We start from the raw sequence: 144,179 nt of genomic DNA, 5'->3' as shown, positions 1-144,179 counted from the left end.
GATACAGGTCATGTGAATGAAACCTGAAAGCCAAAATTGTGGGTTTTAAGATGTAATAGGTAGGAGTCAATAGTTATGGGCAGATCTAAATGAAAGGGTTAGGGTGGGAGGGGTAGAGTTAGGCCAAGTAGATATGACCTTGAGGGTCACAAAGAGGTAGTTAGGCCAGATTCTGTTGAGTGGTTCTGCTTCTATTGGCTTCTACAGATCTTATAGAGCCTGTGCCACTTATTACACTTCAAGACCATGAGGCTACCACATGAATTTCTGGCAGTCAGTGTTAACATTTCATTTTTTAAAATTAATTTCCTCTTACACTAACTTTTATGGAACAGTCCAGAAATCCAGAAAACATTCATTACACTGAAAAAATACTGCCCCTGCCTTTTAAAAAATGCTTACTCCAGGGTTTCTTGGTTCATTCAACAGATGTTTATTGTGCACATAGTATGAGCTAAGCATTGGGACAGGTGCTTGATATTCAGCAGCCTACAGAATATAAGACTTCTCTGTCCTAACATTGGCCTCACTCTATTGATCAATCAGAGTTTCATCAAATAAACAGTGATGAGCATTTAAAGACAACTGCAGAGAAAATAAAACGAGCACCAAGACAGGAAAATGACTCTGTGGGAAGAAATAATGAAGAAATGTGTCCTAAATAGAGGATGAGAGGCTTCTAAGAAAGGCTTTCCTGTAGTACTTGTGGTTTGAGCTGCTTAACATCTAAAAGGCAGAGAACACTAGATGACATTGGAAGGAGGATTACAGACAGATGGACCAGCATATGTAAAGGTCCAATGGTTGGAAGAAGATTAGCTTATTAGAGGTCCACAAAGGTAGGTCCTGCAGCTAGAACAGAAAGAACGGGGATGTGAGATGTGTGCAGTATGGTAGGAAGATGGGCAGTGGCCAAGGCTAGCTGTGATGTCTGGGAGATGTTGGTGATATGAGTGGTGGGAGCCTTTTGATAGTGTTAAGTTGGAAAGTAAGAGAATCATACTTATCTTTTGAAAAGATTATGTGAGCTGAAATAGGAATAATGTTCTGTAAGAACCAAGTATGACAGGGGAAAACAGGACAGAACCTTGGAAATGGTAGTAAGACAGAAAAAACTAAGTGGAATTGACAAATATTTTTGAGATAAAATAGAAAGGATTGGCAATGGATTAAACACTTACAGGGATGAAGGCTGAAGAATTAGAGGTCAATTCCAGAATTGTTTAAATGAATGCATTGTAGTGAACATTCATCTAACACTGGAAAGAAATTCAACTTTCTGCCAAGTTTGATTGACTTTGGTCCATTAAGTGCATAATATGACAGGAAATTTGGATATCTGAATCTAAATATAAGAGGACATTTTCAGATGCATATCTAAAGCTATGAGTCATTGCCAGTTAAGAGCCCAATAATTGAGCTCATGCACTTAGATGAGATTTTTCCAGGGCATAGAATAGAAATGACAAGCACAGATTGAGGCTGCAAATATTAAAGACTGGGTAGTGGATGACAAGCCTTCATAAGAGACTGAAAAGGTACAACAAGAGAAGTAGAGAATTGGAAGAATATTATGTCGTGAAAAGTCAAAAGAAAAGGATAAAGCAATTAAGAGTATAGAATACACTGAGACTCAACATTAGAGCGGAAAAATTCTCCACTGGATTTAGCAAATTCATGTTGTGGTGAAGTTCTGCCAAGGACATGGTTCTTGCCCTCGTTCATATGGTGGGTGGGGATACAAGTGGAACGATAGCAAATAGAAAATAGCAGTCTATACAACTTTTGCAAAGAATATGGCTATAAGAGCAAGGGACTTATTATAAGGAGAGGATTGGAGGTTCTTATCCAGGATCATGACAGCTGTAATTTTCTGTTTATTATTGGTACATCTTGTAGGCCTTCAGTTCCATACCTATCTGATGGCGGGACATTGAGCTTGTCCCATTTGCTCTTGATCCAAACCTCCTTTTCCAGCTGGGATCTATATTTCAGTGAATGACACTTTTCTTCAACAACTCACTTAGGCACAACCTGGCTGTCATTTATACTTCCACTTTATCCTCAGTCCACACATTTAAATAATTACCATAATAATTTTCATGGTTCACAGACCTATCCATTACTCTATCATGTAATCTCAAACCTTCCAGGCAAAAACTCATAGATTGACTCATTGAGCTCCCAATTTCCTCTCCTCACAGTCTTCTTGATCTTGTTTTACCAGAGTTGGTATGGAAAAAAAACTTGGCATTTACTGGACTTCTTCCTTTCCTCTAACTGCCAGCTAATCTTTAATGGACATATATCTACATAGTGAACTGTTCTTATTAACATTGCTGACATCCTGATAATGTTAAGATCTCTTTCTAGGACCGTAGCAGTAGTCCTGCTGTATCCTCTGGTCATTTTACTCTCCACAAGGGAGTAAAAGCAGTCTATGGAGTACAAACTATGGAGAGCTACTCCATTCTTTTGCCACTGTCTCTCTCACCCTATCTACTTTTTGCACAGTACATGCACTGATTACCTCTCAAATCTCTTACAGAAATATCAGTAAGTGTATAAATATTTGTTTACTCTTTTAGATTTCTTCTTGTTCTGTATGCAAACTTCAGGGGAGGCAAATGAATTTAGTACTATATTTTCAGGGCTCATAAATGTCTGGCATACATTATATGCACATATGAATAAAAAAATTAAAAAAAAAAATAAATGTCTGGCATATAGTAGAAACTCATTAAATAAGTTTGAATTAGATATATCCTAGAATTAATATTACCATAGAAAATAAGCAAGGGCCAGTCCATCTGATGGGATCTTTCAACACTTATAAAGATAAGCCATGCATTATTTTTTTAGCAAACAACAAGTGAGAATTTGATACTGAAATTGTAGTCAAAGGATATTTGTTTACTTGGACTGAGTTGAAAAATATCAGATTTGGGTGTTATATGGTCTGAATTCTAATTGCCTGTTTTCTGATAGAAAAACTATCAGTGGACTGTATAAAACAATAGAACTGGTCACTGATTGTCTACTATGATTTGAAGGCTGAAGTTTCTATTGTTTCTGAGGTAGTCTTTGCTTACTAATGAATTCAATTTCTCTCCATGCATTCTCTGAACTCAACATTAATGTTTGACCTGAGAAAGCAAATCCATCATTTTCAAAACTATAAACATTATTATTTAATAGATTTGTATAGAAACAAAATCATTAGATGCTGTGTAGAAAGCAAAATTGGCCACACCAGGAAAATTTTCATCCAAATCAGAGAAAGAAGTTGGTTTGGAGAGAGCTATAGTATAACAGTTTATCATTTGGGCTGATATATTCATGTATAAGTATATAGATGCATTTGTATAAACAGATATAATATATATAATGTGTGTGTTTGCATATATAAACTACAATATAATTTTAAAATCTTTTGGGTTTTTTATTTTCAAAAACTCTGTGGAGTAGTGAAGATTTAAGGGAAGGAAGAAAGAAAGAAATGAACATAATGAATGCTTTAGGAAGGACTGATTATTCCACCTATGAGAAGAAGCCTGGAAAACAGTGCAGGTAAGAGAGTCAGGATGGGGACTTAGAGTCTCAAAAGAAGTCATTCCAAAGCAGAGTTGGTCAAAGAAACTGATGCACTTTCATTAAATGTCCAAAACGTCCTTCTGAGCTTCACATGATTCATTACCTCCATGCCATCATAATAAATAATTCAGTCACAGTTCTGCATGAGTAGAGAAGTGGCACCATTTTGACTGCCTACTGGTACTCTTGCTTTTCTTCAAGGGAAACAAGTACTTCTCACCTCTGCAAACATCTTCCACTTGCATGAGAAGCAGTTAAAAAAAAAAATCTCTACCTGGCTGTCAAACACTATGTATGCCTTCCTTTGAATTCAGAAATTGTCACTTCTGAGTTTTCTTTGTAATAATCAGTTCCCATAACAACATGAGATGCCGGACCTCTGGGGAACTTCCTGCAGAACTCTGGAATTTTCCTTGGAAGGCAGGGGCAAGGATGACAGCAATGCTGCCCAGCCTCCCTAGTAGAAGCATCCCTGTATGTGGAAGTGGGCCAATCCCTAAACACCATGACAGATCCACTCCTCCCAGGATACTGTACATTATGCAGCATCTCCAACAGCAAAGTGATAGTTTTTACAGCCATCAACTAATGACTAAAAGGAGGAACTATTGTAGAATGTTTGCACAGTCTGCTAAATAGATGCATGTCTCAGCATTTAATGAATCACTGATATTGATAGGTGCTTTGTACATTTCAAACATATTTCATACATATATGAGCTTGAAAACATTTGCATGTATATTTGAATATATGTATATTTCCTGCAAAAGATCATCCACGTAAATTTTTAAAAGTAATATTGTTTTAGAAAAAAAATAATAGCAGGATTTACAAAAAATAGTTTCTTTAAAACTGTGCCTTAGATATATATAACTCTCCTATTGTGGAATCTCAAGCAAACATGTTTAGAAAGACATTAGAAATTCAGATGGGAATGCACTGGATTGCATAATTATGCATAGAAATATCTAATTTTAATAAATCCAGTTTGTACTTTCTCCTTAGTTTTAAAATCATATTTTCTTATGATTATTTATCTATTGTGATTAACGAATATATTAACTCTAATTCATTATTAAAATTTAGTGAGACCAAAAGTGATTGACTAGGACACAATACTATCTCTGTAATGCAAGGTTGCAACAATGGGTCACTTTCTGTTCACATTATTTTATATTTCTAGACCTGCTGTAATAGCCCAAATGATTCCATTATACAGGTATTTTTCATAATAATATTAAATTACCTTTACTTCTTCCATAAATTGTACATAGCCATTTGTGCTGTATCCATTTTCTTTTCTTCTGCTAGTTGAAATGAGAATTTGCCATGGGATTTTTAACCCCAGCTTTTCCAACTGCATCCATCCCACATGTGAAAAAATAAACAAGATAGTGGGAGGAAAAATGCTATTGTTACCTGAACAACACATGAAGGAACTAAAAGGATTCCACTAAATAAAAGAATCCTGGTTTAATCTTTATTCCATTAGTATATTTCAGTTGGTTTGATTTGTTGCATCATAGCATGGAATTTTTGGGGAATAAAATTTTAACAATTCAGACTTTATACATTTGCATTCTTTCCCCTAACCTGAGCAGTGATTTAATTGAAAATAACCTTTATGGTATCTATTCTGGATGGCAAAATACATGCTTATTAAAATTATGTTTAAGTCTAATTAAACATAGTTCAAATTCTTAGTCTAGCTATACTAAGAATTTAATATTTTAATTCTAATTCTTAATGTACTACGACATGGAGTTTTGGAGAATAGAATATTTTGCATCTGCAGTCTGCATGATGTCTCCTCATGGCCAGAGGTTATTCACTTAATTTCAGAACATCATTTAGGTAGTTGGTGTTCTCAGTCCATCACATCTGGAAACAGATGGTATCCATTGGCCTGTAAAAAGATGTTGTCTGTGCTAAGTGCTGGTGGCTCACACCTATAATCCTATCTACTCAGGAAACAAGGATCAGGAGGATCAAGATTTGTGAGACCTTATTTCAGAAATATCTAAAACAAAAACTTGCTGGTAGAATGGCTCCAGTGGTAGAGTGCCTGCCTAGCAAACGTGCAGTCTATGGTTCAAATCCCAGTACCACTAAAAAAAAAAAAAAGATGTCATCTGAGTTCCACACTGCATGTTTGTTGTTCCTCAACTGTGCTATCAAGTAATTTGTGAGGAGACTTTTCAAGAATGTGCAATAATCCCTGTCTCCTCATTATCAAAATCCCTTCTTTAGAGTTTTTCACTGCTTTTCCCTTTCTTTTTTTTTTTTTTTTTTTGGAGATACAGAGATTTGAACACAAAGTTTTGCACTGTTAGGCAAGTGCACTACCACTTGAGCCACACCCCCAGCCCATTTTGCTCTGGTTATTTTGGAGATAGGGTCTTGCTTGTTACTGAGGCCAGTCTAGATCACAATCCTCCTATTTTAGGTTTCTTGCATTGGCAGAATGACAAACATATGCCACCATGCTCAGCCTTTTCCCTCTGATATAAGTTTTCACAAACTTTCCTGCCTGGGATGGCCTGACCTGGAATCATGAAACTTCCAATCTCAGGTTCCTAAATAGCTTGGGATAACAGGTGTACACCACCATGCCCAGCTATTGATTGTAATGGCTCTTATGAACTCCCTTCTTGGCTGGCCTGGACAGGCAATCCTCCTCATTTCAGCCTCCCAAGTAGCTAGGATTATAGGTATAAGCCACTGGCACCTGTTTCCTCTTTGTTTTTAGAGTTGCAAGGCTTGGTGCCTGTGTCTCCTTCCAAGTGTCCTTCTGTTTCCAGATTTTGGGACGATCATTTCTTTTTTTGTGACCTCAATTATCAGGTAGGTTCTTGAGAAGTTGTTAATTTGCTCTCCATTAGGATTTTCCTGTTGCAAAGATGAAAGATTTTGGAGTTTTCAAATTTTATTTAATCTTTTACTTGTCTGAATGGAAATTAAAATTTTTTGCTCTGGGTATATAAATGGTTAGTCCATCTTGGGTTGATTCTTGTATATGCAACTAATTCTAGTTTACTTACATTCATTTCCTTTCATATTGGTTCATCTATATGTTATAACAAAAAGAAAAGAATTTGAAATTGCCCATGCTCCTTGACAACTAGTAATTACACTTTTAGCTCTGTTTATCAAAGAGGTTCTTGGGGTTTCAAAAACACAAAATTGATGAGACAACTAATCAAAATTTTGGATCATCTGAAAGGGTATTTGCTACAATTACCTTAGACAGTGGTGTGGTATTTCGGTTATTCTCTTTTTTTCCTACCCTGCCCAATCTCAGTAACAAAGTCATTAAAGACTATTTTGCTATAGGTTATTTATTTTAGACAGAAAGGTGATTTAAGTGCTATTAGCTCATGGCTTTTTCTTTCCTTTAAAAAGATCTTCCTAATTTTTTTTCTAGGTCATCTGGTATTGCAAACATCCTGGTCTAATTTTGACCTTTTCATTTTCCTTAGGTAATATATTGCACCCTTAGTGGTCTCTTTCTCAATAAATCAGATGTTATCTAGTTGCTTTGGACATGATACTTTGGAGTCAGTCTTGGCTCTTCTTGTCTTTCTGTCTCAAGTCATGTCCATCAACAAATACAAATCCTGAATCCTTTGAAAACATATCTACTACAACATCTTTGTCCATACTATCATCTTCTCTCTCACGGTCAAGGAGAATTGTCTCACAACTGACATCCTCTGGTAGTCATGACCCGCACTGTCGTGACTACAGGCTCTTCTCATCCAACTGGAGCTCTTTCTACTACTCACAATCCTCTTCTAAATGTCATAGATCTGCTGTCTCTGTAACCTTGATCAGCATGATATTTTTTTGCATTCTGTGCCATCTTTTACTTGACTATCTAATTCTATTCATTTTTGTAAGACACAGATCAAGGGCTGACTATTACACAAGCATGTCTGTGGTTCTCAAATCCCAAAGTAATATGTCTCCTTGGAGATGCCATGGCAAAACTTTCCTTTAAACTACCTATTAATATTTTTAAGTTAGAGGAGTAAGATGAGTTGATGTTGAATGTCAAATCATTTGAGAGGGGTATATTTCAAAATAGGCATTTTTTTCCTTTCCTTCATCTCACTTCTCATTCCTCCATTTCAAGTGGTAAACATTGCTAACAAATTTCTCATGTTGAACATATTCTTGGCTTAAAGATGTGTCTACTTGGCCAATTATTTCTTTCTACATAGTGGAATGTAATGTCTATAAAATTATCACAATATCTTACATATTGAAGTTATGCACCTACTCTGTAAAATGAGAAAGAAGAAATTGTTGATATAAGCTTTAAATGGCTTCTTGCTGAACAATATTTTAACTAAAATTCAGTCATACACAATAGTGTCAAGTAAGAATTTAAGCATGGATTTCAATAAATTTATTTATGTGCCTTTAACAATACCTCACATCATGCCAATATGCTATTCAGTTGATTTATAACAACCATACCCATCTGCCATCTTAATAAACCATTTAATTTAAAAATTACATGTATAGAGTTTTTGTCCTTGACCTTGCTACAGATATTACTGAAAAATCAAGCTAAAAACTCTCCAAAATCTCATAAATTACCTCACTCCTACAGCTTACATCACCCTACCTCTTCCTTGACAGCTGAATTAATTTTTCAAAGTCCCATGGAGTCATCCTTGGCCATTCATTATCTCAGAAGTATTGCACAGCCCTATGTAGGCATTTTCCAATGTGTCTTTTTAATTGTCTCCTAATGATGAATTGGCCTTGAGTGATTCTGTGTTCTATCCCTGTCCCTTCTCTGACACACTTTTCTCTTGCTGGCCAACACTCCCTGTCCAGGGACCTTACTGGAATCCACAGCACCAGAGCAGAAACAAAGACATGTTCAATGATTAACCCAACCTTCTAACAGCCATGTACTCCTTCTGCACAAAACTCCAGCTTTATCACCTTAATCAGCATCTCATTCTTTTGCATCTTTCCCTCATTTTCTGTTTCTGCAGTTGTACTTGTGGAAATGAATATATTTGATTTTGTTCCCCAGTCATAAACTCAAAATGGGACTATTATCTTCACTACTTCCTATCCCAATCATGGCTTTGACTTAACTGTACCCTTTCCATTCCTTCCTCAGCTGATATTTCAGACACTTTTTAGGCAGATCAGTATACAGTGAGGAAAATAGAGACCACACTTGATATTTCTACAGTCTTCAACATAGGTTTCATAGGTGTGAGTGGAATGAAAGAACAAAAACCAAAGTGAAATAATCCAGAAATAACAATAACATGAACAGCTGCCTTTCATAACTCTGAAGAAGAAAAGGGAAAGGCCACTCATAACTATGAGGAAGCAAAGGAAAAGGACAGGTTTGCCATTGCCTACCAGCAGAAGAAGTTCCACAGAACTGGAACTGGATCTTCTGAGAAGACAAAGCCCTTCCTTTGGTTCTGGTGCCTCTGAAGAATGATAGATTCTTTCTAGCTGGGACTTCAGTGTGTTAGTGTCTTGATATGAAGTGTCATTGATAGGATAACTCTAAGAACAAACAGCAGATAGAAAGGAAGAGATCTCCCTTACTTCTCTTATCTCCTAGAACCCAAGAGTCCATAATTATTGAAATCTAAGAGAAAGTCTTTTGACAAAGAAGAAATAAACTCCCCACTTCACCATGACAGAGTAGATGTAGGAAAATGAATTTGAAATTAAGAGACAATATCTTAATAACTATTGCTTCAAGAAGTTCCCTCAGTTTGGTTCATCTTAAACTACTTGCGTATTTAAAAATTTTCACACATCCATTGCTTAGCCTACAACACCCTTCCTCTCCAGTTACACCTACTGAATTATTTCTCTGATGTAATTTTTTTCTGTAACTTTTCTTTACTGCTCCACTTCTTAGATAAGATAGAAAAATTAATCATTTTTCTTCAGAATCCTATATCATGACAGTATGGTCATCAACAACCTGCTCTGTCTTTAGTATTGAAGTGTGTCTCTACGTGAGAGTCGGGGCCCTAAAAGTTGGGGACTGGTATACCCAACTATTTATTCACAGGGTCTGGTTTGAAATTAATGGTTCCCTCTATGTTATGGTAATGATTTGACTGGAACGAGCGTACATTCATCCTTCCAATTACACTGGTCCGAACTCAGTCATGTTGCCCCAAAATGCCTAGAAAATAACATCTTTCCAGGTCTTCTGTGAGAATGGTTCTGGTCATCTGGAAAGCCTATATTACATTCTCTATCTGTGAGTGTATCCTGACCGACAAAGAGTACATCCTGACAGCAATAATACACACAGAGAGGAAACATAGACACACATTCCATGGCAACACACCACTCATATCTTTTATGGAAGATATTTGAAGGCTAGTATCAGAGGAACATCATCTTTACATCACCTTGACACATTTCCATGGAAATTATTGAATTAATAAATATACCAGTAACTAGATTAAATACCTTCAAAATGAGACGCAGTCATCTAAGTCTACAAATACTGATTCATATGCTTTTTGAAAAATGAGTATCATAGCTAGTAGGGGAAGACTCACAATAAAAAGCATTATAACTAACTTGAATTGTGTCACATTGAGGTCTTTTATTCAGTAATCTATTTCACAAATACAGGCGTGTTTTTCGTAAATTCTCATTTCTGTAATCTGTTGTTATTCATCTATGTTATGGCATTTCCTACACCGTCCTATTCACAAGTGAATAAAGAGAGGAGCACAGCAATGTTGGTGGACTCAACACGAGTAGTCATTTCTTATTTGGGGTGTGGATTTTGTGTAATAAATAATGCTGGTTTTAGATTTGGATTCAAAGACCAGTCAGGGGATTTGGAAGAAAATTTAGAGGTTGATGTTAGACAAACTAAGATTCTAAGTGAGAGCAATGTCAAAAGGCTGGACTCCTGACCTTCCCTCCTGAGCCATTTTTCCACAGCTTTCTCCATCTCTGTCAGTGGAAATTCCATCCTTCCTTTTGCTCAGGCAAATATTCTTGCAGTTATCTCTGACTACTCTCCTCTCATATGCCACATCCAATATCTCAGTAAATCCTGTTGTTCTCACCTTCAAAATACATCCACCTGCTCACCATATGAAATGCTACTAGCACTAACTCTACTTAGAGTATAACAATTGCCTCCTAATTGGTCCCTAGAGTAGACATGTGATAGTATAGTAATTTCTCAACAGAATAGCTAAGCTTTTCCTTCCAAAGCATTCTACCCCTCTCCCAAGGGCTACTTTCAGAGTAGAAGTCTAAAGTCCATTCCCTGCCCATGCTACTATCCCCTGCCTGGTCTTCCCTAGTTTGACCTCTTGAGCCTTATCCTTTCCTTCCCTCCTTGCGCTTATTCCTTCACTCTGGCTCACTCTTGCACCTCCTTAATTTCAGTGAGGCTCCTCTCTCAACCTTTGTTAAAATTGCATCCTTCCTTCATCTTCAACCTCTGCTTAATTTTTCTCCAGAGCATGTAACACCCTAAGGTATGTACACAGACTTTTCTTATTTATTTTACTGACTCTTAGTCTCTCCCCAGCCAGATAAAATTCCTTAGGAACAGAGAGTTTGATCCATCTTTTGTCCACTGTATTTTCAGTGCTTAGAAGAATGTTTGATGATATACCAGAAAAACAGCTGCCCATTTCACAGAATGGCTGTGAGCTTCCGGTTGAGTTTCACTTGACTTTGCAAGCTATAAGGCTCTGGTTAAACGTATCATCATTAATGCTAATAATAATTAATGCCCAACAATTGCCAAGCTTGCTGTGGAAGGTACTATACGTTTTCTCATTTAATTTATATAAGAGCCCAGTGGAGTGGAGTAATTGCTATTGTTATTCCCCTCTTAGAATCAATGAAGTTGAAGATAACCCAGTGCCAGAAATGGCTGTAATCTGAAATATGTAATTTGGAGTGAAGCTCATAGCAGAATAGAGACAAAACTGACTTTCTCACTTATCTTTTTTCCATCTTCTAACATGGTTACTCTTCTCTGGTATTATTCCCTTTGAGTATGGGTAAAATGGGTGTATGCAATTTTCCATGACACAGGGAAGTTTCAGACTCACCTATGAAACTGGTTTGTAATAGTATCAACTACCAAAAATATCACAGAACCAAAAAGAGTTCACCATTTACTGCTACAAGATAGCTTGTTTAGAAATCTGATCATTTGTAACAGAAAAGTTTTCTTAAACAGAAAGTAATACATGGAGACCAAGAATATCTGTCAAAGGACACCATTAAGTGAATAAAATGAAGTCAAAAGAGTAGAAAACGAAATTTCAATGCACATATGGCAAGCACACACACACAAACTTGGAAAAAAAACCTGACTCATTTTCAGAATTCTTACAAATCATAAAATAGACAACTCAATATAAAATAGGGGCAAATTATTTGATTTAACAAAAGAAGATATCTAAATGGCTAATAAGTATGTAAAAAGTTACTCAGTGTTTCAGTACTCAGGAAAATGGAAATTAAGCCCACAGGAAATACTCTATACACCAAGTATAATGGCTAAGATTATAAAACCAGAAAATACTAAATACTGATGATCATATGGAGCAACCAAGGTTTTCTATCATACACTTCTTGTGAGAGAGAAAACTGTACAACTCCTCCACATAATTGTTCAGCAGTAATTAAACTGTTTAGAACTGCTATGTTCTAAGCACTAGGAATACAGCAAATAAAAGATGGATGGAAGTTTCTATTCCCATGGAATTGTTATCCCACTGGGAAAGACTAAGAGTTAATAAAATAAATAAGAAAAAACTTGTATGCTGGTTATTAAAGGTAGGTACATGCCTAGCCGGTGATAAAATAATTACACTTCTAACATAACCAATAGAAATGCTTACACATATGTACCCAAAGAAGAACTCTGTGATGACCAGAAACTGGATGCTACCCAAAAACCCCAAACATTTAAAATTGATAACTAGACATTTTGGCATATTCACACACGGACCCTATAACAACATGAATGAATGCTTCACAATTATTTTTGTGTATGGAGCTTATAAACATAATGGTGTGTGCAGGAATCCAGACACAAAAGAACAGATAGTGTATGATTCTACCCGTGTTCGAAAGCAGACAGCCTGCACTGAATGACATCAGGATAGAGACTAGCTTTGGTGATGGAGACAGGGAGCAGGAAGACTGCTTCTTGCACACTTGTATATTTCTCTTTCTGAATCTGAGGATGTTTATTTGATATCTGTATAAAATGTGCTCTTCTGTGTGTAGGTCATATTTCAAAATTTAAAAAAATCTAAAGGAAAAAATCATTTGTTCCTGCCTTTCCCTATCACTGTTTAAATAATATTCTGTATATTTATTTTACATACTTCAAGGACAATGGAAGTCTAATCTCAGATGTATAATATGCCTTATTAGGATGACATGTTCTAACGCAGTAATTCCAGGTGGCAACTTTTCAAAAGTGGAATTATGGTCATCAATATAATGGAAGTAACATATCATTAAAATGCAAGGTATAAATAGGCATAGATATAATGCCAGGGATAAATCATACTGTAAAATGTGCTTGCTTCCTGAACAATTCAGATTTCAACTGGTCCAATGTTGTTCTTCCCTCCTGTTGGAGTTGTCATCTCTGTTGCATTATGACTTTCTCACTGGAGATTGCTTCCTTCTGATGCTGGGCACATAGTTTGGGAACCACAGAGAAAGAGCCAGACCCTCACCTCTGCAGACCCTGCCCTGTAGCAGGAGTACTAAGAAATTTTTCAATGGTTTCCATCTCTTTTGTGAAGCAGCATAGAGTAGCTGTTTAAAAATAAAACTAGATTTCTTTGTGTCTTGTGTGGTCATCACTGATGAGTTGATGAAGGCTACTACCTTCTGCCCTCCTGGGAAAAGGACTGTAGGCCACAAGTACATGTGAGAGCTGCAGTCCTTGGACTGATAGAGAAACAGCAAGGCCTGTGGAAAGCTGCAGAGAAAGGGCAATTAAACTGAGTAGCCACAGAGTGCTCTCTGTCCCCCAGCCCACACCAGTAAGGGAAATGATCTTGACCCTTTGCAAAACACCACAATGATGGGAGATGGACGGTTAACTGGTGGCTGCACTGGCCTGTGTTGCAGATTTCAATCTGTGCTAAACTTTTTATCTATCCCTCTCTCCCTGTGCCAGTTTTCCCAATGTTTCTCGACATCACATTAACTCCCCTCCCAGTACAATAATCGACTCCAATCTGCTATTATCACGGAAATAGAAGAGGTAAAGTGCCTGTAATAGGATCCAAATCAAATCACTTTCACTTCAGCCGGCTTTTGCTGTGAAGCCAAGGATTCCCCAGGGAGATTCAATACAGGGAAACACCTGCAGACACAGGCTGAGGCCCAGAGAGTAGATGGAACAAGACAGGCCCGTAGCATCTCCTTAGTTATAAGACGGTCACCTCAGGAGTAATGACCTCAGGCAGGCTCTGATAAACTTGTGACTCAAAGCCAAAGCCAGGATCTGACTCTCCCTCCATAGACCTATCCTGAATCAACATGTTGGTTTATTATTCACAGTAACGGCTGTAGTTATGTGTCCTTCCCTGACCTATCTGCTTGGGGTTGCTTTTGTAAGAGTTGTTGCTTGTTTTTGGAGCAGTCTACCATCAAGGAAAAATTTACATGTTGATATTACTCACTCTTAAGAAACAAGAAAGGCCAAAGCAAATTGAAATGAACATAACTCAGGCCAGGAAGGGAATAGGGAGGAAAGGTCCAGCAAAATTTCCCTTCAGAATTTTCTATTATTGAACACTTTGCCTCTCCCACTGCATTTCCCAGATGGTTGTAGGATAAGGTGCTTTATAGTGAAGCCCTTCCTATATGTGAGTGCATCCATTCACATCTATTTTGCTCGTGTCCCCATGCCTAATACTAGCTAAATAGCTATGTGATATGCATTTTTGTTTGTACCATAACTTCTCATTTAGGCTCAGAATCTGACATGGACTTGGCCAGAGAATCTTATGGCCAATGTTTACTTTCCTGCCAGAATCTGAGGATTTCAGATACCCAGACTAATTAATAGTTTCGGTAAGGGAGTTGTTCGATAAGCAAAAAGAGCAATTATCATCTTCATTTCACACACTTTATTAAAACATCATGGCAGATATTTCCAAAGCAAGTAATTCAATAGAAACAGCCTCCAACAGGAGTCTCCATCAGTATTCATTTGTACATTTGCCCTTGAATATCACCTGTAAAGTAAACAAAAGGTTTCTTTCAGTAATAAGAAAATTAGAATTGGGGTCAAAGATACTGAGTTTGCAACAAAGTTTCCACTCTTACCAACCTTGTGACTTTGGACAAATATCTTAATGTTTTCCTCACAGTAAAATTCTTGCCATATACAATTTCGAGTACTACATGAGGTGTTGTATTTGAAAGTGTTTTGTTATGTCTACATTACAAGGCTGATATAAGAAAATTTAAATTTCCTAAAAATATTACAAGATCAAAGTAAAAAGGAATAATGGTACCAGAGGCTGGAGAGAGGAGGGAAGAAAAGGAATGAGGAGAGATTGGTCGACAGGCACACAGTGCTGATTGGACAGGAGAAATAAGATCTGATGTTTCTCTGCACTGCTACTGTAGTCAATAATAAAGTACTTTACACTTCAAAATAACTAGAAGTTAGGATTTTGCTGTTTTAGCACAAAGGAAGGTCAATGTTTAAGGAGATGGGTATGCTAAGTACTCTGATTTGATCATTAAACAATGCCTATATGTATGGAAATATCACATTGTACCCCATAAATTTGTATAAGTATTATATGTCAGTTAAAAAATAAAATATAAAGCTAAAAAGTGAACATTAAAACTATGAAGTTAAAATAAAAGTAAAATATTAAACATCTCTTTTGAAATTGAATCTAAAAGGATCAAGAGAACCACTGTGATAATTTGAAAGATGGGCTGCTTCCTAGGGGTTCTTCTCTTTTGTTTAGATCATAATGAATAAGCAAATTCCACTGTAACAAACACAAGGGAATATGCATATGTGATTAATGTTAGTGGAAACTGACACCACCAAAGTGTTTTACTGTATGAATTCTTTGCCTCTAGAGGAAACAAATCTTTGGGAACGGGAGGAAGTATTTCTTTGAACCACAGTGGCCAGGCAAACCTGAAAGTTACAGCTCTAGAAGCCTCTCACTTTCAGGCTTCTTGTGGATGGGAAGAAAGGAAGCAGCGTTTCCAGGGAAAATACTGCAAGAATTCTCTAAGAATGAAGCCATCAGTAGGATTTATGCCTACACTTCTGCATGATCTCAGATCCCTTAAATTATAAAAAGTATCTAAGGAAAAAATGGTTTAATGGTGAATGTGGTTATCAGGGAAATAGTTAATTGCTATTAATACCTCCAAGCCTATTTCTTTTAGAGGTCCACAAACACTTTATTTTTATTGTAGGAGCACTTCTTGGCCTTCTAGATAATAGGAGAATGTGCTGTGATTGTGACAAGGTCAGAACCAGGTAGCATTATATAGTGCAGGCTAATGAAGGCCTACCTTATACAAATGGTGACTCAAGACAGGTCTGATTTTGTACAGTTCATTCTTTCCAATGATTGTTTTTCATTAACCATGTAACTAGCTCTTGCACAGCTTTGAAAGAAATTTTATACAGATACATGCACTATAAAAAATCATGTTTTTGAGTTTGAGGCTTAAAAAATGATTATTTAATTCAGTCCTTCAACAAATGTCTGTTGATAGTTTTGGTTTAGAAACCACACATATGACATACATATTCAAAAAGTAAAATTCAAAAAGAGGAAAGCAAACCCTGAAAACTAAAAACAAAACAAAACCTAATTGCAAATAAGAACAAAGCCTCAGTATCTGTGAAGTACCCAGAGAACCTGTGCAGAGTCCTGAGGACCTCCAGCATGAGGCATGACTTGCTGGTTCCATTGCCATATGCATCCCAGTTTGGGGAGACATGAAGACAATTAGAATACAATGAGATTATTTCATTCATACATAGTACCTTCTGATAAAGAAAGCAGGAGAACCAGAGCCTAACCTTACCTGGAATTGCAGGGGAGTGCCTCAGAAAAGAGGTGAGGCTTGAATTAAGATATGGAGGAAGATTTAAAAGTGCCCAAACATCAAGGGCACGTGGGAAAAACAAGTTTCAGAGAAGATGGTAGGTGTAAGGCTGTGAAGGCAAGTAAAAGTGTGACACCAACACCTTCAGTGTTCTAACTACTTGTTTCCTCAAAAATGTCTATAGCAATAGGACTCCAAACATTCTTTTACAAGTACTTACTTGAGTTTCTGATTAAGGAATGCATAAATTCCAACAGCTCATGGCTTTAGAATAGCTAAGTTTTTCATAGGGAATAAACACCAGGTATGCAGACCAAGGACAGTTGCCCTGTGGTCTATGATACATCCATTTTCCCTGCTTGGCCATCCCCTTCTGAAAGATCTCCCCATCTTGTTGAGCATTTAGTAGGACCAGGACAAGGCTATCCCCATTTTGTAGATAAGAAACCAAGGCTTAAGCACTTGCTCAATTATATAGAATTGAGGAGTTATGCAGAAACATGGTATGGTCAGTCACGTACAGCTGTCCAATTCCAAGGTCAAGTTCTTATAGTCTTCCTTCAGCTCCCTCTTTGGAAAATGTCCAGTAACCTTACACACATTGCTTTTATTTCCTTTGTCTCATTTTTCTTGGAGAGATTCCAAGGTCAGGTTTTCTGGTTGTGAATACAAGCCTAGAGAAGAAAATCAAAGGAACTCTTCCCAAGACTATCCACTAGTGTTCAACCTTTGCATACCAAGGGTGCCAAACAGCATTACTAGCAAAACAAGTGCCTTATGATAGTCCCTTACACTGGATTTCATTAACAATTTGGGAATCTTTCTATGATATTCTCATACTAGAGACTCCAATGCATGACAGTATATTTTTATCTTTGGAAAAATATTATTGTGAAGAAATTTGGAAAATTACATGCAACTCAGTATTTCTCAAACTCCATTGATGTCCACTTTCCCTACAAATTTGTTAACTTGCTAGAGAAAGAATTTAGGTGCATACCTTTTTTTCCTGATATTTCTGGAGATTGAAGCTCAAGATCAAGGTGACAGCAAGATTAGTTTCTTTTCAGTCCTCTCTCTTCTGCTCACAGGTGACCACCTCCTTGCCACATGCTCACATAGTCTATGCATACCTTCCTTCTGTCTTTCTCTCATAGACAATAGTCATGTTGGGTTAGAACCCCACTCTCATGATTCTCTTTTAACATTCATTACTCCTTTAATGTCCAACATGTACTCATAATGGGGGATTAAGGATTTATTGTAAAAATTTGGAGGTTGCCTAGTTTGGTTCATAAAGATCCCACTTCTAACTTCATTCCAATAGTAATCAGGAGGGCTGGTTGTTTTTGGAAACATTTACGATGTTTATTTTAGTTACAGTGGTATTTCAGGTTCTTGGAGATCACTGGTATGACCCAAATAAAAAGGAAAAGAAAGAAAGGGGAAGCAAGAAAGTAGAGACTTCTCCAATAATTTAGTATTTTTCCAAAGGACAGAACATTTCAGAATTTACAAAATTAGATGGGATCCATTGGATGGATATCTTGCTTCTTTCCACCAGCAAAATTGGGAAGTCTGATCTGAAAGTCTAGATTGTACAGGTTCCATGATTGCTTTCACTGCAGGAAACTCAAAAGTATATGCAGAATCTTTTTAGCCTTCTTCCATTGGAAGTTCTTGGTATCATTTTTCTTCCTTTCCATTTTATTATATGATACATACTTCTGCTATTTCTTTAAATAGTGCTAGCTATTTGGTGAAAGAATATTTGAAAAATACCTTTGAAAGATACCTGCTTAAAATTTTACAAACTTTTAAAGATTAAGATACACAGGAAAAACCTCATTACATAAAAATAATATTTGTTGAGGATAAGGGCTGCAATTGAGGCATATTTTTATTCTCTGTCCCTTTAGTGCCAAATGCATAACTGAGAATGAAGTAAGCCCTAAATAAATAATCAATTTAAAGTGAAGGAGGAAATAGAAGTAAGGTTTAAAATTTTTGTAAAATGGTAACTTTTTAGTCACAATCACACAATGTGACTTCAAAAAGAAGGCCACTGATTTCTGTCATTTCTTTTATGACATTTATTATGCAGTGTAGTCCATTTATGTCTGGTTTACATCCATATATATGCATATGTGTCCCATTAGATGTTACTGGAGTGATCTGATATACCAATGCCTCAAAAAACAGCTAACATTTATTGAACACTTATAAGTGCTTGACATGAATCTTTTCAATTAGTATTGGATTTGTTAGTGCTTTGTGCAATACACCCTTGTGAACCTAAATACTGCCTATATTCCTTCTCTTCAATTTGACTTTCAAAAAGAAAATTTATACTTGCATTTTTATGTAGGATTATCCAGACTGATAACAATTATTTCAATCTAATTAGTGTGTGGTAATCTGTGGATATATCAGCCTCCATGCTCCTTCCACAGTAATGCTATTATTGTCATCATTTTATGGGTGTAGAGAAGAAAGCTACTGGATTTGAACTTGATCTCGGACATTCCTGTTGAGGAAGGCAAAGATCCTTCCTTTCACGTGTCTAGGTGTATTAAGTTTCACAGGTCAGCCCATCAGTTTCATTTCTAAGAACCTCTAAAATTTGAGCATGAAAAGAGCAAACACATCTCTAAAGCACTACAAAATTGTAATTGTTATTTCCCTGGGGTTTTGTCATATTTTGGCAGAAAGTTGAATGTTTGGCTTAAAAGTTCTATGAGCTAAGGAGAAAATTTCCATTTTGTCCAATAACAGCCAGTTGGGTCACTTAAAACAGAATATCATTATATCTGAAAAACTGAGTTGTCTATTCTGTATATTTCTGGGAGGAAACAATGACCTATTATGGATATTTTATGTCCATAAACAGAAAGATTCCACAACATTTCAAAATCCACTATAGCATTTATATCATTAGAAAATTATCCTGGTGACTGAGAATTTTTGACTAATTAGGTTTCTTGGATAATAAGAGCTTTTTAATAAGGTACATATCATTTACAATATTGCTAATGAAATGTGAAAGCGATTCAGTACCCAGTAAGATAATGGCTAACTTGTTTTAATTGTTAACGTTTTTTTCTTGCCTACAATGACACAGTCATTATTTCACAGTCCCACTTATCATGAAATCCAAGAGGATTAATGGTTTCACTTATACTGGCGAAAATGTTTAAGCTGTCCTGATTATCAGTGTAGTTGGAAAGAATAATGGTTATTTGTCATTGCGGTTTAGCAGGAGAATGAATTGTCCCCTGGATAGTAACGCCATTAACCCTTAGAGGAGGTAGTGATAGAGTTTTACAGCTCAGCTAGAGGATGCCAAGATTTAGGACTGGGTATTTGTAGGTGGTTTATTTCATCTGTGATTACTGAAAAGTACATATTGTTCTGACAAAATCAGAAAAAAACAGCTTAACTTGTTATACAATTTTGGATATCTGGAATTAAAACTACATAGCTTCTGAGCTATTCTTGTGATGAAAGAACAAACTGCTACATTAAAAATAATCAAGGGAAACATGAATTCAAGAAAAGAAAAAAATTGTAAAGTCTTTGCTCTTTGCTACTTCTCTTAAAGAAATAGAGAAAAATGTATTGTTTAAAACAGTAGCTCATAGTTTCTTATCCCAACTCTTGACTCTATAATTCAAACTCTGAATTTTAATAGAAGCTATGTCTACTTTGAAAATTCTTACCTTGTCTCCCTGGCTTAATCATACACAAGTAATAATAAAAGATTTGTAAAAGACTAAGGTTATGCTATTCGAGCATAAAGACTGATAGAAGTCTGTCCTTAAGAATCAAGTATTTGATTTAGTAAAAATTGAAGCAAGGAAATCTGGTGAAGGTGGATGATTTCAGTTATAGATTGCAATGGCAAAACAAAATTGCTATATTAAAAAAAATTCAGGGCTAGTTAAGAAAATCAGTATCAGCCTTTGGTAAATTTAACAGAATCTCTCCCTTTCTAGATGGTGGCCTGGGTTGGAATGTAATAGAATTCTCTCATCAGGTCCACCTCTCAGCATAACCAGTGGAGGACATGGCCTGGCTGGCCTCTTATTCCTTCCTGTGGGAGAGACAGTAGAAGAGCTGGATTCATAAGAGGGTGAGGCTACTGGGCTTCTCCTGGACAGCCTTAAGGGCAGGTCTGGGGAAAAGGATGAGAGGGGAAAGGGCAACAGGAACAAAAATATAGATGTAGCTTGGCTGCCTTATCTTCCTACAGGGAAAGCAGTGTCCTTTGCCCTCTCTGGAGAAGCAACCTCAGCTAGGTTCTGTCAGGCAGCATGAGGGCTGCTCTGCTCAGCACCTGGACAGCAAGAATGCTGTTTCCTAAAGACACACAGTTCTCGCAGCTCTGGGGGATTTACTGCTTTCAAACACCTTCAATTTAAAAAAGAGACCATCATGCCTTTCAGCAGGGCCCATAAACACAGTTTCCTTTACAAAAGCCATGTGTATCCCCAACATATCAACAAACCAAGCTTCAAAATGGAGCAGAATGCTTCTGGAAGTAAAGTGTAGGTAGTTGAGACATGAATAAAAATGATATTATTCAACATTACCAGAGGGAAAAGTTTGCTCCCCTAGGTGCCTTCCATCCTAGAATCAAGGTGGTCAGTGTATGGAAGCTTCTAGCACCATAATTATCATTATGTGTGATCTATTGACAAAAGGTGTTTCTTTGAGACAGTAAATGAGATGAATTCTCCATGAGGTGCTCTGAAAACACATCCCAGTAGTTTTAGGTGTGAGAAGTCATGAGAAACAGCTGCCAATAGATGAAAAGACATAGAGGATAAAAGAAAAATAGATAGAATTGAGAAGGAAAGAAAGACAGGAGAGGATAAAGGCAAGGAAGAAAGGAATAATAGGATATAATATCTTTGAATGGTAAAAATACAGTCATACAGACAGAGCTACAGCTAGGACTGACAAAATTACAGAGGAAGAGTCAAGTTTGGTGGCACTCACCAGTAATCCCAGTGCAAGGGAGGCAGAAACAAGAGTATCACATGTTCAAGATCAGCCTGCTAGGCTACAAGTGAGACCTTTCTCAAAGGAGACAAGAGAGAGAGAAAGAGAATGAATGAAATTACAGAAGATATTTAGTGAGCAGAGGCTCTGGCTGACACAATGACACTCTGATCACCTCTGCAGACCAGCAGAATCTTGGTTTCTCCACTACTGCTTCTGGGATTCCCTAACTTTATTTGGTGAAGAGGAGTTCTGGTAGAAAGTGAAGCAAAGGATTATGGATGTTGATTTCTGAAAAAGAGACCACCCATAAAATACCTAGGAGAACTTAATTCCTTGCCAATGGAGTTCAGCACCTTCCAAGTTGTAAAAGAAAATGGCACTATAGCCTGTTTCAGCCAGCCAGATGTTTCACTTCAAAAGAGCCCAGGCTAAGATAAAATTTAACTGTATTCTTGTCTCTAAAATAAATGCAAGTACGTTAAGCCAGTAAGCAGAAAAATAAGATCCCAAACAGACTGTTCCATAAAACCCTGCAAACTGTTGGGAAGGTGAAAGAGAAGAGACTCCAACAGACTATTTTGTACCTAAAAAGGTAAGCAATGGTCTTAAAATTGAAATAATGTGCGTGTTTGACAGATTTTCCTTTATAATTGCTTACTCGTTATTCAGATTGTTGTAGAGTTGAGGAGTGCAACACTTTAGTACGTGCCAGGCCCAAATGCAGTTGGACCACTTTTTGCTTCTTAACTCTTCCATTTTGTGATCCTAATAAAACTAGACTTGCTAGTAAGAGGCACATAAGATAGCTTTCAAAATCCCAGATTCAAAAAAGCAAAAAAAGAAAACCATTGCCCAAAAAGTAATGTTTGCTTAAATTTAGAAAGGCAACTAGTATCCACACAGAAAATGCAGTGATGGGATAGAAGAGTGGTTTTTATAGTGGTATAGAGACCACACATTATTAAAAACGACCAAAGTTGGATTTTGAAGCATCCTTGTCTCCTAGTGGTAGAGGAGCAGCTTGCCTTTAGTGAATGGCTGTTTAATTCCAGTTTTTATTTTTCTCTGTTATAACCACCTCTGTCATGCCTGATCACTCCCCTTCACTCCCCAGTGAGTGCTTATTATCTTGAAACCTGTACTTCCTCCCTCTCTTCCAAAGGGCGTATTTTTAATTGACATATTCCTAGAAATATATTAGGTCAAATGAGCTGAGAATGTGCCAAATGTATATGAAATCCTAGTTTTTTCATAAAATGATTTCTAAAAGGATGGTGTGTTTCAATTTTTATACTGGCTTTACTTAAATCATGAGTTACCTGTACAAAAAAAGATTATAAATAAAACTAAGTCTCTTGTTACCTGGTAATTTAACCTCACAAATCCCTATCTGGGCTCACTCCCTCCACAGTTAAGTGGGACCATCATCCATAATTAGGTATCCTTAATGTGCCTGTGTTCCAGAGTGGGGGTCATCACTGCACTAAAAATAACACATAGTCTGGTTTGTTAAGCAGCGCTAATGAGAGATCAGGTGAGTGAAATTCCCTCAAATGATCAGCTCACCTGGCAATAGAAGGGATTGTACTGGGGCACTGGGGTGCCATCGAGTGCCCTGGTTAAGATCATATGTCAGATAATGCCTAGTGCCTTCCAAGGGCAATTGGCATTCCCTCACCCTGATGATAGAGAGGCAAAAACTATTCTAAAAAAGCCCTTTCTATTGCTTTGGAAAAACCACTAGGATGATGTATCAGGGAATATAAAAAAAAAAAAAGAAACCCTAGAGGAAATATACCTGACAGACAGACTGAGTGCTTGGTAGAATAAGGCAAAAACATTGATATTAGATGCTTCCTTGCTGACATTTCTATTCTTGATTGTTCAAATATTGAGGTGTGTCTAATAATTCTAATAGGTATTTATTGAGTTCTTATTGTGTATATGGCAATTTTACTTATCCTAGCCACACAATGACAATAGAGGATATGAACTAGTCTGACCCCAGTATTACAGATATGGCAGCCCAAGCATAGAGAGGTTAAGTCAGTTATCCAGTACAACACAGCTAGTATGTGGTAAAACCTACACTTGATTTCAGACATTCTGAGTCTAGTGCTAAACATTATTCAGTACAATCTCCTCAATACACTGGGAAGAAAAATGATACACCAAACCCCTCCTTGCAGGAGATGTCAGTAAGTAAACTGGAAGCAATGTCTGTATCAGGCATTTTTATTTATTACCTTTTTCAAAGAAAAATTATTTGGTTTTAGACAGAGAGAATGCATTATGTTTTTTGGTGGTACTGGGGTTTGAACTTAGGGCCTCCGCAATTGCTACGCAGGCACTCTACTGCTTGAGACACACCTCCAGCCCCAGGAGAGGATGAAGTTTTCTGAGGTTAGGTTTAATGCAAAGATAACAAGGGCTGCAGAATGAAAGACAAAATCTTTCTCTTGAACTTACTCGTTTAATGACCTTGGAGGAGGTACTCTGCCTTTCTGAACCCAGATCCTCATTTGTGAAATGAGGAGAAACCGCTTACCCTTCAGCATTCTTGAGACAAGATGCTCAGCTCTGAACACGTGCCTGATATATCATTGTGTTGCTATTACTGTCAAATATCTTGGCTTCCAGGTACTCCAGACAATTTCACCAGCTTTATTTGCTTCTCCTCTTACTCTACATGTCTCTGTTTTAAGAACTCAAAAATATATTGTTCACAATGGTCAAAATCTTTAAAGAAGCATATTTGATCATTTTTTCCAGTTTGCTTTAATTTCTAAGGTAATTTATTAAGGACCATCAAGACTTGAGGATTGAACACAACATCTCTGAAATATTGCTTTACTATTTAAAAATTTTAACAGAGATTTGACAAGAGTTTTGCTTTCCCTTCCATGAAGTTTCAAGAAGCATATTCATTATGTGAGCAGAGCAAGGAATACAGAGTTAAAACTGCAAATAGAAAGTCACTTGGTAGGTTGCTACAAAAGATGAAAATTCTGATTTCATCTATCACTCAGCCGGAAATTGGAGAAGATGGTTATCAAAACATACCACCCATGTCAAATTATATATTACCTACCTTTGGAAGTCTAATGGCATTGTTGGTTGTTTAGTTTTGTTTTGGCGACACTGAGGTCTGAACTCAGGGCCTCACGCTTACTAGGCATGCACTCTACCACTTGAGCCGCTCTGCCAGCCCAGAAGTTTAACAGGGATGGCTCATCTGTCTCTTTACAATGCACTTCTCCACGTGCTCTGGATTGCTACAGATTCTGCAGATCTTTAACAGATATCTAACATGTTCCTCATTGAGAGGGTCTAATGGAAACCTAAGGTTACTGTCATGACTTTCTAAAACTTCCTTCAGGTAACACTTCAATGCTGAAGGACAAAGGAATCTAAGCTTTGTATTTTGAGTATTCCCCACCCTGTTTAGCTTTGTATTTTTAAGGTGATGAGAGAGGGGCCCGCCCACGATGATCCTGGGCCTTGCAGATCTGGTCTGAAGTGTTTACTCTCTCTAGCACTTCATCTCCAGGATCATTATCCCAAAACATGGGTCCATGGAAAATAGCAATAATGCTATAGAGAAAGAATGCTAGCAAGGTTTCAAATAGAACTGGAAAAGGAATTCTTTCACATTGGTTATTTCCTTATGATACAGAGTTTTAAAAATAGCTTTTGGTTTTTTTCTCTTTATTACTCTTAAAATAATTGTGTTGTTTTGGGATTGGTTCAGACCAGTAGATAAATTAGATCCTAAACTTAAATCATGAACGTACAAGGAATTAAGATCTCAATCATTTGTCTATTTATCTTGTTGTCCTAGTTCCCTACTTAGGATTGTAAAAATCTACAAGTTGATTAAATGATTTCTTTCAATCAGTGGTATTAATTCAAGTTGATCATTGAAATTTAGTTCCCAAATCAGATCTTTCTCACTGAGGCTAGGTTATCTATTCTTTGCAAGATCTATTAAGAGATAGGATACTTGTTACCAGGCTTTATCCGGTTATCTTTCAAGACTATGCATTGGCAGAAAAGTGCTGCAGTCTTTATGAATGCAATAAGTATTTCCTTAACAACAATAGTGCAGGTTTTATGAAGATTCCGTCTCTAAAAGCAAACCAGATCTTAAACAATGATGTGCTTGTGATATGGTAGTGAAAGAATGTAATTTGATTTAGATCTGGGTTCAAATATTAATGTAAGGTGCTCTAAGGCAAATAAATAAGCAACCTGAGTCTCCAGTTCCTTGTATATTATGGTGGATATTGCTACTACCTTGGAATTTACTATTGGAATTAGATGAGATTATTTATATCTGGTTCCTAGTTGTGAATTCAATAGATAGCAATAATATCACAGTGTATGTCATGAGTGAGCAAGCCACAGGCAGCCTCCTAGGGTACCCCTCCCTGCATTATGCATCTTCCCACAGTGTGGCATAAATTGGAACCATCAAGACCTCTTCACACTGGGTGTCTCATTACCAGAATTGCATGCTTAGTTGTGGGTCAGTAGAGAAGCACCTGGCATTTAGGAGTGTGTGGGGAGCCTGCTCAGCATCTGCCCACATGTTACTCAAGTCCAGATGCTTCCATTTTACTGATGCTAATGTGAGCACTAGAGGTCACATATCTCCTCCTTTTTCTCTCTTCATTGACTCCACTTTTTTCTCCTCTATAAAATTGAGAAACAAAACAAGAACAAACTCATAACCGAAACATAAACATACATACATAAGTCAGTATGATTCATCCCATGGAATACTGGCATATTACTTGTATCTAATGTAACAAACCAAGCTGTTGGTTGACTATTGCTCACTGTGTAACTATGACCACATGTACTTGTGCACAGTCACCACCCTGCATTTACCATATTATCATTTATTTCATTGTGCTATAAAGTGTGCAGAGAAACAGAGGATGGAAAACACCAAGGCACACTGGTGCAATTCAATTTAGTCAAATATCAAACATCAACACAATGTAAATGGAACATGAGCAAAGAACCCGATCCAACTGCCTACTGGTGTAATTGACTCAACAGAGCCAGCCTGGGTCATTAGTCCTATAAACAGTTGCATTTACAACAATAAAACTGAAAAGCATGGAAATTAAAAGCTGTTAGAATTTTCTCTGGTGTGCATTTATCTTTGAGGAAGTGTGTACACTCTCTAAACAATTTTTTTTAATCTCTTTGGTAAACTGGCAGCAGAGTAGCCTGTGTCAGCAATGCTGTATATATCAAATGGTGATCAAATTTGAAAAAAGGTGAAATGAGAGCAGAAGATAGTGGCATGATCTGCTAACTTAATTGTCCGGTCTGTGTATCTCATGTTAATTGAATGGCATGGCATCCAGTTTCTGAACAGTAATCTAGGGTTATAGCTGGCTAATGGAAGTTATTGGGGGGAATACTGTAAGCGTGATATTCATTGTCGTATAGAATTAGGCAGCTTAAATAACTGTTAGTCTGAAAATTCAATCTGTGGTTTCTTAATAGTATCTTTACTCATGGCTGTACTATTCAATGGACAAGTGCCCCCCAAATAATGTTTGTAACTCTGTCAAGTAAAAGATAATGTCTTGCTGAAGTGGACTTTTTACTCACCACTCCTACCTCCATCCCTATTAAAAGGAAACCTGAGTGCATCTTTTGTGTATTCTCATGTCAATCATGAGGAAATAGACAGTAGCACTTCCTCTGGTGAGATATCCATGGACTCCTTAACCAAAAATTGAGACAGTATGTTACAAGGTTAAAGAGTACAGAACTTTCTAACATGCATATTAAGAGATGTTTCTATACACTGACCATAGGTGAATTAATCAGTGTTTCTGTCTAAACATGGTCAGGCTTTGGCAAAGATGACTTTAATTGGAGAGATACTGTTCAAGGAGAAGAAGGATTTATGGGTTTTCATAGCAGCAATCCTCATAGATTATGTGACTTGCAAAAAAAGGTGTGATATTACAACTGAGATTACATATGAATTTGATATTGTGGGCCTTCCGGGAGTTAGATTTAGGAGGCTTGTGGCTTGGTACCCACATAGACAGAGAAAAGGAAGGATGGATCATGGAAAGTTTGTTCTTATTTTCTAATATTTCAATTTAGTCCTAATGAGACATAACACCAAACTTACTGGTATCCTAATATATCATAAAAACTTCCGTCCTCTAACATTAAGAACACAAAGAAAAAAGATCATATAAACATACAGAGAAAAGACCATTGTCCACCCAGTGGGTGGTGGTGTACAATGGCAACCCTAGAAGACTAGTATACGTATATTGATGGCTTGTGCATATTTTTATTAACTCTTATATAATTCTAAGAGAAACTGCAGGGGAGACATATTATTTTCAGTTTTAGGTGCGAACAGGGAGCCTTGTTTCTATGTAGCTGACCAAGCTTACAAAGCAAGAAAGGGAAAACTTGGATTTAAACCCGGGTGTCTGATTCTAGTCACCGTGATTGTACATGTGGATACTCAGTTGTGCCAGAGTCACTGGTTCTCACTGAACTGTCTTTGTATCTTCCAAAAAAAATCAGTTGTCCATTCATATGTTGACTGCTTCTGACCTCTCTCCTGCTGCTTTGGCTTATTTGTTTAATGTTATGCCAATCATCTGCCTAGTGCAATTAGACCATGTAGTGACTTGGTTTTTCTCATTTCTGATACTGATAATTAGTATCACCTTACTTTTTTCTAATGGTTAGAAGTTTAACAATATTCTTATTTTTATTATAATTTTTATGAGGATGTATTCATTACATGGGGGAGATTCATAGTGATTATTCTGATTAGGCTTATGTTGTACATTGGTTAGTTCACCCCCATTGTTTCTGCCCCTCAACCCCCTCCCTGCCCCACTCAAACCAATTAAATATTCTTATTTAGAAAGAAATTTGTATTGCTTTTCTAGATTCCATTTCATTCTTAATGTTTCCTATCTTTTGCTTTATTTAGAATTTATTCCTCTTTTTTTTCTTTATTGTTATGATGTTTATTGTACATTGTGGCATCTACACAGGTTCTTACATTGTATAAATATATCATACAAGAATTCACCTCCTCCACCATTCTCCTTCACCCTCACCCCGATTCCTAGAGTAAGTTTTAACAGGTGTCATTTTTGCATTTACATACATGTGTACACATTTTTTGCACCATATTTAGTTAAGAAAGAAATTGCAGCCACTAGTGTGAACCAAGGGCCTATTGCTGTGACCTCATAAGTGCTGACTTAGCAACATCCACAAAATCGAAATATTCACTTGTGTTTGAAATACTTTCTAATTTTGAAATTACTTGTGATGAGGATGTAATTGAAAATATTTCCTAATTTCTGTATTGATTTCTTTTTTACCATGGGTTACTTACAAGTGTGTTCTTTAGCTTCCAAATACTTGGGAAATTATTTTCCCAAATGTCTTTTTGTTGTTTGTTTCAGATTTAATTTTATGGTGATCAGAGAACATGTTTTGCAAGCCTTGGATTATTTTAATTTATAGTGCATTTCAAGACTCAAAGTTTAGTCTTTCTTGATAAACAAGCCATGTGTGTTTGAAAAGAATGTGCCTTCTACTGTTCCTAAAAACCAAGTGCTAACCTTTTGCTTCTATTTGTTCAATATTGAGAGAGGAACATTGCAATTTCTAGCTGCTGTTGTGGTGTTATTTATTTCTGCTTTCAGCTCTGTTCAGTTTTGCTGTCTGCACAGAAGTTTTGTATTGTAATGTTCTCTTAGTACAATGACCTCCTTATCATTGTGGGATGTCTTTACTTTTCCCTTGTAATCGTCATTGTTCTGCAACTTGTTTTAACTGACATTAATATAATAGTGATTAATAAAATCACTTCTTTTTATTAGTGTTACCATAATGTGACCTTTTCCATTTTAAAAAACAATAAACTATGCCTCTATATTAAAATATTTTTTCCTAGCTGGGCGCCTCCTAGCTATTCAGGAAGTGGAGATCAAGAGGATCTTGGTTCAAAGCCAATTCAGGCAAATAGTTTGTGAGACTCCATCTTGAAAAACCCTTCACAAAAATAGGGCTGGTAGACGGGCTCGAGTTGAAGGCCCTGAGTTCAAGTCCCAGCACTGCAAAAACAAAAAATTCTTATAGTTAGCATATAATTGGGTCTTGCTTTTTTGATCCAATCATGCGTATTCCCCTTTTAATGGAATATTTAGGCCTTTTATATTTAATATGATTTTTACAGTGTTTAAGTCAGTTATCTCATTAATTCTTTTCCATCTGTCCCTTCTTTTCATTTTTCCCTCCTTTCTTCTTTCATTGCTTCTCTTTGTGTGAATTGTGTGAAATGAATTTTATTACATTTTCTCTTCTCTATTGATTTATCACCTGTTATTAAAATGGTCTGAACCAGTTTTCTTTTGCCTTCATTTTATTTTTCAGTACCTTGTTTCCTCACCATTCATTTCTTTGCAGTTTTTCTGAGGAGAAATTCATTGCAATTTTTATCTATATTCTTAAGAAATTAAAGTGACTTTTAATCTGGATTTTTTTTTTAGTCATTGGTTTTCACCAGTTTGAATATGATTTGAATTAGTATAATTTTCTCCTGTGCTTTGAAGTTATTGAACTTGCTTCCTCTTAACCTTCTGAACAGATGGAATACAGTGATAATATCTGCTTTACATTCTTGTATGCAAATCCTAACATCTGTATCAGTACTTGATCTGTTTTAGTTGATTGATTTTTCTCCTCATTGTCATATTTCCCTGCCTTTTTACAGGAGCAGTAAACCTTGTTTGGATGTCAGGCATAATGAACTTTACCTTCATTGGTGCCTAATAGTTTTGTATTCTTATAAAATTCTTGAGCTTTACACTGGGATGCAGTTATTTGGGAACAACTTGATCTTTTCAGATCTCTATTTTAACATGTGTTAACTGGAATTAGAGTTTCATCAGTGTATGGCTATTTCTCCTATTGAGTAAATTCTTTTAGAAGACTACCAACACCCAGTATGGCTGAAGGAATCAGGCACTGTTCCCAGCCCTTCTTAGGCACTATGCATTGTTCTTTCTTATCTCTGGATAACTCTAGCATGGCTTCATGTGCAGATCAGCACTGCTGAATATCCTCAAATTCTAACCATGTTGGTCCGTCAAGTCTCTCTCCTGGACTCAGGGAGTATGTTTCTCTGTACTGTAGCCTAGAATCTCTTGCCAGTAATTAGTATTAGCCCACAAATGGGCTCATCTTCTATAATGACTCTTTCTCAGGGATGACTGTCCTTTTTTGCCAGATGCTGTCCAGAGCCTTGAAAAATCATTGAATCAAGCAATTTCTTCTTTCTTTCAAAAAATGACCTATTTCAGTATAATTGGTCATAAAAGGAAGATCAGTCTTGTTCCAGTTGCTTTCTCTTGATTAGAAACATAAGCTTCAACCATTTTTATGAAGTAAGCAATTTCTAAATGATAAATAGTAAACACGAATGCTTTTCCAGTTGATTAAATACAATAACAAAAATAATGATGATAATTATACTCATGTATCTTCATAACTTCCTATGATTTATTTTACATTTTCATAAAATAGGACCACTTCTTAAATAATTCACTAACTGGATAACTTCATACATAAACCATATTTACTTTATCATTTCCTAAGATAAGAAAAGGGGGCCAATAATCCTAGTTACCCAGGAGGCAGAGATCAGGAGGATCACAGTCCAAAGTCAGTCCAGGCAGATAGTTCTCAAGACCCTATAGTGAAAAAGGCCATAAAAAAAAAGGCTGATTGGATGGTTAAAGGTGTAGGCCCTGAGTTCAAACCCCAGTACAAAAAAAAAAAAAGAAAATAGGACAACCAAATTTTTGTCGCTAAAGATATGAATGAAGGCGAATATGGTTGATGTATTTCCTATAACGGAATGAATATAGAATTTTTAAACCTGTTTAAATCACCATAAGAGAGTGACTAAGGTAGAAAGGAGAAAAGAGAGGATGAAACAATTTGAGTTATAATAAATATATACATGTAAATTTCACAATGAAACTCCCTATGTAGCTGTCTTAAACAAAAATGTCTCTTCTCAAAAACAGAGAACAGGAAGGTAAAATAGGTCCTATCTGGGGGTCGGTACCAGTGGGAAGGGAGAGGATATAAGGAAAGGGTGAATATAATGGAAATACTATGCACTCATGTATGAAAATGGATAAATGAGACCTGTTGAAACTATTCCAGGAATGGGGGAAGGGGAAATAAAGGGGAATGATGATATAAGAACGTTTGTAAATGTCATAATGTACCCCCAGTACAATAATAATAGGATAATAAAAAATAAAAATCTATAAAAAAGATATGAATGTAGTCATAGGTAAAGAAAAAATAAGACACTATAAAGTAAACTGTGTTCCTAAGCAACACTTTGTTTCTAGATTCTCTGTACTGCTTGCACAATAGTAATATTTTAGAACTCTGAACCTTCATTGGTTCAGTCTCTGCTTGATCTAATTTAGTTTCCATGTTGTTCACCGTGGTGGTGACTATTTTACTTCTTCCAATAATACAGATTTTGCATATAGCAATTCTGGGGAACTCTCCTCTTTCCAAATAAACCATGGCCAGAGTTATCTGTGTTGGGACGAACAGATTTAATAATTGGATTCTCTGTGTATTTCTTATCAGGGAGGAGAATACAGTATGTGTCTAAGATTCCAGAAAGCAATAGACATCAAACAAATAAGGGAGAATCTTAGCAAGAAAGATCTGAGAACACAGAGAGATAGAAAGGGCTGATTCCACAATGTCAAACATTAAGAAAAATGCTCCATTCCTAATAGGCATATTTCTGTGGTACTTTAAATTTTAAGATTCACCTTTTTTGACATAATGTAGGAAGATCTTTGTTTTGAAATAACTCAGTGCTTCCTGCTTGTGAAGCAGGCACTCTACTGCTTCAGTCATACCTCCACCTCTTTTAACTCTGTGAATCTGCAGATAGGGTCTTGATTTTTGCCCAGGCCAGGCTGGACTGTGATCTTCCTATTTTAAGCTTCCCGTCATAATGATAGGCACTCACCACCATGCACAGCTTTTTTTTTTTTTTGCCATTAAGATGGAGTTTTGAAAATGTTTTTGCCAAGGCTGTTCTGAAAACTTGATCCTCCTGATCTCAGTCTCCTGCATAGCTTGGAATGACAGACACCTGCCACCATCCCCAGCAATTGGTTCTAACAGGGGAAGGGAGTCTCACTGCCTGCTGGGACCAGCCTCAAATTGTAATCCTCCCAATATTAAGCTTTCCAAGTAGCTAGGAGTATAGGCCTGAAAAATCAGCACCAGGCTGGAAAATTCTTGTGGGAACTGTATAGTTCAAGAAAAACAGCTACCTTATAAAATAGTGATTCAAGTTGTCCCTCTAGGCAAACATTTTTATGTCTAATAAGAAATCTGTAACTAAACTAATATATAATTCTATTACCAGTTTTGGTGAAATCTTCCCTGCCTAGTATAGTTTCTAATAACATACTCAATTTGCATTCTGAATTTACTATTAAAATTCGAGAAAAAACAAGAGAAAAAGCATTGTGGATATCAATGAGTTTATAGACATAGTATGAAATTTTATGACTATTATCCTGCCTCCCGAGTGAGGAGAATGAAATTCTTTAATGTCACAGGCCTTCATCAGACTGGTATATGTAGTCATAATCCCAACACAAAATATTTAGGATTAACAAACTTTACCTTCAGGCACATGAATTTTCTAGCCTCAATTCTTACAGGATATCCTATACTCCACTGTGGAAATGAGAGGAAAATTCTGAACAGAACAATACACTCTATGAGAAATGAAATTATTTTAGCAACCAGGTAATGACTTATTTTAAATACAAACAGAATGAATCCAAAACTGACTTTCTGCATTACCAGCCATGATTTTCATGAAGACATGCTTTTAACACCTCTATAAATGCTGCTAATACCAAGGCAAGAAAATGATTGTGTTAGCGATAAGTGCTGTGGAGATGCAACCTGGGGTGATCTTATGTGCAGTCAATCTCCAGGAAAAGCATTTGGAGCTGACCCCCCACTCCCACTGCCCAAGCTCTGATCACTCCCACACATGGTGTTGAAATACTGAGACACTGGAGGTGCTAGACTTAATTCTCAGGAGAAATCCTATTTAGAAAAGAAAACATATGAAGAAATAAATTAATGAAAGAAGGAAAGAAACCAAGGCTACCTCTACCTAATGCAAATTACACGTAGAGATCTTATAAACAGCCAAGATTCCTTCTCTTCAAAACATCACAAAAGTTAACAGGGAAGAATGGAGAATCATCCCTTACACTTCAGGTTGCCAGCTGCAAAGTGTTGCTTGAACAGTAATTAAACCCCTGCTGTGGGGCTATCATAGGGGCCAGAGACTGGAAGCTGGTGCCACTGCCATGAAGATTCTCAATCCTTGGGCTGCAATTTGCTAGGGTATAAGGTGTCACGGGGCTGGAACCCATTCCTGGGAGCTGACCTCCCCTCTGTTGAAGTGGATTTGTTCTGTCACGTGCAGTGAGGACCGACTCATGTGTCAGGAGCACCCCGTAACCTTTGTGCTAATTCCCATGACACCCTCTGTGTCTCACTGTAGGATTCTGTGAGCAGGTCTTTGGAAGAGCAGAAAGAACAAAAGATTCTCTGGCACATCTGAAGAGAGCTGGTTGAGTGTGCCTGAATGTAGGGTCATGGTTTGAAAAAGGCTGAGAACCCCCTACCTTGCACTAAAAGGTTTTCAATACACCCAGACACATTTTTTTTAATGTGCTCCAATAAGCCATGTTAGGCCCAGTTCATTTGTGTATTCAGTTCAATTGCTTCTGAATCAATTGGTTCCCAATTGAGTGAATGCAAAAAACAAAATGCTAAGATGTCATTTTCACTCGTTTATTTTCTTCTCTTTTAAAAACTATAAATTAGCCATCTTGGATCCATACTTTGTTGTCGATCAGAGCATTTCAGATGGGAAAAGAGCACTACAATAAGTAAATGACAGACCCAGAATAATTCACACATTAAAAAACCCCGAGGGTTAGACGTTCCCTGCAGATTTCTTCAGCTATTTCTCAAGAAAAAGGGTTCCAATAATATGAGTCATGTGAATACCGGTTGAAAAAAAAATAAGCATTTTTCTTTTCCTCAGCTCAAGTATATTGTAAATTACTACAAGAACTGCTTAATTGGTGTACTGACGTAGACTCTAAACAGAAGGAAATGGAGAATCTGTGTGTGTGTGAGTGTAAATGTGTGCGTATTTTTTCTATATTGCACCTTCAATACAAAGGACTTACCTGAATTGAAGGATGCCTAACGTGTAACATATAAACTAATCTATTCACAAAAACAACATGAAGTAACTAAGGAAGTTCTGTAATGATATCAATGCTAATATATGCATGCATTATAAACTTACCTCCCTCTCAGTTCCAGTGGCAAATACTTAATGTGGAGAATTTACCCATTTACTTTGGTATCACTGAAAAATAGAGACATATAGTGACAATCTCAAAATACTTCCCCTTAGAGAAACTTTGCAATGATTTTATATGATTTTAATACTGTGAACAACTAAAATAAGGTTAAATTTTAATAATCTACCTTATTCGTTACTAATATTTTGTTGATAATAATTAAAATAGATGATTATTAATTACATTCACTTGAATAGTTTATTCAAATATTTAAAATCAGTTTATTCATTTTAAACATATAAAAATTGAATTCATGCTGGGTACCAATGGCTCATGCCTGTAATCCTAGCTACTCAGGAGGCAGAGATCAGGAGCATCACAGTTCCAAGATAGCCTGGGCAAGTTTGCAAGACCTTATCTTGAAAAACCCTTCACAAAACAAAAAAAAGGGCTGGTGGAGTGGCTCAAGGTGTAGGCCCTGAGTTCAAGCCCCAGTACTGCAAAAAAAAAGAAAAGAAACTTAATTCATTTAATGACACATTAACAATTGACTAAATAGTCTGCATGCCCTGGCACTGCACTTGGTCCAGCTCCTATGTCATGAGAAAACCTTGCAAAACCAAGTTCAATAGGAATTGTTATCCTCATTTGATTGCAAAGCTTCTGAAGCTCATAGAGACTAAGTAGCTTGCACCAGGGCACTCAGCTGGAAATCAGAGGAGCTTGTTCTTGACTTTGTTCTTATATCAAATAATAAATCTTGTTCTATGTATTTTACAGTGACAATAAGAATTTATAAATCAAAGTTGTATAAAACTTAATCTTATACAACATCAAACATAATGCTCTATGTAAAAGCACTTGATGGTTAGCTTCATGCTTGGTAGCTCCATCTGGGAGTAGCCACAACGACCGTTCAAGGCCTTAAGCTCCTCTAAATTCCTCAAGGTGGAGACAGAAGGCTTCTTATGAGGACCTGAAAGTTATAGGAACTGTTAGCTGCCTCTGTTCAACGTAGATTACAGTGATTACAAGAGTCTCACTGGTGTCTCTTGTTAGTGCCCAGGCAACATGGGATCACCCATTGAATCAATATAATATCCATTGGGACTGAGCTTCGGGTTGGAGTTTGCCCATTGTGAGTTTGGTAGTGTACATCATAATCTAAATGAGCATTACCATTTTTCTCTAACAATTAATGTTGTTATCAAACCACTTTTCATATTTTGTGTTTAACAGCCCCCAAGACTGGTTTTACCAAATGCTAGCTCCAGTAACACTTGAGTCCATGTATACTTTAGGAAATACTCAATCGATGTATCTCTAATGTGCTTTCATTTAACTTCCCAAATTATTACATTACAGAAATTGATAACCAAGTGTGAGATCTCCACCCATAATTTTCCGAGTTTTCCATTTTAAAATGCCATCATCCAAAATAATGAATCAAAAGGAAATAATATTACACTATCACAACTCTACAATATGCCTCAAGGTTGGCTGTCATCACCACCAGTAATAATCAACTTTATTACTATTGGAATTTGAAGTGCTACCATATATTGAAAAAGATCTATATAATTTTAAAGCATCTTACAATCCCTCCTATATCAGTTTTAAATATAAAAAATGTTGGCAGAACAGAAAATGTATTATACACTTATAGAATCAACAAAGCTGTACTCTTTTCAAATCAACTCATTCTCAGCAAAAATAGATTCAGGCAAAAGAAAAAAAGTGGGGATGGGTAGGGTGGTACACTTAATACTGGAGTTTTGTGTTCTCTAGGGCTGTTTCCAGATCTGTGCCTGAATCTTTTCTAAGCCAAACTGATTCTTATTCATTTACAAGGGCATGCTTTTAACTGTTTGGTTTTTGGGAAATGCCTTCAATCTGGTGCCAATTTAAAAAAAATTAACATGTTAAAATATCTATAGCACTTTTCAAACTGCAGCAAAACAATTAATTTCTGTCCTCTTCAGTTCTATGACAGCATGATGTCCTCATTAGGAGAGAAGAAAATTTTAGAGAATATATGATATATTTGAGAGTGAACGATTATTCACAGCCCTGAGGCCAGCCCATGTTTCAATAAGACAAATTGCCCTGGAATGTTCCAGTGGCAACCAATGATAACTCATGATCCTGAGACAGAGTGGGTGAAAATTACAGAGAATTGATGAAAATCAGGAGCAAGAGGACAAATGGCTCTAAAGAGAAGAATCTGTGATTATTATTTCCTAAGCCTTCAGTTTGATAGAGCTTGAATCTATTTCCTTTGAAAAATCTATAGAGCTGTAGACACTATATGTCAGCGTGAAAATGACTGCATTTGTTTCTTGCCAATGGCAGATGATTAACTCCTTAGTATGGATGTAGGAATCAACCCACAAGGGAAGATGCATTTCCACAGAGATGTCACCTGGTTTGCAGCATTTCAGCGAGTGCATATGCAGATACCTAGGGGCTGTGGACAATTCAGTCCCTTCTGTACTACTGTTGAAATAACAGCTGAACTTCCGAGCTTCGGAAATGCACATTTGTTTCAGAGCTAGGAATGATTTACTAAACAATGAAACATAATTGCTATTTTATATACATTAGTGCAATTAATTTATTTGGGAATGAGTAAGGGCATTGAAAACCCAGGTAAGATTCACAGTAATATGTTGAATATACTAGGTCTATGAATGAGTTTTAAAAATTGATTGTGAATAATGCTGACAATTTGGAATCGTATAAATGTTTAAGATGTTCCCTTTTGTAATTTAGGCACAAATTATAAATATTTTCTGGAAGTGCCTAAGAACACTATTATATCACAAGATGCTTCCTGGGATATGTTTCTGCATCACTTCATTTTGTCACCTCAAAGTTAACCATCTGTGTCACTTTTACACTGTTTCTTTTTATGTCTCCATTATTCTTCCTTAAGGGGTAGTTGAGACAAACACTGGTACCTCTGAGGTTTTCTTAACTTTTGAAAAATTAAAATAAGTACTTAATCCTGCTCTAATTCATACTTGGTTATTTTTACCCCATCAACATCTGTATAACTCATATTCAACTAATGCTATCTAATATCACAATACTATCATTCTAAAATCTATTCACACCTATTATTTAAATAATACGGTTTAAAAATTGTGGGTTTTTTCTAAATTGTTTCACTTAGTTAAAGATACATTGTCAGTGATAAGTGTTCCCAATTCAGTCCTACATCCAGGTGAATGTAACCTGCTCTTAGGTAATTCATTATGGAGCTTGACATTAATGTAAGAATTTGGGAGCTAGATTTGAAACCTTAGTATTTGTTTAATGTTTTTTACACTGGATTTTTCAAAAGGTAATCAGTACACCACCCTGAACATCTTTTGTGGAAAAAGTGAAAAGTTAAAAGAAATCAAAGCAAAGCATCATGCAGACAGAGTGTCCACTGTTCTCTGCCCATGCAAGGGTCTGTCTAGAAACAGTGCGTGCCCTTCCACAACTGCTTGGGCTTCTCTCAGGGAATGTGTAGTCTACAATTTGCATTGGGACAGTTGAGTAGCCCTTTTCAGAAACCACAAATAACCCAGCAAGCAATGTTCATTTCCAGACAGACATATAGTGGTTCCAGAAACAATCCTGCCAGCTCAGTCAAATCCCAGTCCTTCTGCATATCCCTGGTCCATGTGGAAAACAGCATGCTGGGCTCATTTGTGTCAGTCATGTTTGAAACAAATACCTAAGATAAATCCACTGAAAAAGAGGAAAGATTTATTTGGGCTTAGAGGTTCAGAAGATCCAATCCATAGTCAGTTGGCCCTGTTGCTGTGGGCCTACGGTGACCTAGTACATAGTGGCAGGAACATGCAATGGAAGAGACCTGTTCAGCTCATGGTGACTGGGAAGCCAGAAGAGAAACAGGAAGGATTGGGGTCCCATTATCCTATTCAAGGGCACATCCCTAGTCACCTAATTTCCTTCTACTAAGCCTCACCTCTTAAAAGCTCTACTAACTCGCAATAGCCCCACAAGTTGTGACTAGGCCCTTAATACATGGGCTTTGGAGTGATATTTCACATCCAAACTATAGAATGTCCCATGCTTCTGCAATATCAAAGTCTATAGTTCAAACTTAGCCCACTTCTAACCACATCTCATCTCTAACCTGACTTGGAATCTGATTACTATAGTACCTTTCTCCTCCGGGCCATCACTTGGTAATGAAAACACTTTTAGCTCTGTGCTCATCACCATAGCAGTCATTTGCTTAAAAATCTCTCTTTCTAGACTCCACACTTATTGAATCCTGGTGGGTATTTTCTTTCATTCCCTAAAAGTATTATTATAAAATAGAATTTTCAAACCTCTTGAAATCACACAAGAAGGGGAATAAGTTAGAAAGGAGAAAAATAGATGAAATGAACCAATTCAGGTTATAATACATATATACATGGAAATGTCACAATGAAACAACTTGTATGCTTATCTTAAACAAATAAAAATGTCATTTTTTTTTCAAAAACAGAGAACAGGAAGACAAAACAGGTCGTGTCTGGGGGTTTAGTAAGCATCAGTGGGAGGGGAGAGGATATAAGGAAGGGGTATGGGAGGCTAAATATGGTACAAATATAATGTACACATGTATGTAAGTAGAAGAATGAGACCTGTTGAAACTGTTCCAGGAATGGGGGGAAGGAGGATAAAGAATGATGGAAGGGGTGAATTGGACTATGATATATGATAAAACTTTTGTAAATGTCACAGTGTACCCCCAGTACAACAATAATAAGTAAAAAGGATACCTGCAAAAAAGTAAAAATAAAATTTTTTGAACAGACTGGAAAGTTGAAAGAATTTTGAATATCCACATACCCCAATGTGACTCTACATCTATCATTTTAATGTTTTTGATTTGTCACGTTTATACATCTTCTATCCATCTATCCTTCCATCCATCAATCCATCTGAGAGTTTTCATGCATATTAAAGTAAGTTTTAGCTCAACAAACTTCACCTGAGACATAAAAATAACTAGGATTCAATATTTATTTAAGATTCTTTTTCTTTGAGGTAAAATAACATATTAAAAATCATAAATCTCAAGTATGTCACTTGATGGGTTCTGACTAATGCATTCACCTGTGCAAATCAATCTGGGATACAGAATATTACCACCAAGGAAATTTCCTTTATGCCATTTCCCATCACCATCAGAGCAAACCACTCTTCTGCTTTCACCATACAAATAAATTTACTTGCAATTCCAAAATGTCATACGGCATGGATTTTTTATATCACTCGTTTTTTATTTCCTATTTTTTGTAATATATCCATGTTGTTTCATGTTGCATTCCTTTTTCACAGGGCAGTAGTACCTGTACCTACTAGTACAGGTTGCATGAGTAGTAGTTGTAGATATACAATATTATCACATTGTATGTACACATTGTTTATTCATTCAGTAAGTTTCATCAGGAACTTATGATTTCATATAGCAAGTTCCTAGAAAATACATAAACTACTAAAACAGTCTGATGAAGAAATAGAAATAGTAACAGTTTAAAAAGTAAATTTATTGAATTTACTTGATACAAATTTAATAACTTCCTATTAATACAAATACTTCCTCAAAGATTTTTCCCAAAAATAGAAGATGAGGAAACACTTTACAATTTATCCAGTCAGGACCATCTTAGCCTAATATTCAAACCAGATAAAGGTATCACAGTACAAGAAAACCACATATCAATACTCCTGAATATACAAAAAAATAACCTCAACAAAGTACTAGCAAACTGAATCCAGCAGCATATAAAGTAGATTACACACTATGACTGAGTATCATTTATTTCAGTAATGCAAAGTTGGTTTAACATGTGGAGTTAATCAGTGTAATACATCACTTAATTAAATAAAGAACAAAGACCACATGATCACTTTGACAGATACAGAGAAAACATTTGACAACATGCGACATGTTTTGGTCATGTATTCAACAAACTAAGAGTACAAACAGCTACTAAGTCATCATGATAAAAGCCATCTAAAAATAGGTAAAATAATATTAATGTTTAAAAGCTGAATGTTTTCCTTGTAAAATAAGACACAAGACAAGAATGACTACAATAAATTCTCTTATTCATCACTGTTGTGGTGGTTCTAGCCATTGCGGCTACATGAAATGAACAGAATAAAAAGACATCTGACCTGTAAAGGAAGATGTCAACTGCAGTTGATCCTACTTTGTGGATTCCACATCTTCAGCTACTACCAACATCAGATTGAAGTACTTCAGAAGGAATTGTACCTGCAATGAACATGTACAGACATTTTCTCCTCATTTTCTCTAAATAATAAATATAACAGCTTACATAATATGCACATTGTATTAAGCAGATAAAATCCCACAGATGATTTAAAGTATACAGAGGATGTGTACAAATGATATGTAAATACTAAGCCATTTTATATAAGGGATTTCATCGCCCATGGATTTGGGTATTCCTAGAACCAAACACCTTCAGATACCAAGACACAACTCTATTTTTCTTCAAGGATGACATTGACTATTTCACAGAGAAAACTATAAGAAAATCATAATAAAACCATTAGTACTAATGAGCAAATTCAGCAAGACTCCAAGGAAAATATCAACGTAACAGAATCAAGTGGTTTTCTGTACACTAGGAATGAGCAATCCAAAAGTAAAATTATGAAAACAATTGCACACAATGACATCAAAAAGAGTAAAATACATAAATTTGACTAAATGAGTTTAAGTTTTGTATGTTCAAAACTATAAACATCATCAAAAGAAATTTAAGGTCTAAATAAATGGGAAGATACTCCAAGTCCATGGAGTGGAAAACAGTATTATTAAGATTGCAATGTTTCTCAAATTGATGGATTCATTGTCATTCCTTTCAAAATTCTTGTTAAAATATTTGCCTAAATTGATAAGGTATCCCTCAATTTCATATGGAATTAAAAAGCACCAAAAAGAACCAAAATATTTTTTTTAAAAAAAAACAAAGTAGAAATAATCACAATGTCTGATTTTAAAACTCACCAAAAAGTGTGGCAACCAAGACCAAGGGGTTCTAGTTTAAGGAAGGTTGTAGAGATCAGTTGAATACAATTGAGGGCCATACAAAACCCACTACATTAATTTTTCAATGAGTGATAGGACAATCAAGTGGAAACATAAGTCTTTTCAACAAATGGCTCTAAAACAAGTAGATATCAACCTGTGAAAGAAGGAAGTTGAAGAACCAGGCACAGTGGGTTATGCATGTAATTCCAGCTAATCAGGAGGTAAGGATGTAATCTGAAGGATTGTGGTTCAACGCCAGGCTTTAGCAAAAAGTTATTGAGACCCCATCTCAATAAATAAGCCAGTATAGTGGTAAACGCCTGAGTTTCCAGCTACAAAGGAGGCCATAGGTAGGGGGATTCCAATTTGAGGCCTGCCTGGAGCAAAACTACAAGACCCTACCTGAAAAAATAACAAAAAGCAGAAAAGGGCTTGGGTATGGCTCAAGTGGTACAGTAAATGCCTAGCAAGAACAAGACACTGAGTTCAAACCTCAGTATCACCCTCTCTCCAAAAAGGAAAAAAGAATAAAATTGAGCATCTATTTCATTTAATATTCAATAATTTAACTCCTAACAGGTCTTAGACTGAGTGTAAGAGGAAGGTAAATAAAACTCACAAAAGAAATTTGAGATGTAAATCTTTTGTGATCTGGTGTTTGGCAATGGATTTTTGCATATCACACCAGAAACATGAGTGACAAAAAAATTACATAAGCTGAAATTCATCAGAATTAGAAACACCTCTGCTGTAATGGATACCATAAAAGGAAATGATAACACACAAGATGGGAGAAAATATTTAGAATGCATAATGACTTTAATCCAGACTATAAAACTATTTAACTCAAAATACAAAGATGTATTACCCAATTTAAAAGAAGAGAAATAGCTGAGTAAACATTTATCTGAAGATAAAGAAATGGCAATGCAGTGATGAATGTCATGAAGCATCAGGAAATACAAATCAAAACTACAATGAGAAAATTCATTAAACCCAGAAACAAGACTATAATCAAAAAGGTAGACACGAGTGTAGTTCAGTGGTACAGAATGTGCTCAGCATCCAGGAGGCTCTGAGTTTCATCAACACCTTTTTTACTTACTTTGGTTTTATTTGACTCTTCCCACCCTTTTAAGGTAGAAACTAAGATCGTTGATTTTCGATGGCTTTTTAAAAATTTAACATTATTACCTATAAATTTGTTCGTAAGTACTGGCTTTGCTTTATCGCATGGAGATTGAGATGTATAACGTTTTAAGAATTTAATCCAAAATATTTTACAATTTATTCCATGATTCTTTTGGACTCTTTAGTTGCTTTGATGTTTCCTTTTGTTGTCTTCTCTGCTGATGTACTTTATTCTGAAACAGGCTTTCATCAATATTATATATGGCCACTCTAAAATCCTTATTTAAGAGCTGGCAGAGTGATTTAAGTGGTAGAGCGCCTGCCTAGCAAGTGTGAGGGTCCCTGTTCAACCCCCAGTACTGCTGAAACCCTATTTATGCTTAATGTATATTCATTTTCTACATGTTTTCATTACACTTGTGTCTTTATAGTACATTTCTTATAGATAATATTGTTAGTTCTATATTTTCATCTATTCTAAAAATTTCTACCTTTTAATTAGATTTACTCCTTTATCTTTTAAGGCAATAAATATTTCATGTCATTTTGTCATTTCTTTTAATTCATTTTTCCTCCTTTCCTGCTTTCTTTTGAATTAATAACATAGATATTCTTAAAGTTGCATCTTAATGTATATATTGGATTCTTAGCTACATATCTTAGCATTACTTGTTGGAGACTATTCCATAGATTAAAATATACCTCTATAACTTTAAGATTTGATATTATGGCTCTTCCTGGAAAATATGGGATCCTTGCAATTACATAATTCCCTTTAGAACCCTTTTATTCCTTAGGCTATAGTTTTGATTCACACACATTATAAGCTCCTAAATATAATATTAGAGTATTTTCTTTAAACAACAATATGTGTTCTGAAGAAATTTCAAGGAAAGATAACTTTTTAAACATTTACTCAATGATTTCCATTTATTCCCTCAGAAAACGTGCATTCCTTTGTATCTTATTGACCTAGAAATAGGAAATAACATAATACATGATTCTAAGGCTCTAAATAATTCTTGTTTCCACAGCCTTGAACTTGTAAGATTTAGAAGACCATATTAAAAAAAGGAATATAAAAGTCTGAATGCAAAAATAGGTGCAAAATGTGAATATTTGTTTCAAATGAAAAAAGAAACATAAAAAACTGAATTTTACAAAGGTGTCAACTAACACAGATATTGCACAATTTTAAAAAACATCAGATTTTATTATTGTACCTTCTGACATATATCTATCATATGCTTTGCCTTCATTTTTGGCTGTATTTTATTTGATCATCTCTTCTTATGACAACCATTTTGTAAAGCTATGTTTTGCAGAGAACACAGAAAAATAATTCACACCTTCCTACAGTATATTTGATAACTATTGCTTTTCAGGACTTAAAGAATTCTTTTCAAATTTATAGGTGGCTCTTGGCCATTTCTTGTAGTTTTTGGAAATGTTGTCCAAAAGGGAAAAACTCTACCAAGTTTATTTCATGTAGGTGTTGTCACAGATTTTCTTACAATAGTCTATGTACTACAAAATAAGCTCTGATACGTTTTGTTCTATGGAACTTTTCTTTAAAAATATTTCCTGTGCTTATTATTATATGCAAAGTATTATATAACTGACAAAAAGTTTGTTCTCACTATGTTTGATAAGGAAAACTTCTATGATAGTTTTAAGTGTTTTCTGAATAGAATTTCCAATACATAAATTCCTTCTGGCTCTGTGTGCCATAAAGTATATATAAAGTATATTCATACCAAGGTAGGCCATTGGGACTGAACTTTGTGTCACAAAATGGGTGAACTACACATTGAGGTGTACAATTATCCTTGGAAACAATTCCTAAATCAGATCACTTACTCCTAATTCAAGAGGGAGTTACACACTATGTTTGTGTGCATATATATGTTTCTCTCCAGTATGCACAAACTAAATGAACCTGTGATCAGCCATCCTTAAATTAGGTCCCCAGATGCCCAAGGCCACTTCAATGTTTCAACAGCTAGGTGGAAATACAATGGAGGATAGATGCTTGTACTGGAAAATAGTAACAAATTGCAACTTAAATATCTTTTGTAAATTTGGATAAAAACAAATGACCACACAAACTCTTTACTAAGGTCTCTCTTGAGGCTCAGAAAAGCTATATATGCATTGGTGATCCTGATGCTTAAGATTCTTCAGTGCCATGGTAAGTCCAGCTCTCCTTGTTTTACATCTTCCTGTGAGAGTGAGTTTGCAATCTCATTAGGGAAACTAAACTACCAGTCAGTATATGCTCATTAAATTTGACTTGATAAATAAATTAATTAATAAATGAATGGGACATAGAAATGCACTGAGTCTTACATGTGATCATACATTCACTAAGGTTTATATTTTCCATCTACATGATCTTAAAGATGAGTTAAGAAAAAGTGTTTTCCCTTTTACTCTCCAAAATAATTTTTTAAGTTATTAGAATCAAAAAACAAAACTCTGAATATCCTAGGATACACTCTGGATGTCAATTTGTTTCTGCATTTTGACTCAGAACAATGAGAAAAGGCAAGAAAGAGAGCTTAGTTTCATTTTTTCTGTCTTTGTTTATCACTTGTCTCACTCATCATTCTGAACTCATGTCTGTTTATAAGCTCTCCCCAAATAGGAAAACAATAAAGAGAAAGAATACTGATGGTGGCAGCAGATGTGATTTAATCTAAACCCTCACTGCAGTTCTGTTTCCATGTATACCCACATCACATCTTTTGCAGAGCATTGCCTGTTAGGTTGGAATCAGCTCTGTGTGTTTTACCCATTTCTTCAACTTAACTCCATGTTGAGCACATAAGCCTCCCTACTTGGATCTTTGATCAAAGCTCTTGATTTCGAGGGAACAGAATGACTCCCACTGGGGTATAGTAGCCACAAAAATTGCTGCTAAATTACCACCATTTTCACCAAATCACCTTCCAGATACCAACTCTCCAGTCTGTCACCTACAGAAGATATTAAGCAAGGAAGGAAAATGAGTCGATGTATCGCATTGGGGGGCAGTCTCCAAGACTGAGGTTGAACTGAATTCATCTTCTATCGACTTTGGGGACCTTCTGGAGGGCATTGTTTTGAAGCAACTTGATATTAAAAGAGACTTTTGTAGTATAAAAATTCCATTTCCTATAGTGAGCACACATGACTCTCAAATGTGGCAACTTGTTCAAGTTGTCTGAAATTATACCTATTTATATTTTTTTCTTTTTAAAAATGCTTTTAGGAGAAACATGAAAAAAGTGTAATTGATTACTATCATATAAAGTTTTAAAATTCATATTTGGGATAAAAGCTTTTTGATTCTTAACTATAATCAACAAACTTGACTGTGAGGCCAATGCAAAATTTAAAAGCTCATGAGAACTGTGAATAACCTTCATACTTTATATGTTCACATTGCAAATATTTAAAATCTAAATTAAAATTTAGGCAATTACAAAACTTCTTTAAATCAGACTAACTTTGGAGGGCAGTTTTGTAACTCACCCATCAAGGTTTGGCTTCACTAATCATTGGTGTTCATGTATAGTAAATTTCTTGTCTTGTTCCACATCAGCAATCCATGACTATTCATTTGAATGTACAGATGCTATATCTTAAGTGCATACCTACTTGTAGATGCTATTCAGCACAAAAATATACCACGTTTAAAGTAGTGCATATCTGAAATCCCAACACTCAGGAAGCTGAGGTTAAATGTTTGTGAGTTTGAGGCCATACTGGGCCACAGATTGAGTTCCAGTCAAGTCCCAATACCTCTTCCCCCAAATTATATATATATATATATGTGTGTGTGTGTGTGTGTGTGTGTGTGTGCGCGCGCGCTTTATTTATCTATTTTACTACTTTCACATTAGTTTATTTGAAACTCTCTGAGTCACAGAACTCTTAAGTTTTCAAGGGTACAATTCTTCCTTAACTAGGTTATTATGGAAATTTAGGCAAAACACATACAATGGCTTGCATTTGGCATTAAGGAAGATTCAAGGATTCTGGCTTCCTATTCCATAACACTGTAAATGTGTTTTGTAAGAAAGGCTATTTTAATATATTTCACTCAAAGACTATAAAAACTATATGCACATTTGATACTTGCAAAGTTTAAAGGAGCAGTCTTTGTTCTTCTTCACAAATGGGGCTATGCATACACATTTAAACTCCTCTCTGTCTTCATAATTCCCTTTCTTGCCTTTATTCATTCTTACTTAAGATACCTGCTTTGGTCCTGTAAAATGAATTGGATTTGGCCTCTTAATTCTATTTAAAGTGAAAGAAAATACAACTCTGATGAGTTATAGTGAATACCAACAAGAATTCAAAAATCGCATATGGTTTAATAAATGGAAAGTCTTCCTCTCACATGGCTGCATTAGAAACATTTGTTATTTAACCAAAATGCTTTCATAGCCTTTCCAATAGGAAAATATTGCCTGGAGGTGACAAGTAGCTTTGTAGTTATATTTATATCTCTCAGACATTAAGACCTTTAGGTTGAAGGCCAGGCAATGAATGTCCTGGAGAGAATAGTAGCTGAGAAGTTCTGCATCCCAGGTGCCTCACTACCTATTTGACCTTCAGGAAATCCAGTCATTTTCTTCACATCTGTTTCAAGAGAATTTTAACACACAACCTTTAGCATTGCTTGGAGACTAAATGATATGCTGATATAGTTTAGAATGGGATTTGGCTAAGTGACAATTACCTACTCATCAATGATGTGGTTATTACTGAACCACATCATGTTTAAAAAGTATTCACTCTATCTCTTAGACTCTAGCATTCAAACCAAGTGATAAAACAAGCTCATTGATTTGAAATATAAAATATGGTTCTCCTTGATTTCGTTTTGTTGGTTAGAATAAGTAGATTGGTTTGCTCCAAAACTCAAGGCGAGGAGACAGCAGAGCAAGACATATTTTAAAACTCTTTAAAATTTTAGATGGATGAATGCAACTCTAATTTACAGAAAGAGATTGACGGGCAATGCTAACTTAGATTATTAAATAAGCATTTAACTATGATTTAGATTTAATAAAACAATTATGTACATTAACTTGTAATTGATCATTATTAAATGTATAATTAGTGAGATCAAATAACCAAGGAAAAGACAAAAGTCTATCTTTAATCTATGGTTCATTCTTAATATGTAAGATCCTAGCAATCATTGGCACATAATATAATTATGAAGTTATAAATATAAATTAGATTACTTAGAAAGATGGATTTAAAATACTTTTATATTTTGTCTAATTATTATACATTTGATTATGAATAAATAGCTAAACTATAATATGGTATTTGAGATTTAAGCTTGCCTGACTAAAACCTTGAATGCTAATGCCAAGCTGTTCAATTTTATAAGGCTTGAGCAGCTGATCACAAAAATTAGAGAATGATATAAAAGTATAAATAATAGATTGTGGCTGAGTTTACATGCACAAAGATAAAAAATTAGAAGGATGAGATTTGTCCTATGTTTAAAATAATCATACAGAGTTAAATTATGCTTTCTTTTTATGAAAGTACCAGATGGATTAATCCCTTTGATATGAGCACCTCCTCATTATAATTAAACTGGAGATATACCTTATCACAGTCACGCATATGATTAAGACATCGTGACCCAAGGTGCAACCCACACCATTGCAAATGCAGAGACAATTTTAATATCTCCTGATCGTCAAAGATCTCCAAAAATATATGCAGTTTCATCTTTGACACTGAAATCCTCATTTCTTAGAGAACTATTATAAGCAATAATTAAAGTACAATGTAAAAATTTCATATTCATTTGAGTTATTTTTGCTTTTAATATTTTTAAGTATGGAATTAAGCTTGTTTGGAGTGAGTGAGTAATCCAACTTCTAGTAGAAATTAACAAGAATAAGAATAATGCAATGAGAAATTTCCTATTCCTAACTTAGGAAAACTCCCAGCTACTCAAAGGGAAGTGGATGAATCCATTTTGGCTTTATGGGGAGCTGTCACTCACCTATACTACCCATAAAAGTATCTTCAGTTCCAGGGCAACTTTCCAGTTGGGAGAAACCATGAAGCACAGCTATCTCTTGCCATGCTCCCTCAACTATGGATGTATAAACAGCTATCTTATTAGTTATTGGGAGTCATGAGTCAACCATGGATTTTTTTTCTAAAATACATAATTTGTAATTCAAGTTCCTTATGTTTTTACTAATATCAAACATGTTACTTTTTCTACAAAACATTTTCTCACTATTTCTAAAGTACAGGGTACAATTAACTTTTTTTCTCAGGATTGATAAAATTTTACTAAGCTTGTATGTATGTAATGTGTGCATACTGGGGGTTCATTGTGGCATTTACAAAAGTTCTTAGAACATGGATTTTTTAAGGTTGTACTACACAACCTTGGATAGCATATGAGCTATTCATTGAAAAATAGTCAAAATTATTGTGATTATGTCTCCTTCTGTTCATTTTGTTGTGATTTTTGTTGTTGTTGTTTTATTTTGAAGGGTTCATCAGAACTTACTCTTAAAAGCATTTTTGTCATGCTAATGATTGAACACAGAGCCTTGCGCCTGTTCGGAAAATGCTCTATCAGTGAGCTGTAACTCCAGCCTTCAGAACTTCTCTTTGTAGCACTAATATTTAATTTTATTTATGTAATGTTGTTTTAAATTCTTCAATTTTTTTCTTACTGCACCTTTACTGTAGCTTTCTTTTCTTTTGGGGAGAAAATATGTGTTTCTATTGGTTTTATTTAGACAGTTCTTTTTGACTCTTGTATCTTTATACTCTCCCTTTTACTCCAATATTTTCAAGATAATCATCTCATTCTAAAGTTGCCTAATTACTTTCAAGCTTAACAAAGATGATCTTTAATTTGTTTTTCTCTAAACACAAAAGAAAATATATATTATCCTAATGGAAATAAGAAATTAGGCCCAGTCTTGTTTCCCTACTATTATTTTTTCTTTAAAATGTGTCTGTAACCCAATACAAATATAAGCAATGTTATAAAAAAACAGGTCTCTATCAGGCAAGACCACTAATTAGAGAGAGGAGGGAGGGTTAAAAAAAAGAAATTAAGGAGATGAATATGGACTGGAGGTGTGGCTCAAGCAGTAGAGTGCCTGCTTTGCAAGTGTGAAGCCCTGAGTTCAAACTCTAGTACTGCCAAAAATAAAATAAATAAGTAAAGAAGAAGAAGGTGAATATGGTTGGTGTACTTACTATACAATAATGAATGAGAATTTTTAAACCTGTTGAAATCTCCACAAGGAGGGAACTAAAGTACAAAGGAGAAAAATAGAGCAGATGATACAATTTGGGTTATAATACATATATATATGGAAATGTCACAATGAAACTCTCGGCAAACAAAAGTGTCATTTTTTAAACAAAAAGAGAGAACAGGAAGGCAGAACAGGTCCTGCATGGGAGGTTGGTACCAGTAAGAGGGGAGAAAAAGTGAGGAGTGGATGTAGGAGGATGAATATAGTGCCAATATTGTGTACACATGTATGTAAGTGGAAAAATGAGACTTGTTGAAAGTATCCTAGAAATAGGGGGGAGGGGGAATGAAAGAGAATGATAGAGGGGTTGAATTCAACTATGATATATTATAAGAACTTTCATAAATTTCAAAATACACAATACAACAATAATAAAATATAATAATAAAAATGTCTTTAGTTTGATTCATTGCTAGTAAATTACTTATGCTTCATATTCTTTTTAAGACCATAATCTCTGATGTTAAGACTTAATATTGCAATCAAATTTAGCATTACAATCAAGAATAAATTTCATTCATAGGAATCCAGTCCTATTTGAACATGAATCTTATATGGATATCATAATTTTTATTATCTTTCAATTGACTGGAATATCGTCTTCAGATATTATTTCAAGATATGTATTGTGTAAATTTTCATCTCTTATTTGCTTAAAATTCACAGTAGAAAAGTGGGCTATATAGTAATCTACTGCACCAAAACTTTTCCTCCATATGCATTTATAGACCTATTTCCAGAGTATTTCATCATTCGATGGTATGGAAATATTTGATTCCAACATAATTTGCATTTTTAGTATAACTGTAAATCAGAGACTATTTTGCTTGGCCATGTGACTACAAGCTTTCTTTTGTAAATAAAATGCATTTTGTTTGTAAATAAAATGCATTTTGTTTGTAAATAAAGTGCATTTTGTTTGTAAATAAAATGCATTTTAAAAAGCATGATATGTCTCTGAGATATTAACACTCTTTGTGGCAGTAAGTGGGTATCTGAAGAAAGCTTTCATTATACTTTGTTTCCATTTGTTTATTTATTTGCTTCTGTTTCACTTTACAGAGGGAGAACTAGAATTCCTGTATAATTTCACATGCTCTATTTCTTTAGCAATGTCTTTGTGTCTAGTTATTATTTTAAGTTTCATTCTCCAAAAACGTGTTTAAAGAAAGGTAGTAATAGGAAAGGTAAGTCATAATCCAACTCTCAACACACATGGTGTCCTGTCTCTTTGGTTGAGAGTATACTTGAGGTCCAATTGTTGAACACTATTGCAAATGAATGAGTTCTTGGCTATACTCGAGCTGGTGGGTTTGTTCTTCACTAAGCACAGTAGGGTTATACCAGAAAGTTTATATTTTTAATTTGTTTCAGTGTTTCTCACATTAGCTCCATTTCATGTCAGATAAAATGTACAACAACAAAAAAAGAAATATTTCTTGTATTCTCAATCCCCAACCTGGCATTCTGTGAAAACCCTGCTATTGTGATTTGAATAGGAAGTGGTCTCCACAGGATTTTGAGGTTAGCACTTTGTCCTCAGCTGGCGGTGGTGTTTTGGAAGGTGGTAGAAAATTTAGGAGGTGGGGCCTTGCAGGAAGAAGTAAGTTACCTGGGATGTGCTTCTGAAAGTTATACCTGGTATGGGTCGCCTTACCACTGTCTGCTTCCTCTCTTCCATAAGGTGAGTAACCTCTGTCACACAATCTCACAACCATGATGTTCTGCATTACTAGTGCCCCAAAACTAACAGAGTCAAGGACTGTGGACCGAAACCTCTGCAACTGTGAACTAAAATGAATAATTCCTCCTTTAAATTATTTCTCTCAGGTATTGATCACAGTGACGAAAGTCTAACACACCTGCATAAAAATATACTTAAAATTGATACAATTGCTCTTTATAATGATGTAAAATATAGGCTTGCAAATACACTATCAGGTCAGAGAATAATCACAACCTCTCAGCTCACTGAGTTGCCCTCTTTTTACTCAGTCAGGTGTGGTTGCCTATTTTACATTACACGGTAGTATAAATAAGAGATCCTACACATTTTTTTCTTTTATTAATACTTTATTATTGTTGTACTGGGGGTACATTGTGACAATTACAAAATTTCTTATGGTTTATCATAGTGGTTACTCTTTTTTTAGTTTTTTATTGACTTTATTAGCATATAATAGTTGTATAAGGGGATATATTGTGATATTTACATATGCATTTACAATATATCTTAGTTAGATTTTCTCCCTCCATCATTATCCCTCTTCCTTCCTCCCCACCTTCTTAGAATTATCACAACAGATTTCATTCTTCTATTTTCATATATGGATACAAAATACATCCACCACATACACCTCCCATCCCTCCTTTCCTTGTACCTACCCATTTCCCACTGGTATCCACCCCCAGAAAAGATTTATTTTTCCCTCCTGCTCTTCATTTTTTAAACGTTAAGTGTATATTGATAATACAAGAGTGTTTAGCCTTCATATTTCAGGTTTGTATGTATAGTGCTTTTATCAAAATAAACCCCTCCCTCCTGTTACTTACTATTTTCTATCACGATGCTGTCCTAATATTCAATGGCTTACTGTAGAGTGAGTGCATTGTATTATATTCCTATATAGTTGGGTTATTTCAATATTTTTCATTCTTTAACATTTTCTTTCTCTCTCCTAACTCCTGTAGCCCCTTCAGATAGACTCACTAATATAATTTATATGTGTGTCTGTATGTGTGTGAGATATGATTATATATGTTTCTCTATGTACATTTAACTTTTAGGTCTAGCTTCCAAAAATGAAGGAAAACATTTCATTCTTCTTCATGGCTGCATAAAATTCCATTGTGTATAGATACCACATTTTCTTAATCCATTCGTCAGCAGTGGGGCATCTTGGCTGTTTCCATAACTTGGCTATTGTAAATAGTACCGCAATAAACATGGGTGTGCAGGTGCCTCTGGAGTAACCTGTGTCACAGTCTTTTGGGTATATCCCCAAGAGTGTTATTGCTGGATCAAATGGTAGATCAATGTTTAGTGTTTTAAGTAGCCTCCAAATTTTTTTCCAGAGTGGTTGTACTAGTTTACATTCCCACCAACAGTGTAAGAGGGTTCCTTTTTCCCCCGCATCCTCGCCAACACCTGTTATTCGTGGTGTTGCTAATGATGGCTATTCTATGGAGAACATCATTCTGAGTGAGGTTAGCCTGGCCCAAAAGACCAAAAATCGTATGTTCTCCCTCATATGCGGACATTAGATCAAGGGCAAACACAACAAGGGGATTGGACTTTGAACGCATGAGCACACAAGGAAGGGGTGAGGATAGGTTAAGACACCTGAAAAATTAGCTAGCATTTGTTGCCCTTAACCCAGAGAAACTAAAGCAGATACCTTAAAAGCAACTGAGGCCAATAGGAAAAGGGGACCAGGAACTAGAGAAAAGGTTAGATCAAAAAGAATTAACCTAGAAGGCAACACACACATATAGGAAATTAATGTGAGTCAACTCCCTGTATAGCTATCCTTATCTCAACTAGCAAAAACCCTTGTTCCTTCCTATTGTTGCTTATACATATGAATAATAAAATAATAAAAAAAAGAAGGAAAACATGAAACCTTTGGGTTTTTTTATTTTGAACTTGGTTTACTTCACTTAACATGAAGCTCTCCAATTCCATTCATTTTCTTACATACAACATAATTTCATTCTTCTTTATGACTGAATAAAACTTCATAGTGTATATATGCCACATTTTGTTATTCCATTCACAATTGTGGGGCATCTGGGATGCTTGCAAAGCTTAGCTATTGTAAATAGTGCTGCAATAAACATGGGTGTGCAAGTGTCTCTAACATATCCTGGAGTACATTCTTTTGGCTATAGGCCTAGGAGTGATATCACTGGATGGTGTGGTAGTTCTATTTTTAGTTTTTTGAGTGACCTCCATGTTGTTTTCCACATTTGTTGCTTTAATTTACATTCCCACTAACAGTGCCAAAGAGTTTCTTTTCCCCCACATCCTCTACAGCATTTGCTCTTGTTTGTGTAATTTATCATGGCCATTTTGACTAGGGTGAGGTGGAATCTCAAGGTAGTTTTGATTTGCATTTCCTTTATGGCCAAGAATATTGAGCATTTCTTCATATGTTTATTTCCCATTTGTCCTTCCTGTTTTGAAAATTGTCTACTCAGTTCCTTTGCCCATTTATTCAGTGGCTTGTTGATTCTCTGAAAGGTTAATTTTTTTGAATTCTCTATGTATTCTTGTTATTAACCCCTTGTCAGATGTATAGCTGACAATAAAGATTTTTCTCCCATTTTGTACACTATCTCTTCAGTCTAGTGACTATTTCCTTTGCAGTGCAGAAGGTTTTAGTTCCATGTGGTCCCATTTGTCAATATTTTCTCTTAATTGCTGAACTATTATAAATAGAACTATGGAGTTCTATTTATAAAATTGTTACCTGTACCTATATGGTCCAGTGTGTTCCCTTTTTTTCCAGGATTAATTTCACCATTTTAGATTTTACATAGATCTTTAATGCATCTTAAATTGATGCTAGTGTAATGTGAGAGACTGGGATCTAGTTTCAGTCTTCTTCAGGTAGAAATCCAGTTTTCCCAGAACCATTTGTTGAAGAGGCTTCTTTCTTTTCTCCAGTGCATATTTTGGGCACTTTGTCCGAAATCAGATGGCTCTAGGTGCATGGTTTTGTGTCAGGGTCTTCTATTCCATTGGTCTTCATGTCTGTTTTTATGCCAGTACCATGCTGTTTTTATTGCTATGGCTCTGTAGTAGAGTTTGAAGTCAGGTATTGTGATATCTTCAGCATTGCCCTTTTGGCTCAGGATTGCTTTGGCTATTCAAGGTCTTTTGTGCTTCCATACAAACTTTTACATTGACTTTTCTGTCTTGGTGAAGAATGTCATTGGAATTTTTATAGAATTGTATTGAACATATGGATTGCTCTTGATAGTATAGACATTTTCATAATATTAATTCTGTCAGTCCATGAGCATAGGATGTACTTCCATCTTCTGAGGTCTTTGTTGATTTCTTTCTTGTAGTTTTTGTATAGATCAGTCACATGTGGTAGTTAATCTTTATTATCAATGTGTTTGGACAGAGAGTGCCTAAGAGATTAGTAAGAGACACAGCTGAGTATGTCTGTGAGGACATTTCCAGAGAGGAAGATTTGCCCTAAATGTGGGTGGCACATCTCCTAGACAGGCCCAGATGGTCAGAGGGAATAAAAGGGGAAATAGGAGAAAATCCGTTAGCATAAGCAGTCTCTCTCTCTCTCTCTCTCTCTCTCTCTCTCTCTTTTTCTCTCTCTGCTTTCAACTTTGTGGCCATCAGGAAGTGAGTAGCTTTACTCTGCTACAACTGACCCACAATGACAGACCAAAATCTCTGAAACTGTGGATCAGAATAAACCTATCCCCCTTCCTTAAGTTATTAATGCTAGGTATTTTGTCACAGATAAGGAATGTCTTACTAATTTTTTATTATTATTATTCATATGTGCATACAAGGCTTGGGTCATTTCTCCCCCCTGCCTCCACCCCCTCTCTTACCACCCTTATTTGTAATGGGTGTTTTCAAGATAGGGTCTTGCAAACTATTTGCCTGGGCTGGCTTCAAATGGTAATCCTCCTGATCTCTGCTTCCTAAGTAACTAGGATTATAGGTGTGAACCACCAGTGCCCTGCAATATGTGATTTTTAAAGTGTGATAGCTGTCTACATAATGATGTATGCAGTGTTGAGGAAGGCCATTTCCATATAGTTTAACATACTTTGTGCAAGTCTTCATGATGAATCCATGTATAAACACACTAGCATTGATGACTCCATAAGTCTTACTAATTAACCTTGTATTATTCTTTAGGCATAACATGATATCTTCCGATGTATATATAGTTTTAAATCCTTTATATTCCATTCCTTAATTTCTATTATCTGACTTTGAGAGATGTTCAGTTTATGATAAGATATATAGTATATACATATACCATAAGGTATATGTACTGCATTATATAGCAATATATAATATACAGCATGTATTATATAGTAATATATATGTATACAGAAGATGTACTAATTTGTTTACTGATAGAGCACTTGGTTTGCATGTACAGGGCTCTGGGTTCCATCCCCAGAACCACAAAAAAATTAATGCAAAGTACTATACTGATGTAATAAGGAACAAAACCCATAGTATTACCTCAACTGTCCTTTATGATTAAATAGCTCAGCACATTGAAAATTGAATGGAACACTACTCAATTTTATAAACACATATATAAAATCACCCAAGTTTAATATTTAAAGACTGTGAAGTCTTTGCCCCCTAGGATAGGGGACATCGCAAGAATATTCACTCTCATCACCTCTGTTCAACAATTTCCTAGTGACTCAGGCAATTACAAGAACAGCCATAACAAGAAAGCAAAGACACTGGGTTTTGACAGTAGCAGTAAAGTCCAAGTCAATTTTGTACCTGAGGTGCTTCTAAGGAACCTACCCTAGGACTTCTAGAACTAATAAACATGTTTAACTAGGCTAGAGGATAGAGTCACAATCCAGAAATCAGTGACATTTCTAGTATTCTAGCAAGGAACAATTCAAAATTCTAACTAAGGGAATGATTCTATTGATTACACCTTCAGGAAAAATAAATACTTAAGAATAAATTATTCAAAATATTGTGAGATTTACATTAAAAAAAATATTGCTGAGAAGAATTAGAAAAATATTTAAATAATGAAAATATCTTCAATAGCATAGATTGACAGATTTAATATTGTTAAGATGTAACTTATATACAAATGACATACCAGTTCAATGCAATCTTGCAGGCCTTTATAGAATTTAACAAGTTCATCTCAAAAACTAGAATGTCAGTCAGTTTTGTTCTCAGTTCTCTCAGTGGTCTCTTCAAAACTCTTTGCTGTTCTTGAAGACACTCATCTTTGTCTTGCTATAAAAATGAAGCCCTGTCCCCATGTTGCCCACCAGTGGGATGGCTGCTCTCTGCTCCTAGAGATGACCTGCATTTCTTGTGACATAGCCTCCACCATTCTCAAGGATAAAACAATGCAGCACATCTTTCTGAGACAGGAAATCCCTCTGAGACGTCCCCTCCTGCAATGGCTCTTATGATTGGATTAAGTCCACGAGGCCTATTTGTTGTGTGTGGGGGGGTTCATTTTGATTAAGTTCACAGATTAGTAACCTTACTTACATGCAATACCACGTTTTCCAAGCAATGTCACATAACAAAGGCATGCTATTTCATCATATTTCTAGTCCCCAGGATTAAGGTTGGGAAATCTAAAAGGCTATCTTAGGATTCTGTCTACCACATTACTTTATAAAAAGATTACTATAAAGTCAGAATAATCAAGAAGGGGCTGTGATTATGGAGCCAGAAGTACACAGAGTCATAGAATACATTGGGAATTCCCTAAATAAACCATTGCTTCTAGCTTCAATTAATTTTGTTTCAACAAAGGTGTCAAAGTGCTTCAATCGGGAAAGGATAGTCTTTTCAACAGTGTCTCTGCAACAAGTAGATGCTGCACTCAGAGAATTGACTTCGTCTTCACCTGACAACGTATTTTTAAAAAATCTCAAAATAGATGTTAGGCCCAAAACAAAGAGCTAGGCAATAGAAATTCTAGATTAAGATCTTTTGAAAAAAAAAATCTTCCTGTCACATTACACAATGTCTTGATACATAGAATAATTTGATAGTTTGGACTGCACTAAAAGTCAAAAGTTCTACTTCAAAAGATACACTAGACGAGAAAAATAAAATCTGTGTCCATATCCTGGAAACGAATGTTTTTAAGTCACATATTTGATTTTGAAATCTTACCTCTAAGATACACAAAGATCTCTTATGACTCAATTTTAACAAGATAAAATCTAATTTAGAAATGGGTTAAAACATTAATAAATGTTTCATCCACAGGCCATGCTAAGGCGATGTCACATATGGAGGAGAAATAAAAGAAAGAAGTTAAAAATGTAAATATGGTTGATGGACTCTCTATACAAGAATGAATATAGAATTTTTAAGCCTGTTGAAATCACCATAAGAAGGAGACTTAGGTAGAAAGAAGAAAAACAGAGGAGATGAACCAATTCGGGTTAAAACACATATATACATGGAAATGTCACATGGAAACTCCCTATATAGCTATCTTCAACAAACAAAGCTGTCATTTTTTTTTCCTTTTACAAATTGGAGAACAGGAGTTCAGAACAGGTCCTGTCTGGGGGTTGGTAACACTGGGAGTGGGGAGGAGGTGGGGAAAGGGTGCAGGAGGGTAAATATGGAGCAAATATGGCATACACATGTATGGAAATGGAAAAATGAGACCTGTTGAAACTATTCCAGGAATTGGGGAGGGAGGAATAAAGGAGAATCATGGAGGGTGTGAATTCAAGTATGGTATGCTTGATATATTATAAGAACTTTTGTAAATGCCACAATGTACCCCCAGCACAGAATAAAAAGTAGAATAGAATAAAAGTTTCATCACAGTCTTAAGAAACCCATGAAAAGTTACTTAACGTCATTAGTCATAATGGAAATATAGATTTAACCCACTGGATATCACTGCATAGACACTAGAATACTTATAATCAAGAGTCAGATAATAACAAGGGTTGGAGAGAATATGGAGGAAGTAACCCTTGTGCATTGCCTATGAGAATATTGAATAACACAGGAACTTCTGAAACCTTTCAGCAATTTCTTAAAACATTAAATATGAACTAAATGTACAACTCAGAAATTCACAGGTTAGATGATCTGCTAAAGAGAAGTAAAAGAATGTATCTATTTCAATGGCAGGCATGCAAGTATTTATAGCAGCACTCATCATAATAACCAGCAAACTACAAATGATTTAAAACAAAGAATTTCTGTAATAATATAATAAAGATATAAGGCTATCAAAGTGCAAGTACAACTCTCTGTGGAGAGTGCATATTGTTTGCAGTCCTTAACCTGGTTAGTAAGACTAACATTTAAAACAGACCAAGAAAAATAGTTAATTTGAAATTATCTGTTGAGCACTTTCTAGGTGCCAAACTCTGTAGTTGGTACATAGCCAGGCTTAATAATGGTAAACTCATAAATAGGCTGGTCTATAATATCTGCATGTCATTAGTAGTTGATATGTTGTATCTGTTTATACATAGTGATACTAATTAGCTAGCCACTATTGAGTATCAACTGTTTACCAGGTCCTGGGCTTAGTATTTTTTATGTATTCACATGTTTAACACTTGCATGCTTACATAAGCTGGTTATTACTATTTTTCAGAATGTTGCAAAGGAGGAAAAACCACTTTCCTAAGCTCAGTGTGGGATAAATGATGGAAGACGAGCTCAGATGCTATGCTTGTTTGTTGCCAAGCCCTATCTCTTCACTATCAGAATTATAAAGTAGTAACAATAAGGCACTTATAATAGTAATGAGAAACGCAATTGATCTGATCACTAAGATTTCTGGTCTTAATGGATGAGTTAATATTAAAGTCGAGTAACTTGTTCAAAGAACACTACCCACATGTAGGGAATTACCACAAATAAACCACACTCATATCATTAATATATAATTCAAAATAAATATTCATATAACTATTTAAAAATAATGTTTATAAAACTCAAGATAGTAATTAAATTTAAGAAGTTGGATAATCAGTTTCAAAGTCTTCTTCCCCTTTACAGACACACATTTGTGGTGTTCACTCCCCTACACGTGTGCGGGATCTGCACACAAATGCCTAGTGGACACAGCCATGTATTTTTCACGGATTCCATGAGGGATCGTTTTCTGAATATGTGTTTCATGTCAAGCCCAGCTCTGCTTATTTTTGTGGGTGGTCCACAGTCTCCTTTTTTTTTTTTTTTTTTTGTTTTTGGAAGTCTTTTTGTCCTGCTGATCTTTTAAGGCTTTGTCTTTCTGGAGATTAGTAAAGGAGCACACTTCATTTCCTTAAGCAGGATGTATTGCTTGGCTCCTCCTGGTACATAGAACTCTGTGGGAAGTATAAGTTATTCACAGGATCAGCCTGTGAGGTAAAACCTTATCTCTATACAGGCAATCCAAATGTGAGACTTCACCTAAGTACTTCAATTGAGAAACAATATTTATCTTAGGTGACTGCCATGAGCTTTAGTTCATGCAAGCCAAGCAATTATTTTTAGAAGAAATTCTTGTGAATATAAATTTTGAAAAACTATTCCATGCAGAGGGTTAATTTTGAATTTTAGTACCATTCACAGTTACACTGGTAAATTTTTAAACACTTTTCTAATTTTAGAATCCTTGAACCTAAATTCTGCAAAAATATTTTCTTAATGTGTTCCTTTAAGAATTAAGTGTAAGCATGATTATTCCTCTATGATGGATGGAAAGAAGGAAGAAAGAAGGAACAAGGGATGGGATTAAGGGATGGAGGGGGGAGAGAGGTAGGGATGGAAGGAGAGGGAGAGAGCTATTACATGTAATAATCATGTAAAGTTCTAATTTAATAAAACAAAAAGCAATTCTACATAGTGAAACTGAAAGAACCAGATTAAATCTTTCCTGACCATTATATAGTTCCCAGCCAGACTAACTTAAAAACCACAAAGTTACCTGCCACAGAGGCCTTTGGAGGGAATAAGCCAGGAGCATTGGGCCAAGGGAATTTTAGCTCCTGCTGGATTTCTAAATAGAGAGGTATGATTGGCCAATAATTTTACTTTAAACGATATGAAATGCCACCCATAAACTGCTTCCTCTCCAGGAATCTCCTCTGAGACATATGTTTAAAAGACAATGCCTGGGATGGTCTATTCTCCAATTTTATCTATGAAATGAAACACAGTGCAACTCACACACAGAAAAAAACTTCTACCCTGCCTTCTTGGAATGATAAATTATTTAAGTGGTGTGCTTCAGAGGAGCCATGAATGAGTTTCCTATCTTGTTGCAAAAAAGATATTTTCCTAATCTGGAGACATCTAAAAAGGTTCTGGAAATATGTGTTTCTATATCACTTTGAAACAAAATGTGTATCTGTGTAACTGTATGCTTTGTTTTATAAGATTGGGAATGACAGAAATCAAGACTCTGATTTGCTTTTAGGGGCATGTTATATATTTTGGGATAGCATTTGGTGAAAATTAGAGTTTTGCAACTTATTTTGGCACAGAAATATTGATAAAGTTTCATAGCTGTATTTTTCTCCTATGTTAATAAAGGGCATACATAACAAAATATTAGACAGCTTTTGCCATACATCTTCATATGAGTATCCTTTTATCAATTGAGGACTTCTTGAAACTGGGCAACCCTACATTGACAGAGTCTAGACATGCTAATAGCTTTTTTGTTTTTGGAAAATAACATATATCAAATTAAAAGAAAAAAACCCTGAGTTTTTCATATGTCAGTCATTTTTCCCCACCACAGATTTCTCTTGCCTAGGAAAAAAGTCCTAATATAGCAATCTGAAAGTCCATGTAGTGAAAGCCTGTGTCACCATGTGCAAACTGTGAAATTTAATTGAAAGTAAAATGTTTAATTAAAATGGACATTTCTGAGCCTGCTTCTGGCAGCAGCCATCTTGCTGAAAAATTATATTTGTTACACCGGCAACCTGGGAGAACAGTTCAAGAGATGGTGAATGCCAGGTTCCATCCAAAAGTAAATGGGGTGAAAATCAGAAAGGGAGCTTGAATGTTGATCCTTTCGTTACTGTTCATGTCTCCAACACTTGCGCCCTGGTACAGAGCAGTAAGAACAAGAGGACCTGCCACATTTAACCATTCCTAAGTCAATATTCATTATAACAAAGCATCCTCCTTCCCACCAAATAATTGTCCTTTTCTCGTAAGCTTTCTTAACAATTGGGCTTTCCGACGCTGTGCTCTCTTTGGACAGCCTGATATGGAAGGATACGCCTCATCTTCAAATTCACTTCTCTTTGGAGAGGAAAAAAAAAGTTTCTTTTATCCCCCTGCTTCTCGTAAGAGTCACAGATCCCATATAACATTGAGACTCACATGAAGATGAGCTTGGCTGATGTTTCCAGTTCAAATGTGGGAACAGAATTTGAAAATGAAATTCTGCTTGGCATCCAAAGGACATTTTATCTTGCCCAGAGTTTGGGTTATCAAAGAGCACCTGTCCTGGAATGGGGAGGGTTGGTCATCTAGCAAGTGATTTCAGAAAGTAGCGTTGGAGAATAATTTCTTTGATGTTTTCTAAAGGGCAAGTGAAATAAAGTTCTTTTCAGTTGCATCTTCTACTTTATCCTCTGCAAATCTCAGCCACTAAAAAAGTGGATCTAATACTACAACAAAATTTGTGCATTGCTTTATTAAGGCAAAAAATTTCAACTTATCTGGTTTTTTTTTTGTGCAATATTAATAGGGTTATTTGAACTCTTTGTATGTGTACTGGCAGCTCTGGAATTTAGTCACCATCCCTTGAAATGAAGAAATGAAACAACAAACCAATAAATAAATATGAAAATAAAAGGTCTGCAAATGTGAAACCCATTAAAAATGTTCATAACAAGGTATTGTTGTGGAGAAAAAACATCAGAAGATCTGACCACTGTTCTGTAATTCATGCTTTGGATATTAAAACAACTCTCATTGTCAGGATCCAGCAACCATGGCATTTGATCATTTTTTTCCTATCTGACCTTGTTCAGAGAGTTCCTTCTCTATAATATGTTCTTTATTGCCCAAGGAATGCTCTTTGAATTTACTTTCTTTATGGTGTGATTATAAATCTTCATGACATCCCTAATGATTCATCTCTTTTGGCACTGAGTAGAAGGATAACCATTTCTATAATGCACACATTTCATTTAAGGTGAAATGAGAAGATTTATCAATCAGCACAAGGTTTCCAGGCATAGGCTAAACGATAACCACTTATCCCTCTCCATAAACACATTCAGCTATGGTACACTTTCTGCCTGAATATCCCATAATACTTTAAATAAGAGGTTCTTTAAAAAAATTAATTTACGATTTAAACTACTGCACTTTTCTTCTACTGAGTAACAGATGTAAATTCTAACCTTAGCCACACTATGGCAATATTTAGAGAATATAAAAATATCCACCAGATTATTTCACATATCTTAAACAAAATAGATGACTTAACTAGAACTCTGATTAGTTATTGTTTTATGAAATTTGCCCCTTATCATTAAAACTTAAAAAGCTAAACAATTTTAGAAACATAAGAGATCAATTCTCTTTTTGTTTGGAGATTCACCTCAGAAAACCAACTGCCTCATACTATGAGTATCAACTATATTTTTAAGATTTCAGTTCTAGATTCAATGACTCTAGTCTGGTATTCATCGTAAGTGAAAAAAAACCCTATATCCTATATGGAGTAAATATCTTTCCTAAGACCTTTGCTGGATTGAAACTTTTTCCCATGGCACAGGGTTTTTGTAAATCAATGGTGTTTGCTTCAATCAAATGTTCTATCTCCACAGTCTTGTAAAAACAAAATTACATGAACAGATTACAAACCTACACAGCACAAGCCAACGAAAGGGTGGGAGAAGGCTTCTGCAAAAATACTTTTGAACTTCAGAGAACAAGAAATGAGGTCTGTCCAAGGGGCTGGAAAAGTGGAAGATTTTTTTTATAGACATATGTAGAACATTTGTTTCTGTTTTATTTCTGCTGTCATAATATGATGGTTTTATTCAGTTTTTAAGCATGCTTCAGCTGGAAACACTACATCTTTAAATCAGGCAACCCTGGCTTCAGTGTGAATTCCCTTGCCGCTCTCCCTCACCTCACCCAGGTGCATGTTAAATCAGTATTAATGACAATATCATTCTTGTGCAGTCATCTCCTGCCTGCAATTTGGTTTTAATTACCCGCCACGTTGTCTTTCCCCCTCACTGACAGCCATTAAATAGGGAATGACACTGGAGCCATAGTTGTGTGGAATATTCACTTCACCAGATTTCAACCCCCCTCATAAAGCAGGCTGCAGTGCCTCCTAGTGGTCAAGAGCAGAAAGAGACATAATTGAAATTGTAGAATTTGCAAGCAGTTTTCAGGTTAATATGGCGATCTAAGCAGATTCTGAGCTACATTGGCTTTATTTAAAGAAAATAAAAAGAGAGAATTTAAAACACACATATCTGTCAAGAAACAAGACTTGGTAAAGTGCTTTAACTGAAGTATAACATAAATGGATGCACTACTTAAGTCGTCTGACTGCCTAGAATAGTAATACTGGAGGTTCACAAGCAAGAAACTTGTCACATAGAATATAACTAAGGAAATTTCTTGAGCCAAATTGTTCGAAAAAGGCAAGTTTCAAGTGCCCAACACATAACGTTTTATCTTTCTTCCTTTTTGTCTTATGTACAGCAAAGTGTTTGTTTTTTTAAGTTTTATGTTCTTCTTATTTTCTCTTTTTATTTCTGTCTTCCCACTTTACAAATCCTTTAATTTTTTATGAATAAATACATCCTTCTGAGCCAGGTTGCATAAATTCTGGTAACTACCATCTCTTTTGTGTGTGTGCGATCATTCAGTTTGTATTTTTTAAACAAAATTTTTCATTGGAACAGCAGTTTAAAATTGAGATGGCCCGAACATTCAAGTGAGACACAATACAGATGCTTGCTTGAAGATGTGCCTCATATGGAATGTCTATCACATATTGCATCTTTTAAATTTTTGGTTAAAATAAATCCGCAGGCATGTGTATGTTTCAGGAAGGACGTTGAACCTTTTGCACTATAAATTAAAAACATCGCCTCTGAACAATGCATCAGAGTGCACTCGTGGAAGAGGCAGAACTGGTTAGGAGTCACATTCAGGATTTACTCTCTGAGTTTTCTCCCTGCCAACTTCTTCTTGACTTAAAGGTTGTGGTTTCAGGTCTATGGGATGCTCTTTTACAATTGCTAATGCTATGTTTTGTACATTCTTTCAACAAGCATAATTACTCATTTTGCATGCTGCTAAAAGAGAGTCAGAGATAACTGTTTTAATTAGAATTTTAAACATATGTAGTATATGCAATAACTCATACACCTATTTTTTTGCACGGAGTTGTGTGTGTGTTTATAAAAAAGCCAGACATTAAGTAAAGATAACGATAATTACAGTAACTCTCATTCTTCACTCACCAAACTAGCAGGGTGATGTTAAACATCAATTCATTTCTGCTTATTGCTGTTTCTTTTAATAATAACTAACTATTTACATTTTTAAAATTAATATGAAACTGTATTTGGTTGAAAAATATGGAAGTACTGAATAATAAATTGAAGTAATTTAAACAAATTATACTGGTTAGAGCTTGATCTTAAACTAAAATAAAGCAATAAAGATCCTGGAGTAGGAACTTTTCACTAAATGTGAAACTTTTATTGCCACGCATATTGTGTTCTAGTACTTCTGATGGCGTCAGTAAAAAAAAAAGTAGAAAACTCATATGTTTAAGGGAGAAAACCATGCTCAATTGATTCATGCTTTTCTTTCAAATAGAACAATATTTGGCCTTTTGAATGTTGCCTGAATTGATTTATTATTTTAAGAAATATTTTGCATCATTAAATAACAGCTAGGAAAATTGTTATTCCTCCCAGAGTGAAATGGGAGTCTTATAAATGCAACGATAAAGGCTTAATCTCTGATATGCCTTACATAGATTGGTTTACAGCTATATTGAGTCCAGTTAGACTGATTTTTTCATTCCTAATATGAAACTTGATACTGGGAAATCTGATAAGTGAGTTTCATTTCCCTGGAAATTTATTGCTTCTATATCCAAGTGCAAAGAAACAGCACAAGTAAAAACAATGAAGAGTCTGTAGGCCAGGCATTAATGAGGAGCATGATTTTCTCACAAAGATTCTGCATTAGAGAGAAAAAAGTATTTGGGCTATTAAAATTGCAAGACATGCTATTCCTTTTAAAATTGATCATCTTCCTCTTTCTCAACTCAGCACGTTCTTTGGGCACCTTAGATCAAGAAAGGAAGTCACTTTAAAACAGGAGAGGGATTTTTGTGCCTTTTCCATGTCACTTGGGCAAAGAAACAGTCGAGTGCCTTGTGGAATGAGGCAGCATTCACCAGCCCTCAAATTTCTGCCGGCCAACCCCACCTCCTCTCTGCCCTCTGCACCCACTGCTCCTGTCCCAGAGCCCTGGCCCCTTTTAATTCTTGCAACATGCTTTTCACACTCTGATTGCCTCTGTTGCTGGTGTCTTGAGCTTGGTACATTACAGATGGGATAACAGAAGCTGAAGAACTTTTTAGAGAGCAAACAGTTTTATTACATTAATTAAACCAATGACTAAAATCGTTCAGTAACTGCAAAGGCTAAGCATGATGGGAACATGACCACAACAATACTAGTGATATTTATTGGATGAACTCCGTATGCCAGAAATTGCACATAAATTATCTTTTTTGTACAGAGAGCATATCCACAAGGAATGTTCAGATGATGACAACAGGCCTGAAGAGACAGGCTTTGTCCAAACTAAGGCCACCAGCAAAGTCAGGGTGGTGGGAGCTCCTACATCTGGTGACTACACAGTTGAAACATTTCTTTGTTGCTGTTCTTAAACAAGGTGATTGCTGACTTTAAGAAATATAGACTCTTTTCTTGCATTTGTAAAAGTTGATAAATGGCATGATGCCAAGTATAAATGTCAGGCTTATGCTGTAGTAAGAGGTGAAGCCATCTTGATTTCTGTCTGCTAGACACAGTGGGGAGATGCTGTGGAGAGATGAGGGTGGCAGAATTTGGTTGTGTGAAGGAATGTGGCCAGCTAGAGAAAACACATGAATATGCAAAAACTCACATGCACACATATACACACACAGACAGAAAATGGGGGTTGCCACATGTGTTTTTGGAAGAATAGAAAATAAATCACTCTTAGTGAATATTTTTTCTTTTCAGCTAGTCTCTCTCCAGTTAGTTAGACTTTAACAGACATAAGTGTTCTGTTCTGTTTTTGTCTGGTTTTATGTTTTAATTTGTTTTGGTTTTGGTTGGATAAGTTTGAGTTAAATAAAATCAGACATTTCTTTAACACAGGACTTCTCAAAGCCTATAAAATGTTGAAGCAAATGAATAACTTACAGAAACTTATCATATGTATTTCCCAAACTAATTTGACCTTAAAATTTCAAGGTTTCTATAGGCTTACCATCAGGAAAAAATTTACAAACACATTGTAGTAAATGTTGTTGTAGAGAAGAGGATAAATTAGAACAAATGGACAGGAATTAAATACTAGATCAAGACAGATTTTCCTTCATAGCCAATGAAAAGCCACCCAAAGTCTTAGCAAGGGGAGATTTCTACTGCTACATTAGTGATAGTTCCAATCTCCAAGGTTGAGACAGCAAGAGTAGCATATTCTCAAACACTGTGGGGCCAAACTTGTCAAAACAACTACTATACACTTCCTTGTTGTTGACATCATCGGCAAGCATGTGCTTTGTGGTACTGAATTGCTGGAATGAGTCCAAACGCTGTGGTTGGAAGTAACCCACGCTTTTTACAGGTTTTGTGGAGTACTGAGCTGATATTTTAAGCTTGCTGAGTATTAAGGAGAGCAAATAAAAGAAGCTGGTGTAGATCGCTAAGAAAAGCCTCTCAGAGGTTTTTGATCACATATGGCATCTCACAAGATGGAAGCAGAAAGTGTGATCCTGAAGTAAAGCTAGGGCTGCCTTGGGGGAATGCTCAAACAATTACTACTTCTGGTTCTGGATTCTGAATTTCCCAGTAGGTAATTTTTTGAATTCACTTCCCATGTAGATTTCTAAGAGCTTTCCAGAGTATGAAAATGCAGCACCAGATTTTATCTTAAAGATGTTATCAGATACTGAGCTGTGTTGATGTTCAGTGAGAGAACAGTGTGTATGCAAGGTACTGTCCTGGGCACTTTTTAACATGTTTGCCCATGTAATTCTCATGACAACCTCAGAACAAACATTATCACGACCCTGGTTTTATCAATTAGAAAACTAAGACAGAGAGATAAAATATTTTGCCAAAATCTTAGAATCTTAGATATAGTGGCAGATAATTGGATTTAAGCTTACTTGGGGTTAGATAAAGTTAGTATTTAACTCCAGTAATTTAACCCAGATGCCTTGTTCTTGACTACTCTGCTGTTCAGCCATATTCTGATGAAGGGTGTGACTCACAAACACATCCCTCTGTTTTCAGTCTCAGTAACATAAGATTAATAACAACTAACGGGTTTAACTGCGCATCTGACACTGTATTAAGCACTTAATTGTGCATCTTATTTCATTCTAGCAAACATTGTATAAGGCACGCAGATGGTTTTGCCCCACTATACATGTGAGGAAACTGGGGTAAAGAAGGGTTAAGTCCTATGTTCAAGCTCACAGGACTGGTAAGGTGATCCTGGAACACAAACTTGCATCAGACTCAGAGACAGTTGTCATGACCACTTATTCTATTTAATCATATCCCCTGGAAGTTTATTAAGGACCACTGAAAATCAAAGCTCACAACTTCTGTTTTGTACTTTATATTTTCTTTTTTCATTTTTTAATGAAATTTATTGTTTTTACATGTACTCACATGTATATACATCGTTTGGGCCACCTCCCCTCCCTACCCTCACCCCCACCCACCACTCCCACCAGGCAGAACCTGTTCTGCCTTCTTTTATCCAATTTTGTTGAAAAGAAAACATGAGATAATAAGAAAGACATAGCGTTTTTTTCTAGTTTGAGATAAAAATAGCTATACAGAGAAATTCCTAGCATTGCTTCCATGCACTTGTGTATTGCAACCCACATTAGCTCATCTCTACCAGACCTCTTCACTACTTCCTAGCCCCCTTCCCATACTGGTCTCTGCCAGTTTAAGATACTATATTCACTCCTCTGTAGTGAACACATCAACCACATTCAAGTTTTAGGTTTCCTTCCCTTTCCCTATTCCTCCCGTGTGTGTATTTTCTTCCCTTAGTGGGTGACCCATGTCCAATAATATTACTGCATTTGTTTTAAGTCTATAATCCACTTATGAGAGAGAACATGAGATTTTTGGCCTTCTGAGCCTGGTTAACTTCGCTTAAGGTGATAGTCTCCAGTTCCTTCCATTTACTTGAGAATGACAAAATTTCATTATGACCTTTCACAATTGCTTTTTTTCAAACAACAACAAATGGGAGAGGATGCAGTGAAACAGGAACCCTATACACTGTTGGTGGGAATGCAAATTAGTACAACCACTATGGAAAGCATACACACAACAACCCATATGATCCAGTGACACCACTCCTGGGGATATATCCAAAGGAATGTAAGTCAGGATACAATAGAGACACGTGTACATGGATATTTATCGCAGCACAGCTCACAATAGATAAGCGCTGTGGAAACAACCCAGGTGCCCTACAACTCAACTGATAAATTGATCAAGAAAGTGCATATATAGATGTGTGTATGGAGTTTTATTCGGCCATAAGGAAGAATGACACCATGTGGTTTGAAGGCAAATGGATGCGATTGGAGGACATCATGTTAAGTGAAGTAAGGCAGTTTCAGAAAGACAAAAGCCACATGTTTTCTCTTATATGTGGAAGACAGATCCAAAGGATAAACACATACACAAAACAAATATGATCATATTCAAATGTGTATGTAGAACATGTTGTAACTATACAATGGAACTTGGAGAAGAAAGGAAAGGAAAAGAGAATAACAGAGTATCAACAATATCCTAATACATAACATCTATGAAGGTAGAGGATATAAGGATGTGTATTGAAAACTGTTGAAAAATGGGGGATGATGGGAAATAGGTAAGGGAGATCAATGGAAGGGTTTAACTGACCAAAGTTAAGTATACTCACAGTGGAGGTACATTGAAAAATCCCTTTGAACATCAACTTAGAAATTAATAATGAAAGAGAGGACTGTAAAATAGGTACAGTGTATGTGGGGGAACTTGTAGGATGGAGAAGGGTGAACAAAGATTAAGGTGAGGAAATATGGTTGATAGACTTCATATACCTACATGAAATAGAACAAAACAAACTAAAATACAACATTGTTCTTTTTCAGCCTCTTCTCTCAGAAATAAAGTTCTTAATAAGCAAAAATGTTACTAAAATTTTTTTCCTTGAAGGTCAAACACTAATGAAGCTCAATTGCCCTATTTATAGTATTTTTCCTGTATTGATCAAAGCAATCAAAAGAACGTGGATATGCAAAAATAGCAGGTTATATAAACTATCCTAGTTGATGATTTTAAAAATTGAGAGTTAGAAACATCACAATCAAAATGAAAGATTCACACAAATGATTTCTTAGGTTGTCAATAATTTCTTATGTTTTTGAAGACAAATTGACTGCATCTTTATGAACTCAAAAAGAAGTTGCTAAGTCAATACTATATATAACTTACCTCTTGTATTAAAACTCTAAACAATTTATTATGCCTGCTTTCATTTTTTTCATGTCCTTAACATCATTTTTCTCCAAAATATTGAAAATATTGGTACAGGGTCCTGAGATTCCTGCCTATAGCAGAAGTAATAGTCTAAGTCAATATTTCCCAATATACTATACCATTAAGTTAAACATTAATATTTTTGTCTTCCCCATTTAAAAATTTTTTCAAGTATGTTCAGAAAATTGCTCAGTTCTAGAAAAGGCTATTCTTTACTGCACAACTTGTCAGAGTCCTTTGTTAGGGAGTTTTTGTTTCTCTAAGGGAGAATCTATTCCATCTATTGATGGGGAGTACTTTGTGTCAAAGAGGGAAAGAAACATAATTTTTAGCTTTCAGTCTTAGGGACCCACTAACAAGAGTTAATAACGAACACATCATAGGCCGTTCTAACACACTCCACACATTCTATGCATGATAAATTCAGAGGGCTGGATAGCACTTCTCAGTGGGACTGAGAAACCCACACACATTGCTTCCCGTGATGGGAAAGAACCTGTAGCTTAGCCCTGGTTTAGATACAGAAGTTGCCACTAGATAGGTCATAAAAAGGGTAGTAGTGACACTAACACTCATTCTAGCAGGAGAAGTCAATGTTATGGGAGGATAAATATGGAGATATCCAATATTTTGTAGTTTCATTGAAGTCCTATGAGTTTATGATTTATGTCAAAAAATAACTCCAAGAAGATGACATGAAAAGGTAAAAGAAGAATGCTTCTGAGAGAGAAAAGATTTGAGAATTTTGGTATCAGTGACACTAGGTTGAAGTGACAGGACAAAAGCCATGTATTATGATCAGGACTGTAGATGACTGGATATATACTTTAGAATATTTATTTCAACTTAAGTTACATAAATGTTGTTTTTCTCATTCATCTTTAGAGATCATTTCTCTCTCTCTCTCAATCTCTGTCTCTCTCTCTCCTCTCATTTTTTTTAGATTATTCTCATTTGCATTTCCTGCTTGGATTGTTTACTTATCAAATTAGCTTGTGATTGTGTTTTGCTTTCAAACCTGTTTAAGCCAGTTGTATTTATACATCCTCCAAAGAACTCACCAATTTTTGCAAAGCTCTTCATTTCTTTATAAAACTCATTAATTAAAGATAAATGAGCATTTGGCAAAGTTCAAAACTTCTGTATTATATTGTTTGCACAAAATACCTCACTGTCATTTTCCTACAATTTCTAGTTTCATCATTTATAATTGCAGAAATAACTAGGTAACAAAACAGAGGAATGCCTTTTCTAGACTTTACATTGTGATAAAAAATGTAACAAAAATTGTCATCTTAAAATTTTATGTGTGTAATAATTATTATATATATTGTTGTGCCATCGATCTCTAGAATGCTTTCCTCTTGCAAAATTGAAACTCTATTTCCTTTGGACAATTAATGCTCCTCGTGCCCCTCCAGCTATCCTTTAACAACCACCATTCTACTTTCTTATAAGTGGACTTGTGCAGTATTTGTACTTTTTTTGTCACTATCTTATTCACTTAGCTGAATGTCCTCAAAATGCATCCATGCTATAGACTATGATGGGGTTTCCTTCATTTGGAAGTTGAATAATCTTCCATTTTGTATTTACACAAAATCTTATCTTTCCACTCATTTGTTGATGAACATTTGGTCATTCTGTTTCCTGTATGTTGTGAATAAAGCTGAGATGAGCAGAAAGTGTACACATACCTCTTTGAGATTCTGCTTTCAATTTTTTTGAATATACACCAGAAGCGGGATTGCTGGACTATAAGCTAATTTGATGGTAATTTTCTGAGGAAGCATGGACACCATTTCATATCCTCATCAGTGGTGCTCAGGGTTCCAATTTTGCAACACGTTTTATTTTGTCTTATTTTTTTCTATTGCTACAATGGCAATGCTAACAGATAATATCTTGCTGTGGTTTTGATTTATGTTTCTCTAATGATTCCAAATGCTGAGTATCTTTTCAGATTCGTGTCGACCATTTGTATAACTACTTTAGAGAAATCCCTGGTAAGCCATTTGTTATTTGTTATTGATGAGTTATAGGAATTCTTTATATAGTCTTGATATTAACCCTTTATTGGATATACAGTAAAAAAATTTTTCCCATTCTATAGGTTGCCTTTTCATTCTGTTGATTATTTCCTTTATTCCAAAGAAGTTGTTAAATTTGATAATATCATTTGTCTATTTTTGCTTTTGTTGCCAATGCCTTTAGGGTTATACCCAAGAAATCATTGGCAAGGTTAATATAAAGGAATTTTTCTGTCATGTTTTCTTTCAGGAGTTTTATGGTTTCAGGCTTTATACTTAAGTCTTTAATCTGTTGCACCATTACCTTACACAATATACAAAAATCACAATAGCCAAGCTTTGAAAACAACTCAGGTGACCTACAACTGATGAATGAATTAAGAAAATATCACACACACACACACACAATAGAGTTTTACTCAGCCATAAGGAATAATGAAATGTGGTTTGATGGTAAATGGATGCAACTGGAGGACATCATGTTATGTGGAAGATAGATCCAAAGATAAATATATACACAAAAGCAAACACGATCATATACAAACTTATATGTAGAACATGTTTGTAATAGTGGAACTACTGTATGGAACTAGGAGAAGGAGGGAAAAGAAAAGAAAATGATACAGCATCAGTAATATCATAAAACAAACATCTGTGAAGGTGGAGGATATAAGGATGTGTATTGAAAGCTGTTGAAAATGGGGAATGGGAGGTGAAGGGGTAGGGGAAAGCAATGGAAGAGATTGAATGGACCAAAGTAAAGTAGACTCACAGTAGGCATACACTGAGAAACCCTTTCAACATCAACTTAAATATTAATAATGAAAGATGAGACTATACAATAGGTACATTGTGGGGTACTATTGGGAGGGGCAGAGTGAATGAAGGAAATTAAGGTGAGGGTATATGTTTGATGGACTTCATATACCAATATGAAACAGAACAAAGAAACTTCTTACAATGCTTTAAGTGGGGCAAGAAAGGGGTTGGGGGGAGACAATGGGGGCAATTTAACTAATGTACAATATAAGTCTAATTGGAATTGTCACTATGAATCCCTCTTGTATAACAAATATATCCTAATAAAAAATCTATGTCAAAATGGATTAAAGGCCTACTTTTATTCTTTCGCGTACAACTGCCCAACTTTTCTAACACTGTTTTTTGAAAAGAGTACTCTTTGTCTGTTGCATAATCTTAGCATATTTATGAAAAAATATTTGCCCACAGATGGATGGGTTTATTTCTAGTTTCTTTATTCTATGCATCTGTCTTTATGCCATTATCATACAATTTTCATTATTGTAACTTTGTATTATGATTTGAAATCAGGAATTTTATAGCCTCCAGTTTTGTTTTGTTTCTCAAAATTGTTGTGGTTACTTGGGGTTCTTTGATTATTTTTGTCTATTTCTGCCAAAATGACATTGGGATTTTGATAGAGATTGCTATGTATCCAAACATTACTTTGAAAAAAGTGGGTGTTTTAACAATCATATTTTTTCCAGTTCATGAACACAGACTTTCTTCATTCTTTATTTGTACCTTCTTTAACTTCTTTCAGTGACGTTTTATTGCTTTACTGTACCTGTTTTTTTGCCTTCTTGATTAAGTTAATTTCTAGGTATCTTTTCTTTTTGATGCTATTGTAAGTGGACAATTTTTCTTAATTTTCCTTTCAGATTGTTTATTGTTAATGTGCACAATTCAACTGATTTGTGAACATAGTGAGTTTAGCCAGTCCTGGGTTTTTTCATTGCTGGGAGGATTTTTCAACGACTGATCACTCACTGATTCAACTCATTGCTAGTCATAGGCCTGTCTTGATGTTTAAGTTTCTTCGTGACTCAGCCCTAGAAGACTGTAATGTTTCTAGAAATTTATCCATTTCTTCTAGTTTTTTTTCAATTTGTTGGCATGCAACTATTCACAGTAGTAGCCTCTGATAATCCTTTTTCTTTGGAGTCAATTATAAATGCCTCCTCTACTGCTTATAACCTTTGCTAAGTATCTTCTTCCTTTTCATCTAGCTAAGAATTTGCTGATTGTGCTTACTTTACCAAACAACCACTTCTTGGTGTCATGGAAATTTTTCTATTTTTTTTTTCATTCTAATTGTGTGTTTATATTTGCTTTAGTCTTTATTATTATTTCTTTCCTCTGATAACTTTGCATCTAGTGTTTGCTTGGAGTGTTGTGTATGGTCCTTGGTGGCCAAATGGTCTCATTTTCTTGTTGATCTTCTCTCTGGCTGATAAATCCTTCTCAAAAATATGGCACTGAAATCTCCTAAAATTATTGTGTTAATGTCTATTTTTGCTTTCAACTCAGTGTTTGTTTCATAGATTTTGGTGTTCTGCATTTTGGTACATAATAACAGCTATATCTTCCTGATGAATGTGTTCTTTTTCCATTTTATATTGTCCTTTTTGGTCTCTTGTGACACATTTGCACTTAAAGTCTATTTTTTCCCAATATAAGTATGGTCACCCCTCATCTACTTTTGGTACCTAACATGAACAATCTTTTTGCATGATTTAATTTTCTGTTTGTGTATCTCTTTAGATCTAAAGTGAGAATCTTGCAAACAACGCATGTCTGGACCATGGTTTATTTAAAAAATTATTTATATTTTTACCACTCAGGCACTCTGTCTTTTGTTTTGGTAGTTTAATCCAATTTAATTACTGATATGGAGGGATTTACTAGCATCATTTGCTTAATTCTTTTCTGTACATTTTGCAGGTATTTTGTCCTTTTGTCTTCTCTTTCTGACTTCCCTTGTGTTTATTGAAGTATGAATTTCCTTAGCTTTTGTTTACTGGGGTCTTTATTTCTGCTTCATTTATGAAGGACAGTTGTATCACATGTAGCTTTCTTATTTGTCAGAGTGCTCATGTGTTTTTTTTCCTTTCTTTGTTGTAGCTCTTTGAGTATGTCATCCCACTCCCATAAATCTGTAAATTATCTGCTGAGAAATTCATTGATAACCTCATGGTAGCTACCTTTTATGTAATAAGTTGCCTCAATTATTAGATTCTCTCCTTTGGCTATTGTTACTTTGGTTATAATTCATTTTGGTATGGACCTATTTGTGATCACCCTCACTGAGTCTTTTGAACTTCTTCTATTTGGATGTCCATTTTCTTCCTCAGTTTTGAGAAGATTTCAGCCCTTATAGCTTCAAATAAGCTCTCTGCCTTAATCTTTCTGTCTTCTGAGATTCATATAATATATATATATATATATACCTATCATATTATATATATATATATATATATATATATATATATATATATATATATATATACCTATCCATTTGCTGGTTTTCACTTGCCAATTTGTCTTTCTTTGCCTCTCTTCATTCTTTTCATTTTTGTACTTTTAACTTGATATTTTCAAATGCCCTTTCTTGCAGTCCACAGATTCTTCTGTTGTTAATCAGTTCTAGTGTTTTTCAATTTAGTTATTGCATTCTTTAGCTCCAGTATTTCTCTTTGGTTCTTTCATTTCCATTTCTTTGTTGAAATTCTTCATTCTGTTAATGCATCATTTTCTTGATTTCTTCTAGGTATATGTCTGCTGTTGTCTTGTGATATATTGTGAGCTTATTTAAGATGATTATTTTGATTTTTTTGCCAGGTTGTTCATAGGTATTCATTTCTTTAGGGTCAGTTCATGAACATTTAGTTTATTTGTTTAATTGGGCCATACTTACCAGTTTCTTCACATGTATTTTTACTATTTTGGTGGTTTGTTGGTTTATTTGTGCATATAGACTGACTTTGTGCAGATAAGGACCTTTATCACTTAGCTGGGTGAGAGAATTTGTGAGCCTCTCAAACTTTTTTTATGGGGGGGGGAAAGTTCATTTCTCTGAGCCTTTGAAAGTCATTTCCAAATTAGTTTTGTTAATTTCTTTTTCAGGAGCTTGTGAGCTCTTGCTCTGTCTGGTTTCTGTATATATATTACTGAGGCTCTCTGGCACTAACACAAACTGCTGAGCTGACTTTGCTATTAGCAGTCTGGAGGCATTCAAAGTGTGCCTAATTCCCATGGTGCTCTGACTCAAGGAAGGCAGAAACTAGTCCCTTGAATAGGCCTCCCACCCAAAAAATATAGAAAGTTGTATGTAAATCCTACTCACTTCTCTCCCTCCAAGGACAAGAACTATGCTTACCTGTATACTGTAACGTTTATCTATATTTTGGCCTTCTTATAAAGGATTATTGAATAGTATATAATGATTAAATCACCAATTCAGTCAAGGTGAAAGGCTTTGAGTTTCTTATTCCACCATCTTTCTGTTAATACTATTACTGTATTTTACAGATATTTATACTGTTTTTTTTTTAATTTTTTCATTTATATCACTCATATTTAAATCAACATTTGAAAGCAAATATACTTCTTTCAGTCTTTCCAAAGCATTAAATTTAGCTTCACTTAGAAACACATTTTGTTATATTTATGTTAACTGTTAATGGACTCATTCTTGGAATGTGAAAATTTCCAAATATATGGAACCAACATTTACATATGTGACCTTCAGTCTTGTTGCTTTTCTTGTTTCTTTTTTAAATTCTCTCATTCCTTTTTCTCCCTCCTCCTCCTCCTTTCTCTCTTCCCCTTCCCCTCCTTCCTCCTCTTCCTCCTCCTGCTCTTCTTCTTCCTCCCCCTCCTCCTTCTCTTCTTCTTCTTCTTCCTTCTCCTCCTCCTCCTCTTCTTCTTCCTTCTTCCTACTCCTCTTGCTCTTCTTTTTCTTCCTTCTCCTCCTCTTACCTCTTCCCTCCTTTACCTCTTCCTCCCTCCTATACCTCCTCTCCTTCCATTTCTCCCTTCTCTCCTCCTCCTAATCATCATCATTTCTCTCTTTCTTTCTTCCTTCTTTTAACTTTTTAAACCAAATCTGTCCATCTAACAAGATATGGAAGTATAACTTATTTTATCCAAACTTCTCTCTCTCTCTCTCTCTTTTCATTTTTTTCTTTGGAAATGTACTCCCTAAATTGAAGGGGAAGAATCTTATTGACTAATTCTATACTTATATTTAAAATTCATCTGTATTAAGAAATACACTAAATAGAAATAAACAAAAATTATTCAGAGATATTTATCCTTTATCTTAGTATCCTCAATTTTCTTTTCTGCAACTTAAACACAATATAAGTGAGTGCATGGTTTTTATTTTGGCTGGGTTTTGTTGTTGATGTTGTTTTGAGATGGGCACTCCCTATGTTGTTCAGTCTGGCTTCAAGCTCACAATCCTTCTGATTTAATCTCCTGCATGCTGGAATTACAGGTATGTGCCTTTCACTTTTAATTAGTGTGTATTAATTGTACAGAGTAAGGGTTTATGTAACTCTTGAAATTGTTATTAAACATGAAGTCACTATGATGTCATGTTTAACAGCAACTTCACACTAATTTGAAAACACTTTGAACAATGGTGGTAGAAGAGTAGCGATATAAAAGAATCAGAACTAGAAACCAGGGAAATGCCCAGGGAATTACTACCACAGAGGATATCTGTAGAAGTGATGTCACCAATATTAGGTCAAATGTAGACCACAATTTTTGGATAGATAGTTTCATGAAGACATCATGAATGTAGTCAAACTTCTTATGATAGAATTGGAATCTCAGTACTATCACCATTAAATGATTTCAGTGGCCACAATTTCAATAGAATATAATGTGGATATCATCATTTGCACTGTTCACATGATGACCTTGAAGGGTTTGGAGGAAGGTTCTAGTCAGCAGGTCATCTAGGTATCCTGGTGGCTGAGATGAATGCTGATGAAATCACCTGGGTGGAGGATATAGAGTGCAGGTTAGGTAGTGTTGTGCCTGTCAGAGATGGCTTAGACATGGGGTACAGACAGATGAAAGTAAACCATTATTAATTCTTACAAATTTTTTCTTTATTTGATTGCACCACAACTCTGGATTCTGATGCTGTTTTAAGAGAATTTCAGAAAGGCAGGCTGTTATAAAATATGTCTCCAACCCTAGAAAATAGGGAACTATCACTGACTTTTTTTGCATAAAAAAGTAATGTGTCAATGCTCTCATTTTAGAATAAAACTACAGTACAAATTTAGGATGGGATTCGATGGAACAAAACTTTATCTGTTTTGGAGGTTATTTACAAAGTCCAAAAATGAGAAACTTAGGATCTGAAAGCAGTTAGTGAAGAGAAAAGGAAATGAACAAAGACACTACAACAATGAGACTTAATATAGCTTCACTGCAAAGTTCTTAAGGACAGCTCTTTTTCAAACTTGGATGACCAAGAGAATAACAGATAATGTTATCCACAAAAATAAGAGTGATGTTTTAGGGAGATGTGCATTATAAATGAGTCTGTTGAATATTGAGAATTTATGTTATAAAAATATCCACATTGCTAATTTTTGTTGTTCAAAACTCTGTAATTGATAATGTCATACTTAACAGTGTTTTGAACAAAATAATGCTGTGGCCATTTGTATTTGCTATTTCTACTGTCATGCTGTGTAATACACCACCACACAATTTAGTGACTTTAAACAGCAGTCATTTATTACTTCCTGTGAGTCTACAGATCAGATGGGTGGTTCTCCTGATTTGAGTTGGGCTCATTTATTTCCATTTTACTTGCTCATATGTCCAGGGTCAGCTGGAGGTCAGAGCTAGGTAGTTCTCAATTGGCTTCAAGTACAATGACTCAAATATTTTTCACTGGCCTATTATATCCTCTCACCTTCATGATGGGTTAAAAGATCAAGAGAAGGAGTAGAAATGCAGAAATTCTTCTGATGATTCTGTTTTCATAAAATTTTGTTGGCACAAGACACAGAGCCAAGCCCAGAATCGCTGTGGAAAGGCACTGCAAAAGAATGTGATACAAAATGTCACACTGAAGAGACTATATTTCATATAAAGGCTTTCAGAGGCCTCTCCAGGGGTCCATAAAGAAGATATAGAATCAGATAGTTATTATTTTAACATGGCCAAAGGCTCTAGAGTCTGCTGATGGATTTCTGTAGTGTGAACACAACTTCAACTTTGAAATTTGGAAAATTAAACTAGTTCTTCAAGTTTCTTTTACATTTTTCCTTTATTGGTACCCACAAGTCAATCCCCCAGTCAAAGGAAAGCAGACAGAATGACAATAATCATGAAAAATTCCTCCACTCATCTTTACTATCCTCAAGTCACTTATGTGTTATTTTATAAATGAGAGAAGTTATTTTTCTATTGAAGATTAACTTTACAAGGCTTGACATGGTTTTCCAATTTATTTTATATATTCTAAATAGGAAAATAATTTTTCTCTGGAAATCTTTCTTCTCACAGCATTTAAAAATGTATTAACAGTATCTGGGGTTTAAACCATGTTTATTTAATTTATTTATTTACCATTATTATTTTTGACAGTGTGGGGTTTGAACTCAGGGCCTCACACTTGCTAGACAGACCCTCTACCACTTGAGCTATGCCACCAGCCCTTTCTGCTTTAATTATTTTGGGGGTAAGGTCTCAGGTTTTTCCCGGGGTTCCTCTTACTTGTGATATCTGCATAGTGGGATCAAAGGCATGAATGAATATGCCTGACTTGTTTGTTAAGATGATATCTTGTTAACTTTTTACTTGGGTTGGCCTCCAACTACTATCTTCCAATCTCTGCTTCAAGAGTAGCTGAGATTAAATGTATGAACTACTGTGCCTGTCCAAAACAATGTGTAAGTGTTGGTGTTATGGACATTTTCATTTTAATTCTGAAATTTAAAAAGTTATTTTTAATATTCACTGGTGCTTCTACAATGAGTGGTAAAACATTTGGACAAAATATAAAAATGATATTGCCTATTTTTCAGTTTTAACTCAAATATTCATGTGAAATGGACAGATTCCTAACTTTCTACTCAGACTTCCTCCTCCACTGTCTGTAAGTCCAACAAAGTATGGGAATAAATTTAGAAGAAGGTTCTGGAACATTTGTAATACCACCTTTATTCCTCAGACCCCTTTTAGGTGCTGTTGAAGACATTTTTTTAGTTTAAAATTACATTTTACATACTTGATTAAAAAACTTAATGAATGACATTTTTTTCACTATCAATTTTTTGATTGTTGTCCTAGGGATACATTCTGACATTATACACAAGCTCTTACAAAGTATCATAGTTGAATTCATCCCTTGCCTTCATCATTCTCCTTTATCCCTCTCCCCCCAATTCCTGGAATAGTTTCATTTTTCTGTTTTCATACATGAATACACCCTTTCTTTATATTCTCCCCCAAAACAGGACTTGTTTTGCCTTCCTATTCTCCAGTTTTGAAAACAATAACATATTTTTGTTAAGTTACCTATACAGGAAATTGCATTTTGACATTTCCATGTATATATGGAAATGCAACCCGAATTGCTTCATCTCCTCTATTTTTCTGCTTTCTACCTGAGTCCCTTTATGATGGTGATTTCAGCAAGTTTAAAAATTCTATAATCATTCTTGTATAGGAAGTACATCAACCATATTCACCTTCTTAACTTCCTCCTAATTAAAGCCATTTTTTAAAGAGCTCATTTGTGATGCTGGATTAGACAGAGTTGTCCTTATCTTCACTTTTATGTCCTATCAGGGAGTAACTGCTATCTAGTCATTTTTCTTTACTTTTGTTGCTTTGTCTCATCAATATATGTTGATGACAAAGAACATGTAATTAATAATATTCAATACTCTAATTTCTAACAAATGTGTATATATGAACCAATGGGGTATAAAGGACCATCGACATCCCAACACCCAATTTTATTGTTCTTTCTCTTCCCATGTGGTTTGCATCTGTGGCTTGTGAATAATTTCACTGAGGTCCAGTTCACAGTAGGGCTAACTGAGCTCTTTAAAAGAGCCTGACCCTCAGCTGAAAGTTTGTGACTAAGGCATAAGTATTGGATCTGATTTCATCTCCAATCCTGACCCAGTTCAGGAAATTGAAATCTGACCAGCTGTGTTTCTCAGGTTGTAGACTAGAGGCTGTTACCTGGCTTTTTCTCAGCCCAGCCTGCTGTCTTTGACGTGAGAGTAGACACGGATGTATCTACTAAGCCACGTTTCCCAATGTTCAGTCTTGCTGTATCAGTAGCACCTATGTTCTTACTTAGCTATTTGTATGTATCTGAGATAACTGATTCATTTTAAGCTATATACTTGCACATGTAAATATATGTATTTAATATGTATACATTATATATACATATATACATATTTAAAAGTTTGGTGACTAATGAAATGGAAACAACTACAATTATTTTAAATGGAAAGTAGGTAGCCATAAAAATGCACTGAAATCAAAGCAAAATTTCTAAATCTGAGCTACACATTTTGGCATGCCCAAGGCTATGAGCCTAAGGTTGTCATTTTTTTTCAAAAAGTGAATTATTTGAAAAAATGGCATCAAACTGAACCCTTTTTCTTGACATAGTCAAGAAGATTCAAACACCTTTGACTGCAGAATGTCTTTTCTAATTAATGATTTATCAATTTTAATCACTTTCTGTAGCTATCCAGTTGGTGCCCTACAATGTGGGGAACACAGTGTTAATTCAATTTCAGCCAAGAACATAACATTGGATGTAGCCGGTAAAGCATGGACTGCTGTAATGAGGGAGTCATCCTGGAAGGGGGCTTCCAGTCTCCATGACCTTCTTCCACCCTGTGCTCTCTAATCATAGATTCCAGCATTTTCTTTCCTTTTAGCATTTTGCTTTAAAGCCTCCTCGCTGATCTTGTTCCAAGCCAATGATATTCTTTTCTTTACGTTTTGGTGAGAACATGGGCTCCTCATATGTTCATTAAAGCAACATTGTAGCCAAGGATTTCAATTCCTTGGTGACTAATTTGGCTCTGAAAGGCTAGGTACTGGTGCTATTTAAAGCAATCGTGCAGAGTATCTGGTGAGGACTGAAGTGCACGTTCATTCATGACACAGAATATTTCCACTAGTTTCCCTCTGGCTTTCAAGTTGATTTAGAATTCATGAAGTTGTATCTGTACGAAAACACTTTGAACCATTAAAGAGAATAATTTAGCAAAATTTTTTAAAATGTCAGTGCAAATTGGTTTGTCTTGAAATTCTGGTGTTATTTTCCCACCAAGAAAAAGGCTCTTTAAAAAAAAGCTGAAGGGAAAATATGAATGTCATAAATATTTCATTTTTGTAGCATATCGTGCATTGGTCCTTCAGTGTCAGACCTCGCCAACAGTCAACACAGTAGTAAATTTCAGCACCTGTGGAACTGTTTTGGTAATTTATGATTTCCATTAGATTTCCATTAGAGATGGGCTGAAAGAGTTCAGTCAAGTTCATGCACCCCAGCAATGAGCATGGCTGGCCTGAGGGATTGTTTGCATATGGGTATTTAGCACCATGCGCCCTCTTTGTTACCTATTTTCCTGTCATTTGTGTCACTTGGGGATAGTCCGAACTGTCCCAAAATGTCAGAACACAGAAAGATGTTACAGGCAGCTACCATTTTGAATTCCTCTTTTGCCACAATCCATACTTGTTTATTCAGTAATTTAGCAAATACTTAGTGAACTCTAATTAAATGCATTGATTGGAAATAGACAGATGAATGAGAGCTGACCGTTGATTTTGAGGGGTTTCTTGTGAGAGGAATCCTCATTAAAAATAAATGCAGTTAAGTATTTTATTATAGTATTACAACATTACGGTATTAAAAATGTTCCCAGTTTATTATGGCCTGAGTTATGATTTTTCTGGTTTTGAGATATATTTTATAGCTGGGCATGATGGTTCAAACCTATAATCTCAGCATCTAAGAGGTGGAGGCAGGAGGATCATGAGCTCAAGGCCAGCCTAGGGTACATAGCAAGACCCTGTCTCAAAAAGAAAAATAGGTTTTGTGTAGATAATTTTGCCCAACTATAGACTAGCATAAGTGTTCATAGCAGACTAATGGTAGGCTAAGCTAAGCCACGATGTTTGGTAGATTGGGTGTATTAAATACAGTTTTAACACAATATTTTCAGTTTATGATGAGTTTATAGAGAAGTGCCCCACCTTAATCCAGGTACATCTACAAAGTTAAATAGAATAAATGACTAGTGCAACCAGAGCCTCCTGAAAAGGAGTCACAGATGAAATGCCAAGTGCACAGGAGACAGTGCAGAACACAAGAAGAAGCAACTATTTTAGGTGGGGAAACTAAGCAGAACCAGAAGCAGGATGATGTCTTTTTTGCTTACCAGGCATGGCCCATCCTGGTGTCCGCACTAAGCAGTGTCCTCCTGGACACCGTGAGGGTTCATGTGGCTTAGTTTGGACTTTACCTTCCCTTACTCCCAAACATAGGAAGACATTAAACCAGACTCCTCTAAACATAATTTTGGAGATAGCAGAGGAAAGAACTAAGAAGCTGAATATATCACATAAATAACCCTGTGCCTGAAGATCTTCTTGAATTTTTTTTATTAGACTCCATTTACCCAGATTGAACTAAAATTTATTGGGTTTTTTTGACTCTTCATATTGGATCAATTTCCATTAGAGAAGCCAGTTTGATTATAAAATAAATACATTTTACGTGCTCAACCTTGACTTGTAAAATTTAATAAGGGAAAATGGTACAGTTCACTAAAATGCTTTGGATAGTTTGACTTTATCTTGTCTTATCTATAGTTGTCAAATTCTAGGACAGCAGCAACAAAATAAAGTAAAGAGAAATCTAAATTTAGGAGAACATTTTCTGGCAGAAGGATATTCATTAAAGTATTTCTTACAAAGGCAAAAATATTGAAACAACTATATCTCTAACTTTGGAAATTTGATGATGTTCACCACAGAACTAACATTAAAATGAATATTATGTAGTTTTAAAAAGTTCACAAGGAATTTTTGATAACACTATGAAACATCATACATTCATCATTACTTTAAAAATATAAGATGCATTTGTACACGTCCAATTAAACTAAAGAACATAACAAGGAAATGCTTAAAAACATTAGAAGAATTTGTTGCTGAGTATAGGTTTATGATTGGTTGTTTGACCTCTCCAGTTAAAACTTTTTCTATATAACAGAGAGTTTCATCTACTCTAGTTTTATAATTGGAAATGTTTAAACAAATTTTTTTATATTCTCTTTTTTTTGTGGTATTATTGGGGTTTGAACTCGGGACTTAGCACTTGCTAGGATAAGTATTCTACTGCTTGAACCATGCCTCTACCCTTTTGTTTTGCTTTGGTTATTTTGGAGATAGGGTCTCACTTTCTAGCTAGGCTGGCCTGGACTTTGATCCTCCTTGTGCTTAATACTTCTGACCATAGCTGAGATGACAGGTATGCACCATCACGCTCAGTTTTTGGTTGAGATGGGGTCTCATGAATTTTTTTTTTACCCGGTCTAGGATCAAATCCTGATCCTCCTGATCTCAGCCTTACAAGTAGCTCAGATTACAAAATTGAACCACCAGCTCCAGGCTATTTCACGTTCTTTAAAAAATAAGTTAAGAAAGGAAGAAGAAGAAGAAGAAGCATGGCACAAGAGAGACTAAAGGAGATCTTTTATTCTTTTCCTCTGAAAATGTTGGTAAATGGGAATTTGGAAGGTGTAAATATTTATCCCTGATAAATCAAACTCAGATCATTCATCTGGGACTTCACACAAAATGCACAAACTGGGAAGTGTTTCACTGATATCTTTACACTTCCATTTTTGATGCTTTCCAGATAGTCACTGTCTTTACTGAAGCTTACATTTAGTATAAATTTAAATCACCTGTCACATATTTTTCTAATGTAGCTTTCTTTCTAGTCCTGAAAACAAAGATAAAATCTCACCAGTTATCTAAACTCACAACTGTCAATGTGACAAAGGCACATTGCTGCTGTTTTCAACAGACTCATGGTCCCCTTGGCCTGGAAGGCGCTGTGGACATCAGTTCCCCAGAATTTCCAAGTGTTGACTTTTGTAGTTAAGTAAGTTCCTGGACAAAGGACCCCATGGTGAATTGACTTTGGGGGACTCTGGGTTAGGCAATCAAACTGTTTGCCAGAAAATTTCTCAGTATATGTCTTATTGACTCAGAAATATCTAAGGAGAAACTGAGTACAGAAATTCCCCATTATATATGACCCAAACCCATTCCTATCCCTAAACAGAGGGAATTCAATTTGAAGCCAACTTTTTAAAGTTCCTCCAAATATTGACTGACTTCCATGAGAACACTGGTAGAATTCATAGCTAGAATGAGTGTCCAACAGGGCATAAAGAGACATGCAAAATCAAAACAGAAAACAGATCCCTGGAGAGAGAGCCGGGAGCTCCCAGAAGTCAGGTTGGGAGATAGGACTTAACTAAGAGCCCCCAGGTATGTTCCATGCTCCTCAAGGAAGATGGGGAGGATATGGGTAAACCTTATCTGCTTCTGTAGTGATCAGGCTTACCCAGAACCAGGAGGGTCCTTATGTCATCCTAGGACCAAAATGAAAAAGAACAGTGAAGATGCTCGGTTTCTGCAAGAAATCTCCAAGGATGCATCACACACCTCAGAACTCACATGTTGCTGAGTGGTGGGGATTTGCCCCCAAATATAAGTTTCAAGTGTTACCAAAGCTGATGGAGAGAGTATCACCTCTTTTTGGTTGGCTAACCTGAGTCAATGCAAGATTATTCTCAGTCATGGGTGTTGAGAAAAATTTCAAGTCTAACAAGGATATCCTTCTTGAGAAAGTTAATTATCACATTTGTTTTCTTGTTAACCAAATTCATTTTGCAGCTGGTAAATTAAAAACTGAAATTATAGCTATAAATTGGGTACCATGTGATGTTTCCATACATGTATACATAGTGTTCTCCTCAGGTTAAATGTATCTCTCTTCTCTGAGATTTATCATTATTAATGGTGAAAGCACTCAAAAATCTTTTCTTCCAGATTTTTAAATTATATATTCTTGTTATCTAGGGTCACACTGTAGGAGACCAGAACTTCGTATGTCTTTCTAACTAGCATTAGTAACCATTGATCAACTTTTTTCCCATTCTTCCCTCCCTCTCCTGTACTTGCTCTGGCTTTGGCAACTACAATTCTCTGCTCAAATTCTACAAGATAGACATTTTTATGTTACACCTCTGTAACATATGAGGTCATAAGGAGCTTGTCTTTCTGTGCCTGACTTACTTCACTTAACATAGTTATTCTAGTGCCATCCATGTTGGCACAAATGAGAGAACCTATTTGTTTTTATGACTGAATATTATTCCACTGTGTACCTGTGCCACACTTTCTTTATCCAGTCATTAGTTGATGGGCACTTAGGTTGTGTCCATATCTTGGTTATTGTACTATAACTGCAATACACATGGGATTGCAGACATTTCTTTGATATTTTGACTTCATTTCTGTTGCATACCTACCTATGAATAAGATTGTTGAACCTAATGACAGTTCTATTTTTAATCTTTTGTGGAACATACACACTGTTTTCTGAAATAGCTTTCCTAGCAACAGTGAACAAAGCTTCCCTTCTGTGTATATACTTGCCAGCACTTGCTATCTTTGCCTTTTTAAACTCAGTAGTGGGCTTCGAACCCAGGGCATGTGTTCTACAACCAACTTGAGCTACGACCCATTTTGAGTCTTTTCCTTTTTTTTTGAAATAGGGTCTCACTAACTTTGACCAGGCCATCCTCAAACTCTTGATCCTCCTGCCTCTGCCTCCCAAGTAGCTGGGATGACAGGCATGGGCCACCATGCCTGGCAATCTTAGTCTTTTAATCAGAGCCATTGTTACTGGGGTGAAGTGATAGATCACTGTGGTTTTGAAATTATCATCTTTAAATGCCAATTTTTCTCATTCACATAGTAGAGCCATCTCACCACCTTTCTCTTTCTTTCTCTTTCTTCCTCTCTCCTTCCCTCCCCTCTACACACACACACACACACACACACACACACACACACACACACACACACACTCCATTACATTTATTTTTATATATACTTTATGGATACATATGCCATAGGGTTATTGTGAGAATTAAATGACATATTTAAGAAATGAAGTGCTCAGTGAAGGGTCTATCACTTTTTAAGTGTTTAATAAATAGTAATTATTATTGTAATTATAGCACTCATGATACAGTAGTTATTAATATTGGTATTCCTTTTCTGTATTTATAGCATATCAAATCTGAGAAGGGCATGGGGAATTAATACTGATTTGTCCAAGACAGATAGAATTGTTTGACTAACAGAGCTTATTTTGGCTTATTAAGTTCTTAACCATATAATAAAATTGTGCATAGCTATAAGCAGTAGGAATATGAGTGTATGAATAATTAAATTCTCCTGGCCATATTACACATAGATAATTTCAGTAATGCCTCATGGGTTCTTGTTTTGACGCTGCAAAGACCTACTAATGGAGTTCAGACTTTAAAAGTTAAAGTTACAGAATATGACAATTCCATGTCATTCAAAAAAAATGAAATCTGAAATTCACCCCATGCCATTCAACAGACTGGAAATACTGAGAGGAAAAAACAAACAAACAAATGAAAACAATAAAATGCTGTTATTTAACTGTGGTGCCATTTATTCCTGGAGTTTTGCAAATCAAGTGAACAGTGGAAATATTGGCAATAACACTCCAAAATTCTTACCATGTTCCATCATCACTGAGTTCCCTGATTTTTTAGGAGATAAATGCTATTTTAAATTCCTCCTACTTGATTATGAAGGGCAGGAGCTACATCACATCACCTCTGAAGACTCAAACATCATAGGGTTCCCCATGGCATTGTCATAGCGTGCTCACTAGTTGCCTGGGCTTTCTGCTCCCTTTAACACCTCTAAGACACTATCAGACTCCTTGTCTTGGAATAATTCTTGGACAGAACTACTCTGAGGATTTTGAAATGTCAAACCATTTTTGATAGTATCATGACTTGAATATCTAATTCCAGTCCCCTTTCCCTTCTTGTTCTGTGCTCAAGCAAGATTGGATTTCTTCTATTTCCTGTCAATATCCTGAGCTATACTGCTTATGCTCATGCCTGATGGGCTCTTCCACAAGTTTACCTGAACAATCTCACCTGTGTTTCAAAGCACAGGTCAATGTCTTCCCTGACTGCTTCCTTGTCAAAAATAATTTATATTTCCTGACTTCACATGGCTAGGCATTCTTTAATACACTTGCCACTATCTATCTATCTATCTATCTATCTATCTATCTATCTATCTATCCGTCTATCTATCATCAGTCTACCATCTATCTAATCTGTCATCTATCTGTCATAGTCTATCTATCTACCTACCTATCTATCCATGGTTTGAGCAATTTAATACAAAATCCATGAGCCAGCCACTATCGCCATCCTCACCCCTGCCACTTTCAGCATTTTGGATTTCCTGACTCACACACATGTTACAAGCATGCAATCACACACACATACAATTAATTTAAACATGGGTTAATATTAACAAAGCAAGAGGGTAAGGAAAAATAATGAAGAAAGGAAAATCTGAGTTGCATGTACACACACACACATACACACACATACAATTTTAATATCTGATTATTTGAGTGCCATACACAGAGCAAAAGGTGATTGAAACACTATTCCAAAACAAACACCAAAATGAGATGGACTAAATTATTTTGCTTATGTGGCTCAATTGACTCATATTGATCTGTCTTGGGTTCACTGTGGGCTCATATTCATAAAAATATTCATCATACTTATCCCTTCCCCTGAGCCCTCAGTAATTTGATTTCATGAATTTGTATTATTTTGTCTATAGGCTTTGCTTAAAGAAAACAAATGCTCTTGTTTCACTGTAGCTTAGAGAAGTGTTTAGCAATAATGTGATTCCCTCTGTTTTAAACACTTCTGCCATTTTCTGTGAACACAAAGTTGAGTTTTGGGGGAATAATGCAGTCAACCCTATAACAATTGTAAGAACAAAACTCTTAATATTATTGCAGGCAGTGAGTTGCTCTAAGAGCAAACATTCCATTCCTCCCACACTCTGCTCAGGATGCTTTCTAGAATCTATCATTTAGGCTGTGTGCCACCCCAGGGCATGTGTCTTGTTGTAATAGTGCCTTACTACAAGTGCATTTTGTAGTGATTTCCAACAACCTGAAAAGTGACATTATCACAGTGGGATCTCTGTTCTTCACCTTCTAGAGGGGAACCTTGTTCAGAAGGTCAGTACAGATGGAGTTTAAAGCAGTATTTTAGCTTCTCTGGCTGCAAATTCAGGGAGGCACACACTGAGAGCTACATCCCCCCAAAGGCATTACACAGATCAGATAAAAAGTTAGGGCAGTACTGTGTGTGTGTGTGTGTGCGTGTGTGTGTGTGTCTATGTGTGTGTGTGCAATGCATATATGTGTGTGATATATATTTTGAAGAGTCTGTTGAGTTTTCTTTGCATTAATACCAGTGCTACAAAATTGAGAAATAAAATAACTGACATTTTATGCATATCCTCACATATGTAAGAAAAAGAAAAGATAGATGATAGGTAGACAGAAAATAGATGTGATAGTTTTCTAAGGTGGCCATGAAAAAGTACCACAATCTAGGTGGAATAAAGTTTATTGTCTCACAGTTCTGGAAGCTAGAAGCCTGAAATCAAGGTGTTGGCAAGCCATACTCTCCTTGGCATCTGTATGAGAGAATCCTTCTCTCATCTTCCTAGCTTTTGGTGCTGTGTGCCCCCAACCTTAGTCATTCTTTAGCTTGTACATACGTCACTCCATTCTCAGAGCCATCTTCTATCTATGTGTCCTCATGTCATCTCCCTTCCATGAATGTCTGTTTCTGTTTCCAAATGTCCTTACTTTATGAGGATACCAGTCATACTGAATTAGAACCCTCCCTAATGACCTCATTTTTACTTGATTATCTCATTAAGATCATATTTCTAAATAGCATCAAGTCCTGAGGGTACTGGGAGTTAGGCTGCAATATACCTTTTGGTAAGATTCAACATATAACAAATCGGACAGATAAATAGATGATAATTTAAGACCTCTTTCATTGCCAATTTGATATATATATACATATATATATATATATATGTATATATAATGTACTTTGAAAATTTTCCTCCTGACAATATAAACATTTTATAATGGATCTGTTTGTGTCCATATATTCTAATTTATGGAAATACTAATAAACTGATTTAACAGATATGTTTTGCAGTGCAGGGGATTGAACCCAGAGTTTCTTTCATGCTACACATCTTCTCTGCCATTGAGCTACATTGAAGTCATAAAAAATTTTTGTATTTCAGTTATTTGTAAAATAATCCCAGCACCCTGTACTATGGAGGTAATATATTCAACCTGACACAATTCTTCTCTTAGGAACTTGGATTTGAGGATTGGTGTGAATATTTCCCACTTTAATGAGTCCATCTTGGGCAGCGTTGCAAAAAGCACTAGGATTCTGATTTACCATTCAGAGCCCATCTACTTATTCTATACCTCCAGGGTGTTCTATCCAGCTCTATCCACAGGCAGTTTATTTACTCTTAATTTATTTAAGAATTTCTTTTGCTTTTCTACTCTTCCCTACATGTAGACTCTTTGAAGGTTGGAAAACAGACCTACAGTCTCACATTTTGTGCTGCATTCTTCTCTTTCCATCCACTAATCACTACCAGTGTTTTACATTTGTGTATTTCATATAATACCAAATACATCAAGAGCCTAGTTCAGATTTATGTATCGCTATATTGTGTAAGAAATTTAGGGACACTTGAGAAGCTTAAAATGTTTCTGCCTTTAATGTGCTTAAATGTAGAATTGGATAAAAGATTTATATAGTGCAACCTTTAAAGGACAACACATTGACTATGATTCATGTTTTAATTATATGAATATGACACAGGCACTGTATTAAACAATCCAGTGTCTACTAAATTAGGTTCAAAGGAAACTTAGAATGTACATGTTGGTAAAAGGCAAAATTTCTGTACTTCTTTCTCATCAGCCCTTTTTTGAGACTGCTTCTCTTCAGTTTTTCATCTGGCTATCTATATAGCACACCTCAGAGGAGCAATGGTGCTCCTCTCCTTCCCCCGTGGTCATTGTTAGGACATCTCTTCAGACCCACTCTTTTTTCTCCAACTTCACAGTGGAAACTCCAGCCCATCTAGATTTGCTGAGCCCTTGCAATTACCTCCTCATTTGACTACCTGCCTTCACTTTCTCCCAATGCCAATCCATCTCCCCAGTGCAAATAGGGTATTTTAAAAACATGTATCTGAGTACTTAAAACCCCTTCAAGAACTTATCTTGGATAAAGATAAATTCTTTATTATGTCTTTTAAGATCCTGCCTGGTCTTCCTTTCCTACTGTTTCCTTTCTCCAGTGTCAACTCACTCCCTCATTTGTACTTGCTTTGTCTCAGTCCTTATTACTAAGCTTTGTTTCCTTGTCCTGGGACCTCCCTACACACAGGACTGTCTGGGCTTCTTCTCCTTCCCTCTTTATCCCAGGAAGTTTCTTCACATTCCTCAAGTCTCAGATTCACCACTACTGTCTCAATGCAACCTTCCCTGATATTAGAGTTACTCAAGACTCTTACTGGTTGCCATTGGTCTTCCCTTTCAGGGTTGTCATCAAGTTATAATTATATATATTTCAACAAACAAGTTGAGTATGTTGGTACAGATCTGAAATCCTAGATACATGGGAGGAAAAGGTTTGAGGTTGGCCTGGGTAAAAATCATGAGATCCTATCTGAAAACCCAAACACAAAAGGATGAGAGTGTGGCTCAAGTGGTAGAACACCAGCCTGGCAAATGTGAGGCCCTAGGTTCAAGGCACAATTCTGCCCCAAAAATTTAAGTCTTTGTACTGATTGTTTTATATGCATAACAGTTTTATTAATTTTCTCTCTGTCAAAGGTGCCCATGTCAGTAGCCCTTGGCTAGAGAAGTGGCTGCTTTTGTCCATCTCTTTTTCTTCCATCCATCATCCCCTAGGACTGCCCTGGAGGTTACAGTTGGCACTTAGGTGAGTGATATAGCCCCACTCCAGCCTGTGGAAAACAGGGAAGAAGTCCCTGGAAAAACTTGTATCTTCACACTGATGATCCAGAGCCCCACTCATTACTTTAACTCACCTCTCATTGTTCTAAACATGACCACCAGGTCATTTCTAATTGTAAAACGTACTTTTGCTGGGCAGGTATGTGCTCTGCTAAAATCTAGGGATTTCTAATTAAAAGGAAAGAGAAATTAATTAATATTGTCTGTGTTGAGTCCTTCTCACTACACTCTGTTCTATTTCTACAGAAATTTCCATGATTCGACAATTTCTTATGTATAACATAGTTTCAGCCATGCTCATACACAGTTATCTAAATATATGTTTTCTGTCATTTCTTTCTCTTTGGCATCTTTTCTTCCATACAAGTAACTATCACATAAGTCTATTATGCAAGTTGCTTTCTTCTCACCTCCTATTATTAGTCTTGGAATCCTTTAAATATTTTACTAATTTCTTATTTGCTCTTGAACTGAGTAGCATTGCATATCATATGTGCAATAGCTCGTGTGTGCCTGATTGATGGTGATACACATTGCTCACAATTACTATTGTTTTTATAGTATGAACATGGCATCATGTTTTTGTCTTACAAAAATAGTGGTCATGAGAATGGACTGCCTAGGTTTCACACCTGGCTCTTCCACCTCCCAATATTTTAACAGTGGAAAAGTTACCTTGTCTATTTTTTTAGGTTATAAAGATTAAATAAGCTAATAGACTTAGCCAATACCTGCATATAGAAAACCACATGGATATCACACATATTGCTATTTATATTTTAATTTTTATTTTGAAATTATTTTAGAACCACGGTGAAATTACAAAATTAGTAGAGAGAGTTCCCATATACTCCTTACAGTAATAATTTCATACAACCCTTGAGCAATCAAAACCAGAAATGACCAATTTATTGAGTTTTATCTCCAATATCTGTCATTTTCTTCTCTTTGCCATCTCTTCTGTCCATATGTAAAATATAACTCTAGCTCCTAATCATGATACATGTAATTACATCAGATAATCCAGGGTAATCTTCCATTTCGAGATCCTTAATTTAATCAGGTATCTACAGACCATTTCCAAATAAGATAACATTTACATTTTCCCCAGATTCATACCTGATATCCTCAGGGAATTTTATTCAGCTTATTATACCTGGTGAAAAGCCTTTGTGGTGTTTCTAGTTTGGGGCTCTTACAAATAAAGGTTCTGTGAACTAGATTGTGCAGACTGTTGAGTGAACAGATTTTCCTTTAACAAGGGCCAATCCCCAGGCAATCACTAGGCCATAGGTGAATGTTTATGTTTCTAAGAAATTACCAAATCATTTTTCACAGTGGCTGTGCCATGTAACTTCCCCACCAGCAATGTATGAGAGATCCATTTGCTTTTCATCCTCTCTATCACAGGCTATGAGAGGGTAACCATTCTAAAGTGTGGGTGGTGTCTCATCAGACCTTTAGTTGCATTTCCTTAAAGTCTAATAATGGGAAGATATACTCATATGCATGTTTGCTATTCTTACATCTTCTATAGTAAAGTATCTGGTGACGTCTTTTGCTTATTCTCTTATTGGATTGTTTTCTTACTTCTGAGTTCACAGAGTTGTTTATTTATTCTGGGAGCAAGTCATTGGCAAATATTTTCTCCCAGTATGTGCCATATGTTTTCATTCTTCAAAGGAGGTCTTTTGCACATTAAAAGTTTTTAAATTGGTGCAGTCCTATTTACTGATTTTGCAGTTTTAAGGATTCTGTTGCTGGGGTTCATGCTTACAAATGCCACCTGCTTTTTAGTCATACAGATTTTCTCTTATGCTTTCTTACAAAAGTTTTATAGCTTCATGGCTTAGATTTATATCTATGATACATTTTAAACAAATTGCTGGATTGAGTATGAGGATTAGGTTGAGGTTATTTATTTATTTATTTTATCATTCTCTCTAATAGATTTTGTCGGACACCTACCTTTTTTTGGTAGAATTGCTTTTGCAACTTTGTAAAAAATCAGAAGGCTTTAATTATATGGGTCTATTTCTAGCTCTCCATTCATTTTCATTAATGAAAATTCATTAATTCATTAATTCATTTCATTAATATGTGGTTCCCTTTTAACTAATATTACTTTCTGGATTATTATATATATATATGTATACAATCTTAAATATATGTATTACTTTTTCAAAACTCTTCTCTATTCTTATCCTTTGTTTCATATATATATACATGAAACATATATATTATATATATATATGCTTAGATTCAACTTCACAGTATCTATAAAGATCATGCTGGAGTTTAGTTAGGAATTGCATTAAATTAATAAATAAACTGGAGTAAAAGTAGAAATTTTACTGTTTCAAGTCTTCCAAACCATGAATACAATATGTTGTTTAATTTATTTAGTTCTTCCTTTATTTCTTTCACTAACATTCCAGTTGTTAGTATATAAATACTATATGCTTTGTTATATTTACACCTAAGTTTCCATTATTTTAAGGGTTATATAAAAAGTATGATTTTTAAGCATTTTTGCTTCTACATGTCCTTTGGTAGGATGTAGAAATGAAAGCTTTTTGTGTATGTGTTAAGATATCCTGTGGTCTTGGTGTACTTACTTATTATTTTCATTTTTTTTGTTAGATTCCTTGTGATTTTCTATGGGAAAAAATCTATGTTTTGCAAGTAGAGACAGTTTTTGTTCTTCTGGTTTTATTTGTATGCTTCTGACTGTCTTTCCTTATCTTATACTTGCCAGGATTCTCAGCCTATGTTGATTAGGAGTGATGAGAATAGACATTTTTCTCCTTTTCCTGATCTTTGAGGGAAAGCACTTGATTGTTTAGTGTCACATTTAGTATTAGCTATAGATTTTTATGATCTTCTTTATGAAGTGAGGAAGAGGTCCCTTCTATTCATGAGGCATGAAACTTTTTATTATATGTGGGTACTGAATTTTTGTTCCATGCTTTGTATTATTTGAGATGATTGTATAATTTTTCATAACTGTTAATATGATTGACCACATGGTTCGATGTCAAATACTGAGCCAGCCCTGCATTCCTGAGACAAATACCATTTGGTTGTCATGCATTATTCTTTTCTAGGATATAGTTTGTACAAATTTTCTTGGGCATTTTCTGTTATATATATGTAAAATATTAGACAATGGTTTTCTTTTCTTCTCCTTTTTTTGGAAATAAGCTTTGTCTGATTTAAATATCAAGATAATATTGCCGCATAAAATTATATGAAATTTATTTCTCCTCTTATATTCTATGAAGACTTAAATATTTAAATTTATTTCTTACAGTATTCTGCAATTGTCCTGTTAATGTCTTAGGTTCTGTAGTGAAATCCATGTTTTCTGCCAGCTTCTTGTGATTTGTGTACCCCTTTTCTTTTTCCTTGCCATTCTTATCATTTGGCCATTCTCATAATTTGACTGAAATTTTCCAAGTATCAGCTTTTTATTTGATTTATTTTCACAATCATTTCTCTGTTTTCAATTCAATTGATTTCTGTTATAATCTAATTTTTTTTCTACTTGCTTGGGATTTATTCTGATCTTTTTTTACATTCTTGAGTACCTAAAAAATTAGAATCTCAGAATATTAATTTTCTTCTAATATAAGTAGTTTGTTCTATAAATTTATCTCAAAGTACTGTGTTCATTATACACTATGTGTATACCATGTGATATTTCCATCTTCACCACATATGTTTAAATATATACATAAAACTGTTAAATGAAATAATAACAGACTCAGTGTGAATTGCAAAAATAATATGTAGGGACCTAGGAATCCTTTCTCCTTCTTTTCCTTATGGTGTAATCTAAAACAAGAAAATTACATTGCTTGCTCAGTGCCGGTGGCTCGCTCCTATTATCCTAGCTACTCAGGAGGTAGAGATCAGGAGGATCACAGTTCAAAGCCAGCCCAGGGCCAATAATTCACGAGACCCTATCTCAAAAACCCCATCACTAAAAAGGGCTGGTGTAGTGACCCCAGGTGTAGGCCCTGAGTTCCAAGCCCAAGTACCACAAAAAAAGAAAATTACATTGGTATAGATCAATAATAGATATAATTATTAGATCACAGACCTTACTTCATTTTCATAAACATTTACAAGGATTGATTTGCAATTTGATCCTAACCATTCTTAATGTTTAATAGGTATCTTCCTCATTTTCTTTAAATGTACTTTTCCCCTGTGGGTATGTTAAATGTACTTTTCCTATGTGGGTATGGGACTGATATTCCTCTATATTTGAATATTTTTCAATTTTCTATTTCCAAGGTTGATTTGTAGTTCAATAATTGTATAGTCAGGGAACATATTTCTTACTTTGTGTGGTGATAGTTATTCTTAAACCTACTAAAATGTTATGGGTCTTATACGTTATAGCTTAGTATTTCAAAAAACTTGAAATAAAATGTATTCAGCTGATTTTGGATCCTTCTGAAAACACTGATTACATTTGTTGATCAATGGCATTATATAGTCTGTATTTTTTCTGATTTTCCTCTTTAGGGGATTCTGCTATCATTCTTTTTAATTTTGGCACTTTTGGTTTTTGTATATGGAAGCATTCTTATGTGGTGATTATATAATAAGAGTTACAATGTTGGCTTATTACATTAACCATTTTATCTTCATGTAATAATCCTCTTTGTCTTTTGTTTGTTTGTTTTTTATATAAAGTGTGCTTTCTCTGTTATAAATAATGCCATTCAAGATTTGTTTGTTTTTAATTAATGTCTTTCTTCTATCCTTTTTACCTTTAATTCACTTTTGGTTTATATAGGAAGTGAGTATAGACTGCATGCAATCATGTCATTTTTTAAAAAGTTTTGACAATCTCTGTCTTTTAATTTGTATGACAAATTCATTTATATTTAATGTAAGTATTGTCATGTTAAGATTTAAACCTATCATCACATTATTTTCTGTATGTTTATCTCTGCTTTTCCTTCCTTTATGTTTCTCTTTCTGACTCCCTGTGAGTTATTTGAGCAAGTCTTATTAGTCCATTTTAATTTCACTGTGCATAATTTATTATGTGTGTCTGTGTGTGTGTGTGTTTATACTTACAAAATTACAAACTTAACTTTTCACAGTCAACCTGCAGGGATACTTCTTCCTTTACATCTTAAGACTCATAGACTTCTGAAACACCACTCTTACATGTGTTAAAAACATATCTTACAGCTTTAACTTTCAACCTAAAAAGAAACAGATGAATAATCTGCATCTTTTAGATAGCTATATATATGTATACTGTACATGCTTATTCTTAAATGTGTTTCATACATAGTAGTAAAGATCAGTTGAGCATATGTGTGTTTCCTTGATATTCACTGACATTTTTTCATGATTCCCAATGTTCTAAATATCCCTGTACTATCAGTTCCTTTCTGTCAGGAAAAACTTGGTTTATTAGTTCCTCTTTCAAAGTCTGCTGGTGATGATAACTTTTAGTGTTTCTTTATATTTCTTTAATCTGAGAATATCTTTATTTCTCCTTCTGAGAGGTATTATGATGGATATGGAGTTTTATATTGAAAGTAAATTTCTTTTTTACACCTAAAAAAATGTGTGCCCCTTTCTCCTGGTCTCTGTTTCCTAATGATACACCTCTTATCATTTGAATTGTTTACTCTTTATAAGTAATATATTATTTTCCTGCAGCTGTTCTCAAGAATTTTTCTTTGCTTTCAGGCATAAAAAATTTAGTTATAATGTCTCTGGCCATGTATTTCTTGGGTTTATCCTTCTTGGGTTTCACTTTGTTTCTTGAATCTGTAAGTTTTGTCTTTAAAAAATTTGGAAATTATCATCCTTTCAGCTCTGCACTTCCTCTTTCGGGATTCTGCTAAATGAATGTTAGATCTTGGTTATTGCCTCATTGATGCTAAGAATCTGTTCATTTTTTATTTGTTGGTTTTAAATAGAATTTATTTTTCAGAGAAATTTTAGTTTCACAGCAAACTTGAGGAGAAAGGACAGAAGGTTCTGATATATTTCTGTTCCCATAGGCAGACCCTCCCCCACCATCAGTGCCAATGCCAAAAACTGTAAAGATGTTACAAGCTACGAAGAGACCCCATCATGGCAAGAAGCAGGGTGTGGTTCAGGCCTATAATCCTAGTTACCAAAGAGGCGTTAAGTAGGATGATTATGGTGCAACACCAGTCCTGGCAAAAAAAGTGAGACCTTATCTGAAAAATAACTAAAAAGCTCAAAAGGGCTGGGGGTGTGGCTCAAGTGGTTGTGTATATGCCTAGCAAGTGTGAAGCTGTGAATTCAAACCTCAGTACCTTGAAAACAAAAAAAGAATATGCAGTTGTCATTTTAATGTAAGATGGCAGATATTCATTTTGTTTATCTCAGAAATGGTTATATAATACTCTGTTGTCTATGTCTTTGTGTATTTACACTGAATCATCATGAGTCAGGCAGATGATCTATTTTTTTAATTAAGGCTCATTTTTATTGTTCTATAGCTTTGCTTTATAAACATTTGATGATTTCTTAGTGCAGAACATTTCATAATTTATCTTCAGTGTTAACTGTGTTCTAAAGTTTTTTTGCAAGTCTTACACCCAGGTTCATGCACAGGCTAGGCAAGTGCTGTACCACTGAGTTACATTCCTCTCTTGCACATCTTGACTTGCAAATGCTGTTCCATTCTGTGAAAAGCAAGACTGATCAGTGAGCAATGGCAAGAAATTTCAGGCCAATTCCCTCAGTCAGGAGATGTTAGACCATACTGACAAAAATCTGACCACTGAGAGTGAGAGGTGAAAGTAGAAGAAGTAAAATAATTACTTTGCCTTTCTCTTTCTGCCAAAGTAAATTCTGGAAGAGATAATTAAATTTAAGAATGTAATTTTCCAAATGTTGTACAATCCTCCCATGAAGAAAGACTTTCTATTTATGATATCAAATCCAGACTCTTTAAGACAGATTATGAAGTTTGACCTTATAAAAATAAAGTTACTTTGTAATGGTAAATAGTCACAACAAAAATTCAATTATATAGACCAAAATTCAGGGATATCTATTACACAAAGAGGTTAATAAAATATAAATTTGTCTGTCAAGTTACATGGAAGGACAAATAAATAACCCAACAGAAAAATGGCCAAGGGGTTGAATAGATAGCTTACAGGAGGAAAATAGTCAAAGAAGATGTAAAAATTCTAATAAAATTAGCAGTGTGTAATTTTTCCATGGTAATTGCTATAATAATTTCACTGTATTGGGTAAAATGTAAGGTAATTGATATGTACTCTCCCTGAGGGTTATTGGTCAATTAGTACAATTCTACTTCAAATGCCAAACAGACACAGTCATCCTGTAGAAAATTTCCTTGTCTATCATTGAAGATCATGAATAAACTTACTTGACTGTCTCTATACAAACGAACTCCTCACTGCTCCCTAGCAGTGATCTGTCTCCACAGATAATCACATCCTCTATCAGGCATTCCCAACTATGGACAGTCACTCATTTAACCTTGCAAACTTGGAAATTCTTTCTCATTTCACAAATTCCATCCAAATCCTACACATATCAAAGTGAGTTAAGTGAGTTTAAGTTCTGTCTTTTGCATGTCATCATCAACAGCAGCTATGTACATATTTTTACATTTTGAGGGATTGCTTCTACTAAAAATGCAGCTAAGTGAGGAAGTATATACTTAAGTATAATGAAATACAGGCATTTTTATCCCTCACTCTTCTCTGAAACCAACTGAAAAGAACAAAAGCATAGAAGAATGCTCAATGGTCAATGAAATTAAGCAAGAATTCCCAAACCCACAGAATAAGAGCAACAGCTGCCAAATCTAGTGAAGTCAGAATCAAAACAAGGAAAGACACAGCCATTCATATGATCAAATAAATACATAGAGGAGAAAAATCCCTGTGTAGCAAATTATAAACAATTTCTGTGGATATTGCCCCTCAAGTTAAGTGGGGCAGAGCTTCCCATCCTTTAAGTGTGGGCTGTACATACTGACTTCCTACCAAAGAGTAAATTATGAAAAGAGAGGGAAAATGTACCTCTGCAGAGAGAATTGGAAACCTCATTCAGGTGACCAAGGTCAACACCCACTGTTATAAATCCTATTGACAGCATGTATTTTTGATATAGTGAAATATAAAAGTCACTTAATCAGTATAGTCTTCCTCCCCAAAACACGTGACCCCATCCTAGAGAAAGTCATTAAGCAATCTCACAGGAGGGGCATTTTGTAAAATACCTTGTTAACATTACTCAAAACTGTTGTTTATCCAAAATGTTTAAGAAATTGTCACAGCTCAGAAAAGACTAAGACGGGATAATGTCTAAAACCCTGGATAGATTCTACAGTTAAAAAAAAAGCCATTAGGAAAACTAATATATTCTAAATAAAGTATGTACTTTGGTTAAGAACAATTTATCAGCCAAGTTAGTTATTGGTTACAAATGCTCCATGATAAGATAAAATGTTAATGAAAGGTGAGACTGAGTGAAACTCTGCAGTTTTTTGTAACTTTTCTGTTAATCTAAAACTACTCTGACATAAAAATATTATGGATATATATTTTTTTAAATGCATAATACCAATGGAAAAATATTTATTCAAAAATTTTTTAATGTGTTGCTAAAAAGGGAAGGCATAGAAACAACTGGCGGAAGGTAAAAGACCATTTTAGTTGTATAAGAGAAAATCTGTTTCCTTAATTTGAACTATATGGGGGGAAAATCAGCAGTCATTAATTAATTTGAGAGAACATTTGCTAGAGATTTTGAGAAGTAGATGGAAGAAATTATTAAGAGTTAAACTGGATAATTGTAAAGATAATGTCCATTGAGCAATAAGGTGTTCTTCACATAATTCAGTATTTACAACATCCCTATAAAAAGACATAGAAATAAGATCCATGAGTTCCAGAGACTTCCCTGGAGCTTTCTAGAAAGTACATAGGCAGGACAGAAACCATCCTCTTAATCCAAAGCCCTCAGTCTTTCCACTCATTAGGCTGTCTTCTGGGATGAGTCTCTAAGATGTGATTAAGAAGAAAGGTTTATTGAGAAGAAAGAATTACAGGAAAAGAGAAATGTCAAAGTGGTAGTCTGAAATGCTGGAAAAAAACACTCAGAACTGGGCTGGAACTAGGAAAGCAATATAGAATGGATTCCTAGTGAAGGGTAAAACAGAAAAAAAATAAAATTTATGTAAAGACACTGAATCTACTTTAAATAGTTTTTCTTTTTGTCTCCCCATTATGGAGTATCACCAGTTTGGCAGGACATACTAACGGCTAACCAAGTAAAACACACAACACTGGATTTCAATCTATTATTTTATAGTATAGGCACAGCCGTGTATGAACATACACTGTGAAATGGTGTAGGACAGGCAACAAATAAAACAAGGCTTGCAATGAAGGTGTTCTATGCTATGATGAACCATATTTATCACTAGGGAAGAATGGAATGTATTGTGGTCAACGAATCCCGTGGAAAATAATGCACATAATAAGCTGAAAAGCTTTGCAGTGTCTATGTGTAGTCACTGCCTGGGGTTTATTTTAACCCACACATATCTCCATCCTTTCCACCACCATGTCTTCTTGCAGAATAACCAGTGAATAGAAATGGAACAGTTGCACTCACCAGCATTACTGAGTTATGAAGGCAAGCATTTTATTTGTAAAGGGTCAGCTGTACTCAGGGTTTTGAGGTCTGTTCTGGGAGACTGTGGTATTGATCTCTGTGGTGTGGAATGTGCCCTAGTTGAAGGTTAGCCAGAGTTGCTCACAATAGTATTTCTTCAGGCAAACTGCCTTCCTCTGTTCATGAGGAAACTGTTTAATTCATAAAGCTTTGATGCTTAAACTGCTTCTGACCTTCGGTGAGCACTTCAAAGGGGCAAATTAGCTGCCTGGAAAAATATACTGACTAAATCCAGCAATTTGGGACACACATGTTACAGTCTGTTGAACTCATATTGACTGCTTATCCTGTTTCTTTTTGTTACCAATTGTCTTGGAGGCCTATAATTGGAGAAAGGTGCTAATTTGTAGAGTTTGGAAATTACTAGCTTTCTTTTCCTCATTTAAGTGTCATTCTTATTAGGGTCTTAGCTCAGAAGTAAGATGTAAGAAGTCATGCTTAAAGGTTCTTTCTCTGTATTTGGCCTTTCTTAGAGGAAAATGATATTCATAATAACATATACAAAGCAAAAGCAATTATATTTTTCTTTTCAATGACTAGCTTTATTTTTAGAGTAGTTTTAGGCTCACAGCAAAGCTGAGGAAAAGTTGTAGAGTTCCAATGTCTGCCTTGTTCCTACATATACATAACTTCTCTCACTATGGACATCCTACACCACAGTGGTACATTTATTGCCATTGATGGACTCATGTTGACACGTCACTATACTCAGAGTCCATAGAACACATTAGGGCTTAGGTTTATGGCTGCTCATCCATTTCTAGGGTAGAAGAACTATTCTGCATGGAACTACAGTGAAGGTTTGGGACAAATTTGTAGCGAATGTCTTCATTGTGGGAACATACAGAATAGTTCTATTGTAGTAAAAAATTTCTGTTCTGCCTCTTCATTCATCCCTCAGACCAATTGCTAGAAACCACTGGTCATTTTCTGTCTCCATAGTTTTCCTCATCTAGAATGTCAAGTATTTAGAATCAAACAGTCATTTAAGATCTTTCCATGTCTTTTTATGGTTTGATAGCTTGCTTATTTTCAGTACTGAATAATACTTTATTATTGGAAATACAGCTATTTATTTATCCTTATTAAAAGACATCTTGGTTATTATCAAGTTTTGTCAATCATGCATAATGCAGGATTTTGTACAGACACAAGTTTTCTTCTTTGATGAGATATTTGCTCATGTCTGTCCTTTATTTTAATCTGAGTTGTCTTCTTATTCTTGAATTTGAAGAATTCTTTTGTGTCTTGACTTAAAGTTCTTTATCAGTTATATCTTTTGCAAATATTTGCATGCCACCTGTGTCTTTTCTTTCTCTTGACATTGTGTTCAAGAGTAAATTTTTTAATTTGAATGAGGTAAAGGTTATCAATTATTTCTTTCTTATATCATTGCCATACCCACAGTCATCTAAATTATCTTTTCTAAGACTTAAAATTTTGCATTTGGCATTTAAGCTTATGATCTATTTTGAGGTAATTCTTGTGAAGAATGTAAGGGCTGGATATAGATTAATTATTGTATTGTATTTTTTATAATTGTGTATCCAATTTTGCCACCATCATTTGTTGAAGAGAAAAATTCTATGCTTTCCTTATTATACCACCTTTGCTTCTTTGTCAAAGACTAGTTGTCCACATTTATTTGGGTCTATTTTGGGCTCTCTATCCTATTTCATTGATGGTTGACTATTGGTTCAGCAATATCCACTGTCCTTGTTATTGAAGCTTAATGGTAAAGTCTTGAAATAAACTGACGTCATTCATCCAATTTTGTTCCTTTACATCAAAATGATTTGGCTATTGTCAGTCTTTGGCCTCTCCATATATAGATTGTAATCAGGTGCTGAGATCCAGAAAATAACTTGCAGAGCTTTTGCTAGGAATTACATTGAATCTATAGATAAAGTTGGGAAGAACTGACAACTTGACAGGATTTTGTCTGACTATCCATGAACATGGGCCATCTCTCCACTTAGAGAAGCTCCTCAACTTGTATCCATGTGAGGCTAGCATGAGTTGAAAATGGATTTAATGCACCTAACGTACTGAACACAGTAGCACAGAAACACAATACACTGTAAGTGCTGGTTAAACCCTCATGATCACATTGCTGCCTGGAAGTTGTGACTTGCTATCAATATCCAGCAGTGCAAGAGAGTATTGTATAGTATATCACCTGGCCCAGGAAAAGATCAAAGTTCAAAATTTCAAGCAAGGTTCTCCTGAACGCATATCATGTTTACATGATAGTAAAGCCAAAAACCTGTAAGCTACTGATGAATGGATTAATAAAATGTGGTATTTATATTCAATGGAATTTTATTCTGCCATGAAGAAGAATGAATTTTTTTGTTTGTAAGTAAATGGATGGAACTGCAGAACATCATCGTAAATGAAGTCAGCCAGGTTCAGAAGGCCAAAAGCTACATCTTTTCTCTCATATGTGGAATACAGATCTGATACAAACACAATCAATATAATCAAAAGTAGGTCACACTAAGAGGAGGTCACATACATGAGGGGGAGGGTAACAGGAGAAAGTTAAGAAGGGAAATATGGTTGATGTACTGTCTATACAAGAATGAATATGAAATTTTTACACCTGTTGAAATCACCATAAGAAGGAGACTGAAGTAGAAAGAAGAAAGATAGAAGAAATGAACCAAATTTAGATTACAGTACATATGTACATGGAAATTTCATAAGGAAACTCCATCTGTAGCCATCTTAAACATACAAAAAATCCATTTTTTTCTCTTTTACAAAATCGGAGAGCATGAAGGTGAATGAGGTCCTGCCTTGGGGAGTTGGTGTGAGTGGGAGGGGGAGGAGGTGGGAAAGATGTGGGAGGGTGAAGATAATGCAAATACTATGTACACATGTATGTAAAAAGAACAATGATACCTGTTGAAAGTATTCCAGGAATGGAGGGGGGGATAAAGGAGAACGATGGAGGGAGTGAATTCAAATATGATATATTTGATATATTTTAAGAATCTTTGCAAATGCCACAATGTATCCCACCAACCACAATAAAAATTTTTTTAAAAGAAACAAAAAAACCCCTCTACATTCAACCATCATCAGTCATAGACCGTATTTAGTTTTTCTCTGATATGATTCATTAAATTTTGTTTTTTCCTGATAAAGATCTTGTGCACATCTTTTTAGATTGATAATTACTTCATTTTTAGGGCATAAATGTAAATTATATTGTATTTTAAATTCCATTTATCCATTGTGGGTATACAAGAAAGCAACCGATGTTTTGGATATGCACCTTGTGCTCAGCAATCTTGCTATAAATGCCTATTATTTCCGGGATTTTGCGCATATGTGGAAATTCTTTCATATTTTCTATGTAGATGATTAAAACAACTATGAATGAAGATGCTTCCATTTCTTCCTTTCCAATACTTTTTCTGCATCTATTGATATGATCATTCGATATATTACTATAAATGATTTTCACATGTTGAGTCAATTTTGCATACATGGGATAAACCACACTAACCAGTGTGAATAATTTATACATTACTTGATTCAACTCTCTTATATCTTGCTGAGAATTTTTACATTTATGTTCATTAAAAATATTAGCTTGCCAGTTTTTGTACACACATGCACAGAAATACATATATGTGTGTATATATATGTATTTGTAAATATATGTGTATAGATACGCCAGTTTGGGTATAAGGCCAAATGCTGGACTCAAAATTTGTTAGAAAGTATTTTATATTTTTCTATCATTTGGAAGATAGCAAAGAAAGTTCATATTTCTTTCTTAGAAGTTTGGTAGTCTTCTTCAGTGAACCTATCTGGGTCTTTTCAGTTTGGAATGTTATTAATAATACTTTAACCAATTTCTTTATTACATCTAAAATTATTCAAATTGTCTATTTCTTCTTGGGTGAATTTTTTCAGATCAAAGTTTTCAAGAAATTCACACATATTATATAGATTATCAAACATTTGGGACAAATATTTGTTCATAGTATTCCCTTATTTTCATTTTCATTTGATTTTTAAAACATGTTGTTTGCATATATTAGTTGTACAAAGGGATTTCATTGTGATGCTTATGATGTATACCAATCAAATTCATCGCCTCTATCATTCACCCTTATCTCCTCTCCCCTCTTCTCTTTTCTCTTCTTTTTTTTTTTTTTTTTTTTTTTTTTTGGTACTGGGGTTTGAATTCAGAGCCTCCTACTTCCTAGGCAGACACTTGTGCTTGAGCCATGCCACCAGCCCCTATGTCCCCTTCTTAAATCAATGGGTTTCAACAGGTTTCATTGCACTATTTTTGTACATGTGTATGACATATTTTGACTATATCCCACCCCTCTTCATCCACTCCTTGTACCCTCCCTCAATCCACTGGCACCCACCCCAGACTTCACTTATTTTACATACATGAAATTCATTTTAAAGCACTAGACCCAACATATGAGACAGAAGATGTGTTATTTTTCTTTCCCAATTCAGTTACTTTTGCTTAATATGATGGTTTCCAGTTTCGCTATTTTTCCTGCAAACAACATAATTTCATTCTTTTTATGGCTAAATAATATTCCATTGTGTATCTATGCTACATTTTCTTTATCCATTCATAATGATGGACACCTAAGCTAAATCTATATTTGGGTTTTGGGAATGCTGCTGCTATATACATGGATGTGCAGGTATCTCAACTGAATGTTGTCTTACACTTCATTGAATATACGTCCAGGACAAAATAGCCATACTGATTTCCATTCTGGCTACACTAATTTATACCGCTGCAGTGTTATAAGGATCCCCCAGCCCCCTCTGCATTCTCCAGCATTTGTGGCTTGTTTTCTTGCTGATAGCTGTTGTGACTGGGATGAGATGGAATCTCAATCATATTTGATTTGCATTTCTTTTATGGCTAAGATGTTGAACATTTCTTCATGTGTTTATTAGCCATTTGTACTTCATTTGAAAACTCTCCAAGTCACTTGCCCATTTATTAATTGTATTATTTATTCTTATGGTGCTTAATTTTTGGAGCTTTTTATATATTCTGAATATTAATCCTTTATCTGATGAAAAACTGGCAAAGATTTCCTCCCATTCTGTGTTTTCTTTTATTAACTAACCTTTTAATGTCTATGTCTATGGAATCTGTAGTGATGTACCCTCTTTTTAAAATTTTTATTCATTTGTTTATTTATTTATTTATTTTGTGGTACTGAGGGGTTAGAACTCAGTGCCTTCACCTTGAGCTACTCCGCCAGCCTTTTTTATGTAGTGGGTTTTTTTGAGGTAGGTTCTTCTGAACTCTTTGCCCAGGCTGGCTTCAAACCACCAGCCTCCTTAGTAGTTAGGATTACAGGAGTGAGCTGCCAGCTTTTGACCGTGATATACCCACTTTTATTTTTGATATTAGGAATTCCTTTTTTTTCTCTCTCTCTATTACCCTCTGTCATCTGTTGATGGATGCTCAGGTTATTTCCATTTCTTGGTTATTGTGAATAGTGCTGCAATGAATACGGAAATGCAGATATATCATCACTCTACTCATTTACGTGCTTTTGTATACATATCCAATAGTGGGAATACTGGTGTATTTGGTTGTTATATTTTTATTGTTTGAAGTACTTCCATACTGTTTTCCATACTGTCTGTATGAATTTATAAGTGAAATGTAAATGTGGAAGGTTACCAAAATCAAGCTAATTAGTATATCCATCACCTCACAATACTGCATTTGTAAGTGTGATGAGAATATTGACGATCTACTTTCTTAGCAAATTTCAAGTGTCCAATATATTATCAATAATGTTTAATCAACATATTATACATGAATATTCTGTTACTCATTTTACCACTGAAGGTTTGTACCCTCTGACCAGCTACTTCCCATTTTCCCCAGCCCGAACTCCAACTCCAGGTAACCACATTTTGTGCTCTGTTTCTATGAGTATGACTTTTATAGAAAGTAAGTCACATCACTTCACATTTCTTCTTTGGCTCATGTACTACTGAGAAATGTGCTATACAAGCAGAAGTATTTGGGGATTTTTCTGGATATCTTTCTGTTATTGATTTCTACTTCAATTTCATTGGATTCTAACAGCAGATGTTGTATGATTTCTGTGTTTTAAAATTTGAAAAGTTGATTTTTATGGCCCAGGGTGTGACCTATCTTGGTGAATATTCCATGTGAGCTTGAGAAGTATATGTGATCTGGTGTTATTGAATGAAGTAACACATAGATGTCAATTATAGGCAGATGATAGTATTGTTAATCTCAACAACATTTTACTAATTTCTTATCTGTTGGATCTGTCTGTTTTGGGTAGAGGGGGCTGAAAGTCTCCAACTTTCACAGCACATTGTATTCTGTACACACAGTATTCTATACACGCATTGTATATATTGTACTCTATATACACAGTACATCTATTGTCCTTGTTGCTCCCTTGGTTTGCTTTATGTATCTGATGTTCTAGTTTGGGGTACATGCACTATAAAGACTGTCAATTCTTCTTAACATTTTGACCCCTTTATTATCATGTTGGATGTGAGGGTGATCTGGCTGCAACATCTGTCACCCCATTGATGGCTAGGGTTGATTTACTGATCTGGCTGGCGTCCCCTTCATCCCTCACAGCTCCATGTGTGTCCCTCTTGAAGCTGCATGCTCAGTCGAAGAGGATGACCATCCCAGATAGAGGAGGACTGTTCTTCAGTCAAAGGTATACGAGTAACTGTGCTCCCCTGCTAGAACCTCCAAACAAGCTCTAAATATGTTGTGTCTAAGATTAATATAGATATTCCTCATTTCTTTGGTTAATGTCAGTGCAACATATATTTCTCCATCATTTACTTTTAGTCTGCATATTAATCTATATTAACATGTAACATATTTCTTGTAGACAGCGTATAATTAAATCTTGAATTTTTTAAAATTCACTCTTACACTCACTGTCTTTTTTTCTATTTTTCTATCTTTTTTTTTTTGTAGTACTGGAATTTGAACCTATGGCCTCACACATCTTAGGCAAAGGCTCCACCACTTATGCCATGCCTCCAGCCATGTTTTACATATCTTTTAGTTAGGGTCTTGTGGTTTTGCCCATGGCTGACCCTGGACTGCAACCCTAATGTCCATGGCTCCTAAGTGGCTGGAATTACAGTTGTGCACCAACACTCCTGGAAATCTCTGCATTCTAACTGGTACATTTTAGAACACCAAATTTAATTTTTCAACTACACTTCATTGCCTTTAGCATATTAAGCCATACTCCTGAGAATAGCATAGAAGGTCCTTCTTATTATGGTGCAAAATATTTTCATCATGTACCTCCTTTACCTCCACAGTTCTGGTAATACAGAACTGCAATCATTCTCCTGAAAAGGAATTCACATCGTCTATCCACATGGAAATTGATCCTGATGTATCCCACTATCTCCAATTGCCAAATAATAATTTACCCTCTAACTATGTTCTTTTTTGTGATGAATTTCTCCTCTGTAAGATGATTGTCATTACTTTGTGTATTATCTGCTAATACAACACTCATAATTCTGCCACAGCTATTACTTCGTTGCATTGTATTTACTTATTCACTCATTTTTCTCCTCAGGGAAAAACTTAGCTACATAAATGATGCAAATTTCATTTTTATCTTCAATAATTGACATAGAGTCTTATCATGAACAGGTTCTCAGAGTTTACTTTTCTTTGTAAAATTAAACTCCATTGTTGTTGATTATTCTAATAGCAAAATTAAAAGGCTATAACAATTGCTGGGAGGGTAAAGGGATATTCATGATAACTTTTAAAAAGATTCACACTGCTTCCCTTTTCATGGTAAAAACTAGGAGAAAGTTCTAAACTATTGATAAGCAAGAAACTAGGATTCTTGCTAATCTACCGATGGTGAGGATTACTGATAATTTGCATGCTATGACATCTAAGGCACAAAAGATCCTCATGACAGGGCAGCCAAGGGAAAAAAAGTCTTTAAAAACTAGAATCTAAGGTAAAGTCTTGGTTATTGGCATATATGGTTTTCAAATTATCCTTTCAGGTAACAGATGTAACTTATTAAAAATCTGATGCATTCTGAGTGAGGTTAGCCTGGCCCAAAAGACCAAAAATCGTATGTTCTCCCTCATATGTGGACATTAGATCAAGGGCAAACACAACAAGGGGATTGGACTATGAGCACATGATAAAAGTGAGAGCACACAAGGGAGGGGTGAGGATAGGTAAGACACCTAAAAAACTAGCTAGCATTTGTTGCCCTTAATGCAGAGAAACTAAAGCAGATACCTTAAAAGCAACTGAGGCCAATAGGAAAAGGCGACCAGGAACTAGAGAAATGGTTAGATCAAAAAGAATTAACCTAGAAGGTAACACACATGTACAGGAAATCAATGTGAGTCAACTCCCTGTATAGCTATCCTTATCTCAACCAGCAAAAACCCTTGTTCCTTCCTATTATTGCTTATACTCTCTCTACAACAAAATTAGAGATAAGGGCAAAATAGTTTCTGCTGGGTATTGAGGGGGTGAGGGGGAGCGGGAGGGGGTGGAGTGGTTGGTAAGGGAGGGGGTGGGGGCAGGGGGGAGAAATGACCCAAGCCTTGTATACACATATGAATAATAAAATAAAATAAATTTAAAAAAATAAAAATCTGATGCTACAGCAAAAAACTCTGAAAATGTATCAAACACAAAATCCCCTTAGGGCATAATGTAGGGTTGGTAAAAATTTAGTTCTGCTTTGCCTAACCACAGAATCCTTAATCTTTTTGTGGTGCTATATGCTAACCAAAGTGCTTGTGGGTTGCTTTGCAAACATGACTCTCTTGTCAGCTCTGGAAGCTAGAAGGACAAGTGTTGCTCTCCTACTTATACAGAGGAGGGACTGAGTTACAAGATGGAAAATGCTCAAGGTCACAGACCAAAGCTCATGACAGAGCAGGGATAAGCAGTTGGTTTCTTTTTCCATTTCCTTTTCTCTACTTAAGTTATTTCATCCAAAAGGAAAAGTAAAGCTTTTATACAATGACGAGTTATTTTAAAAATCCCTTGCTGTGTTTTTGCATTGACTATGATAGTAGAGGACTAATACAAATAACACAGGTTTAAACCACAAATGTTAAAATAAGAAGGCCTTTTGGATGATTTAGTTAAACTGAAAGTTCAATTAAACTAAGCTTTTCTGTGTGATTGGGTTTTGACAGTATATATATACTGTCATATATACTGTCATATATATACTGGCCTGCGAGGGTTTATCCTAGGCAACATCTATTCAGAATAGATTGGGATGTTTCATACCAAAATGATCAATGAATGTACATGAGGCACATTCACTCTTATTTCAGCAGCAAACTTCATCTTATGGATTCAGTTCAAGTTCAAAATACATCGTATATTGAACATGCCATTCTATTAAAACTTCTGTAAGTCATACAATAATCCTCATATTCCTACTAATACAATATAAATATTAAGGATATCCTTCTTATTCAATATACAAAAGTTAGCTCTAAATGTTTTACTTAGAAAATTATATTTAGAGTCCAAAAATTTTAATTTACCAAAGGTAAATCTTTTTCCCTGAGATAATAAATAAACAGAGAAGCTTTTGTTTTTTAACTCCTTGACTAGTTCTCTCTGCTCCCCACTATTCTAACAAGGGAAGCATGTCAATTATTCTCATTCATCATAAACTTAGGCCTATGAATAATTAATAAATCTAATTTTCTCTAGAAAATGTAAAAACTTTCAAGTGTTTCCAAGAAGAAGGTTCACATCCTCTTCTTAGTTGGAGACACAAACCCATTGACTCACATAGAAGAGCCTAATGTAACAAGCACATTATTTTCACTGATTTACTCAAGCAAATGAACAATTCTTCACATTCATCAAGAAGTAAGAAACTTACCCCAAACTTGGCCCACAGAAGAATATGGGCACCAGCAAACCTGGCCTCTGTTGGGGAATAGTAAGAGAATTTCAGATGATTGGTCTTTGTTTCAATTTAATCTCCCTGTTGTAGTTTGGAGGTCAAGTTCTGAGTCAATTAAATTACTTTTGCAAAGTCCCAAAAACCACAGGAATTTTTTCTCAAGATCCAAGACACCACTGACCGTAGAGTTGCTAAATAGAAAACAAGTTGTATTAACAATAGAAAATTGAGAGATGGAGTGGAGGATGAGTAAAATATGTATCCAAATCAGACATTGAAGCAGCAATTCATAAATAAAATAATATGATCATTTTATATTCACATTTCATAGAACTTTATTGCTACCATTAAATATACATTTGTTACAATTATATATCACACGAAAATCCTGTATACACATTTAAACATATGATGTGTTTGAAATAAAATTGGATGAACTTGTAGGGGATATTTTATGATACAAGTTCTGAGGCTTTGGAAGGATATTCCCGATGGGAAAGAGAAATACAGGATGCTTTTCATTTAAATGTTAAAATTCCAGGATTCTTTGATGAAATGACAGCAAAAACTTTGAACAGAGATCAGATTTCTTGGCAGGATCTTCAAACTGCCCTGAAATCTCCCTTGATGGTAAAAGTTGTGAGTGATCTCATGACTGAGTTCCTGGGCCTTGAGATACATGTGGCAAGTTATTATCTTTGCTGACAATAATGTCAGAATACGGCACGTTTATAATTAGGCTACCTTCTGTAGATAGAAAGACCTGGAAGTTGTCAAAAATACCTATCCATGTTCAATTTCAAACTGGTCTTGTTTAAAGTTTCCTCCTACTTTAATCATTAACAAGAAAAATAAGGGGGAGATAAAAGGGGATAAAAGAGAGAGGAGACATGAAGGAAGAACTTTACGTCAGAAATTTACTCATAAATGTGATTAAGAATTTCTGAGCTATATTATTGTTTTTCTGGAATGTGAATAAAGTAAGAATGAAGAAAACTTCTCTCCATATAGTATAATTTAATAGCCCAAATTTACCCTACCAAGTCAAGATTGTGATTTGTTTTTTGTGGTGGGACCAGGGCTTTGGACTTGTAAACTAGCACTCTACCACTTAAGCCACAAATTCATCCCAATTTATGGTTGTTGTGCTATCCTATGGACTTCTTCGTATTGCCAGGATTGAGGAGAACCGCTTCCCCAGTAAGGCTACTTTTGGTTATCCTGACCATATCCCATTATTTTGTATCTGATGAGATGGCTGGGGCAGCACTGTATGGGCAGAGATTTCTTTAGGTTTTCTTCTTGTCATAGATAGGTATTTAACAAATTGGACTGTATACACAAATTGGAATTGACTTCTTTCTGAGAACATCAAGAAGTAAAATTTTCCTTAATCTACCTTAAGTCACTTATTCTCTATCAAATGATTCATGGGGCAACATCGTGTTTCTATCAGTTTAGACTTGGCCATGATCTGGGTTGCATTCTGCTCTGATTTTATTTTGTAGGAAATTAAAATCTTCCTTGACATTGCTGCCATAAGTTTCTTATCTTCTCAGCCTTACCACATATTTACTTATAATTTTATTATTTATTTAATATATGTGCTTATTCACATGCATATATACATACATGTATTATGGAAAATAAAACATATTTAATTGATAATACATACATGTGTACATTCAGGAGGTACACAAGGGTAGAAATAAGAAAATAATTCTCTTTTTACCCTTATCCACCAAGAATTCTTAAGTATCAAGATTCAATTGCTGTTACAAGTTTCTTTCATTGTTTTTGAAAAGTTTTCAATGCATTTGCAAGCGTAAGTGTGTATATCTCTCTGTGTGTACATTTTTAATACTGTCAAACATTACAGTTTTTAGTAAGGTATGTGCTCATGCATGTATGTAATAATAAAGATTTATTTTTAGAGATTGTTCCCTATAAAACTTCATAGATTTGTCTAATTCTGTTCAGAGTTAGCAAACCATTCCTTTGCATAAGATAATTTCATTATATTAAAGTGCTTTTATTTATTCCATATGTTTTGTCCTAAATTTGACCTATCCTATGTTAACAATCATGTTTTATCTTCATAGAGATATTTCCTAACTTTTATGAGTTAGTATTTATAACTCATAAAGGCACTATCAATTGTCTCTCCAATCAATGACCATCCCATCCTCTTCTTATTTCCTCTGTCTTATGATGGAAACTGAAATTTACAGCTATTTTTCTCTTGTCTCCTTTAGGCAAAGGTTAGCTAAATGAGCTAGTCATTATAAAAGAATGTCATCCATGGCAGTTCTGGGAAGTGTTTCCTTCTAGAAAGAAGGAGTGATGTGCATCAGGATATGTGAAGATGAATTGCTTGGAGGCCCCTTGAATCCTTCCTTTGAGGAAACTATGAAAACCATGATGAGGGTGTGAAAAGAAGGTAAAAGCAGCTTCAAACCTCAGTTCCATCCCCAGTTCACTTAGCTCAAGTGTCCTCACACTGTGTTAAAAGCAAATTTTGTGTTTATGGGTTTTAGTTGAGTATTTTGTTGCTGGAAGTCAAAAACATTAGAACTAAGCTCCAACATATTGCTAGGTACTGTGCAAAGGAGAGTAAGCAGGTACCTACCGTCTTACACCTGTTTAGGATAGACATCATACCTTTGTGTATTGATGTTGTAGTTCCTGGTGACTAACCTACATCTTTGCCAGACACTGCTAAAAATTACTTTAATTGGTTATGTTGAATTATGGCCATTATCTTTAGTCCTATAATAAAATGCAGACAATTAATTATTAGCAATATGCTAAGGACTTTTTTCCTAACAGATTTTATAATGCATAAATATATTTTGTATGAACTGTTATTACATAAAATTTTTGCATAAAATACATTTTACGTAATCCTCATTTCTTGGCAAAAATGCTGATTTCATTTATGAAATGAAAGTGACCTTAAAAGCATATTTTGAAAATTGCCTTTTATAGGGTTGTAGGCATGACTTAAGCAGTAGAGTACTTGCTTAGCAAACACAAAGCCCTGAGTTCAAATTCCAGTACCACCCCAAATTTTCTTTTGTGATAGTAATACATTATTAAGGTAATATCTGCTGAATTCATGGGTTTTTCTTTTAGCAGTTTGGAGAAACTGCACCATTTTTTTTTCTCAAGCAGGGGAATGAAGGTAAAAAGAAAGTATTTCAGTCAAAATGCATCTGAGTTCTGTGTCCTAATTCTGAGGGTCTCTGGAAATGTACTGAATAGTGGTTTGGACTAGAAGTTCTGGCTAGGTGCTCCCCAGCATAAAGATATCAAACAAGAATATCTGGCCTGGAAAACTCCAGCCAAGTCTTTAGAAGGAAGAAAGAGTCAAGCCTGAGGAAGAAATATTGGCACACAACATGAAGGGCAATGTTTCTGGATTCCTCCAACGAGCAGGGTTCAGCCTCAAAATTGACTAGAAATAAGAGCAAGTCAGAAATAAGAAGGTGATCTGGGAGGTTTACTGTGAATAATCTTAACTGTAACAAGTAGATGACAAATGTACATACAAATCTGAGAAGAAATCAAATCTGTATTCAGAAATCAGCTTAAAAGAGAAGGTACCTTACTGTTAATTCTTTAGACACTGACTTTATACTGTTCTCTGAAATAGTCCACATACTTAAAAATGAAATGAAGCTAAACACAGGAAAATCCATATAAAATCATGTAATAAAAGTCAAAATGAATAGATATGCTGAAAGATTTACTATACAAGGAACTGGGTGTCAACCTCTTCAGTTTAGAGAGAGGTCAGAGGAGAATAATTGTTGGATGAAAGTACAATAGAAACCTGAAAGGAAGGATTAGGAGAGACTAATGTCATCCCTTCATGTTTCTGTGATAGTCATGAAGATATAAACTCCATTGGGGAAAACATGTAAGCATTCTATTTCAGTGAGTTATGTGGCAGTACTATGAAAATAATTATTAAATTTTAGGCTCATAAATATTTTTACTGCCACAATTAGTGAAAAAGAATTGCCAGTTTCACCAGCACTCTCCATAGTTGAGTTCTGTGTTGTGTAATGCATTTATGGACGTGTAATCTCATCTCCACTATGTAAATTGAGTTGGAGTCTTTCATTTGTAGCACACTTTGCTGGTGGTGGCTGCATGAACGTGAATGTCTGATATTGCACAATAGGGGAACTGGTGTCACATTAAGGCAATTCTTCTACTATAATCAAAGTTCTCATGTTGTACTCTCCTTTAGATGAAACAAACTAATGAAATGTATTGACCCTCCTCTTGCACTTCTGAAGCAAAATGACTAAGAGGTATTGAGACGACATGAAATACATTGACATTGATTGTGAAGTCCGCGTTTCCCCGTCACATCGGTGGCTGATTAAAGTGTCACATTGACAATATAGCCCCTTTTGAACAGGAAATTAACACCAGCTTGGTAGCAAAGAGAATCTTCTTCCACAAGGAAAGTCACTTTATCTTTAATCCTTCTTAGGAAGAAAAAGGTCATATCTTTTGCACTAGCACAGTCATGAGTTGTCTTGTTATGAAAGAATAATCAGAAGTGTCAACATTGTAATTATTTCAACAAATAGGATGCCCATGGTATTTCATGCTTATTTTTTGTTATGAATAACACTCAAAAATAAGGAGACAATATAGTAAAAAAATTTAAAACCTTTATTAATTTATTTGAGTAGAAATTTAAATAACCAAAGACTAAAAGATAGCTAATATTAGATATATATGATAAGAAAAAAGCTTAATAATTCTAAAACTGTTTTATTTATTTGATTTTTTATACTTGTGGAAATTTAAAATTAAAAAAAATTTATGGTATATTAAGTGTATAAAGAGGTTTCAGTGTATTTACATACATGCATATACCTGTTTCATATTATATACACTTAATTCCATTGATAGTAAATTTCTCTTTGTAGAAGCTACCATTTCTCTCTATTCTGGGATCCAAAATAATGAACTAGGGCTGGAGGCATAGCTCAAGCAGTAGACACCTGCCTAGCAAGCACAAAGACCTGAGTTCAAACTCCACCACTGCAAAAATATAAAACAGAAAAACATATTACTGAAATGATCTTAGTGTGACCACCCCAGATTTGCTAATTCCTAACATCCTATTCCTGCTTGTTGTCAAGGAAGGGAATTATTGTTCTGAGTTTTAGATTTTCCTAACAGTGCTTAATGATTCACTCAACAGATACTCTAATGTTGACATTTCTTACTTTAATAGAAGTAACAGTTGCCTGCCTAGGAAAGACATTTTACTAAGTTTCTTTCAGCAGAAGTCATGTGGAAAGTGGTGAGATGAATGAAGAGAGTGAGTAGGGGTGTAAGTGTGAATGGGGCTGTCTTTTTGTGAGTTCACTCATCATAAGAGCAAGGAGCAAGCATACAGGCCTGAGTTCTTCCTGCTGGATGGAGCAGAATGCCAATCCAGCATGGCTCTTTTTTATCATACAAAATCATGGGTTTCATTATGACATTTTCACCCATATGTATAATGAACTTTGATCCTATACACTCCATCACGGACCATTGTTTATTCCCCTGTTCCACTGGTCTCTATTCCCTAAATAGTCATCCATTTAGGTGTATGTCTTTTTGTTTGTTTGTTTGTTTGTTTGTGCTTTTGAATGTAGATTCTACATATGAGAGAAAATGTGATATCAGACTTTCTGAGTCTGTCTTACTTCATTTAATATGTTGATTTCTGGTTCCATCCATTTTATCATTACTATTCCCATTATACTAGCTTTCCCTTCAACTGAGCTCCCACCCTCTTCCCCACACTACTGTAAACTTGAATGGTAATTTTCATCTCTGGCTGTTATCCTATTTCACCCTTCCCTAAAGGAATGCCTAGGATATAATTTGACAGTTTTAGTTGGTCAGTGTCTTCATGAAAAGAACAAGTGTTTAGGAGTCAAGTGTTTGGACCCCTCCCCACCCTGCCCCTTATAATAGCTATTCACTTTGAGTAGCTTTGGCTTGGACCTACCTGTTTCTCTTCTTACTGATTGCTTTAAAACCTTACTATCTAGCTAACAACAATGCCTGCTCTACTTTTTTTACATTTTAACATTTTTATCATCATATTATTGTTGTATTGGGGGTACACTGTGATATTTATGAAAGTTCTTACAATACATAATAGTTGAATTCACCCCCTCCCTCCATCACTCTCCTCTATCCTCCCCACCTCCCATTCCTGGAATAATGTCAACACATCTCATTTTTCCATTTTCATACATGAATACATAATATTTCCACTACATTTATCCTCCCACATCATTTTTTTGTATCTTCCCCCATTGGCCAACACCAGAAAGGACCTGTTTACCTTCCTGTTCTAAATGCTCACAAATGAGCTCAATTTGGAATGTTAGGAAAGAAAATGTAAGATGAAACAATAAGCTCAAAGGAATAAAGTCTCCCTCTAGTTATGTCTTATGTCTTTCAGCACATAGATCCCACCAACTCATGAGTTCAGGGATATATTGAACAAAAATGGCTTTTAAAAATGTAACACAATTGCTGTAAGGGATTGTATTCAAATATGGTAATGGCTACCCTTGACTCTGACATTTAAAACACAATTCAAAATCAGTGAACCAATAAAGAAATGGGCAACTGAACTAAACAGAAATTTCTCAAGCGAAGAAATTCAAATGGCAGAAAAACACATGAAAAAATGCTCACCATCTCTGACCATAAAGGAAATGCAAATCAAAACCAGACTAAGAATCCACCTCACCACTGTTAGAATAGCTATCACCAAAAACACCACCACCAACAGGTGTTGGCAAGAATGTGGGGAAAAAGGAACCCTCTTACACTGTTGGTAGGAATGCAAGCTAGTGCAACCACTCTGGAAAACAATATGGAGGCTTCTTAAAAAACTAAACATAGATCTGCCATATGATCCAGCAATCCCACTCCTGGGGATATACCCAAAGGAATGCAACACAGTTTACTCCAGAGGCACCTGCACACCCATGTTTATTGCAGCGCTATTCACAATAGCCAAGTTATGGAAACAGCCAAGATGCCCCACTACTGACGAATGGATTAAGAAAATGTGATATTTATACACAATGGAATTTTATGCAGCCACGAAGAAAAATGAAATGTTATCATTTGCAGGTAAATGGATGGAATTGGAGAACATCATTCTGAGTGAGGTTAGCCTGGCCCAAAAGACCAAAAATCATATGTTCTCCCTCATATGCGGACATTAGATCAAGGGCAAACACAACAATGGGATTGGACTTTGATCACATGATAAAGTGAGAACACAAAAGGAAGGTATGAGGGTAGGTAAGACACCCAAAAAACTAGATAGCATTTGTTGCCCTCGATGTAGAGAAACTAAAGCAGATACTTTAAAGCAACTGAGGCCAATAGGAGAAGGGGACCAGGAACTAGAGAAAAGGTTAGTTTGAGAAGAATTAACCTCGAAGGTAATACACATGTACAGGAAATCAAGGCATGTCAACTCCCGTATAGCTATCCTTATCTCAACTAGAAAAAACCCTTGGTCCTTCTTATTATTGCTCATACTCTCTCTTCAACAAAATTAGAGATAAGGGTAGAATAGTTTCTGCCTGGTAGCAAGGGGTAAGGGGGGTAAGGGAGGGAGTGGGAGAGAGAAGGGAGGGGGCTGTGGGAAGGGGGGAGAAATGACTCAAACATTGTTTGCACATATGAATAAAATAAAAATTCAAAAAAAAAGAAAATGTGGCATTTATGCACAATGGAGTTTTACTCATCCATAAAGAAGAATGAAATCTTATCATTTGCAAATACATGGATGGAACTGGAGAACATCATTCTGAGCGAGGTTAGCCAGGCTCAGAAGACCAAATATCATAGGTTCTCCCTCATATACAGACTTTAGATCTAGGGCAAATGCAGCTGTTGTTGGACTTGGGTCACACGCTAAGGGGAGAGCACATATGTGAGGAATGGGAATAGGTAGGAAACCCAAAACTTGAAAGTGTTTGATGTCCCCACTGCAGAGGAGTTAATACAGTAACAACAGAGGTCAGTATGGGAAGGTGACCGGGAAGTAGTGAAGAGGTTGGGTAGAGATGAGTCAATTTGGGTTGTAACACACTTGTGCATGGAAGCAATGCTAGGAATCTCTCTGTATAGCTATCCTTATCTCAACTAGCAAAAACACTTTGTCTTTCTTATTATTGCTTATGTCTTCTCTTCAACAAAATTGGAGAAAAGAGCAGAACAGGTTCTTGGGAGCGAGGGAGGTGGGGGAAATGGAGGGGACTAGGGGGCAGAGGGGAGATATGGCCCAAATAATGTATGCACATATGAATAAATGAATAAAAACTAATAAAATTTAAAAAACACAATTCATTCTTGAGTTTTAGGATTAACCAGTGTGTTCTGGATACTGATCCCTTTTCAGGTGTGTGGCTTACAAATGTTTTCTCCTGTTCTACACCTTGACTTTGCTCTCTGTTGATACTGTTTCCTGAGGTACAATTTTTAAATTTTTTCATGATATATAATTTGTCTATTTTTTGGGGGGGTGTTTGTCCTTTTGGTGTCATATGCATGAAATCATTGCCCAATCTAATAATTTTCCCTATGTTTTCTTCTAAGAGTTTTATAGTTTAGCTTTTACATTTATTTTTTGATTGACTTTGTGGACAAAGGAATTGATTAGACATTTCTTCAAGAATGTAAAAGTGGCTAATTTGGACATAAGATGGTATGCAACATCACAAACCATAGGGAAATGCAAATAAAAACCATAATGAATTAATATTTCATATCTATTAAGACATCTATTCCAAAAATCACACAAAATAACAAGGGTTAATGAGAATGTGGAGAAATGGGAAGCCTTTTATATAGTAGAGCTGAAATTAAAGGCAATATGTTGATCCCTCAACGATTAAAAATAGATTTGCCTTGTGATCAAGCAATTCTACTTCTGGGTATATAACCAAAATAATTGAAATCAGGGACATAAAGAGGTATTTGTATACCCATGCTCATAGAACCATTATTTAGAAAAGGTAATGTAGAAGTAACCCAAATATCCATCAAAACCAAATGGATAAAATAATGTGAGTGATACATAGATAGATAGATAGATAGATAGATAGATAGATAGATAGATAGATAGATGATAGATGATGGATGGATGGATGGATGGATAGATGATAGATAGATAGATAGGTTGCATTACTCAAACGCTAAAAGAAATTCTGACTTTAAAAGAAATTCACACCACTGTGAATGAAAACCGAAAACATTATGCTAACTGGAATAAGCCAAACAGAAAAAGACAAATACTTTATGTTTTCATTCAAATGAAGTATTTATAGTAGTCAAGACATAAAATCAGAGAGCAGAGTGGTGGTGGCCAGGAGCTAAGGTGGGAGGAGAATAGGGAGCTATTCTCATGACTGTTTCAGAGATTCAGATGTGCAAGATGAAAAATGTTCTCTGAATAAAAGATGGTGAAGGCTGCACAACCATGTGAATGTATGTAATGTCACTAAACTACATGCTAAAATCAGTTAAAATGTTTAAGTGACATTTTATCACACTTAAAAATAATTTTAATGTCACAACTTAGATTTTGACAAATTTTCCAACAGAAAAACTACCATCTATTTAGGTTGCTAATCAACCAATTAATTCATTATATACTTATTAAGTACTTCTATTACTAAATATTTTGAATTAAAGAATTTAAAGGACAAGGTAGAATTATTGTCCTCTGGAATCTTACAGCCTGAACAAGAGTCAAGTAAAGGAGCTGTCAGTAGGCAGAGCTACATGACCAGCCCTAAAATGATAGGGGTTGCTACATTTTGTTTGTTTGCAATATTGGGAATTTAACCCAGCACCTTGTGCATGCTAGGCAAGTACCCTATCATTGAGGTTCATTGCCAGTCTCTATTTTTCAGCTTTTATGCTCCACATCAAGTGCTTTTCCAACAGCAGGACTTCAGACTTTTTTTGGGGGGGTGTACTTAGAGGAGATGAACACAATTGGGCTATAACACATATATACATGGAAGTGGCACAAAAAAACTCCCTGTGTAGCTCTCTTAAACAAGCAAAATGTCATTTCTATTTCTTTTACAAAATCAGAGAACAAGAGTGCAGCACAGGTCCTGCCTGGGAGGGGGTGGTACCAGTGGGAAGAGGGAGGAGGTGGGAAAAAGTATAGAAGTTTGAATAGGTACAAATACTGTGTATACATGTATTTAAATGGAAAAATTATACCTATTGGAACTACTCCAGGAATAGGAGGAGGAGGAAAATAAAGGAGAATGATGGAGGGGGTGAATTCAAGTATGATATATTTGATGTATTGTAACAACTTTTGTAAATGCCACATTATACCCCTACCCAGCACAACAATACAGAAAAGAAGCTTTCATTAAATGTAAAACTTGAAGATTGTGGTTTATATATGACAGTGGTATCAGTATACAAGATGATCATGGGGAGATAGTGGAATACAGTAGGAATGTTTTTAAGAAAACTTCTCTGTTGAGATATAATTCATATATTACTCAATCCTCTAAAAGTGTACAATTCAGTATCTCCAAGTGTATCACAGAGTTGTGCAACTATCACTACAATTAAATTTAGATTAACTTTACCCAAAAAAGTAATGCCCTCCTCATTCACAACCACTTTCCATTTTTTACAATTCCCACTCCCAACATTGACAAAGACTAACCTACCATCCAATCTCTTTACATCTGTACTTTATATTTCTACATATTTTTATACTAGATATTTTATATAAATGGAATTATGCAGCAAATAATCACTTGCAAATGTTGTCTTCCGTTTTCCATAATTGTCAATGTTCGTCCACATTATAACATCTATCAGTATCTCATTCCTTTCAACTGCTTAACTGTATTCTATTATATGATTTGACCACATTTGGTTAATCCCCTCATGAGTTGGTGGACATTTTAGTTCTTTGTACTTTTGAATTTTTTAAAAGAGTTCATCATTCTACATTTCTATACCAATTTATGAGCATTCCATTTTTTTTATGTCCTCAATAGCTCTTGTAAGTGACCTATATTTTGACTATAGCCATACTAATGTTTATGAAGTGATAGTTCATTTTGTCTCAAATTCAAATTTCTCTGAAGACTTCACTCCTGTTCATTTTTATGTTGTCTATCAACATTTAATTTTGTGAATGTTTGTATTTATGCATAATACTTTAGCATAGTAGTATATGTATATTTTTGATACTTGTATTTTGTATCATATGGATCCCTGATCAAACTTATTCATTGATGGAATGTATGATGAGAAAATTTGGAAAACAAGGAACTAAACAATCAATGTTCAATGAAAAGTAGACCAAGAGTGTGGGAAAGTAGCAGTGAAGCACTTCTAGCTGGTAGACATGCACCTGGTTGACATGTGAAGGGAGACAGAGAGGCAACAGGGGACAGGAAAACAACATTTTCAAATGCCAGCAGAGGTGTGAGAGAATTTGTCAACCTTGATGAATTTCAAATGTTCTGAAATTACTTGGAAGTGCAGAATGCCCTAAAGGAAGTGATAAAATATGATTCTGCAAAGGAAGACAAGGACCAACGTGTGAAAGTTCTTTCACATTCTACTCATCTCATCTGTGAAGGGGAGCCACTGATGATTTTGAGGTGAGAAATGACACTATTTAATTTTTTAAAAACTAATTATTCCCATATTTGTTTAAAAATATTGAATGATGGTTAGTCCAAAGGCTGCAGTATTGAGATGAGAAATGACAGCACCTAAACTTTGCCAGTGATTTATTAATATTTAAAGTTCGAGTTCCTACTGATTAAAAATGTTCATCTTTACCTTTGTTCACTTCTAAGATATTTTTCATTTATTTTAAATATATTAATAGTAATAGGTTTTATTGTTAATTCACATAATGTACACATATGTATGTATATCCACACATACAGAATCTCCTTGAGTTACAATGGGGTTATAACTAATAAATCCATTGTAAATAGAAATTATGAAGTCCAAAATGCATGCATTATACCTAATCCATCAGGCTTATAGCTTATAATACAGCATATTGTAGAATATCTGTAGTTTTCTCTGCTGGTGTTATAACTGTCAGCTGAGGCAAAGCTCAGTGCTTGCTGGTTGCCATGACTCTGGCCTGCATATTGTTAGCTTGGGAAAAGATCAAACTTCAAAATTTAAAATATATTTCTACCGAATGCATATCACTTTTGCACCACCATAGAGTCAAAACATCCTAAGTTAAACCACTGTATGTTGGGTACTCACGATGGAATAACTTTCTGAAAAGCATGCTGTAATTTGAAGGAAGAGTATTCCAATAATTATTCTATAGATAACAGATCTTTAACCTGGGGGTTTTAGACTCATGGATGCTAATAACTGGCTAACAGGGAGCATATGTAGTCCCTCACATTGTGTGCACAAGTGTTTCTGGGTGTGTATACATGGTATTTTTCTTGTAAAAGGGCCTATACTTCCCCACTTCTGTCTTGGGGGGGATCTTTACCATGCATAATGATAGAAGAACTTCACATCTCCTATTCAAATGAAGGAAAAGGAGACCAAAGTTAGATAAGATGTGAGAATGATGAAGCCTTCTCTGTGATTTTACAGGAGTTATGATTTCTCATTGTAGAGAACTTTAAGAAAAGAACATCTATGCATACACTAGTTACAAAATCTGCCAATCAGCAAACTATGAGTCTGGTATCATCGTTATAGATCAGGTAACTGAGTTTTTCCATACATTTCTTAGTATTTCCAGCATTTCCAAAGCATGGTTATTTTATCCACTAGCATTCCCAAAAACATGGCTATTTTATCCAAATGAACCTTTACTTATTCAATGGCCAACATTCATGCAGGAGACCTGCTAATATTACCCAGTAGCTCTTGTAAGCAATGCACAAATCAACGGATCTTTTGTAGTTCTCTTTAATGGAGTCTGGATGATGAATTTACATCTATATATCAGAAACATTGTCTTCTGCCCTACATTACTAATGTCAGAAAATTGCCTCTATATAATTCATCAAAGTATGTCTATAGACTTACTCCTTTATTATCTTTTCTCTTGCAAACTGTATAATTCCCCTTCATTCCATGTCAGGAGAGACCTTTAATCTTGTCTGGCTGCATTCTGTAGGGCTTTCTACATTAAAGGGCTTGAGCAGGTGCCACGCAGGGAATAAGAATGGGAGCAGAGATGGGGGGAGTCCTAGTGACTTGAAAAATGGCTAGACAGAAAGTGCTTCCTAAGAGATTATAGCCTTTAGAAAGTGGTGTTTAATGTTTATTTGATAAAATTAAGATACTATTCATATTTACATTTTCCCTTAAAATTATCACCCTATAATATTGACTTATCTTCAAGGAACATTTCTTCCTGGACACATTCCCAATATATATCCTTTAATTCTTTCTCCTTTTTAATAACAGAGACTAATGGGATTGAAACTCTGATAATATAGTGTGTTTCTATTCCAATGTTGTAATGGAAGCCTTGAAAATGACAGGCAATATTATATGATTCACAATCCTAAACCTTTGATGTCTCAATGCTTTTTCTAGTCTTCTCTTAGGTTTTGCTCCAGTGATATGTAGTGGGAAACTAGACCTTTTCCTTAAGATGGACCTGGCATTGGCAAATGTATTAGGAATGATCACATAATGCTAAGAAATACACTGGGAAGACAAAAATAAATATTTTAAGGAGCAATGAAAATACACACAGTTTAAAATCCCTACAAACACCCTAAAGTAGGTATTAGATTCATCAGGGGAAGTTTTACTCCTTTGTTTGGCATATGAATTCATTGTTCATAACACAGAAAGATCATTGGGTTTTTAGGTCCTCAGGTCATAAAGATTATACTCAAGAAGAATAGAGATTTTTCTGACTTGCAGCTTTGATAATTAATGGAATACATTTTCCAAGGTGTATTGAGTAAGATACAGGAACTGACTTGTATTCATCTTTGTCTCTCAAATCAACACTCATCAAATACCTGACTCATCAAATACCTGTGTCAGGTAGCTGTTCAATAAATGGTGTTGGTACTGAGAAAGGGCTCCTGTTAATGGGATTCTCTGAATTTTATTTTCTTTATCCATACATCAAGTCTACTGTCAGCTCTGGAGTCACACAGTAGAGAGCACTCATCCTGTCTACCAGCTATCTCTAAAATGCAAATGTAGTGGGGAGGGGATTTTGCAGAATTTTCTTACTTGTATGGAACCAAAGGGGTCTTAAGGGATCTCTAAAGAGATTTCATTGACTACAGTCGAAGTTCTCTAAGCCTTAAAGGTACATGATTATTTTATCTTATTTTCAAATTACTTATTTTATTGGAGTTAATTTTTAATTAACAAAGATTGTATACTTTATGGTGAACAACAAGAGATTTTGATATGTATAGATTGTGGAATGATGACATGAATCTAATTAGCATATGCATTACCTCACATATTTTTGTGAGGAGAGCACTTAAAATCTACTCTCTTAGCAATTTTCAGGTATACATTAGAACTTATACTCAGCATAGTATAGAACAGATATCTTGAACTTGTTCATCCTAAATGGAATTTAGTAACCTTTGACCAATACCTCCATCCTCTGGTAGCCACCATTCAATTCTCTAAGATTTCTGCATGGGATTTGGAAGAGGAAACGAAGGATAAACTAATATTTGTGGGTGGTTGATGCAAGGACCCAGACCATACTACTGGGCCATGAATTGTCAGTTACCTGCCATTCTTCTCATTGATATGGGGCAATAATCAAGCTCCTTCAGCTCTCACCAAGTGGGTTCCCTTAAATTCCAAGTCCTAGCCAGGAACTTTTTTCTATGGGAAAAACAAACTTCACATCCTTCAAGTCATCTACAATATTATGTTTAGATACACTGACCAACACAAGTGGGATCCATCTTGCCTTCTGTGGTCTCACTTGGCCTCACAGTTTCAAGACAGTTCTTGCTTTTCCTTCAGCTTTCCCCCTATCCTTCCAATTTTCTCTCTGCATGAATCACAGTAACTTCAGGACCACAACTAGATGCAGAGGCAAAAGTTCTCCTTAGACTTCTTCTCTATAGTCTTCATGATTCTGGATTAGTGACTTTCTTCTCTCCTACAGTATCTTCCAGAAATATCATACAGCTTCTTCCATATTTGTATAAATTATAATTCCTGTGATTTACCCCACTTTCCATAATGACTCATTGTAATTTAGCTGCCTGGGTATAACTCAACTGATGCAGTTTTTGTTGCCAGAAGACGAATGTAATAAAGTTTCCACATTGGTTCTTGTATCTCTGAAACTGGTTCTCCAATTTGAGCTTAAAGGAATTAACAACCTTATTTCCAGTGATGAAAGAAACAAATCTCCTGCCATGGAACAGTAGATATCATGAACATACACTAAAATTTAGTGTCTATTAAAGATACGAATTGGAATTATTGGTAGCTTTTCATTGAAAAGAAGGATGATCTGAGTTTGGCTGCTTATTTCTAGGCGTAGGGAGAAATTGGACACCTACAGAGACCAGACTTATGAAAACTAACTAAAAGTCTATTTCTCTGAGTAGATAAATTGCATTTCAAATGGATTTTATAGCCATACAAAGTTTGATATTAACATTAGAGCACTGATTGAAAGAGTTGTTGGATCCTGAAGATTAAAATGTGGTCATATAGACAGGTTCCCATAAAGTTGGAAATCCTTGAATCTCTCATCAGCCAAGCCCTTTCTCCTGCATAAGGACATAATTCTATCCTTCCTTAGAAAAACATGATGTTGGTCTCCTCTGTGGCAGGTGATAGCAACAACTTAACCTTTTGTGTCTTAATTGTTTCTCCTTGCTTTTAGACCTATAACAAGGTAAGTTTTGTGAGATACTGAGAGTGAAAGAATTGTATGATTCTTACAACATGCTGGTTTGTTTGGTTCAAAGTTGAAACTGTAAGTGGCATTAAAGGAAGTAGAAATAGCAGTAGAATTTTTGTTGTTTGGTTTGTTTTTGTTTTTATTTTACTGACAGGTATTAAATTGTATGTAGTACTGGATTTAATCATATCATTTCCATATAGCATAAAATGTTCTTTGATCATATTACTCTCCTATTCCCTACTTCTCCCTCCCCCTTTTTCCTTTCCCTTCCACCTACTACTTCCACTTTTATTTTAAGACCTTTCATTTGTTAGTTAATTAGTTTGTTTGTTTTCCCATCCCTTCCACAAAAGAGAGAAAATATATGATACTTTGCTTTGTGGGATTGGCTCATTTCACTTAACATAATGATCTACAGTTCTATCCATTTCATAGCAAATGACATAACTTCATTCTTCTTTATGGCTGAGTAAAATATCATCATGTATGCACATCACATTTTTATATCCATTCGTATGGATATAAAGGCTGATTTTATAATTAAGCTATTGTAAATAGTGCCAAGATAAACATGACTATACAGGTATCTGTATAGTAAGTTGACTCTGTCTCTTTGTGTATGTAATCACAAGTGGCATGGCTGGGTCATATGAGAGTTCCATTTTTAAGTTTTTGAGGAACCTTTATGTTGATTTCCATAGTGAATGGAGTAACTTACATATCCATCAGCCATGGATAAGAGTTACTTTTTAAATCAGTAGGTTTATTATATGGAATCTGGTTATATCTGGTTATCTATCCCTACCTATGTCCTTCTATGAGATACTTGGGAACATTTCTTCACCAATGCTGTGAGCAGACTGATAGAATCCTTATGAACTCTGTGGTGGTAAATTCCTTGCAGGCAAAAATAAGAGTGGTTAATACTGTGAAATTAGGTTCCCTGAATTCAATGAAGATGATGGAAACATGAGGCTGCAGGGGTCAATGGAAGCACTTAATCACCAGAGACAAGATGTATGTGGTGACCATAAGAGACATGGGAGCCATAGTAGTAATCAAAGGAATGTAACCCACAGAGATCTTTGGCTTTGACTAATTGATCAAGACTTTCTTACAAATCAGATAGCTTTATATCTTACTAATATCTTACTTTAAGTGGGTAAGTGAGAAATTTCTTCTTGCGAAAAGAAGTATGAATGAATCACCACAGTAAAGCAACATAGCCTGTTATAAGCTCCCTAGACTTGAGACAGTTCATGGTTCCAGCACTATTTTGTAGACAGTTAAGGAAGTAAGGAATCAACTCCATTTAGGAAGGATCTTATTGCACTGTCAAAAATGTATAACATAATTCTGTCTCTTAGCCTTCTCCCAATTAACCTAAAACTAATTTCCATGGTACCATGCACCAAAAAAGGAAAAATAACCAGAGTTTTTAGGGATTGCTGGTCACTGGCTCTGAACTGACACTGATTACTAAGACCTAAACCACAATTATGATCTACTGATCTTCCTAGAAGTCTATTGAGACAGCATACATCTCACAGTGGGATCAGTCATGTCATGGCTCCACCCTGTCATTATTATTTCAGTTTCAGAATACATAGTTAGAATAGACATAATTAACAACTGAAAAATTCCTATACTCTGGCTCTGATCTATGGAGACAAGGTTGATATGATGGAAGGGTGGGTGGAATGCAGTGAAGATGTCTTTACTTACTAGAGTACTTAGTAGAAGTGAAAAGCACATTTCTAGAGTGATCAAAGAGATCCTTGATATGGTCAAGGATTGAAATATATAAGGGGGTGGTTCTCACCCCACCATTTCCAACTCACCTTCAAAGTGTTTCAGTCAAAAACACCACCCGTGACTTACAGAATGACCTATACAGCTTCACAAGGCATTGCTTCTGACAGAGCATTTTTTAACAGAAAAGAAAAAGTAGTTAGCAATGGTTTAAAGACATATAAGTTACTAGTCTTCCCATGGTCACCCTGATGCAGCTGGCTTGATGAAGTAGTGAAGGACCTTTAAATGCCAGTGAATGGTATCACCTTAAAGGCCTGAAATAATGTTATCCGTAATGTATTTATCAGTGCTCAACATACGATAGTTTTTGCCATAGTGACTTTTTTTGTCTCCTGCAGAGTGACATTTTTCTAATTCTCCAATAGATCCCTTCCAGAACTATAGTTTCTTAGTGTTTTGCCCAGTTGTATATGGTGAAGTGATTATCACATACCCTTTATTTTATAACAATTCATTTTTAATGATGAAGTCTCAGCTGTTATAGACTTTGAATCCAGTACAACTCATTATTCAATTTTAGATTTTTTGAGTAGGTGTCATGATAACAAAGAGTAATGATAAAATTTATGAAGCCCCACTACTAAGGTAGATCTTGGTGGGGGCTACTGGGCCAAGAGGAAAGATTTATCTCCTTTGATATTCTACCCATATCTTATTTCACACAGACCCATTTATGTTCAATGTTGTATTCTTTGAATTTTGTATAGCAAGAAGAGATTGAGTTCTGAGAAATATTGAAAGAAAATAGAAGGGTATCTTTACATAGTATCTAACAAAACTGCTTGGAATTCTAAACAGACTTCCATTTTTATATCATTTTTCATTAGTCTTCATGATCACAGCACTGAGTTCTCATTAGCACAAGTTATTGTAGCATCTGTTATATGAGAGCCTTTTCTTCATTTAACCCTCTTTAATAGCTCCTGACAATGTGCTTGGATCCAAATAAGAAGCCCAGATTGACTAGACAGAGGACTTCATCATCAGTATGGATCCTTCATGTCTTCAGGACTCAGCTTTTATTTCAAGAAGTATGGAAAATCATCTTCTGAGACTCTGTGTAGATCAGGTCCTTTCTTACAGGGAATTCCCAGATGGAATTTAGGAGTCCCTAAGCCCTCTAGATAATATGTAAAACATTGGAGGTAAATGTGATTTTTCTTAGAACTTTCCTGTCATTTATCAGATTTCCAGCATGACTCACCACTCAAAAGGTTTTCAACTATGGCTCCACCTGAAACTATTTAACCACCAAGAAAAAGCAGGTGGATGAATTGGATAAATATGTAGGGAGACTACATTTTTATGCTTAAGCATAATTATAATTTAATTATAAATTACTTTAAACATTTCATCACCAATATTCTTAAAATGAATATGAATCTTTTTTGTAACCGGAAGTATATAAATAAGTTAAGCTCTTTAGCTAACTCTATGTATTAGTGCATTGCATGAAATAAAAATGTATGAAGTAAGATTGACCCTAGATGTGTTAGAAAATACAGATAAGTTTTGCTGTATCTAATATTTTCCTACACTTCTCTTCTCTTTAGATGACTTTATTTACTTTCATGGCTTCTAGTTCGACTCAGAGACAAGTGACTCCAATATCTATCTATAGTCTCATGAAGATTCTACACAAATGTCCCCTGACAAGTGAGCTGTCATAGATTTTAGGCCTGTGATGAAAAAGGCAGTCTATTCATACACAACTACAGTGAGAAAAAAAATCAACACGTATACGTATATATACATTTAAAGAATTGGCAGAAATGGACTTCCCTGGGATATCTTGCAGAGTTCACCTGACTTAAGATATAGAGATGCAATGCATCATTTATAGAAGTAAACTCTCTGTTAAAACATAACTGCTGTTTTGTGACTCTGTGTAAGGATGTGCTCCAGCTTTGCCTGTAAGTAATATTTTATCAATAAACCATAAAAGTTTTCTTTCCCTTATTGATTACGTTTTCACCCTTATTTCAGCCTTGTTGCACCAGTATTTCTAAACCACAAAATAAGTACACCAAAGCACCAACTGGTGAAAGTAAACCTGCTCAGGGCCCTTGCATAAAATACTTGAAAGTGAAAAAAAAATTATAAAGGATAAGAGCTTTTCAATCAATTTGATAAAAAATTTAAGTTAATTAAAGGAAGACTATTTTTCCCTAGAAGGCGACACTGATCTTTATTATTCATGCATGCCAGCACTCCATAGCCATGCATAATGATGGCCTGTAACATCAGGAGCAGTTTCATCTGGAGTCTAATTTGTTATAAAATCTTTTCTAGTATTCTGAAAGTGTGGCCTCTGCCACTGCCTCCCTCCTGCTCCTGGGTGAGTTCTGAGCTTGGAGACGATGTCTTCCCCTTCTGCCATCACCTGAGAATTAATTTGCAAGAATGTTTTTTAGCTTTAATATAGTTTCCCAACCTTCCAAAAGATCACTTATAGGATTTGCACTTTGCTTTCATTTTTTTCCTCATGTTCTTTTAATAGAAACTATTGCCAAAACATCATACACATACTCTTCTCTTCTAAGAACAGCCTTAGCAGAGAGAACACAGAAAAAAGGAGATTAAAGGATGCCACACTGAAATTTAAATATTATAATTTGAGAAGATTAAAAAATTTTCCTAGATAGGAGTATCAAGTTTAATTGAGTCATTCATTCCTATATTCATGCATGTGGATAAATATGCATTGAGTGCTTCTTATATTCCAGGCACTGTGTTAGGCACTGGAAAGGTGCTTTTAAAAACAAAGGGATTAATGTATTTAATACCTTGTACTTGTTACCCAGGATTCCATGAGAATAAAGGAAAATTAAGTTACAGATCCTACTTTCAAGGGATTTTGATTTCAAATGAACATATAATATAGAATCCATATAGAAAAATTTTCAGCCTGTGATTAGGTAAAAGGGATTAGATGGAAAAGTCCATGTGAACACAGCATTGGCAAAGACTTCATGAAAGAGATGCTTAGACCAAGAAAGATGGGCTGAAATGATATACATTAATTCAACGTAATATTGTGCAGCGAGTCAAAAGAATGCTCTAGGCAAGTAAGTATCCATGAAATTGTTTTAAGGAGGGGGAAAGGAATACAAGAATGAATATATAACTTTTATACCTGTTGAAACCAACATAAGAAGGGCACTAAGGTAGAAAGAATAAAAATAGAGGAAATGAAGCAATTCAGGTTATAATATATGGATACAAGGAAAATCCCTGTGTAGCTATCTTAAACAAACAAAAATGTCATTTTTAAATTTCTTTTACAAAACTGAAAAGCAGAAGGTCAGAACAGGTCCTGCCTAGGGGTGTTGGTACCGATGGGAGGGGGGAGAATGTGGAGAAAGTGTGTAGGAGGGTGAAAATGGTGAAAAAATTGTGTACACATTTATGTAAATGGAAAAATGAGACCTTTTGTAACTATTCCAAGAATTGGGGAAGAGGGAATAAGGAGAATGGTGGAGGAGTTTACTCAAGTATGATATATTTGATACATTGTTAGAACTTTTGTAAATGCCACAATGTATTTCCACCCAGCATGACAATAAAAATAAATACATAAATAAAAGAAGGGGAAAGGGATCCGGGGGGAGGATAGAGGGTGTGAATTTGATTAAGGTATATTGCATGCATGTGTGTGATTATCACAATTAAACCCCCTTGTACAAGTAATACATGCTAATTAAAAATAAGTATCTGTGATAAAATGTTAAGAAAAATAATGTTGCAGAAAAGTATGTGTTTTGATTCATCATTTGTGAAAACAAAAATTAGAAAAACTCTGAAAAAACTAAAGAGATGAACCTAATTTGTACAGATAGGAGACACAGAAACAGCAGACAGCAAAAGCTTTCAAAAGCCACACAGTGCTCAGGAACTGAGTGGGCTGCCTGCAGTGCATATAGAGGTAATGATCTTAGGGGAGAAATATGACAAGGTGGGAAGAGGTTCACATTCAATATTATAATCTGCAAACCAAGAGACAAATAATTACATTTTTCTTGAAAAAGGCCCATCCAGATAGACCCCAAGCACAGATGCAGGACAAACTGGCAGCACCCAGGACCTGGAAGTATACCTACCTCCTTCGTAAAGAAAATTCTGAAGAATATACTAAGCTATCCAGAAGAAACCAACCTAAAAGAAAGAGGTATTTATATGTATGGGTAATGGACTCAGTATTCAAAATTCTAGACAGAAAACTCCTTTATATTCTCAAGTATAAAAAGAAAGGGGAAAAGATGTAAAAGTTGACTTTATGCCAAGACAGAAGAAGAGGAGGGAGAAAAGAGACAAGAAAGAAAGGGGATCAGCAAAACTACTTCCAGCATAGATAAGTGGGAGGAGAAGGGATCAACAGAAGACTTGCCTATGCTGTGTGACAGGAGGCAAGCCTGTGGGGAGGGACCAGGGAGAGAACACAATAGACCTACTCCCATCTCAGTTCTCTTTTCCAATTCATCTTGTGGGAGGAAGTGTGGTGGCATAAAAAATGCAGAAGACTGTTGAATAATAAGGGAGCAGGATGATAAAGTGTAAGTATTAGGGCTTAATCTGAGTAAAGCACAATATGTACATGTGTGAGATACCATGGCAAAGCCTCCTTTAACCATCAATATGCATGTTAAAAAGTGAAGAAGAAGAAGGTAAAACAGATGCTGTCTGGAGGTGGGTACTAGTAGGAGGGTAAGTGGAGAGGGTGGAGGGTGAATATGCTCAATGTACTTTATATATGTGTATGAAAATAGAACAATGAAACCTGTTGAAATTGTTCTAAGAAGGGGAAGGTGTGAGTGGGCACAACGGAAGGGATGAATCTAATTAAGATACACTGTGAGCACATAGGTAAGTGTCACAATGAAACCCCCCTGTGCAGCTTATATATGCTAATAAAATTGTAGAGATAAATAAATTAATTAAATAAAATGAAATAGGAAAAACCAAGAGAGGAAATTAAATAACCTGAATCATCACCTTTGCACATACTACCTCCTTGTTAAATTAGCCCAGTGTCCTTGAGTTTGACCAGCTTTCAACAATTCTCTTAAGAGGAGGGTGAAACAAGGGGAAGGAGATGAACTGAAAGCTAATGGTACAATGACCTTATACTTTTCATATGCATTAGCTCCTAAAGTAAGTGTGTGAGGTGAAAACTATACAATTAAAATAAGACTTTGTATGACTTAGAGCATAAACTAAGAGAAAAAATTTAAAAGAAAACATAATGCTTCTATCAAGCAAAGGTTCAGGTTCTGGGGACAGGTAGCCAACCCCTGGCCAGCAACTGCTCCATTAGATCACACAGGAATCTAGGTTCTTACATCTGGCATCTCTTGCTTTATCAATGCAGGGTCAGAATGTATAGAAGAGAAGCTTCCTTCTTAACCAAATAATACACATACTTTGATCCCTTTTTTCTACTTACATATCACTAATAATAATGAGAGATTGGTCAGATCAAATTGAACTTCAAGGGAAAATGGGAAATACAGTCTTTAGCTGACTGGACGTGGCCATCCCAGTGGCCTAGCAGGAGGGAAAGCCCTAGGTTCTTAGGTTCTTTTCTATAGAAAAAGAGGTGATAAATTTTGATTGAAAACCAGCCTTCTACCCTAACCTACCTTTCATAGCCAACCAATGCACGTACTTTACTTTTGACACATACTTACCTCAACCCCAAAGAGAAAACTCAATGTCTTCTTCATTTACTGCAAACAATTCAAAGTCCCAGACCTATAGATTCCTTTTCATCAACCCCAGCTGTGGTTTCTTGTGGTTCAATGGCCTGTAAACTGCCAGACAAGTTATCAACCCTTCCCCCATACCCAGATAAATATCCATTGGGAAAAGGTGAAAAATGAGAAACATGCAGGCCTCAGAATCCATTTTTAGCATCAAATCCACTGGATGAGCACTGCAGATATTTCTGACCTGGCAGTGAAGGTCCTGAATTGATCGCTGATTGTTCTTTCTGTGAGGAACTCTACTGTCCATTATGATTAAAGAGTTCTGGCTTCCCCATCTAAGTGCTTCTTTTCCATTACTTTTTAAAGTGCATCTGAGGAGGATGAAAAAAAAATCCAATTTTGAGTTAAAGAGTTTTGTAACTGTTTAAAACATAGAACAAGGGCTAATTCAAAGACTGAAAGATTGTAAATATTAGTAAACCCAAATGAGAGTCTCTTTGGCAATACAGCTTCTGGGCTGTAGGCATTTCATCCATTTACTTCCAGTCAGTTTTAGGTATAGCTAACCACACTTGAAAATTTCTTCTAGACACACCTTTGAAGCCTCTGCATTTGATTTCATGACTTGCCTTCTGAGCTTGGACTCTCTATCTATTCTTGTTTAAATGAGGCTTGAGATTTCTTGAGGTCCTGTGAAATCTCAAGCTGGAATAAAAATGCACCTTCCTTTGATCTTTATCAGACTGAATCCAACCTTGATGTTGACAAATCTTTTTTTTCCCTTTATTGTTATGATGGGTGGGGGTATATTGTGGTATTTACACAGGTTATTACAATGTCTCAAATGAGAAACACCTAAGAAAGATCTGAAAGTTTGTAGCCTGCTGTTTGGCTACATAGACAGGTCTATCCTAAATACATTCCTCCAAATCTGTATTGTTTAATTTAAACTTGAAGGCATTTCTCAACCCTAGAGTTGAATTTTGTTCTATTCCTCTCACACATGGACTCATTCTTACTCAAGCCTTCTCTCCTATAAGACTTTGCTACAAGTCCACATACCATGCCAGACACAAAGACATTTTGAATGTTTATAACTAGTTTATTTGAAATAGTCTTCAAAAAATGTAGTCTACCCTAAAAATTGTGATTAAATGGTTGTGACTAAATTGTGACAGTAGTTTTTCAAGCTGTGATATCTATGTTTTTGTCACCCAATAGAAAAGCATTAAGAAAATTCCAAACAATTTTTAGATTTTTATTATGAAAGCACCCTATTTGCAGACTACAACTTTTCTGTTAGTTATCTCTAAGCTACTGTATTAAAGAGACAAAAATGTAGTGACTTCAATAAGATGAAATTTATTTATTTTCCCCTCCATATAGACCTATACTTTATAGGTCTTATACTTATGTCTATACAGTAATGCATATATCATAATTATATGTATACGTGTGTATACACATGGTAAAATACACTGCATAATTGAGTGCCTCTCCCACTGTATCTTGTTTGTATGAAAGAATTGCAAATAATATGCAGAATAATAGAATTTGCGTAAGCTAAATAGTAATATGACATATCTACTAGATTCTTTGAGGCATATAAACCTCTAATATTCCTGTATACAAACTATAATTAATTAGTGTCCAGCTTCTAACTCTTTTTTGGGTGCTTGCCTCAGATCTGATATCAAACTTTTTTTTCTGACATCTGAGATATCATTAAACATCTTTGGGCCTTAGTTTCCTTATCTGAAAATAAGAAAAATTACTATGTTCTTGAAATCTCTGTCAGTTGAAATATCCTGTGTTTCAATGACATTTGTATCAAAACTGGCTCTTTCCCCGAGTCACTGATGTGTCCTTGTCTAGTGGAACCCATGGACCTGGTGGGTAATCCCATTGTACTCATCTCAGCAACAGTCCATGCCTTCATATCTGTTTCCACTTGTTTGTCAGAATGCCTTCCTCAAACTCTAACAGTTTTCTTTATATATTTCTTTTCATATTTTCATGACTCTGCAATGAATTCAGTTATTTATGACTGTTCCCCTTTGAAGCTTGAATTTTACCATTGGATCTGTAAGTGGATTCATTAAGTGCTTAAAGGCTCATCCTTGTATTAGATACAACCAACATAATTCCTCCAAATTGTCATCATAGCTTTATTATTTTACCTTACTAAAATTTTGCAGGTATTTTATTGTGCTATATATATGGTACCCACCCTTGAAATTTCCTTAATTTTTCTGGAAATGTTTCACAGATTAATCAATAATTATCTCAGAGAAAAATTAAGCATATTCAAAATTATCTTTGATTTCCTCCATTCTGTATATTAACAATTTCTTGTTACACATTTCCTTTTTCAGTTGCAAATATCCAGTTTTGCTCTCTGACATCATTTTCCTTCTGTTTGAAGTTCTTTACATTTTTCATAGGACAATTCTGCTGATTTCTAACTCTCTTACTATTCTTTTGTTTGTAAATGCTATTTCACTTTCAATGAATATTTTCAATGACTACACATTTTTGGGTTGAGCTGTATGTATAAAATATATAAATATTTATATCTATGTAAACACATATGTGTGTGCATAATTTTTAAAGAACTTTTAAGAGTATTTCACTGTTTGTTGGCCTTCATTGACTCCAATGACGAGACAAAGATGGCATTTTTCTCAGCCACATGAAAGATTTTTTCCTTTAATTTTCATCAGTCTAATGCTAATGGGAAAGATATGATTATCATATATGGCAATCGTTGAGTTTCTTTAGTTGTTTGACTGAATATATTAGTAATTCTTTTTGAGACAGGATCTCTCTCTAGCCCAGAGTAACCTGAAAGGAGATTTCTCTTCTCTGCCTCTCAAGGGCTTGGATTATAAGTGTGTACTACCATACTTATAGCTTAAATGTCTAGCTTAATTGCCTCTTCAAATATTTTTCTTGCTAGATTTTATATCTTTTTTCATTCTGGAACATCAATCATGTATATATTACAGCTTTTTATCTTGTCCCAGTTGCTTTGAAAACTGTGTTCATTTTTTCCATAGCATTTTTGTTTATAAAAAGACTGAATAATTTCCTCTATCATCATAATTACTGATTTCCTTCTGTCATTCTCATGTCCTTAATTGCATTTTGTTTTAGTAACTTTCTTTACACATTTCAGGTCTTTAGTTTTCATTCCTGGAATTTCACTGAGATTTAATATAGCTTAGCTCATTCTGAGTAATTTTTCCTTTACATTACTATGCATGAAGTCATGGAAATTGCTTTATAATGCTTGCCTTCTAACACCAACATTTAGGTAATATCAAGTTTGGTCTGTACTTATTTTTTTCTCTTTAAAATTGATATGACATTCCCATTTCTTGTATGAGAAATTATTTAAAATTATATCCTGATAATGTTAAATAAGATGTTATAGAGATTCTAGATTCCCTTGGACCTTACTTTGCAGATATGTGGTTCAGGAGTTATCCAGAGATGTAGGTTGAGTTAATTTCAAGGACCTTTGTTTTTTACTTTTCCCTTTTCAAGATTTCTCCCCCATTTCCCAGTAGCTATCATTGCCCTGAACTCAGTTTTTGGGTTCTTCAAATCAGTAAATATACAGACGTCCTATTTAAGTTTTACCTACTGAATGCAATCTGGTATGTATCTTTTGGAAAATAAGCTCTGAAAATGGAATATTCATACATAGTTATTCCCTTCTATTTTAAGTATCAACCCCAGTCCAGTATCTGGCTCTGTTATTCCACTGGTTACTGCCTTTGCATGGTTAGTCTTTATGATGTCCAGAGTTGATGATTGTTTTCTGTTAGAGGTTTGGTTCAATAGGAGATACTTATTATTACTGGAAGCAATTCCCACATGGCCACTCCCACAGCTTTCATATAAGATAATGGCTTCATTTCTTAGTCTGGCATGGAGATGCTGCACAAACTGGCTCTAACTTCACTTGTCTTCTCCCTTATTTAAATGCCCTCTGTACATCCTGTATTCTCATTCATTCATTGAGCAAGATGTTTTTGAGTACTTTTGTGTATCAAGCAGCTGAGAATAAAACCAGCATTGCTAGTGCTATTGTCAAGCTGGCTGCCTAACATGGAAGACTTCCAAATATGCTTGGTCATGACAACCATGAGTCTTTTCTCATACTCAGTTGAGTCTCTGTAGTTTAATTTCCTCAAATATTATTTTACATCCTTTCTTCTCATCAATTCTATTCACCTCCAAATTCTGTGCCATCACAAACCATAAAAACTATATTTATCACATTGTTTTTCTTTCATTGAGGAAACTAACAAATGTCATGGATTCACTACATTTCCTTTGTTACTGTGCTTGTTCTATTGTTGGTGTATGAAATGATTAGTGAGTGATTTGATGTTACTAACTTTCTCATTGTGTGTTTTATAATTGGTCATACTATTTAGTGAATTCACAGATTAACTGGTGGTGGTAGAACAGGTCATTATTTAAAGGTTGTAAGTGTTTCATCTATAAATGAAAAATAGACTTTACAACAATTTTCAAATCATGTTGACATGTTTATGTATTGAAATAGCTTACCTGTGACTTTCCCTTATGACTGTGGTCATAAGCAGAGCAAGAGAGAAACTATCAGCAAACCATACTTCCCTTTCACTGTTAATTACAGGACTTGGTTTGCTATATCATGATATTTGTAATGCTTCTGCAGCAACATTCATGTTCTCTTAACCCAGGAGTAAATCAGGAAAATCTGAAGGTCATAAAAATACATACTCTTTCCTTTGACTCTACATTTATCAAATCATCTGTTCTCCCATCTGCTGCCCAAGAATGACCACAGAGGCAAGTGTTGAAATTGGAGTTATTCATGTCAAGTAGAATGGCTTCAATCCAAAAAAGGGCCAAAGAACAGGTTTTGGTGCTTGAAACCATAAGTCTTTACTTAGAATTTATACACATACATTAGTTCATGTTTCTTTTAAAAAGGACCCACATGTACATATTCAGATAAAAGCTCTATCACTATTATCTCTCCTGTGGGATTACATCTTCTGAGCTGCAGAGATATCCACGAGTAAAACAATATCTGTGAAGTGTAGGTTAGATAACAAAATGCCAGACTTTCAGAATAGTGTGGGTGACAAACAATGTCAAGTGCAATCAGAACTACCCTAAAAAAAATCCAAAGCACCAACCCTCATATGTGTCAGCATTGACCTCCACTTAGTGCGCTACCAAGATTTTTTCATTTCTTGATAACAAGTTTGTTACTTATTTTAGATTTATCATTATACATTATACCACTCTGGGAGCATACAGGCAGGACTGACATTCAGAAGTGTACTTCAATGTGACCAAACCATTGTTTACCTTCTATCTGTTCTAATTTTCCATGGTTATACCATAGCAACTACTAAGTATTTTTACAATATTTCCTCTCTCTCTCCCTCTCTCTCTCTTTCTCTCTCTCTCTCTCTCTCTTTTACATGCATACACATACACACACACACACGAACACACATTCATAAGTGTTTAAGTTTGATTTTCCCTAGAGTGAATGAATACATTGCAGAAGTTAGGTATGATCATTGATTTTTTTAGCACACTCACTCAATGTTTCTTCTGTATTTTATGAGGAGATGATATATAATATGCATTGGTGTATTTTTTTTTTTTTTGGTGGTACTGAGATTTGAGCTCAGGGTCTCACGCTTGCTAAGCATGCACTATACCACTTGATCCACTCAGCCAACCCTTTTTTCGGTGGATATTTTTAAAGATAAGATCTCACAAACTATTTGCCCAGCCTAGCTTCAAACCATAATCCTCCTGATCTCTGCTTCCTAAGTAGCTAGGATTACAGCCATGAGCCACCAGCACCTGGCTCATATGTGTATTTTTATAAATATACACACATACTTGCATGCATATACATACCTCTGTTTTATTTATACATGTATAACAAGCACATATGCTCCATTGATCATGTCTAGGTGCATAGCATCTATATGTTTATGCAAACATACATATATATTAAATATCACCTATCTATTAAGTTGATGCACTGTTGTGCATCTTGCTTGTTTTAGCAATTTATTTCTGAAATGCAGCCATATTTATACCTATGACTCTAGTTGATTTTCATAGATAAAAGTATCCTATTCTATGAACACATCACAACTGTTTCCCATTATTTTGCTGAGGAATGTGGCATTGTTTACTACTTATTTATTTATTGGCCATACTGGGGTTTTTACTCAGTCTTTCTCTCTTGCTAGGCAAGCACTCTACCACTTGAGCCACCCAGTAGCCCTTTTTGTTGTATCTATTTTTCATGATCCTCCTACCTAACTTTTATTTGCTGAGATGGGCTTTTGCTAATATTTTGTTCAGGGTTGGCCTCAAACCACAATCTTCATCATCTCTGCCTTCTGTGTGACTGAGATTATAGGATGTGCTCTTTCACATCCAGCCCCTCAATTTTATGATTTTGTAAACAAAATTTCCCTGAAAATTCTTTTTCATGTCTCTGAGTAGACATATGCAAGTGTTTCTCTAGGATATATACTGACAAAAGAAAATTGCTAGGTAATAATATGGAAGCATTTTCAACTTTACTAGGTGTTAACAAATCATTTTTTCAAATGGCTTAAAACAATTTATATCAACAATAGTTGAGTTCTTTTTTCTCACATCCTTGCTAACACTTGATTTTGTCAGACTTCTTGATTTACTTTTCTAAAATGATGTGTATGAAACTATAAAACCATATCTCATTAAATTTTCACTTCATTTTTCAGATTCTAACTAAAAGCAATTGGGAATAGTTTTATATATTTATAGTTTGTTTGTGTTTCCTTCTCTGTGAGTTTTTGTCTAAGTCTTTTGCCAAATTTTCTCTGAGATTTTTGTTTTTCTCCTTAGAATATTATTTTCTTCAAAGATCATTCTAAAATAAAATAGTTGAAAAGATTACCCTTCCCTGAATAGAACTGAGACTACATAATGGGAACTTGGACATGGCCAAAACATATTACTTTTTCTTTGAAAACATTTAATAATACTGGAGGTCTCATTAAGTTACAAATTGGACACTGAGAAAGGTTTCTCTCCTGCCAGCAATGTTATGAGAGAGGCTGTCTTGTTCATAGCAGTCTTTTGGGCTGGAGAGGAATCTGATACAGCCTGGATGTGTCCAGGGAATGCACCATGAAGGGCCTGAATCCAAATCTTACTCACTTTGTCTTATCTCACTGATTAAAGAACAAGGCTGCTATCCAGACCCCACTGGATCTTCCAAGCAGATGTGCACAGGTGGCCTGCAATCTCAAATACCCTTCCATAAATAAAGTTTATTAGGGGATTAAGTGATCACTAGTCAGCCTTGAAAAGAGTCAATTGGACCCCTGAGCCTGGCTGCTTGAGGATCTGATAGATGCCCCTGGTATCTCCTTGTCCTTGGAAGCTTTGCTTTCTAGATCTATCTGTGCCTTTGTGCCTTCAGAGATTTCTGAGAATTTTGAACAAAATACACAAACCATGTGCAATATAAGGTATTAGGTTATGTAGGGCATAATAAAACATTCATGTTTTCCTCCCTCAACATAGAAAACAG

This window comes from Castor canadensis, chromosome 19 (genome assembly GCF_047511655.1).
Source record: "Castor canadensis chromosome 19, mCasCan1.hap1v2, whole genome shotgun sequence".
Taxonomy (NCBI): domain Eukaryota; kingdom Metazoa; phylum Chordata; class Mammalia; order Rodentia; family Castoridae; genus Castor; species Castor canadensis.
This window is presented reverse-complemented; position numbering follows the sequence as displayed.